The sequence below is a fragment of the Aulonocara stuartgranti genome, assembly GCF_965226115.1.
Source record: "Aulonocara stuartgranti genome assembly, chromosome: 7".
Taxonomy (NCBI): Eukaryota; Metazoa; Chordata; class Actinopteri; order Cichliformes; family Cichlidae; genus Aulonocara; species Aulonocara stuartgranti.
Genome location: NC_138945.1, coordinates 59,802,529 through 59,946,707, shown reverse-complemented (window position 1 = coordinate 59,946,707; position 144,179 = coordinate 59,802,529). Strand labels below are relative to the sequence as shown.

Sequence of the window (144,179 nt, the reverse complement as noted above, 5' to 3'; positions counted from 1 at the left end):
AAACTTGTTCAGAACAATTGTCAATCACCACTGTGTATTACATACACATGCTTGAGTGCCTGTGTGTCTGTGCTTGGCCGGTGTATGTTAGACCGAGGCCAATCATTCTGTAGAATGAAAGCCTGATAAACGACAATAATGTTCGCTGTGTAATTGAAAGACATAGAACCCCAATTTGTTTACACTGAAGTAAAAAAAAATATCAATGAGAAATGCAAGCACAGGTTTTATTCTGTATGTGGGATAATTATGTGCTCTTAAGAGAAGCATTTATCTTAATACACAGAAGATTACCCTCCAAATCACTCTCACAAATTCAAGCTATCAGCTTGGAAATAACCTGCTGACAAGCACGGGGGGCATAAATGTGTTTTTATTTCAACACTAATTCTCTGTTGTGTTTGAATTACGCAGACCATTAGGACCGGCAAATGTGCTCCAGGCCAGTGTGTGTGTGTGTGTGTGTGTGTGTGTGTGTGTGTGTGTGTGTGTGCGTGTGAGCATATTTGTGTATAAACGAGTATGTTGGAACAAGAGTGTTCAGTGGCGTGTCGGTGGTATTAATAGGAGGATGTGAAGATGCAGTTGTTTTGCCTTCTGCATGTGCTGTACATTCACTACCTTATCACTTCCAAACACTCTGGCGCTGCTCTGTCAACTCAAATGAGCTAATTGCTTTAGTCTTCCACTCTTACTTATTTTCATTTTGGCTCCCTCCCACTCTTTCTTTCTACCCACACACAATGGCCACTGACTCGCTTTAGATTCTCATTGTCCCTTACTCTCTCTCTCCCTCTCTCGCTCGTACAGTTTCTTAATGCCTTTTTTAAATTTGGAATCTGTCTAAGAATTGCACCTTGTCCTAATTGCCTTTGCAGCTGAGTCATAGCCCTTCTCCAAGCTATTTTCTTTGAGTGACTCCCTTTCAGCACGGCTCACCTCTTTTAAATATATTCTCTGTTCATTTTTTTTAGCGACCTTTGCAATATGTTGATCAGAAAGAAATTGTAGATCTATTAAGTTCTGCTTTTTATTCCTTGCCTTTTCTTGCTCTTCTCTCTCTCTCTCTCTCTCTCTCTCTCTCTCTCTCTCTCTCTCACTTGCTGAATTTCCTCTGTAGCCTCTCAGAGAGTAAGGATGGATTATAGTGTGACAAAGAGCCATGGTGCAGTATAGGGGGATTTGGGAACGCCAAGCTCTCTGTCATCTCAGGACTCACTCATATGCCTCTGCACTCCATTATTGTCCCACTGACGCATCTGTCTTAACAGAGAGCAGGGAGGGAGTGAGAATTAAGTGAGGGATGATATATGTGTGTATGTGGGTGGCTGGGCACTAGCCTTAATTGACAGGACAGTCCTAGTATTCTTGAGTTGCTTGGACAGTCTAGATGGAAACTTTGCAAAAACAAAACAAAAAAAAGTGGTTTCTTGGACTTTTCCATAGCATAACACCTTTATATTAAGTGACATGAGGTTTAAATGAAGGGAAATGGAGCAAAGTGTGACTACTGTTTAAGTATGCACCATTCTAGTCATAATCTGAGGTAAATGTTGCTGCTTGCACAGTGATGACTAAATCACATTAACCGCATTACTGCTGGCTACAGCATAGACCTCTCTTTACTAATAGCATGCTGCACAGCTAGTCTGAGGTTGAAACAATGATGAGATCATTTGTCTTAAAAAAATGATCATGCATGACTTTCATGTGTATGGTTGATTATTATGATTATTAATACTGCATTTCACAGAAACTGAGTACATAGTGTGCTCCTGTTTGCCTGTATGCTGCATTCACCTCATTGTTTCTATCAACAGTCAGTTAATCAGTTTAGAAAGCAGTATATCTTCAGGAATCGGGTAATCTGATCAACTTTATATATTTGAGAGAAGACCGATTTCTTTTTAAATCTTGTGTGCGTGTGACATCTGGAGTGCATAGTGCAATGATTTGATGCAGTAAGCAGTGGCAGAGGGACTGAAGCAGACACGCACGGTGGTCTGAAAAGAAGATCCCAGCACATGTGTCTGTTTTGGAGAAGGGGTTGGTGGGTTGGGTTTGGGAAGCTTTCTTACAAGCAGGTTAGGACTCCCAGGAGCATCAATCCTGCTGCAAACTGCTTTGATCAGTTTGTAGTCTAAATCCAATTTAAGAGTTTGCCCCAAGCAAGAGTGTGTATGTGTGCAATTTTGTTTATAAAGTGTAAACTGGTGCTTGGCCCATGGCAGGCAGTGTCTGCGGGCTACAGCTGCAGAGCATGTACATATAGACGTATGTGTGTATGCATACATGTATGCATGTGCTCTTTGGAGGCTGTGCTGTGGGTAATCAAGCATCATTAATATTCCAAGTTGCCACATTCAGGAAATAAGGACCAGCGCATGAAACACAGCCACCCCTTTGTAACCACTTCTATCTGTCCCACTCAAAGACACACATGCACACATCCATAAAGCTAATACACACTAACACATCGCCCACTTTTTCTGAATACGTTACTATGTTCAATATTTATTGTTCTCAAACTGCGGCTGCTCTGATTAGCATTTCACCCTAGTAAAAAAATAAAATAAAACAGTATAAAATATTCAGCTTGTGGAAGTAAGAGTCATGGGAGCCCTGAGAGTGTTTATTCATGTTGCACCCTGGGAAAGCACACAGGAGCATGTTGGAGAGAACACTTTACAGAGCACAGCAGAGCTCATCAGCTGAATATATTACTCTGCTCCTGAAGGCAACGCTGTTCACTCTGGACTCCAGCAGAGTGAACACTGCTGATCAGCAGGACACACACACTCAGACACACTGATTCTGTCTCCCATTTCACACCCACCCACACCTCAGCCTCATCTCCCCCGAGCTGCCCTTTCTTCCATCTCGTTCCTCAGCCCATAATGGGGAGGAGGAGAGGATGTTAATAGGCAAGAAAAGGTCAAGGACAGCCACTGATATCCTGCTTAAGACACAAGACCGTTGTTAACAAGAATGAAGCACTAGAAAGATTTTGTAAGGTGCAGGTACGCGAAGAGACCTTGATGGATACATGGTTAGCAGTGTTCAGGATAGCATGTTTCAAGTCATTATGTATCGCTGTAAGGATATCACATTAGACTTGCCTGTAAAACAAAAAAAAGAACTTGTTCCTCTTGCTAATTTCGAAAACTGAATTAAAATGACTCAAACAATAATGTCACTTGTGTTTCATAAGTCACCTTGAGTGACTGTGTCTCACACACGATGAGCAACAAGATTCAGTTCAATAGAGCCCAACCTAGCTCTTTTAAGATAATGCCGCTTCCTTTCAACTCCAACATGCAGTCACTGAATATCTGAACATCAGGGTCAGAGACAGAGATCCTGAACCCTTCGTCTTTAATAAAGACTTTGCATAAACTATAAATCAACAGCATTTTGCTCGTGGCTCTTCAGCCTGGACATTTGGGCATGAACTTCTTCTTAGATATAATGGGGTAATGTGGAGAAATAATGAAAACATGAAATAATCTGATTCATTTAGTGAGTATTTTTAGGTGTATTTGATCTGTTAAAAATCACTTTACACAACACTGAAATATGTTTCTTGCCTTAAGTCTTTTGAAATGATGCTAGAAAGGCAAAAGTCTCTGTTGTTACTACAACAAAAGGCTTTGTGTAAAACACACGTTAGACTGGTTTTCATCAACTTTGTAGTCTGGTTTTGTAGTTTCATTTATCAAAAAGGATAGAAGGAAATGTGTGAGTGTGTGAGTGTGTGTGTGTGTGAGTCTTATTATTTTTAACAGGAAATTATATGACAGTGCTTCCCTAGCAATGATATGGAGAAATGCAACAAATAGTGTAATACACTGCTTTCTAAAAAGTAAAAATAAAAAAATACATTCTGGAAAAAAAACAACAACTAAAAAAACTAATGACTAATATATGTAAAATATGCTGTAACTGCAGTACTGATGATTAGCCGCCTTAAGTGTACCTGGAGCTTGAGCGGTTGAAAATGGCACAGAGAAGTGACAGTGGCTCTTTAGAGAAAGTGCTGATACATGTCAGAGCTTCCTGATTCATTAATCAAAGCACACACCTAACTTATTAAAGCCAGCAAAGAGTATCTGTTATTTTATCACGTCGGCAGTTTTCTCTTTTCCGCTGTGCTTTTATCCTTGATTGTCCGGCCGATCATGTAAAGAGAAAGAAGAGGAGAGAGAGAGAGAAACCTCGCTAACAAGGCTCATGTATCTCAATCACCTCAAACAATATCCGTTCCAGCTAAAATATGCAAGGCAACACTCCTCACAACAGCAATGCCAGGGGGCACAGTGGCTGGCATTTCCTGACAAATAGACTTAATTTAGATGTAACCCTGTTTTTGTGTTATTAATTCTCCTTTCACCTATTTACACATGTATGTGCACACAAGCAAATCCAGCCTCTATTTTTCATTCATTCCCTTTGTCTTTTTGGAAGTGATAAGGTTTGAGCTCTGACTGACAGGCGACTGCATCCCCCCCCCCCCCCCCCCCCCCCCTTTTCCCTTTTCAACCTCTCATGGTCTCACCATTTCGGAGCTTCCCCTCTGCTCTCATTCTGCCCATCAGCATTATAAAGCTCCATACTATCATACCATTCATGCACATACACAGAAACGGTAAGGAAGAAATTATGAGGAGGAGCGGGTGAAAGAAAGCCTTGAGTTTTAGCTGACACAGTGTCTCTAAGCAACTCTAACTGATTTTCTTTTAACTCTCTGGTTAATAATACAGATTCGACTGCTGACAGAACAAGAGATGACTCTTCCAATGAGTTATTTTATTTTCTCTCCCTTAGTCACTTCTAAGTGTTAAACAATAGTCATATATTAAACTGACAAACGACTGCTGTGACCGTTGGATGGCTTTAAACGCAAAAGATGGTAAAGTGGGACTAATCTTTACATCAAATAACCCTATGATTGTCACTCTTTGTAGCCTCGTTACACAGAGTATTTTTTTAAGTAGTCATTTTCTAGATGGGCTAAACTAGTATACAGTACCTGTCAAGAGCTGCAATATTAACCTGGAATTTACACAAAATGCAAAAATAAGAGATGCAGACTCTTCGCGGCTGCTCAAAATTATGCAAAATTACATGTCGTTGAATTTAAAAGTTTACATATTGTTTTCATTATCATTCAGTTTGAAGAATGTAATTGGATTTTATGAAAGTATTACTCTCTCAAGGTGTTTTAGCCTGACAGCCAAAGTTTATTTATATGCAGTTTGTCCTGTGAAATAACAATAACAGTCCCAAAGACTTCAAGGTCTGTTGTTGCTCTGCTACACTCACAGGTGACAAACACTGGAAAATGAATGCATGGCAAACATGGCGCCGTATATAGGGCAAGATCATAAAGTTGGCTTTCTGGTTTTAAAATCCAAAAACTAAACCTCTTTCAAATTTGGCTCATAACGGCTTTCAGATATAAGCCACACTGTTTCTCAGTGGGTTCTCAAATCTTTTCTTTGGCAAAAATTATATATTGAATGTTTTCACTGCAGTTGCTGTTGTGTTGTTTTTAATTCTTATAGCATTTATATTAATGATAAATTTCAACCTAGATGCTGCCATTTTTTTGAAGGACATAAGCAAAAGACAAGAAAACAAAAACAAAAGCTAAAAACAAAGAAAACGGTCAAGAAGCAGCTGTTACCAAGGTCCACTTTTAGAAAGTGTTAGTAGTACAGAATTCCTCTCATATGCTGCACAGTTTTTGTTGGATAAATAAATTTATCTGGTGTCTTGTATATCTGACAGTTTTGTTTGGCTTAGCTCTTGTGTAATAGCGCTCTTCAACTACACACTGAACAGCGAACATCAAGTGTTTACTCTCGGGCTTCTTCTCACTCTGATTTCCAAGTGACTTGACTTGTTGATGGTACGCAGCAAACAGCTCCAGCCACGGTGAAACCCGCCTACACGCGAAACAGAGCTGTTGTGTGTTATATCTTCAGGTGCAAGGGGGAGGGAGAGAGTGAGAGTTTGGAGAATCGTGTGACTGTGTGTATCGTGATGACTGCTGCTGTGCATGCCGTCACTCCAAGTTCAGACTTGTGCTGCTGTTTTTCTGCTGCACTGCAGAGGCCTGCGTTGCCTCTTGCTCACAACTTTAGACTGGTTTCCCCGGCAACCAGGGTGTCTGCACATAGAGAGCAACCATCTTCCCCAGATGAGAGCTTTTGTCAGTACAGTCACGCTCACTAGGACAGAGAGAGAGAGAGAGAGAGAGAGAGAGAGAGAGAGAGAGAGAGAGAGAGAGGGAGGGAGGAAAGGAGAGAGAGAGGGAGACAGAGAGTGATGAGAGAGCACATGGTAACTCTTACCCATATATCACTTATATGTCTGGGTGAGACCTAAATTGCTGTTTGTCCAACCAAGTACTCAAACCTTTTCAAGTTATAGCAGCATAATATCTCTCAATTTTTCTCTCTCACACAAACATCCTCCACAAGTTTTGCCGGGACATTTTGCTTCTTCTAGGTACCAGGGAAGTGATGTCAAGTTTACAGGGTAAAATAACCCAAGATGAAAAAAATACCTGAACTAGTCTAAGTTTTATTCCAACTGTGCGAGTGCATCTAAATCCTGAAACTTTTTAGGCACTTGAAGAAAAGAAAAAATGCCTCATGTGTTGAAAAACAGTACAACGTTATAGTGATTAGGTTTAACATGTCTTTTCCGAAAGTAAACTAGCTGATGGCAGTGTTGATTTTGACATGAGATTTTGATATAGTTTTAGTCAGTTTAGGCAGTCACTTGGTGTTGGCTCTGTCTGTGGTACAGTATCACTGTCCTGTATCATTTCCTGTTTACAGTACCTACCTGATCAGTGTATAATATGTTTTACTCCTCGACTCTCTATTTTAGCAATAATGATAGTTGTAATAAATGTAACCTCTTTAATTCAATTCAATTTTATTTATACAGCACAAAATCCCATCAACAGTTGCCTCAAGGCACATATTGTAAGGTAGACCCTACGATAATACATACAGATTAAAACCAAACATTCATATGACCCCCTATGAGCAAGCACTTTGGCAACAGTGGAGAGGAAAAACTCCCTTTTAACAGGAAGAAACCTCCGGCAGAACCAGGCTCAGGGAGGGGCGGCTATCTGCCGCGACCTGTTTACAGCTCTGGAGGCCATGATCACTGAATTGGAGACCTCGCTCTGCACCCTTAAAACCAATAAGTAGCCAGGCCCCTGTAGTCGGTGTGGCCGATGGTAACGTAGCCACCGTTAGCAGTTGTTGGGGTTTTCTCATTATTATTGTAGATCTTTACCTTACAATAGGAAGTGCATTCAAGCAACTTGTGTTGTAAATTTGTCGCTACATCCTCCTGGGAACCAGCCTATTCATTTATGTCCTTTATAATAGACATTTGTTTTGGTCTATATCTTTTGACTTTCATTGTGCTACCCTAATAAGCCTGATGAGTCCTAACATTGATATCCATTGATATCTCATGCGTGGGGTGGCCTCTTATAGCTCCAAAGAGGCAGCAAATCACAAAAAAAAATTAAATGGGAAGATTCTTTATGCCTCGGTTCTCAGGAGGATTGAAAATTGAATTGAATCTAAATTCTTTTCATTTTAGTCTAGCTTTACTTCACTAAATATCATAAGATTATAGTTGACTAAATCTAAAGTTGATAAATCTAAAGTTGATAAATCTATAAAGTGTAAAAGTTTGTCATGTTTATACCAGTGAGTAAAAAAAAAAACGCTATACAGTTTCTTGAGGCAGGTCACGTATGCATGTCTAACCTTACTGCATAAGGAGATTATTCCTCAGTGTATCACTCGTCCCACCTTTTTAAAGAACTTAATTAGATTGGATCTTGTTTTCTTATTTTCATCTAATTTTTATTTGTTGATGACAGTGTCAATACATTGATGTAATTGTTAATATAAACTATGAAGTAAATTATTAGTAAAGGAAATTACAGTAGAAGAGGAAGAAACTTGGTGTTCGGTGTTATAGGGAACATGGAAAGGCCAGGGATTTAGCCACTAACCCTCCAACTAGTTGACATTCAGCTTTACCCTCTGAGCCACAGCTTCAGAGGCTTGTACCTCAGATCCTGGAAGAACCATCTGTCTTACACCCTTCTTGTGTGGAGTTTGCATGTTCTTTCTGTGCCGTTGTGTGTAGTCAGTTACTCAGTCCCACAATCCAAAGGCATTGTATGTTACGCTATGTTATATGTAAATTCAAGCTATTTACAATACATCAATGTATACATTAACAGGTGTAAAAATCTGAACCTGAGTTGTAAATAAACACCTTTCAGCTCACTATAAGACCAGAAAAGCATTATACAAATGTCAGTAAAGAAAACATACTGAAGTCCCTGTGGTAAACTTCACTGTAATTAGAAAAAAAAAGAATCTTAACAAACTATAGAATTATTATTTAAGATAAAATTTCTTTTTTTTCTTTTTCTTTTTTTTTTTTTTTTGTGTCCCGTTTGGATCTTTAGCCATCAGAATTGTTGTCTTAAGGCCAAGAAAGATGCCAAGCGGATTTATTTTACCAAGTGGATCATCATGGCCTTGCCATATTGGTCCATTTGATTGACCTTTATTATAATTATGAATTTATTTTATTTTCAGTTGCTACAAACGGGACAGACATGACTGGGGGATAGGACAGGGAGAGAGAATGAAAGAAAGAGAGGGAGAGAAAGAAAACCAAAGGGGAGAAGAGACGGTGAGAAGGGGGGGAAGAAAAAAAAAACTAACAAAACACCTGGGTCACCTGTATGGAGAAAAAAAACAGAAGAGAAAGCAAACAACAAAGAGCAACATAATAAAAAAAACAGCACCATCACAATAAACTAGCTAGCAGTAGATATCAGTAGATACTAAATAATAAACGATATTGTGCAGCACGCAAGATAGACAGCGCACAATGTGCTTTGAGGCAGCAGCCAAGAAAGCTGTAGTCCGCGTCTGTGAACACCCGTGTGTACACCTGTGTGCATACCTGTGTGGATCAGCATGCTTGTATTCCAAAGTTTTCTCCATGTAACGATCTGCTAGGGAGTGTGGGGAGCCACAGCCCCGTCCTCCAGGGCATGAAGCAGGTATGGAGGAGATCAAAACTCCAGACATCCAGAGGCCCCCAGAACACAATAGACCAAGGAAGACCAACAGAGGGGCAGCCGCGCCACTGTCCCAGAAAGAGCTGAGGAGAGTCCCAGATGAGGGCTCACTCAGCAGCCGCGGAGCAGAAGCCAGGGGGAGTTGCAGTGACGCGCCCGTGAGCTCCGCCTGCAGCCAGCTGTGCCTGAGTGACCGAGCCCCAGGCCGAGAGGCCGGGGGCACCCCACCTCCGAAGTGGCCCGAGCGAGCCCCAGGCTCCAGGCCCCGATAAGCGGCCGCCAAGGAGTGAGCCGGTGTGTACCCGGACGCCCACCCCCAGACACAAAGAACCACCAATGCACCGATACCTGAGGGAGTCCGCCACTGGCAGGGGAAGTGGTGGTGGGGGGAGATAGGCCTCCAAACCTTGGAGGGCCTGAGATGTCCCCATTTCTTTTTCAATGATTTGAATAATTATGGAAAAATACATTAAACAAGCCTCAAACAGGGACATCTTGTATAATAAAGTCATGTGGAAAAGTCAAAATTAAGTCAGCAGATGTATATAGATATGTTATTCCTGGTCAGTACTCCAAAGTGCTCAGCACTGAATTACATGCACAAACAGAACGATTACATGTGTTGTTTGTGCGTTGCAAGCCTCCACTCTTCTATAGTTCCACAGCTGCATTCAAACTTCATTGTAGTCCTTTATTCCTTTTAGAGACTAAAAGTACAATCTACCATTTTAAAATGGTGGAATTTTCTGTGCTATACTTTATGGATGCTTTGCGCATTCAATTCTACCATTTAAAGTTTACGAAAATGCCCATGAACCTCAAAAAAGAAAAGATAATGTTCTGGCAGAAACTTATCAGGGCATTTTATTTATTTATTTATTTTCTACAGAATCTGTATTTATCTGTTTGTTGCTTTGTTGTTAGTCTTATTTATTTATTTTTACCATGGATTCAAACAGCAAAATCCCATTTCTGCTGTTGCAATAATTCTTTCCTCACCCGGGCCACAACATTTACTTTCAGGTTGTCCCTGTAGTTGAGGACCTTATAATAATCATTCTCTGCGGAACAGAGCATACTGAAGGTCTGACCCTTCAGCCCCAGGTGGCAGGCTTACTAGCCTCATGGAAAAAAAATGTCAGGGTCATTCTTAGGCATATGGCACAGTCTCTTGTCTAATTTTTCTCTGCTATGGCAGCAATAACTGTTCAGCATTTCGAGAAAAATTCAGACTTTGTGTATTAATTACCACAAGTACAGTACTCATTTCCACACTTTGCTTCTTCAGTGTCACTGTTAACTTATTGGGCAGAGCCACTTGAACTGATGCTTGATAACAGTTTGACAACTACACAGTATTTTCCTCTTTTAACAGCTTAACAATATATATGGCATTTCATAAACTACATTAATCACATTTAATGCTGAAGAAAGACAAATATTGATGCTGGAATCCTGAAATTAGTGTCTGTGACTATTCTGTGACTAATCAAATATTTGCAAAGTGTTTGTCTTTGATATTGACTTTCATTATTTATTTTTGTCACTTCTTTTCAGGTTATCTGTTTTAACTCTGTCTGTATCAAGTTACTGAATCTGCAGTCTGATGCAACAAATATGAATGTGCTTACTATTATGACTTGCCAAGTTCAGTATAACTTTTCAAAAGATATTATTTATATTTTTGATTACTTGTTGACGGTATTTTATCAAAAGTTCTGATAGAAATCTGCTTATTGTATTTGCTCCTTTTCTTTCTCTGGGTTTGGGTTTATTAAAACAATACGGCTATGTTGACCAAAACAAAACCTGTACCGGCATTTCTCAGAAGATTCGAAAACACTTTTCATTTCCAAACTTTCTACCCTCATTGTCTCACTTTGCACGTTCATTTCTCTCTCATGTCTATTTGTCTAGATGTATGACTCATCAGACTCTAAGGCTCAGCTGCAATTTAGCTTTTCTGTTTCATTCAAAACATTCTCACTCTCTGTTCTTCCACCCACTCTCAAGTTCTATTTCTCAGTAGTCTGGCCTCATCTGACCTCCACTCTAATGAGTAATAACAAGCGTTCCTCTCCTTGCATTGGTCACTAAGATCCAGTCAGGGGTCATTTAAGAAAGACAGGACAGCTTGCTGTCTTTTTCATACAGTAGTGATATAACTATTAAAACACCACTGTGGAAACAAGGACCCGGTGGCTGTATTTTGAATATATTATACTTGGTCTTTTGGTGGACTAATAGTGTGTTGATGTTTGTAGCCTTGCTATTGCGACCGTTCACACGCTCATAACTCTTCATTACCGCTAATAAGGACATGAGAACTTCTGAAACAGAGACATGCGCAGGCATACCTCCAACAACAGTGGCTTGTTTTTGTTATTACTTTGTGATTTGTGTGTGTGTGTGCGTGCGTGTGTGTGTGTGTGTGGGGGGGGGGGGGGGGGGGGGGGGGGGCAAGTCTTCAGTCTCAGAGGAGCTTCACTGTTGTGATGAACTGTCTGAACTCTTAACTCGACTAAAATGCTTCTCCTGCCACAGGCAATGGTTTTGTCATGTCAAAAATAACAAGGTTAAGCACTGGCTCACATAAATGTATAAATCCTGAAAGATCTAAAATATCCTCTGTTATCCGATCCATGAATACAATCTAGGCCACATTTTCTTCTTTAGCTCAGATAGGCATTATCTTGAATAGTGTCACAGAAACTAGTGGACACGATTAGACAGATAAAAATCCTCTCTCGGACATGACCTCTGTCAATGACACACACACACACACACACACACACACACACACACACACACACACACGCACACCTACACAAGCCGATATATACACAGTGAGACACCATCTCAAACACAAACACTAAAGGTTGTAGACAGTGTTTACAATGTGTGAGGCACTTCTTGGTGCACGCCAATGCACACAAGCTACCAGACACAGTGAAGGACATATAGATTCATTCTCTATTCAGGTTTGCAGCTAGAGTATCCTGGGGCCTTTTTATCACTTCTTAGTCTATATGATTAATCTCATGCTGCATGCACCAGTTCAAACCACTGGTGTCCACATCTTTTCACATCTTCAATACCTGAATACATTTTGTTGCTGGTATTTGTAAAAATAAATAAATAAATACAATTCTGTTACAGAAAATAAACACTGTTTTATGTGCAGTGTGTTTCCACTAAAAAAAGGGTGAGGAAATATTATGTCCTTGTGATGTACTTTGAACTTCAAATATGAAATAAAATCTGACCATGGCTACCTTTTTAAAGTAAGGATGGCATTTTGGTGTTCTCTCTTTTTGTGCTGTGTCGGCTCAAATATACAAGGATGTTTTTTAGAGCTGTCACTCTGAAGTTGTGACAGATCTAAAACAGTGCACTAAGGCAGGATAAAAAGAGGCACTTACACTTGCAGTTGTTGACATACTTAAAAGGCCTTCTAAAAACAGTTATGGGATAGGCTATTTGACAATAATGCTTTGAGCCGGTTGGAAGAAGCCCCAGCAGTGTGCAGTTGAACTGCTCTGGATCCTCTCCTGTTGTTATGCTTATCATCCTTTCTACTTTACACAATGGCATAATCTGGTGCCTCTCTGTGTTCAATGGATACCTAGATAAAGTCACTGAGCACTATATGGAGAGATATATTGAAGTACTACTTCCAGCTATTCCCTCAATCAAATGGGGCTTGTTATCTTGTTATACTCCCCTATGTTTAAATTGACAGACCTTTTTTTTCACATGATATAGAGTGACTTCCTCACACTTCAGCACATTTTAAATACATAATCAGCCAATAGCCTGGCAGTAACACAATACATTAGGTATGTAAACATGGTCAAGACAGCCCGGTAATTTCACACTAAGCATCAGAATGGGGAAGAAAGATTATCTAAAGGACTTTGAATGTGGCATTGTTGGTGACACTGGCTAGTCTATTCCAGAAACTGTTCATCTACATGGATTTTCTTGCACAACTAAACTCTGTAAACTAAGATAATGGTATGAAAAAGAGCAAATATCCACCGACTGGCAGTTCTGTGGGTTTTGATGTCAGAATGTCCAGACTTCTTCAACATGATAGGCAGGGAACAGCAACTCAAATAATCAGTCTTTACATTCAAGGTATGCAGAAGAGCATCTCTGAATGCATGACATGTTGAACTTTGAGGCAGATGGGGTACAGAAGAAGGGCACACCAGTGCCACTGCCGTAAGCGAAGATCAGGAAATTAAGGCTGCCTTTTGCAGAGGCTCACCAAAAAGCAGACAGAAGATGCATACTGTGTCCCTCCCTTTATGACCACGGTGTACCCATCTTCCAGGACATTAACAACAGTTCTCTGCTGCTAACATGACATCAAGTCTTTCCATGTAAGTAAAGAGAATATGCTAACACAAAGGTAGCAAAGAACCCAGCCAAAAGACCTACTCCTGAGAATCACTGTTGCACTAACATTTTTCTGTGAAGTGCTCTTAGGGACTGATTTTTGTCAACTTTGCTGAAAGCTTTGTGTTTGATACTTAAACACCAACACAAAGTTTTTCTTTGTGCCTTCAAATTGCGATAGGTGGTTGTGTGGATATAGGCTCACATCTATATAGCTAAGTGCTAATTGTCTGACAGTGCATCTCAGGCCATCTTGTGGATTAAAGGGAAAGTAATGTAATGGAGTAAATATGTAACTTGTACTGTATTGTTTTGTATTACAACAACAAATATTGTATGTAATACACCTCTTTTTGGAGCATCAAACTCAGTACTGGTGGTATAGAGCAGCGGTCCCCAAACTTTTTTGCACCACGGACCGGTTTATGTCCGACAATATTTTCATGGACCGGCCTTTAAGGTGTCACGGGTAAATACAACAAAATAAAACCAGTACCGGTACCAAAAAGAAGAAGATTTAGTCATAACACACGGGGAAAGGCCCAGTTAACAATAAAAATGATAAAAAAAAATAATGATAAAAACCCCGAAAACCATACATTTCACACCCGAGCCTCAACCCTCATGGCCTGGTACCAAACGACTCACAGAACAGTAATGGTCCGTCACCCAGGGGTTGGGGACTGCTGGTATAGAAGGAACTGACCATTGCTCACAATGGGCTGATATTAGTGATTATATTTGATTGATGACCAGATCCACATGTGGTCAACTACACCCCACATGTGCAAACCAGATCACTGTTACTGTGCATCTGTTGCAGTCAACCCCCCATAAACTTCCAAATGACACTGACCCAAGCAATGGCAGAGATGATTTAAATTTCATTCTAGCAAACAGTTCTGGTTGGTGCTGCACTTTTGAAAATGTGAAGTTAAATATTATGTTCTTACTTGGAATTATCCTTAAGGGTACTTAACATGAATACAGAATGTATCCTCTGCCCTTTCTCTGTTTTTTAACGCCTGCATAACCATCTACTCCTCTGCCTTTCTGTGTTTAAAGGTCATATTTGTTTTGTTTATTGTGTGAAATTGTTTGGAGTCCACTTGCTCAATTTGACAGAAGGCTGAGGCAGAAATACACAAAACACAATTTCAAGCAAATGGTCTAATGGGTGCAGGCTGGTCAGAGGAGAGAAGTGGACCAATGTGAGTCCTCACGTATGAATATGATAAACATAAATAACATACACAAATGTTAACATATTAAAAAAATAAAGCTTGAAGGTCAGATTTTTTCTTTTTTGGAAGTTAGCTGCATTTTGGCAGCTGCCTCAAGTGAAACAGCAACATAAGAAACTGTGGTCTTACAATGTCTGAATCATGTTTGATATGAATAGATATATCGCTTGCATTCTTGTACAAAATCATTCAAATGGCTCTACCTTTCTAAGACCATGCTGACAGGGTGCTAGTGTTTCTAGAGTCTTTTTTATATTCACATAGTAAGCTATTACAGTGTTGTTCAAAAGCTGTTGCTGTTGATTTATGATGATGATGATTTATTGAAACATCTGCAAATACTCCAAAACTGTCATTTAGCTTTCTTTTTTCTTTTCTTTTTTTCTTCTTCATTTCTTCTACATTACATGTTATGTATCATTATTCTCCTCATTAACCCATCTGTACTTGAGCTTCAGGCCACAAACTGATGACATTCTCCTTCAGGACTTAATGGTATGGAGCAGAATTCACCGATTTCTGAAATAGCAGAGCAGAACGCAGACCATCACACTACCCTCACCATGTTTGACTGCTGACTTGGTGCTCTTTTTGTCAAATGGTGAATTAATTTGATGCCAGATGTAATGGGAGACAAAACTTCCAAAAAGTTTAACTTTTGCCTTGTCAGTCCACAGGCTGTTTTCTCAAAAGTCTCAGGGAGTCTTCAGAGGGTTTTTTTTTTTTGGCAAATGTGAGACAAGCCTTTGTGTTCTTTTTGGGCAGTATAGCTGGATTGAAAATGACTGAAAAGGCAGCCAAAGAAAAACTTTGAATAAGAAAAACTTAGAAGAACTAATATTCAAAACCACTTTTAAAAATTACAAGAAAGTCTGGCCCCCTGGAAGGAACTTATTAAAAAAATATAAAGAAACGAGGAGCAACTCAAGAGTTTTCTACAGTACTTACAGTGGGGCAAAAAAGTATTTAGTCAGCCACTGATTGTGCAAGTTCCCCCACTTAAAATGATGACAGAGGTCAGTAATTTTCACCAGAGGTACACTTCAACTGTGAGAGACAGAATGTGAAAGAAAAAAATCCATGAATTCACATGGTAGGATTTGTAAAGAATTTATTCATAAATTAGGGTGGAAAATAAGTATTTGGTCACCTCAAACAAGGAAAATCTCTGGCTCTCACAGACCTGTAACGTCTTCTGTAAGAAGCTTTTCTGTCCCCCACTCGTTACCTGTATGAATGGCACCTGTTTGAACTCATCATCTGTATAAAAGACACCTGTCCACAGCCTCAAACAGTCAGACTCCAAACTCCGCCATGGCCAAGACCAAAGAGCTTTCGAAGGACACCAGGAAAAGTATTGTAGACGTGCACCAGACTGGGAAGAGTGAATCTACAATAGGCAAGCAGCTTGGTGTGAAAAAAATCAACTGTGGGAGCAATCATCAGAAAATGGAAGACATACAAGACCACCGATAATCTCCCTCGATCTGGGGCTCCACGCAAGATCTCATCCCATAGGGTCAAAATGATCATGAGAACGGTGAGCAAAGATCCCAGAACCACACGGGGGGACCTGGCGAATGACCTGCAGAGAGCTGGGACCAAAGTAACAAAGGTCACCATCAGTAACACACTACAACGGCAGGGAATCAAATCCCGCAGTGCCAGACGTGTTCCGCTGCTGAAGCCAGTGCATGTCCAGGCCCGTCTGAAGTTTGCCAGAGAGCACATGGATGATACAGCAGAGGATTGGGAGAATGTCATGTGGTCAGATGAAACCAAAGTAGAACTTTTTGGTATAAACTCAACTCGTCGTGTTTGGAGGAAGAAGAATACTGAGTTGCATCCCAAGAACACCATACCTACTGTGAAGCATGGGGGTGGAAACATCATGCTATGGGGCTGTTTTTCTGCCAAGGGGACAGAACGACTGATCCGTGTTAAGGACAGAATGAATGGGGCCATGTATCGTGAGATTTTGAGCCAAAACCTCCTTCCATCAGTGAGAACTTTGAAGATGAAACGAGGCTGGGTCTTCCAACATGACAATGATCCAAAACACACCGCCCGGGCAACAAAGGAGTGGCTCCGTAAGAAGCATTTGAAAGTCCTGGAGTGGCCTAGCCAGTCTCCAGACCTCAACCCCATAGAAAATCTGTGGCGGGAGTTGAAAGTCCGTGTTGCTCGGCGACAGCCCCAAAACATCACTGCTCTCGAGAAGATCTGCATGGAGGAATGGGCCAAAATACCAGCTACTGTGTGTGCAAACCTGGTAAAGACCTATAGTAAACGTTTGACCTCTGTTATTGCCAACAAAGGTTATGTTACAAAGTATTGAGTTGTATTTTTGTTATTGACCAAATACTCATTTTACACCCTGATTTACGAATAAATTCTTTACAAATCCTACCATGTGGATTCATGGATTTTTTTTTCACATTCTGTCTCTCACAGTTGAAGTGTACCTCTGGTGCAAATTACTGACCTCTGTCATCATTTTAAGTGGGGGAACTTGCACAATCGGTGGCTGACTAAATACTTTTTTGCCCCACTGTATATATATTACCGATTAAAGGAACCTTGACTAGCCTGCAGCTTGCTCAGCTGTGGTACATGTATCTGGCTACCAGAACTGTTAGACTGCATATAGTAACTCTTAATCTTGCAATAGGTACCCAATTGGTCCCAGCTAAAGCTACTGGTGTGCATAGTGTAAACTATTATTTTTGTTGCAATAATTTTTCTTGAAATATATTATACAGTTAGTGACATTTGACACAGACTGTGAGGCACCTACGATGCAGTCTTGAGATCCCTTCCTAAGACCCTCAACCCCCACTTACATCTTGTGTCAGGTGACCTCAATAGGTCGCATGATATGGTGAGGCAAGATCAGAGAAACCTCTGATGGTACAGACCCACGCCTTTTTTCGTACCTTGGCACATGTGATGAGGTACATGATTAATAGTGGGTCAATGACCCTCTTAAGGGACAACCCTCATTAGGGTTTAAATACCTGGAATTCTTCACCATTTAGTTTTCAAATTGAAGAAGCCTTTTAGATCAGAGGTAAAACAGTCGCTTTATTTCCAAACTCCTCAGCCTACCATGATCTGGATGACTGAGAACCTACACAGACATATGATAATACAATATAAAAGTCTATAGTCTCCTGCTATATACTGCATAAACATAACACATTGACACTACAAGTGTGTCATCCTGCTTAATGAATGGCAAAGCTGCTTCTTTGATTCTAAGTCCTCCACATCAAAACTGTATGAAAACAAAGAGAGATAAGAGACAACATTAAATGAGCATTTCTCTAATTGAATCTTTTGCAATTTCAACCAAACTTTAAGTCTAAAAGTGTCATGGTCTCCGTGCCTGCCCGGTCGGCCCCACAAGGCTACAATTGCTGTTGCTGTTTTCTCCCTCTCTGCCTGGGCGGAGCTCACTGTGGGCTCCCGCCCTTGGCCCACACACACACCTGACAACACTCACCCATCATCACCGGGAGCACTATTTGAGGCTGGAACACAGATCCTCTCGTCGCTGGATGATTGTACCCCTAACGTTAGTGTTCTCACAGCTCTTGTGCTTCATATCCGTGACTTGTGATTAGTTGGTGACCTGCCTTCTCGTCTGCTTCAGATTCCCCCCCCGGACCTGCGACCTCCCTGCTGCGGGAAAGTGTGTGAGTGTGAGAGAAGAAGACGTGAGCGAGTTACCCTGTGATTTCCCCCCCGGAGTTTTGGATCCCTTCACTGTACATATATTGCACTGCACTGTAAATAAACCACACCTTGGAGATACCTTACCGCTCTGCGCTTGAATCCCTGTACCAGATCGTGACAAAAAGAAGGCTAAACATAATTCTGTCATAAATCGGCTCCTTAAAAGTGGAACCTGAGCAAATATAAGAAGATAATACTATAAGGAGGCAGCAGGTAGGACGATTGGGGTAAAAAAACTTATGAGCGACAGGTATTTGGGAATGCAAGTGCTCAAGGGTCTGCACCTTTGTGCAGCTTGGCAGGCTAATCACAAAACAGATGTCAGAGTGCAGCAAATGTCTGTTGTCTTTCACCAGGATAGGACCCAGGGAAAAGGGACATGAACACAGGTAGCTGTGGAGTTGTGTACTAAAACTCACTTTAGCTTCAGTCACACACAGTCAGGACTCAGTGGGGCACATGTCTACCTAGCGACACCAGAAAGAACAAATTTGTTTATTTGTCAGAAACAGTCACTTAAAATAGCATGAGAAGCTTTTGCACCCTGTGGTGGGGAAATCACTGGCATGTGACATATTTTTAGTGGCTTCCCATACCGATTTTTTTGGATGGAAGACATAAAATACACATAGGTTGGTTAGAAGCTAGCAGTGAATGTGGCTGATGTTTTAATCAATTCAGGTGTATGTTTGGCATCAGGAAGCATACAAATCAATGTCACAGGCACTTTGTAAGTAGATGCATACTGTATACTACAAAACCGCGAAGGTTGTGTGTGCCCACATATGAACTTACAATCTAGTCATTTTTACTGCATGTTCAGAGCAACACAGGCATCAGTGTAAAGAGACATTTCATAAATCATACAAGTGTCAACAGATAGAAAGACACAGCTGCTCGCTCTGTCGCCAGAGTTGCAATAAATGCCATCCACGTCTGTGGATGTCTGCCACTATAGTACCGGATAATGAGGAGTATTACTGATTGACCCGGTTTTCTGCATGCTGAGAGCACTCTGGCTCTCAGGACCACCACACATGAACATGCATAAAAGATATTAAATCTTGTTTGCATTTAGAGAAAGCCCAGTGAAAGCAGCAATGTATGACGGATTCATAATGAAATGGAAGTGCAGGCTGATAGAAGAGTAGAGCAGAGAGGAAAAGAAAGGGGTCAGCCCACATGAAGGAAGGCATTATGCATGTAGTTGTGGAGTACTGCTAAAACTGTCAGTGCATGCCGTGTACTATATATCTGAGGGTGTGTGTGTTTATGTATGGGCCTGTTAACTTTTGCATTCACAACATACAGAAGTGGCACTGTAACGAGATTGCTAAAACCTGCAGTTAAAAAGGCAGCGAGCGAGACAAAGGACTTGATGTGAATATATCCTGTGACAGACACAAACCACATTTGGAGCAGAGTGCACCTTCTGAATGCACAGCAAACGAAATATAGTCGAAAAAAAAATGCTCAACACAGTGAAATATATGCAGAGTTTGAAATGACAAAACAGACCTACTTATCGGGTGTTTATTTGGAGTGCTCCAGCACAAACGCCAGAGTTGTTTTCTGCAGCGCTGTGCACATTTAAGGAGGACTTCTCACCCTGCTTTCTTCTTAGACACATTTCACAGCTACCAACTGCCTCCATCAGCACACACGTCACTGTACGGACACACAACGCATACATCTCCAAGGGACAGTCACACATGAATGCAAAGACACATACACACTCATGTCATCTACATGCACATACACACACCACTTGCACACACATACACACACAAATACCCTATGGTAGCTGAATTCAGGTTGCCGTAACTGTATGGGCCATTTTTAGCTCTTTAATAATACTAGAATAGTTGTTACCTGAGACAACCCCACTGAGAGGAAAAACAATTCCAGTCTCCCACAAGCCCTCTAGTTTAATCCTTTCTAGTATCCTAGGGAGGGAAATTACACTTCCTGTAACAATTCTTTTGGTCTTGCAGTTCAACATTGATGTCCTTTTGTGTTGGCCAAGGCCATTAGTTTTGACACATGTAGAATTGATTATCATATTAACAGCTGAAATCGTTCAGCACACTTTTGCTGAGCCTGTGGGGATAGACAAGGTTCATAATGACTTTGAGCAGATAGATCCATATTTTGTCTGGTTTACTTTACATGTAGTCATGTGACTTCAAGACTTTCAATCCATTTTTTTTCATAATTTCTTCCATGTTACCTTTCTTAATTAAACTGTATATCTGTTGATTAAAAACAAATCTATGTAAGATTGCAGAAACGAAAAGTTTTTTATGTGGGAATTTTTTTTAAAACAAAATGCCAATTCTTTGTAAACTAATAATAATGGATTGGATTTGTATAGCGCTTTTCAAGGCACCCAAAGCGCTTTGCAATGCCACTATTCATTCACTCTCGCACTCACACACTGGTGGAGGCAAGCTACAGTTGTAGCCACAGCTGCCCTGGGGCAGACTGACAGAAGCAAGGCTGACACAACGACCAGGACAGAGAGCCCGGGGATCGAACCGGCGACCTTCCGGTTACAGATGCGCTTCCCAACCCCCTGAGCTACAGTCTCCCCTGGACATCTTTGGCTTTTTTCTTAGATGAAATGCTACTTTTTGTTGCCAATCATTGACTTTTAAACAAAGTCGAAAGACACACCTTCTCTTTTAATGTTTTTTCTTTATTTGTATCACTATTTACATTGCTGATTCTCACTGAAGGCATCAAAACTATGAACAAACATAAAATGTAAAATAACTCAAAAAATGTTTTATATTTTAGATTCTTCAAAATAGCCACTCTTTGCTCTGATTACAGCTTTGCACACTATTGGCGTTCTCAGGTAGTCACATGAAAAGGTTTTCCAACAATTCTAAAGGAGTTTCCAGAGATGCTGAGCACTTGTTGACCCTTTTGCCTTCACTCTGTGGTCTATCTCATCCCAAACTGTCTTGATTGGGTTTAGGTCAGGTGACTGTGGAGGCCGGGCCATCTGACACAGCACTCCATCATGCTCCTTCTTGTTCAAATAGCTCTTACACAGCCTGGAGGTGTATTTGGGGTCACTGTCCTGTTGAAAAATAAATGATGGTCCAACTAAATCCAAACATGATGGGATGGCATGTCGCTGCAGGATGCCATGCTGGTTCAGTGTGCCTTCAGTTTTGAATAAATCCCCAACAGTGTCACCAGCAAAGCACCCCCAAATCATCACACCTCCTCCTCCATACTTCATGGTAGGAACTAGGCATGTAGAGACAATCGGTTCACCTTTTCTGCCTCAATCAAAGACATGATAGGTGGAACCAAATTTGGACTCATCAGACCAAAGCTTTCCACTGATCTAATGTCCATTCCTTGTGTTTTTTGACCCAAACAAAATTCTTCTGCTTGCTGCTTTTCTTTAGTAGTAGTTTCTTTGCAGCTGTTTGACCATAAAGGCCTGACTCGTGCAGTCTCCTCTGAACAGTTGACATGGAGATGTGTCTGCTACTGGAACTCTGTGTCAGCCAGTTTTGTCATAGCGCTTGATGATTTTTGTGAGTGCACTTGGGGAGATTAAAAGTTTTAGCAGTTTTCTGGACTGACTGACCTTCAGTTATTGAAGTTATGGTGGACTATTATTTCTCTTAGCTGATTGGTTCTTGCCATAATATGAATTCTATTGTTGTGTTGTGTTGTCAGCTGTGTACCAAGCTGACAACACAACTGATGGTCCCAACCCCAATAAGAAGGCAAGAAATTCCACAAATAAACCCTGACAAGGCAAACCTGTAAAGTGAAAACCATTTCAGGTGACTACATCATGAAGCTCATTGAGAGAAGGCCAAGGGTTTGCAGCGCTGTCCACAAATCAAAGGGTGGCTACTTTGGGAAATCTAAAATATAAAACATATTTAGAGTTATTTGTTAATTTTTTTTCTCTGCTAAATAATTCCATATATCTTGCTTGATATATTTGATGTCTTCAGTATGTATCTAAAATGTAGAAAGTAGGAAAAATAAAGGAAAAACAATGAATGAGAAAGTGTGTCCAAACTTTTGACTGGTAGTGTATCATCTTACCATTAATGTACACAGCAAAGGAGTGAAGTGGTGCTCTGTTTAGAGTTATTCTGCCACAAAGAATAACTCAATTTGGAGTTATTCTCTGCGGCACAAATGATTCTGTCAAGAGAAACACCTGTTAGCCTTGAAAAACACATTGTCTTTGTCTGGTTCCCTGCCGTTCTGTGTGGCAGAGCTACCCACAGTGCACAGCTCTTTTAGCTCAACTGGAGAGCTAGTTTGAGTCTTTGGTGGATTATCTTTTGAGTTTTTTGTTCCTTCACACAAGAAGTCATTGGCTTTATTTAGTTTTAATTGTTAAAAGGTTAATATATTAAAAAACTGCTGAACGTAAACTTTGGTTTGCTAAAAGGATATGAAGCAAAGCACGACACTCTGTCTTTGATGCATCATTTTGGAGCTGTTTTTCAACCTGGACGAAATGTCGAGAAAAGGCTGTAATATTTGTAATATTTACTGGGTAAACAAAATTGTATTGCATCTTTATTATGAGTAAAACTGACTTCCAAAGATCATCCCATTATAGTATAAATAACTGATAAGCAGTCTTTATTCTTGGAGTCACTTGAAGCTTTATTATGAGTGAAGTGATAGCAAACCTTCATGTGACTCACACAGCTCATTAAGGGATTATTGTCAAGGGAAATGCAAAGATAGGATTTTGCAATAAACACTAATGCTGCAAGGTGTTCACTTGTTGAAGCCTGGAGTTATCTTCATTTGAATGTAAGAGGTAAATTGATTATCCACATCAGTAACTCTTTAAATAGACATATGGAATGAGAGTCCTGTGCAAATATTGGTATTAACACACATTTAATTTAGCAGATTTTCTGCTCCATATATTAAGGAAATGTTTATAAAATAACAGAGCATTGTGAGTTCTTTTTTTTCTCCCTTCTTTGAGCTCAAGTCAACTGAGAAAGCCCCTATAAGTTCACATTACTTACAACTTTCCTTAATGGCCTTAATTACGTTTTAAGCATTTAAAAATGCATATGTCTAAGCTTATCGCTACTTTATCTCTTTTGATCAAAAACTACAACAAATGCATTGATCAGTCAGAATAATTGTGCACTGTTTGCATTGATTTTGCAAACTGTGAAGAACTATTCACATGTAAAATATCTAATTAGTGGCACAATTAGTGGGATTATTTCAAACTATCATTCTGTTTCATTGGTTTAATGACATTTTACTCTCTCACTAATAAACATGAATTTACTCTCCAGGGTGATTTTGTGGGAGCCCGTAAGGGAGCAGTGGCTCCAGTGACAGTGGTCAATGAAGAGAAACGGCCTGCAGGACTTTCCTTTAAAACACACACAATGTTGTCAGTCATCCAGGTTTTAATGTCTCACAGATCTCAGTGAGATGCACAGTTTTTATTCCAGTGCTAAGGAATGGTTCTTTTATTGGCAGTGGCCATAACATTTTTTTTCTGTGTCTAGTGGGGAGAAAACTATAGACAACATGTGCACTGGACATGCATCTGTCTGCTACATGTTACACATCATAAGTGTGTCTATCAGTGTCCAGCATATTAACAAAGGAAGCTGGTTCATAAAATGTCACAAATATTTTGTGTTATTGTTTACCATGAAAAATTGTCAATTAAACATCCAGAAATACAAGTTTATTATTATTATTATTGTTATTTGAATATTTTTGCTGTTAATGGAAAGATAAATGAATGAACAGGAACACGTACACAATTATGAATGTTTAACATCGACTAAATAAAGTTTTTGTTTTCGTGTGTGTTTTTTAATATCTGTTTGAAGGTTTCATCAAATGAAATGAGAAACAGCAACGAGATTTGAAGCTGGTCCTGCTATTCTGTCATGATAAATCCTAATGGAAGCTTTAAGATAACGCATTCAGTTCAGTTTATTTCACTTCAGTTTTATTAATATAGCAAAACATCACAGCATTCACTTTATATTGTAAAGAGTACAGAGAAAACCCCAAAGCAACTGGTGACAGAGGGAAGGAAAAACTCAATTTTAACAGGAAGAAACCACCAGCAGAACCGGGATCAGAGAGAGACTGCCATATAACGCGAATGGTTAAGGGTTAGACGAGTGAGACAAGAAAAAGGACATGCTATGAAAGTGAGCCAGAGAATAATGATAACTAAACACACAGAGCGAAAAGAGGTGAGTAAAGAAGAAACACTTCATCATGGGACGCCCCCAACAATGTGGGCCTACTGCAGCATGACTAAGGGAGGATTCAGTCACCTGATCCAGCCCTAACTATAAGCTTTATGTAACCCTTAGTGTGTAACAAACGATAGGTTTGATTCAGACCACTGCAGCCCAGTATGCTCTACTCTCTGTTATAAAATATTATGGTAAACAGTATCAACTATTGCACTGAGGTCTAGATTGCAACTAAGTTCATTTATACCCCCTTTAAATCATTCAGTTCATCTTTTACTGGTGCGTTTACTGAATTTAAAAAAGTGCTTATATTGTTTACATGAATACACTAATGTGTTTTACAGTGCAGAACAGAAATCCAACAATTGACAGGAAAAGCAGTTAACTGCTTTGAATTTATGTGAGTTTTCCTCCTTCACCAGAGTCAGCACAGGTCAAGACTGTAGCTTGAGGCATGAGGCTCTCTCCCAGACAATTTCCAGCTACCCTGTGATACTCCTCAAAGTCTGAAATCTCACTAAGAATATGTGCCATGCACAAATAGTTATGTTTAAGCAAATAATAGTATTGCATGCATGAAAAGATTAATTCATACATAATTTAACAGGCTGTGTTACACATCAAGTTTAATATGCAACACATTTTTATGCAGTATATGTGTGGGGGTACCCATATCATTTAGCAAAAGTGTCTTTAGCCTGATACACATTTAAGAGTACTGCATTAGATATTATGGCTTCAGAGCCATCAAAAATTGATTGGCATTTTAATAAACTGGAATTGAATTTCCAGTTCCCTTGTGCTGCGAACACCAGGAGATTTAAAAATCAACTTAATAACAAAGTGATTTGTGAGCGGCACTGCTGACATGCAGCAATCAGAAACAAGGTACATCACAGAGAGAGAAATTATCCAGAAATCAATTTTTTGACTTTGCTGCAAAATTTGGTTTGGGCTAGGAATCGTGCTTGCTGCCTTGATATTTCAATCACCAGGAGTCTAATAAGTTGTGAAATGGAATAGAGTTATCGAAGACGTATTGAGATTTTTTGAGGAAAATTATTAATCCATTCATTATTAATTACTTCTAAGTACCAAAGAAAGTAATGTCCCTTAAATATGCAATATTCCTAATGAATTATAAAATATATTTCATAGAATAAAAAGACCTGATTTACTCATTAACTGTGTAGATATTCTTCTATGTACACCCAGCAAAAAATATTTGATACTTGCATTTTGCAGCTGCTCTTGTTTCTTGCATCTTTGATCACACATCTACTGTAGTGAAATTGAAAATATCAGAATTTTAGTAGGAGCAACCTTACATATATCTTTACCTTCTTTTTCCTATTTTACCTTCATGCTAAACTTTTAGTGCCACTCATTGTTCAAGTTATAGGACCACTTCTATAGTTCAGGTCTTTGATCTCTGCTTTAACTCAGCTGCCACATCTATGCTCTCCAGCAGGTGTGTCCACCTTGTCAGTGAACTGCTTTACTGCTTCTAAGATGGCATTGCTTCCTAGTACCTTCCCTTTGTTCTTTCTTTTATTTGTCAGTGGGTTCTTTATTGGGGAGAAAGGGTCTTATCTTCAGAGCTCTTTGCGAAAAATTCCATCTTTGGTAACGTAACAGTCAGTTACCCCTTTGTGGTGCGCAAAGTTCTATTTTCTCCAGTTTAAATACTGCAGGGAATTTCAAAAGGATATAAAATGAGAATTTGTAGTAATATAGTTGTATAAAGCTGGGACAGGCAAACAGAACTCCAAACATAAGTTGCATCATTGTGAGAAAAATAGCATTTAGTTAAGAGTATTTGTCTGTGAGTGTATTTTGCCTGTTTGCAAGTAGTTTTAATCAAGTTAACCAATGCTATCTATTGATAAAGCATAATAAGCACAAAGTGGTGTGGAGTAGAAGGGAGGAGAGGAGGTCTGTGACGTAAAAGGGTAGCTGGTAGCATACATAGTTTTATCTGTGGCCTGTATCCCATGGTTACCATATGCCGAACGCCACTGGGAACCTGGGCCGGAGAAAGCAGGGTGACGCACTAGACACACACTCACACTGCGGGGCAGCTGGCATCCAGCACAAATGCACGCAAATGAAAACGCATTTGTGTAATTTCACTGCACCTTAATCCAGCACTAATGTTGCTCACTCAGAGGGTGGTGTTTCTAATTCCATCTTGGGTTAGAGAGAACACAGAAGGCTAATATCTGCAGGATCTCCAACTGGGAGAGGTTATGCACCTCCATCCCCATGAGATCATCCTGACAGAGAAAGATAGAACGAGGGAGACCAGCAGATAGAAAGAGATCCATGTAGTGAGAGACACAGACACACTGGGTAGGTGGGGGTTGGGGAACCGAGAGAGACCGAGTCAGAGACACAGGCAGACAGAACTGAGAAAAAGGTGGAAGAGAAAGCAGAGCATTATCTGTGTGCAGAGTCCTAGGAGGAACAGCCTGTTTGTAGAGTGATACCTATCAGCTCCCTGGCTGTCTTGGGAGATGTTACTGCACTGTGGTGTACTTTACCCAGATAAAGCATCCCTGTGTCGCTGATAGAAAGACTCAGACAGATAGTGGCAAGGTGAAAGGGAAAGACACAGAAAGACTGTCAGACAGATTGACAGACTAAAGATTGGTGCAGTAACAGACTGACTCTTTTAAATTCACGTTTCCGGATAATGGACAAGATTCTGCTGGATATATAATTTGGAAAAATCCTTGCATCAACACTGACACTATATGACAGACAGTGCAGGCACTGCTAGCATCTGGTCCCAGAAGAAATCAAATATTTTTGCTGTGTTGTACAGAACTTTAAAGTGTATTATTTGAAGTCTAAACCGGGTATGTGTATACAAGAAAATCCAAATGCATGGGGTTAAGGATTTAAACACACATGTTCTACATATACTGTGTGTTGCTTATGTTTTTTTTCTGCTTGTGTAGTTGCCCTCACATAGAGTCTTGACCCTGTTTTTCAGCAATGTGCAGCAGGCAAGGAGAATCTCATAATCAAATCAGAAAGTGCACAGTGTTTTTTAAATATGGAAAGTCATTTTTGATGTGAAACCTCTGGGCATAAACCTGGAAGTTGGTTGTCACTTTGAGACTTTGTGATCTCCCAGACTATACTGTTTAATGTCCCCCAGCCTTTTCCCCCCTTCTGATGATTCACCCTGCTTCGTGTCTGCCTTCCTGCCTCTTGCTTGTCTGTCCCTTAGTCTGTCATGCTGCCTCCTGTGGTCCTGGTTGAACAACCCCAGATTAATATCAGCACATCCACTGCCTTAGCAACTGATTTACCATATCCATTGATCCAAACCTTGAGATGTCCTGAAATTGCTGAATTAATGGCATGAAAGGCTTATAAAACTACATTATCTAAGCTTCACAATTTGTGTATGCTGGCAAAAAACAAAACAAAACAAAAAACACTGCTCAAGGCAAAACTTTTAAAATCTGTTATCTAACAGGGTTGCATTTTTTTTTTTTTTTTTTTTTGAGAATCAAGTAAACATGTGATGATATGATATAATAATTATTTTTTTTAAAACCACTGAACTGGAACTTCTTATTCATTTAGTTAGGGCCTGGTCTTGTTAGGCCAAAAAGAAAATTCCCTGTGACTTTAACAAAGACGACTGGGAAGTGTCAAGACTTGCTTATTGAGGGACTTATAAAAAAAGAGAGAAAGCAGTTGCTAAGCAAAAATAGAGCCTTTGTCAGATTTCTCAATAAAAAATATGAAAGACAGTATCTGGATATTAGCTAACTTTTCTAAACACTGTTTTGTTGCCACACTGATTTTGCCACTGTACAGTTTTAAAACATTTGTGATCACAATTATTAAAAATATGGATGCTTAACTGGTTCTAAAGGTCCTGGTTATACAGACATTGTTGCTCTGCTTTCATTTCTACAGATATAATTAACACATTATTTAATGGCTCTAATGGCACTACTAATTTTAGTGTAGTGAAACTCTCCAACAACACTGTCACTATCCATCTAGAACAAATCCAATCATTACGCCAATACAATTGGAAAGCTGCACACACAGACAAACACTAAAACAGCAACCAACCCATAAATAAAATGACTTTTTTACACATTCAGCAGCACACAATCGCTGCAGTATTATTCCATGTTCCTTGTAAGTCTATTTTGGTTTCCACAAATTTTTTGGAGGGGTAGCTTCCTATTAGCTGCTAAATGCCTCATTGTTTTCATCGGTTGATGCTAATTTTATCAACTGTGTCAAACTGGAAAGGCGAGGAAGAGTGGAGCTAATTTGTTAAAAAAACAAACTGAACACAGGTGAGAAGTAATCAAAACAAAGCTGTAGGTAGGCTGGAAACTGTAACACCAGGGCTACGTCCACACGTACCTGGGTCGCTGAAAACGGAGATTTTTAAAAACTCCTCCCAGGGTGGAGATTTTCGAAAACTCAGTTTTACGTGTGGGCGAGGAAAACGGAGAAAACGCAGCGTCAAAGGTGTGCGCCTTTTTTGACGTCACACTGTGCGCCATGTTATTGTTTCGGTGAAATTCTCTGCAGTGCTTAAATGCTTACATATACACACACAGTTTCTGTCCCTCCACACATACGACTCAGTTCTGCTTCAACGCGCCATCCTTGTTTACTCTTTCCCGCCCAGGCTTCTAGACTTCTGATTGGCCAACATTTCTACACGGTTAGGAATATATCGCCACCTGTTGCTTTGGCATGTTCCTAGCAGCGTTTTCCTTCGTTTTTGCATTTACGTGTGGACGGGATTTTTTTTTAAAAATGAAAACGGAAAATCTCTGTTTTCAAAAATACCCCTGGACGTAGCCTAGGAAGAAATGCAGCATCAGGTTAAGGTTCTCTGTTCATTGCCACAAGTCACTCCTCTCATATTACACATAATCATGTTGTTGTTAATAAACAGTGTTGGGCTAGTTACTTTGAAAAAGTAATTAATTATAGTTACTCGTTACTTCTTCAAAAAAGTAACTGAGTTAGTAACTGAGTCACAATATTCTAAAAGTAATTAATTACTTGATAAGTAACTATTGCGTTACTTTAAAAAAAACACTTAACCCTCTGGGGTCCAGGGTATAATTGGCCATTTTTGACTGCTTTTGATTTTACCTCTACATTTCACCTTTAAAAACTATTTACTTTGCCTTGTTTGGTATCATTCTTTTCAGCACAACCTCAAATGTCTGAATTTAAAGTTATGTTTTCATTTTGACATACTGTATTAACATAATTGATCTAAAATCAGACAAAAAAACATAAAATCCAAGTAGAAAAAGTAATATTTTTACTGTAACAACCACAAACATTTTTCTGCTGTCTTTCTCTCTCTCTCGCTCTCTCTCTTTCTGCTCTCTCTCTCTCTCTCACTCGCCGTCTCTCTTTTTTTTTTTTTGTTTGCCTGTCCCGTTTGGCTCTTTTGCCATCAGAATTATTGTCTGAAGGCGAAGAAAGATGCCCAACGGATTTACTTTACCAAATGGACCATCCCAGCCTCGCCGTAATGGTCTATTTGATTCACCTTTTATTGTTTATTTTATTTTATTTTCACTTGCTAAATACGGGACAGACTTGACTGGGGAAAAGAAACGGGGAGAAAGAAAGAGGGAAAGAAAAACAGCAGGGAAGAGGAAAGGTGATAAAGGGAAAACAACAAAAACCAACAAATTAAGCAGACAAAAAACACATATATCAATCACCTGGATCACCTGTTGAGAAAGAAAAAAGAGAAAACAAGCAGAAGAAAAAAAAAGAGCAATATAATAAACAACATCACGATGATCTATGGGAATATAACAGTAAATACTAAATATTGAACATTATTGTGCAGCTCGTAAGATCGACAGCACACAGTGTGCTTTGAGGTAGGAGCCAAAAAGGGTGTAGTTTGTGTGTGTGAGCATCCGTGTGTACACCTGTGAGCATGAGCGCGCTTGTATTTAAAAGGTTCCTTCATGTAATGATCTGCTAGAGGGTGTGGGGGAGCCACAACCCCGTCCTCCAGGGCATGAAGCAGGTATGGAGGAGATCAAAACTCCAGACATCCAGAGGCCCCCAGAACACAAGAGACCAAGGAAGACCAACAGAGGGGCAGCCGCGCCACTGTCCCAGAAAGAGCTGAGGAGATCTCGCCGTCACTCCTAAAACTTCCCCCTCTTCCTAAACAACCAAATGTCATGTTGCCATATCATTTTTTGATTGGTCGACATGGTACATTTATCCACCAACACGAAAGGGCTGTTTTTTGTTTTGTTTTTGTATTTTTTGGTCTTAAGCAGCGAGTGCTTGCTAGCGCTGTCCTTAGACGTTAAACGTGACGAAACTATTGAGGAAAAAACGCCGCGTATATATTGTTTATCATGACTCTGGTTTTATGTGGCCTATCAACACAATTTAAAAACTGGTATATATATCGCATTGTTGCTTTGTCATCCTAAAGTGGTCATGTGATTGGCTTACCACGACTACTTTATTCTTTCTCAGTCAAACAGCAGCACCCATGCGATTGTTTTGCCCCATTAGCTCCAGGTGTTGTGCCAAAAAGTGATCGTGATTGCTGTCCGCGGCAGCTTAAAGCTGTTGCACCCAGATTACTTGTGCAGACAGCTACTTCCGTGCAACTGATATAAGATGCATTAGGCTGAACACAGCTTCAGCCGTCTGTTTGTTGAAAAATAGTAATGCGACCGCACCGCATTTTCTTGTTAGTAACGGTAACGGCGTTGTAACGATAGGAATAGTAATTAGTGAGATTACTCGTTACTGAAAAAAGTAACACCGTTAGTAACGCCGTTAGTTGTAACACCGTTATTCCCATCACTTTTAATGAAACACTGAATGAAACAAATTAGCATTAAATGTAAAATTAAAAAAGAAAATCCTTCAGCAGATGATTCCAAACATGCTAATCCAGGTCAAAAATGAGCAAAACTATACAAGTGGTAAGTATAACAAGATTGTGTACTTGCTTTAAGAAAGAAAACACTTGACTAAATTGATTGAAAAATAATCTGTGCCTTCTTGTAGTTTGCTTGCTACTACCTCTTCTCGCTCATTTTCAAACATTTCTACAATAAGATGTGAATCAAACAGTTATTCAGTCAGTGTCTAGAAGATCAGAAGCTGAGCTGATGTGGAGAGTTAATTTCATGGGCAATGTGCTCTGCTGTGTTCGCTGATTGTTTGTAGACCATTGTACCTGTCAGAATTTCTGGAAAACTCAATTGCATCCCATGTTTCTTATATTATCTTTTTTTTTTTTAATGTGGGACTCATAACAATGGGAATTTTCCAGTTTTAGTAATTAAATAAAAATGAGCTTTATTCAAATTTATTTGACAAAGATTTATTTTACTATTCGCTTTGCTATGTATGGCTGTCCAGTGTGGGTGCATTTGTGTGTTTTTTAACTGAACATACTATGAAAAGTATCAGGTAGAGTTGGTATTGGGATGGAAAGGTGTGTCATTTTACAAGGTGAAATCCTGACAGGAGAAAGATACTTTCAAAAGCTTGGATATGATCAGATTTCCTCTCTACACTCTTGTAAGCCTACACTTGGAAGTAATAATAATCTGACAATCGGAAATGGGCACACACACGCACGCGCGCACAAGCATACTCGAATACACACAGGTATAACAGAGGCCCAAAACCGACGACTCCACAGAGAGAAGTGAAAGTGCCTAAAAAGAGGTTAAATGACATTACAAAGACAACCCAATTAGATTACGAAAGATATTCTTAACTAAATCTGAAACATAATGATCTGTAATGGGAGTCTTGTGGCTTATAAAAGCCTTTCTCTGGAATAATCAGTCCCTCTCTCATTTTCCATCTTTCTCTTCTAGCCACTCCCTCTCTTTCATTTAGTCGCATACGTAAGACACACATACAGAGGGATTGAGAAGCAGATCTCTGCCTGGAGTCGTCAGCCAACTGTGGCAGCATGTGAGACTATCCTGCTACTGTGTTTGAATTTCAATGGCCAGCCAGATAGAGAGAGATAAAAGTGTCTCATTTTACTCCTCAAGTTGTCACATCGCAGCACTGTCGACAACTAATCGTTGTTTGAAAATTGATTATTGCTCTTAATCATTTTCTTTACCCTATGTCTTGTAGACTGTGCTTCCATGCCAGAGCGAACAGCCGTGACACAAACCATGTTCAGTGGATCATTAGCCTCCTGCATGCTGTAGCACAGAGGGGGTGAGCGGGGAGGGGACCGGTGTCCTTGTGTTTATCTGCTCGTTTATATCTACATTTCCATGTCTTTCCGTTCACCCTGCTGACCTGCACATGAAAGCAAACTTCTTACACGTCATATTTCTTTGATGCCTACAGTATGCATTATCACAGATACTGTACTGTCCCAGCCATAAGTACGAGTGTGTGCGCGCGTGTCTGTGTGTGTTGTCTCAGCATCAGCAAGCAGCACACACGTTGCAACGGAAAGTGTCGATCCCAGAGCATTTTCTGCTTGCTCCATAAGTTTCTTAATACAGCATCAATGGATTCAGCGTTTAATCTCCAGCTCGCAGTAGCTGCTCTCTTTCACCTTAATGCGTTCTATTTCTAACACTCGCATTCACACATATACTCTCGTGCCCCTTCATATTTATCTCACACTCCCACTCTATTAAACTCTGAATGTGGTGACACCAAAATTCGGCTATTTTGGTGTAGTGTTTTTATCAGGAACAGCTACATGGCTGGAACCAGTGGTGTGTGTGAGTATATGCCACTTTGTGTGTGCAATTGAAAGTGAATGTGGCTGTATGGATTGTGTGTGTCTGTGTGTGTGTGTGAGAAAGAGGGAGAAAGAGAGATTAGCAAGATTACAAATTCGTCCTCATAGTCTCTATGCTACCATGGTGCCATCTTCTGGTAGTGAAATACAACAACCAACCTCTGTTCTATTAATTATGCAGCAAACTGACTGCAGTTATGCATGTTTGTACTCAGAATGCAAAGAATGCAACATTTAAAACATGAAATTAAAATTCAATTCACAGATAAGTAGAAAAAGAGTTTAATATAATGACAGGCATCATTTGAAAATAATGCTGAAACTGGGTTTAACATTTCACGCTCATAGTAAGTGCACTCAATACAATACACATTTTATATTATAAGGCATTACTGTACAGTCTGTGGAATATAGCAGCTTGCAGAATCTTTTAGTGTGCACACATTCACACACAGACCATTTTTCTCACTCATGCAAAAATAATGTAGCTGTAAAGCCATCTCAATCACTGACACTGGAAAAAGAAGTGTGTCAAGTTGTTTCAAGGGCTGTTCAGTCATCACAGTGAAACCCATCACAGACAGTAATGTTACAAAGACCACATCCCATCCACAAGAGTTGGAAACAGCAGACTCTGACACGCTAATATCTAGGGTGGAATTAAAATAAGGGTCTGCCAAGGTATGAGAGTGGATTCAGTTCTGGTTTAAACGTGCACAGGCTCACAGGCAAAACTCACTCTCCCTCTGCACATACACAGACATAAAAAACAAACATAAAAAACAGACATACCAATGACTATTCAACTTTTTTTTTTAAACGAAATATTATATTCTGTACAGAAAGAACTTTTGTGCACACATAAAAGGAAAAAAAATACATGTTTTTCAAATCCTGTGAAGACTGGGTAACCATACACTCATTTTTTTTACACAGAAAGCAAAGAGCATCTTTCAGTCAGGTGTATTGTGTTAGGAGAAGAACACTGAAGATGCAGTTTATTTAGGTATTTCTGTTTATTTGACACCACAATGAAACAGAAATGTGGCTAAAAGCTAAAACACAGAGATAGCACACTTTATATCCACCCCAACATCTGAGTTCCCTTATAATAGATCTATAAGACCTAAATGAATTAAGAGTGTCACAAACACACTCATTAAAATAGTATGTACAGTAAGGACCACTTTATCAAAGCTCGTCATAGTGTCCTTAACGTTGCCCTACCACTGGATAGTTTTCTAAGTGGCCCATTGACGTACTCTACAAAAGCAGCTGCTGAACCACCGAATTTGGTATTTAAAATATTCAAGTAATGCCAGGAATCAAGAGTAATTACATACACACATACACAATTTATGGTGGAACTGCTACCCAAAGGAAAATGTGAATTGGATAAAAAAGATATATACATATATGTGTATGTTTGTCTGTTCTGCTCCCAACTCAGTCAAAGCCATACTTTGTTGTTTCTTGACTTTCTTACCATATGTCTAAGATAAAACATCCACTCTACTGCCATCAGTGCCTTTTGGAATCTGAATATTCTTGTTGATACTTTAAATATTACATCATAGTGTAAGTACATCCTTGGATCAATTTCCTATTGATCTGGACTGTGTAAGTATGCAAAACATATAAACCAGGCATCCTGCGTGCACCACTGGTGGTCTTGGTCAGATTTAGTCCCCCAAACTTTTTTCATTCTCGGTTACGTTTCTAGACGGTGTTGGGGTAATATTTGAAAACCTTGTAGATCCATTGCGTGTAGAAGGGCACGTTAATGAAGATGCTAGGCTGGTTGGCCCGAGCACAGCCTCTGCCATGGACACTTACTCCAACAATAACCCTGATATACCCATCCTGACACACCAGAGGGCCTCCATAGTCCCTCTGCGAAAAAAAAGAAAAAAAAAAGAAGAAAGATTAAATTTATAGCACATTTTTCTTTGTCCGTAGTTTTAAACAGCTAACATTAATGTTTTACGTTTCTGACACTCAAATGAAATTGTTCTGTTATAGATATTATATCCAAACATGGGCAGCTCTTTTCTAAAGCCAGAAACCACAAAATCAAGTCTTTGATAGCTGATGAAATTTAGCGCAACAGTCTCCAGCTGCTCTATTTACAACTGACTGAATACTAAGCCCACGGATTCACATAACATTTGTTTGAGATTTAGATCAAACTGGGCTTTGGAAGCACTGTGTTAAACAAAGGCGCTAATGCCCACGTAGATTCACACTGGGAACAATTACTTTATCCATAGGAGTAAAAGCCTGTTCTTGTTTACCAACACGGTTTGAGTGCACTGTATGAATTCTAGTGAGCACTTTTCCTTCTGATCACTAAAACAGTTATTTGCCCTGTGTGTAAATACCAAAACACTTCTTTAGGAAAACAATACAAACTGTTTACAACAGTTTACCTCACACACTCCCTCATTCCTCTTCCCTCCTGCACAGATCTTGTTGGTGGTGATGTGAAGGTTTCCTCTGTGCATTTCTCTACACCGGTTATTCCTGACAATGGGCAGTTCCACTGCCTTTAGCATATCTTCATAGCCAGTGCCTGAAAGAGTTAAAAATTGCACTTCATTGCCTGTGTTTTGTTGTAGTAAATATAATACAGTGCAACACAATGTTAAGAAGAACCCAGGGTTAACATATTGCAAGCATAAGAACCAGAAAATAGGTATGTATACTATAATCCAATATATAATATTAGTACCTTTGGTCTCTCCCCATCCATACATTTTACATATTGTTCCTTCTGGGATGCTGCACCCAGCCACAGGTAGCTGAATCGTATGGACATTGTCTGCAGGAAGGGCAGGCCTGAAAAACATATTTACAAAATATGATTAGCATCACAAGTACAGAAAAATATATCAATATATCACTGAGATTATTTTTCCAGGCACTCACTTAGAGAGCCTTAGGAGGGCTAAGCTGGAGCCCTCAGGGCCACATATTACATGGGCTATACTGACTTCCTGCCTCTTAGACCAGTCAGGAGCGCCCTCTCGAATATCAGAGACCCCCAGCCACACTCGATACTCGCTGAGGTTCGGAACACTGAACAGGCACAAGAAAAAGTTAATACAGTTGGAAATACTGCACAGTTATCATTCTTCGGGTTAAAACTGCTCAAATCCTTTAACTTTTTACCGCCCTACTCCAAAAACCAAAAAGGGAGACAACATTACCATGAGGAGAAGCACTCTCTGTCAGTAAGCACCCACTCGTCTCGTATTAGTGAACCGCCACACCAGTGCATTGATCTGAGAACAGCACAAAACACAAATATTATATTGAGGTCAAATCTATGACATCCCACAGCATACATGACCTGAAACTGCGCCACTTTGGGGAGAAAATCTCGGGGAAAAAGCTTGTAATCATACTATGACAACCTGACAATACAATTAATAGAATCACATCACAAGCTCTTCGTCAATACATCTGAAACTTCACCAATATATAAGCACACAACTAATAATTATGTTCTAGACAGTCATTGTATTTAATGAATCTGGCTTAATAGGCTAATCCTTATGTTGTTCAGAGAAATAAGAGTATTATAAGTGAACTTCTTACAGTGGTAATCTGTTTTCTTAACCCTGTTTCTTTTCTATATGTACATGCTGACTGATCATAAATGTCAAGGATCAAAGCAAAAACAAACATATGTTGTACATAAATCCTAAAACCCAGTCGACAAGATAAAAAGAAAAAGAATAAGCAACCCTTCAGATTTTTTTTAATCAATAGTCTGGGCAGGATCCTCCACTGTTCTTTAGTAGAGGAAAATGTGTCGAACGCTAAATCCCATACCCTTTCTGTATGCTGACCATCCAGCTGCCTTCTGATATGCTCATTGGACTTCCTCCTACGATCCTCGTTGTCTTATGGACAAAACAGCTCACAGAAGCCTCCTCACCTGGAAAGTGAGAGCGCAAATAAAATATACATTAAATTTTAGCCATAAAGACACGGTCACAGACACAATGACACTGTAGTTAACACGGACATATATTGTTTACATAGTCACAATACAAGAGGCACTCGAGCTGCCTAACGACGCAGCTCAATCATCATCATAAGAACATTAACTGATGAGGCCGATAATTAAGGTGATTACTGAAAATGTTAACAGAACCCATTTGTATTCTGAACTCTGTATGTCAAGAGAGCAGAGGATTCATCATTTGTTCTTCAATTACTATGTGAAAAAGAGTACAAAGTAACACAGAAAGACCAACAGAGACACACAGAAAGGGAAACAGATGCCACCACAACCTCATTATCTCATGCATCATTATAGCTGGACATAAAAAGCACCCCATCAAGTTCTGTAGCCAATCAAATACAGTTCAGCAACTGAGCCACTCGCACACACAGGCAGACAGATGAGCACAGAGAGACTCTCACCCAGTTGGATGGTGTTCTGTGAAGCATTACCTGCAGAGAGGCAAGGAGACAAGCAAGTGATCAGGGCGCATTAACTCATACAAGGTAAGAGCCAACCTCACACAGGGGTGTACATTTCACAGTGAGCATAGAGCAACAGCTACCAGAGCCAATGAGTTTGTTTTCCATGTCATGTTTAATTGAATGCAACACGCCTTAAAAGGGTTGCAGTGTGTCTGTAGGTTAAAGCTGCTTCCTAATTTTAGATTTTTAGATGTAACAGACGCCACAAGAGCACAACTGCTTATGTTTTATTTATATACTTTAAAGCACTTTTCTCATAGTTTTAAGGTCAGGAGTCATGAATTCATTTATATTCTGATAATCTGCTCATGTCAAGTAATCAAACATGGATGCATTATTCACACCACTAATGGAGGCTCGGCAAGATAACAGATGGTAAGGATAATATATTAAATAACAAATCAGAATTGTAACACAGTTATTTACAAAACAGTAAATGAGAAGGAATCCTAAAACGTGAAATACAACAAGGGTATGGTCTTGTAGTTAAAAGTTTTAAAAAAAAGTGTAAAAAAGAAGAAAAAGATTCATAAACTTTTATAAGCTAGTTGCAAGCATGATGCCTCTGGCTCCATACAAAAACCCTCAGGCTTCCTGATGACTATGGATCTCCTGTGAGTATAGACAGACTTACCCACTCCAAATTATTCTCCCTCTCTCTCTCTCTCTCTCTCTCTGTGTGTGTGTGTGTGTGTGTGTGTGTGTGTGTGTGTGTGTGTGTGTGTGTGTGTGTGCGTGTGTGTGTGTGTGTTAGAGTGAGAGAGAAAGAAACAGAAGTGAAAACAAAAAACACTAGCTCAGTCTTTTCTCTAGAACTATGATAAAGCTTCAATTACACATTATCTAAGTGACTTTTATGTTTCTGTGTGTGTGTCAGTGCTCATATTGTATGGATTGACACTCACATGGTTTCACATTGCAGTAGTCCCAGGGTATGGCAGAATTGTTGGTGTAACACCAGGGACCATGTTTGTCTTTATCAGGATTTCGACAGTAGTTTCCTTCCAGGCCAGCCGTCGGCATGCCCCTCTCACCACTGAGCAAACACAGAAACCCGAATGATCCCTTAACAAATCTTTCATCAACATTTATTAAGCCCCAAAGACAATGTGAAAACAAAAGAAACATCTCCCTTGCTTTCGTTCTTTCTTTTAGTTTAAGCAGATAATTTGTCTTGTTTTGACAGTTAAAAAAAGGATCTCTACTGATTTATAACTATGTGTAAAAAGCTGAATGAATTTAGCCAGATAGGATTTGGACCGTTAAATACACAGCTGTGTAGGCTCTCTCCCTCCAGACAAGATAATGAGGTGATTTGCAAAGGAATTACTCACTTAGACAGTATGCTCCCACCTACATTCACATATCTAATACTCGTGCAGACGTATCCCACACATGAAGCATTCTCGCTACAATTTTAAAACCACAAACTAAATCCCTTCTCACACCAAATTCCTTAACTAATAAGGTGGTGAAATCATAGCAATCAAGGGTTTAAAATTCATGTTTATTTATATTATCCTTCTGGTGTAGCCAGCTCTCTCTCTGACTTCCTAACCCCAGCTTTTGACCCATTAGAAGGAGCCATACAGTGGGGTTGAGTGGCTTTGAAGTGTTCCTGTAAAGGAGCGAATTTAGGGTCAAGGGTGAGTTGTAAAGAGTGCATCGCCCAGCCAAGTTATCTCTGGGAGTCTTTCTTGCTCAGCTTGGTCATTTTCAGGAAAACGCTTCTCAAGCCATAAAAAAGCTGTAGGGGAGGCTAGGAGTTGTTTTCTCCTCTGAGAACAAGTGGCTTGCCTTGACTGACTAACAACAGCGAGACTTAAGTAGAGGTCACTTACAAAGTGCCTCCCTAAAACAACACCATGTTTCAGATTTGCACACATGGTTCTAGAAAACTCAGATACACTTGCATAGCAGGACTGTCGTGCACAAGGTCGTCTTCTGTTCAAAATTTGTGTTTTCTTTCTTCTTCTTGTCTCACTGAGTGCCTTAAAATCTCTTACACTTTGTTGGGGTCTGTGGGTTAACATGTTGTGGACCGGTGTGACAACTTAAATGTCTATTTTAGCCAGTAGTGCTTGTCTACAGTTTTATTAATGGTGCAAGTCTGTTTTCTACATCATAGTGAAGTTTGGGAAAGTGATTAGGAAGTAGCAGAGATCCAGTGGGCCGACCTGTTGCTGTGGTCTCTCCAGGGAGCACAGGGCAGGTTTGATCTAGTCCTTGACTGCTGTCCTTGGTAATTTTCTCCAAATCTTTCATAGCAGTCTGGATTTGGACAAAATGAGATAGAAGAATTAGATAGGCTGTCTGGACACATACTGCGTGTGCAAACAAATAAGGGCTTTAAACAAAAACATGCAAAACAGTCTCTATAAATGTACAATTATGCATGTGGTGCTGTTCAACTGAAAAGCTAGAGTAAAAAAAAAACTGTGAATTGTGTTCAAATATGAGCAAAAGAATACACAACCCTTAGCTGAGCTATCGTAGTTGTTGTAGTGGTCCTACTTTATGCTTGGCTGGAAACACAAAAGTAATCCTTGACAATGATAAATGAGAAAAATACCGCCGTTCATAATTTTTTTTAGCTGTTTGTTACCCTTCATTTAATTTACAGTATTTTGTATATGGGAATGTATTGAACTCTCAAGCGTAAACCACAAGATAGCCTCAGAGTGGTTTTATAATTCCAATTCAAGCCCACTCAGTCTCGAAAGAATATCCGTTAAAATCCCTTAGGGAATCTGAATTTGCCTACTCAGCTATAGATCTGCATGTAGAACTTCTAAATCTACCTCGAAAAGAATCTCAAATGGCACTAATCTTTCGATCTTTTTTTAGTGACCAGTAAGAACTGACCATCCTGAGTTGCTGTCAGATTTTATTTGTGTGATACATGGTGGTCAGTCCTTCCCACACTCTTACAGGGCAACAGCTTTCCGCTGGGATGTGTGTGGTTACAAGATCTCTCTCAGAATATGCGCATTTATCTGCTTCCGATGGAGAGAAAATTGTCTTTTCCCTTGCTCCTGTCAAAGCCAAATAAATCCGTTGAGTCTCTCACCGCTGACAAGCCTGTTTTGGGTGCCACACTGAGGGATATTAATGCAGGACATTGTGCGGACTCTTGGGTCTGTAGTGAAGCACCAGGGGAATTCTTGGCCATCTGGATTTCGACAGAAGTTCTCTCTCAGGTCCCTGGAAAACACAAGAGAAAGTCATGCTGTAATCTGCTAAAATGTAAGTGCAAGGGTGAGTGAGTGGATGGTTGTATCATGTAAGTTTCTGACTCACTTGCAGGGGTATGCTTCAGGCAGGAATGTATGGTTATGGGGATACTGAGAGTCCCAGCGCTGGCAGGTAAGTCCAGTGGGCGTCATATCTACTGCTCCCCTGTAACCCTCTCCTCTGCCCTGGTAACACTCAGTTGTTTCCACCACATTACTTTTAGGAGGGGTTTCTAACAAATATAGACAAAAAATTAATAATAACACATGTTCTTAAACAAACCAAAAGGCAAACCAAAATATAGCAAGGATAGTATAGTATATAGAAAGCTTAGTAATTTAGGCTCAAGATCTTGTGCTCTTGCAACTAAAGATGTTTCAGCATAACCCCCAAAAGTCAATCTTTATTTACATATGTTAGATAAACAAATCCTCTTCGATATGAGGATTATCTCTGGTATATGAGGAGAATTAAACACTACCAACCACAACTGAGGGCTAACCCAACTCTTAAAATCGTGGTTGTTTCCCTCAACATATGTAATGCTGAAATAAAAAAGGAATTTACGCATAAGGCAATATGAAATGCATATGAAAATTAATTTTAAATGCCTCAACTACAGTGTATAAATGGGGCCAGTGTTGCCAACTTAGCGACTTTGTCGCTATATTTAGCGAGTTTTCAGACCCCTTAGCGACTTTTTCTCTAAAAAAAAAGTCGCTAAAAAAGACGTGAAAGCGCATATTACTTTTACTCTCAACAAGCAGCGGGTGCTGTAACGCAGTCAGTTCTTATTTTACTCTTTTACTCTTATGCTGTTTTGTGGATCACAAGGTTTAATATAATTACTTATAAACACACACACACAAAGTAACTCCACCAGAGTGCCTATTTCGGGTCACTTTTGCCGGTCCAAGCCCGGGTAAAGGAGCAGGGTTGGAATTGTGACATTAAAAAAAAAACAATAATTGCTAAAAGAAATTTAATTTGTAGTTCTAAATAAACTCTAAATGCATTTAGGACGTTTTTTACTCACTTTATGTCTCTTCCACGATGTTATTTCTCTCTCCAACGACATAGGTTAATATTAGATTAGCATGACCAATTATGCAAATTAGGCGATAACGTCATTTAGCGACTTCTAGCGACTTTTAGGACAACCAATAGCGATTTTCCTTACTGAGGAGTTGGCAACACTGAATGGGGCTAGTTTGAATCTGCTCAAATTTACCATTTATGATTGCACTAACATAGAAAAAAAGACAGTGTGAAAAGTTTGGCCACCTAATTTACACTGTGCACAGAGATGGTGAAGAACTGATAAAAGCTTATTTAGTTTAAATGGTGTATGAAGAAATTTTGAAAACAATTGCTGTGAGTTACAGATCAGTGAAATGAGAGCGGTAAGAGAAAAAAAGTGATGAAAACTGAATAAATTATGGTAACTTTGAACTGTATAGAAAGTTGAAAAACCCCCAGGAGGTTTTTTATTTGCCTGAAATTTGTATATCGTTCTCCATGAATGATTTTCCAGGAAGATGTTTCAGGAACTTCCACAGGGTCAAGGTTCTGCCACTGTTGTAATTTACATTTTCACACGAAACATAAACAAATGAGTCTACCAATATATCAAAATATGTTAGTCTGAATGCCATCCTCTGCAAAAAAAAATTGGTAACTGTGAACTGAAGTCAAACAAAAAGTGTGTTTGTGTAACATTGCTGTGGAAAACATTAATATAATAGATACAATTACACTGATTAATGTTGCATGCTCTGCCATAAAAGTGTATGTATGTTCAGAAAAGTACAGCTTGCCAATGGGGCACTTTTTTGGGGGGTTGTGGGGTAAATTGCCTCCTGGTAAATTTAGACCCTCACTGTGCAGAATTCAGTCTCCCAACTGCCAACACCTACAATTCAGACTGCAACAAACAATTTGCTCTGATGGCAGCCAAATTAGTTGGCCTAAAAATGACACTGTCCTCATCCCCAGGTTTTATCATTCCCTGATCTCAAGATACATCCACTTTGTATTAGTGCACAGTGATGTCAATAGTAGCAAACAGCCAGGATTATAGATGTATTCAGTGTGACAGTGTATTTGAAATGGTGCCAAATACTCTTAGTACACTGACTATCTGACATCAACAGAATAGCTGTGGTTTTGAAAGAATGCAGTTTAGCTAGGCTCAAAAAGATAACCAAGGCACGAAATTGAGTCTGCTGTACTTGTCTTCACGGAGATCCTCATTAGATAGTGCTACAAGTTCATTAACCTGAGCATTACACGACTGTACCCGAAAATGTACAAAGCGCCAGATCTTCAAGTCTCTAAAACAGAGATTTGCTGTGCATAGTAGATGCATAAAAATAGATTTGAACTAGTTTGACAGTAAACAAAAGAAGGGGCCTTATCAAATGAACACTTTATCTGTTTGTCTCTGTGTGCCTTGTTTTGATTAAGACTAACTGGGTCGTAAACTTGGTCTGTTCCCAAAAAGCTCCCATAATAGAGAAAGAGTGAGAGAAGGGTTGAATGCCCTGGGTAGAAGACAATTTTTAGAGAGGAGAAAATAAGGGGGAGAGAACAGTGAATCACTGGGTCCACATGGTGGAGTGCCATCTAGTAAACATGGAGCCAGGACTGCTGATGCTTCTAGCAGGAAAGCAGGCCGGTCACAGACTAAAGAGAATAAAGCAGAGTCCAACAACAACACCAGCTCTGTTTCTATTTTATGTTCTTGAAGAATCCAGTGTCTGACTTGTCACTGATTGCAGGGTGAACTCCAAGCACGCAGTGTTTGCTGGTTTACTACAAGTGCAAAGACACACAAAGCCAAAGCCAGATGTGACGCACACACGATCTCTTAAACATCAATCACACCGTTTGCACTAAGTGTATGAGGTGTAAATGATCTGCTTGTAGTGTGTGTGACCCTGGTGTTGTGTCTGCATGTGTAACACGAGGTTAATGTAGAGCAGTAATTCAGACCTGTGCAGTTTGACTACCACACATAAGAGCTGGCATAGAACAATAAACAGAAAGCCAGTGGTGCAGGGAAAAAAATAAACATTCTGGCTATCAGAGAAGACATAACAGAGAGCCAACCCTAAGAGGGAGGGGAGGGGGGCTCTGCATCTGTTTGTGTGGGTGGGTGAGTGTGTGTTTGTATATTCTTTAGCATTAGCCAGGAAGAGGGGAGGAATGGTAAAATGAAAGGTACAGGAAGCAGTAAATTTTGCTGCAGTCAGTCATACTTTGTCGACCCGCACTGAGCAGCAACACTGCCACTAACAGAAGGGCATAGACTGCTCCGTAACATGCATGACAAATGGTAATGGATTCAACCACACACAAACAAACATGAATATATGCTCACCGCAAACTGTGATGTTGCAGTACTCCCAGGGTGTATTTGGGTCTGTGGTAAAGCACCAGGGTCTTTGGCGTCCGTCTGGGTTTCTACAATAGTTATCATCCAGGCCTTTGTCAGGGTACCTAATACAAAACAGGCAGAAAAAATATGTAAGCAGAAACAAGACTCAAAAGCATTGCAAATAAATAAAATATAAAACAACTATCACACACTTGGAGGACTCATGAGGATGTTAACTGCCACTGTATTCTGAAAGTCAAGAGATCCATGTTTCTATTTTCCTGCTGATTCACAAGCAGTGCAAAATAGTTGAGAGACAATTCATTGCATGTAACCGACACACTAATAACTCTTCTGAGCTCAGGGGAGTGAGGAAGATAATGAGTTGCACCACTACAGGTGTTCTACAGTAAGTCATCCCAAAGTCCTACATCCCTTCAGGCCTGTAGCCACTAGGCATGAAGTATCAGGCAGTGGGACCCTCTTATTACATTAGTGCTATGAGCAGTCTGGGACCTCGTTTACATAAACAGTGGGATGATTAAGGATGTGTTAACGAGTCCCCACTAATCCAGACCACCTGCCATCCCACTAGCTGTCTTGACACAGATGCACACAGCTGACGTGTACACACACTTTTTGAAGATCGTGCAACGAATAACAATATAGATTAAAATATATGAAACCTTAAAACAGGTATAAATGAATAACAGCTTAGGCCCAAGTCTGAGAGTTTAAAGCAATTTGGGACAATTAAGTCAAAATGAAGCATTTTCCCAACATATTATTGTTAAATACACACAAAAAAAAAACACATAAACACACACTGGATTCCAGTATTATTCCTTTGGGGAAGGTTTTCACTAACTGAATCCAAATCACTTCATCACCAAAGTAAGTGCAGCGAAACTACATTGAATTACTTTATGAACCTTTTAAAACATAATGTATTCTCATGCTATAAGCATGCATGCAAGTAGATGTGATTGAGCTTGCACAAATTTTGAGCGCTGCAGAGGTAAGTGTGTATCTGTGTGTGTGCAATTGTGAGCATCACCTCTTGGGGTGGTACAGGTGTTTGTGTGGGTCATCCAAGTCCCACCGCTGGCATTCTTTTCCACTTTCTGTGTGGTCCATTGGTCCTCTGTAATCCTCGCCAATACAGTTGATACACTCAACTATACAGCAGAAAAACACATGCACATATCTTAGAAAAATGCTAAGTTGATCAATGAAAAATCATATATCCAGAATATAAATGAGAGGTGTGTTTTTTTTAGTAGGATAGCCATGGGCTCACAAAGGAATAGAGCTGAAGATCAAATTGAATACACTTTAGCGTTTAATATTAGATTCCCAAACTGTTAAGCAACATTTTGAACTAAACATTTTGATAACATAATACTTAAAGTGGGATAAGCAACATTTTTTTGTTTGTTACACTAGACAAACAAGTCGTTAACAGCCTTTCACCATACTAGATTTTCAACTGGGCTGTGCAAGAACTGGATTTCTACACCTACTACAGTGGAACCCCGACTTACGAAAATAATTCGTTCCAGAGGGTCTTTCGTAAGTCGAAGCACCTTTTTCCATCGCCTTTTGAGTGAGGCGATGCTGGCTGGAAACGAAGTTCTTGGTGGAGGAAGAGGTGGCGTTTCGTTAAATGGGGACTTTGTAAGCCGGGGTTCCACTGTATATCATAATGATCAGTTTTGGCCAATCAAAGTACTTTATTCTTGCATACTTCAGCTTTAATGAAGACTCGTTATAAACAAAGATATTTAAAATATGGATGCAAACATTAAAAAGTTTCTTGGATAAAGACAAAGCCTCATTTTCTGCCTGGTGAGTAGAATACACTGTCTAGTGTGAACAACAGCAAGGATCCAGATTGGAAACAGATGTTTGTGAGTCCACAGGCTGCACATGTATTTGTGCTTGTACACGCCATGTTTGCGTGTCTGTGTGTATGTTTCCTATTAGGACCACTTAATTTCAGGAGAAACCCTCCCAGTCATTTTTTTACTGGGAGAGCACAGGCTTTTTATCAAAATAAAATGTCATTATCTTTGTTGTACAACTTGTGTCAGTTAAAGAGCAAGAAGGATTCCCATTTTGTCCTACCCAACCACAACCTGGCGCCTCATTAAAGTGATCCAGTGCCATGCATGCTGAGGAAACAACCCCTCTGACAGCATGAATCCCCGAGGATTAGATAACAGAGGTCATTATCATCCCCTCCTTCAGTGCCTGACAGTAACATTGTGCGATATAACATAAAGGCTAAAACATGCTGAGGAGGCCCTCTTCTTTCATCACAACCACATGTATGCCACAGGGATGGATATAATGGCTAACAATTGATGTTGAGTAGACGACAGGGGGATTAATATCCCGTAACATTCCAACACCCGCTTCTTCAGGTTCAAACCCTTTACAAACCCTGAGCCTGATGGAATGAGAGAGGACAGTGTAAACCAAACCACACACCTGGGAACAGCTGCAGCTGGCCTCAGCAAGTAACACACGCACACACATATAGATAGATAGATATCACAAGAGAGCACAGTTTAGGTGAACTTGCTTAGTCCAACTATATGATTGCCTAGTTTGCCGGAGCTCGTTTCAGGCTATCAAGCCTCAATTGATGAGATAATGCAGATTGCAGAATGGGTATTATTTTAACATTAATATGTGCTCATATAAGCACTGATATATTTCTGCAAACGTGTGTGCCTGTGTGTAAAACCCACCTTCTGAACACTGTGGTATGCCACACTCCTCATGTCTGAAGTGTGGCCGAGGGTCAGTGGTAAAGCACCATGGGCCAACAGCAGAGTTGTCTGGGTTGCGACAGTAGTTTTCCCGGAGGTCCGTCTTCCTGAACGTCTTAGACATGAATCTGTCAGAAGCAGAGCTGCAGTTACAAAACAAACACATGTACCAAGACCTGCTGCCAAATACAGCGTTTCGGCTCGCATGCAGAGCAAGTTCTTTTTGAAAAACACCAAAAGGTCACAGTTTGTGGTCTCTGGTTTTAATCTCTGACAGAATGACTTCTCCTTGCTCATTTACAAGAGTGCTGCTCTGTAAACACCACCAGTGGAAATGAACAAAAATAAAAGTTACTGACAACTATGCCAAAGGACTGAATCATCAGTGACACAGCAGTCTTTTTTTAGGGAAAACAGGTTAATACTTAAAAGCAAAGTTAGTTCTCCATGAGGTTGGCGTTGGTGGACGTAACATAAACATACTGACAAATGACTCATATCTTTTACATCAGGGAAGCACATGGCTGTAGTCACCAGCTGTGATGATGGACACAGAAAGCATAGCTTGTTAGACAAGCGGTGTTTTTCCACATGATGGGGAAAAGATAAAGCTATGAAATAGTCCTTCACTAGATTTGGTAATGACAGGTACAAAAATGAGAAGTCTTTGGTGGGCAATCTATGGAGGGGGAAACCTTACACTGATAAAAATGCTATTTGAACTTGTGTCTGTGTGTATGTGCGTGCATTAATCTGTGCTTGCGTGTATGTCAATTTCCCATGTCTGTAAGTGAACTGATAAAACATACAAAGTGCCTGGGTTTAATTACCTGATTTACAGAAAAGTTAATAACGGCCTGATAAAGCAGGTTCACTGGAGGTGCAAACGTACACTGCCGGCTTTGATTCGACACTACAAAGCCTTTCAAAGTCGTTTTAAATCTCTAAGGAGAAAGGGCAGTGGGATTTTTCTTTTTTACTGAAGGTTCAACACTATTCATGTGCTCTTTGTTTTGGAAATCAGGAAATTGGTGGCTATCTTTCAATCTTGGATTACCTTTAAATATGAAAGTGATAAAGAGAATAATGAACAGAATTCCAACAATGTGGAAAAAAGAGGAAAACAGTTTAAAAACAAAAGAGAGAGGAGGTAGCATAGGGTTCAGCGATAAAGTATGGCTAGTGTACAGTACAGTCATCTTTGATTTTCAAGGAAGCACATAGCTCTCTCTGTCGCTATTAAGTCTACAGTGGATCTTAGTCATATAGGCTTAGATTAATGTAACTATATTGTTGCTTACTGGGTAAAAAATTATGCAACTGCACTGTGCAATGTAACCGAGATCAGTGCAAATTTCACTTTTGTCATCTTTTACTGGCATCTTATTATTTTAACTTTTTTCTTACTTTGAAAAATATCTTATCAGCAAAAATAGATTTAGACATTTAGGGGACATACCTAGAACTTAGATTTAACCAAATGTGGCATATGCCAGTAAAAGTAAAATACACACACTTGAATTCACACTACATACACATCTAGATAAACAGTAGGTCCACAGCAGGAAATGATCTGTGACTGTGTAAGGCGTTACAATGAGGTCAGTTCTGATGAATGACTGCTCCCAGGAGCCTAATCAACCCCTAATATATCATACTCATATATACATATGCACACATACAGACCAGCCTCTAGCTACTAGCTAATTGCATTACTAGCAGGCCAAAACTAACAGTAAGAAAGAGCTTATAACACTATTTTGTTTGACATTGTGGTGTAAAGTACATCAGATTCTTACTTGTGCTCATGAGGAACAGGAGAAGCCCAGGCCTGGCACAGGATCCCACTCACAGTCACTGACCTCCGCCCCCTGTAACTCTGCCCTGTTCCTACAATGCATTCTCTAACATAGTCTGAAATAAGACAGACACAGAGAATGGTCTTGTAAATGTGATAAGTGCTTTGCATACAGAGCCAGAACAGATAATAGAGAAAACAGACAGAAGGAGATTTTCATCTGAAACACTGAGCTTAACGGACATGCGACAATGCCAAAAGTCAAATCTGCTTTCCTAATCATCTTTAAAATCTGGACTCAGTAAAAAATATGTTACACAGCCGGCATGTTCACAGTTCACAGTTGTGGTCAGTGTGATTGAAAACGGGTGGGAATTTCCAATATTTACATAAACACCGCTTAATGACAGAAAATGAACCATGATGTGGCCCAACCCAATAAACATGCCAATAGTCCTTGCCCTTCCTAGTCTTCCCCCCAGAGGGTTCCCATCATCACGGAGCTAAAATCACTCTAGCATAAATTGTTATGAAATGGATATTATTTTTTTCTAAAAAATGTAAATCAACAAAACCTGTACAGAAGCAGTGGTGTCTATTGAAAGAAAGGCTACCTCAAGGATGTGTTTTTTCTGAGAGTCAGAGACACTTGTTGTGTATGTATCAGCTGGGTGAGCAAAAACATGGAAATGTAGCGCACCTTTCTTCTCATACAGTTGGTAGTTCATGTTCTGCTGGCTCTGAACTCCTGGTGAGTTCCTGTCGAAGGACAGCCACTGGCATTTCCTGTTTTTATGATCATACACAAATGCTCTAGAGAATAAAGAGGATTGGAAAGGAGGAAGAGAAAACAGGAGGGAGAGTGAGAATAATAATGGTCAGTTTTATGACATCTTGAAGTAAAAGGAAACCAGTAACATGGGGATTCTGTGAGTACACAAAGGTGAGGCCTGCTAAACTAACCATCAAAATTCATGCATCATGCAAACATTAATTAAGTAAGACGAACTGAAAGCCATTCCCATGTTACCAAAGTAATATCCTGAAACTGAAAGGGTAATGACATTAGCATGGACAAACCTGCAGGTAAAGGGGAGCCTTTTGTTGCGGCTGCAGGCTTTAGCACATTTCGATAAGCTCAGCTTCCTGCTTTTGGTCAGGTGGGAGGAATCAGAATGGACCATCAGTTGAATGCTGTCAGTTTTCTGGTAGTCCTGGAGAGCATTTCTTCTGCCTTCTGATACACAATTACAAAATGTGGTCACAATTACTGAGTAGCATTAATTTGACATTTTACATTATTAATGAGACTCAACTATAGGTAGAGAGAGCATCATTAGGAAGGGCCTGATGCTGTTGTGGTTGAACACGGACAGATAGCTTTATGACAGTCTACAGACTTGTCTGGCTCTACATCCATGACAAAAGTAGTCTTAGTCTGCCCATTCTAAATTGTATATATTAACACAAGGGATACTAAATACTACTTCTAGTAATAATAATAATAAAATGAATTCACACAAACAAAGTATTCTTTGTTGTCTGCTGATGAGACTGTCTAGAAAACGTCTCAAACACCTCATTTCTTTTTATTTTGCAAAGAGCCAGACTTTCATTAAATTTTAAGTGGTCTTAATTCTTCAGACTTTCTGCATATCTTTCAGTTTTTTTCTTTTTCAGTTATTTGCACTCCAGTCCTTGTTTGTGATCATTTTCACAGAAATATTTTCTTTTTGTGTGTTTAGTCACTTAACAAACAAAAAAACTATGAATCATTCAACCATTAGAAAAAAAAAGCACTTACACCAAGCAATAAAACAGTATTGTGTCTACATGTAACAGGCAACTTAGCAAAACAATTTAAAAATGCATCTTGTGCGCTCTGTAATAGTATTTTTGCACCAACAAGATGATTCCCAAAAAGCTTTTGCATATCTGGCTTGATGTGCACTTTAAAAAAAACTGAGGAAACTGGACAGATGGAAGACAAAAGAAGAAGTCTTTAAAAAAGCCATGGCCTTAGGGAATGAAAAAACAAAAACAACTGTAAAACTGCAAAAAAAAAAAAAAAAAGACCTGACACAGGACCTGAGAGATGCATTTTGGCCCTTTAGCGGCTCTCTCTACTGCTCACCAAAGCCTCATCTGAAATAGCCTCAGTGGGAGGCTGGCTTTTAAAAGCCATATTTAAGGAAGGGAAACAAGGAGAAAATGCATAGGTAATGTGCAAGAACTGGACTGAATATGAGTGACAAGAGAAATCAGATCCAAATAAATATGGAGGTCAGCAGAGACGTACATTAGTGAGTGTCTACAGCCATCTGTGAAACAGAGTGGATGCTCTGTCAATGTTTGGAGCTGAATGAACGCATAAAAGTACCAACAGATTTTGGTCACCATGGAAAGCATCTGACTAACAGTAGTTTCATTTTTTTTAGCATGACAATGATCAAAACTACACTCCCAATGCAGTAAAAGTATACCTTGTAGAAAAACACCATGGAACACTATCAGTCATGGATTGGCCTCCCCAGAGACCGGACCTCAACATTTTTGAAGCAGCATCCATAGAAGAGCTTTGAATGACCTACACGAAGCCTGGAGAACTATTCCTGAAGACTACTTGCAGAATTGCAAGACAGCTTGGCTAAAAGAGTTCAGGTTGCGTTGAAGAATAAAGGTGCTCATACCAAATACTGACTTCAAGTTTCTAAGAATCGTGCAAACGCTGTTCTTGCTTTCAAAAACCATATTTCCATTTATGTTTGCAAACGTTTCAATAAATCACTGCACCTATTTCCCCATTTTCCTGCTAAAATATAAAGAAATGAGCAGTGACTCAAGCCTTTTGCACAATACTTTATGTGTGAAGAAGTCTGCTTTAACTGTGCATCCCATTAGGTTTACAGCGTCCAATGGGATGCACAGTCATTTGTCACTGGCCCCAAATGAAATCGAGGCTGACACACACACAAACACATAGAGAACATACAAACAAAAATCGTTGAATCACTTGAAGGGAAGACGTCACACATCAGAGTTGATTTCAGATTCAGTGTCTGGATAGTTTACTATGTGGTAAGCAAGCTGGGGAGCACAGAGTACCAGAGGCCTAGTGTTTGTCCGCTCGTCAGCTTGAGTTGACCGGCTGAGTGCCAAGAAGCAATGAACCGCGAAAGTTGCACTCAGCTAGAGGGTGACTGCACGATTGATTGGATTTTAACAGGTCACTTTAGGTGACAGTGGGTTAGCGTATAAGCAGATGTTTTTTTTCTTATCACTTACCCAGTGTTCATTCAGCTAAATTTCAAAGCGATACTGTATAGTCCAATGAGCTCTGGTAGTGAGTTAGAATGAAAAAGCTCTGTAATTGCTCTTAGCAAAAGCATCTCTTTTCACTGAAGTCCAGTCTTAAAAAATACTGCCAGGGATGTGTTTTGACTCTAAGTAACGCTAACCCATAAATCGCGCACCACCAGATTGCATTAATAACACACCTATACAGAGTTAAACACAAGACGAATGTGTTATTATCCGAACATCGCAGCGACAGTAATAAAATCAGATGATTCAAGGCACTCCTAACTCGTGCTTGACAGTTTGTTGTGCAGGGAGCGCAAACCAGTGCGCTCACACGCTGGCTCTGGTGTCACACGTTGGGCAGCAACGGGAGCAGTTGTGAGTAGTTTTCGGCAAACTTACCAGAGCAAGAAACGACGAAAACGAATCCGAAAACGAGCTTGTAAATCCACATGGTCTCGTCACGCAACAACGGTTTCTGGAAACAAGTCGGAAAAGCTGCTCGCGTTGCTGTCGGACTGCAACCAGGAGATGTTGCTCCCACCACTGCACAGATGATGCGTCTTCTCTCTAAGTACTTCCCCGCGTCACCCCTCCCTCCCTCTCCTCCCCTCCTCCGTTCTCTCTCTCTCTCTCTTTCGATCTGTGAGTCTGCTTATCCCTCCACCCCTCTCTCTCTTTCTTTCTTTTCTCTCATTTCCTTTATTTTAACCACCACCAATTTTCAATTAGTTAAGCACACGCACACACATTGCCATCTCTTCCGTAACAACGTTGAATAACTGATCTTTATATGAGCAACGTGCATCTGCGTCTTCAGACCCGTGGTTTAGGAAATATTACATCCTCTCTTTCTTTTTCTTTCTTTTTCTTCCTTAACACCCTCCACCGAGGGTTACTTTCTTATAATTAAAAACAGTTTTAATGTCTAGAAGGAAGGAAAAATGATTCTGCTATTGTGGCAAATTTTGGGAAACATTTTCTGCTGTAATCTATAAATTTCATAGACTACGAAGACCTCAAAATCTAATTGAAAAGCAGTGCTACCACAGTTATACATTTGGACAGACTGCAGTATGCGTTCCTACAAGTCTGCAAAAAACCCCATTATTTTAAATGTTTTGTTCTGCGGATTCTTTACCTATCTCACTCTCGCTCACCTTTTACTACTCAGTCATCTTTTTGGACCCTTTTCACTCTGCTTTTTTACAACCTCACCAGGGAACACTGAGTCCAAAACAAAACAGATATCAGCAGGCACTTGTCAACAAAGATAAACCTAATGGGGATGCAAAGGACAGGGAGGTTGTTTATGCTACTTTACTTCTTTCTCTAAGTAGTGAAATTACCGGTGGGGGTGCATGAAGACATTGCATCCATCTCCTGAGTGACATGTCTATTTCCAGTGACGACAGCACAAGACAGCAGGCATGACACTTAGTTGGCTTTTCTCTAAATACCTTCAATGCAGCAGTCACAGAGCAGTCCTTGGATAGGAGCCTGATGAGAAGTGCAGTAAAGAGACATCATGTAAGTTATCACAAGGCAGGGGCTTGCTGCATTATGGGAATTCCCGGTATTTTCTTTCAAATCATACCATGTGTGCAAAACAAAAACAGACCAATAGACGAATAAATGTCTAAGGGGAGACAGACTACATCGCTATCTTCTCTTTGGTGCAATGAGTAATACTCCTGTGGCTTCCTGAGAGGACTACAGTCATTTGCAATAATAAACAATCAGGCATGAGTCAGATACTTTCACTGGAGTAATGCTCAAGCTCCCTTTCTTTACTCTCTTTCTTTGTGTACCATATCTCATCTACATCCACATAATATAACTAAACCACACACTGTATGCTTGAGGGAGATTGATTCCAACTTTTTTTTCTCTCTCTCTTTTGTCTTTCCAGAACTCACATTCACACAGATTCAAAAACACGCATGTTCACACATAACGAGCAGCAGATGACTGGATAACCTTTACCAGTTTGAGTTTCCAACAGAAAGACTTCTTCACCACAATCTCATTACTGACTTCTCTTAGCAAGAATCCAGTGGGTGTTTTCACTGACTCCAAGAGCAACAGCTTCTGCTAGAAGATGGAAATTAGAGAGACCCAGTAGCCCACCACTTTCCTCATAAGAGTGCTGTCACCATGCAAGACTCCTGACATCTGTGGCAAGTTATTGGCAGAAACCTATCTTCATCCTGCTGGCAATAGAAGGGGGAAGTTCAATAAGAGATGGAGATGATATAGAGAGTAAAGAAGTTGATATGATACGAGTATAAATGAAGAGTTATGCGATAAAAACCAATTTCTTTATGAGGGAGGTACAATGCAGAGCAGGGTACTGACGGCTGGGCTGTCTTTGTGCATATTTGCGGAGTGTGTGGAGTATTAACAGACTTCCTGCAGATTTGTTTGGAAATTTTGTGTGCATTGTGTTGTGTACTATTATTTCCCCGCAAGTCCCATTACGTGGACATTTTCATCTGCAGCAAATTAGCTGACCTCTAATCATTCCAGCCTCTCTTCCAGATTACAGCCAGTCGGAATGAGAAATTAAAGGAGGGAATAGCGTACCAATGGGGTAATAGTTTGAGCAAGACAGAGAGCGACGTAAAGCAGAAAAGGACTCTGTATGAGGAAATGTGGGAGTGCAGAGGGGAGGTGGCTCAGGTATTTCAGTCTAATTAGAAAAGAGTCAAATTTAGGGGTTGTGTTAGCTCTGTTGGAGTTAGTGATGACAGTGCTGGGGCTAGACTCTGTAAACACAGATACTGTGTCAAGACATCCTCCTTTAAACAAACACACATTTCCTGTTGTCAGTGCATGCGATTATAGTCACTGCTCGTAATTGTGATCCACTGACAGTTACAGGCAGCACAAATAAAATGCACACACACTTCTTGTACAAACAAATAAAAACACAGCGTGTGAGATGAAATGTGTGTGATGCCAGCCCCACTGTCTGCCTTCAAGTTAAATTTTCATTTGATTTTTATTTCTGACTCTCATTTCAAGGGAAATGCTGCAGAGTGGGCAGCTAACAGAAATGCAAACCTAGAGTTTTAACACATCAGTTCATTATCATGCACAATAGCAAACTGAGTCACCAACATATTCCTAAAAATAGCTTTAAAGAGGATCAGAAAACCATTACAGTTCTAAACCACTCAATACGCCATTGATTTTCCTCTCAGATAATTCATCAGTGAACAAGTGCTTTTGTCATTGCCATGGACATACTGAAACTTATTGATCACAGAAAGTAGAGACCAAAATTTTACATATGACTCATCTTAAACTGCTGAGTCATCACTGAGGTTCATATCTGTAGATGCACCATGGAAATTGCACTTTTTACTCTCTTTTATGGGGAAAAAGTGATGTTAAATTGACTCTTCAGTCGGTTTCTTGTTAGAAAGCTATTTTTCAAACTCAAAAATTTCTGCACTATAATTCCTGTACTGAGAAATATTACTTAAACAATTCAAGAGACCACACTCAGTTCAAGAGCAGAATTCTTGTAATGCCTTTTGTCTGTCACTTCTCCTGTGTTTATGGGTGGTGATGTGAACATTTGAGACTGAGCCTTGGAACAATTCATAAGCAAAATGGCCTTGTGAGTTTGTATATCCACAAAACCCCGAACTGTTTAAATGACACATCCTTTAGCATAGTACACAAGGAGCTTGTGACACAAACACATCAACATCCCACACTGAGTCTATTGTGCCAATCCTTTGACGGCGGATCACTCAAATGTGTGCAGCACAGAAACAAAGTGGGGGAACAAAAACACACAAATGGGTCATGTTTATGTGCTCAGCATTTATTGTAAAGGTCAAGCTATTTAATACAATTGTCATGTTCTTTCATACACATGGTTATTTTTTTTAAACAACCCTTTTGATCAGATGTATCCATTTCTTCCCAGTGGAGCCTCACTAATTAGATTACTCCGGAAGTGAACAAAGATGAAAATGAAATTTGTCAGTAACCACAGAAAATGAATTTAATTCCCAAGATCCACTTTGATCGATGACGTGATTACAGTAAAAAGTAAAAACTAACTCCAGTTAAACAACAAGAGACTATCCAAAAAACACACAAACATCCACTCCGACCACTACAACAGAAAGTCAAAGTATCAAACTAATGACTTAGAATAGGGGACATTTGGAAGCAGGTCCTAAAATAGTCCCTAAACCTGTGCTTCCTTCTTTCTTAAACATCTGCAAACAGTCACCTTGTCTTGTCTGCTCCTCACTGCTAATTTACCCCCACGTGATTCGTATAGAACTGGAGACACACAGAGGAGGAAAGATGATTGGTTAAATTAAAGAACAGACAGAAAAGCGTCTCCAGGTCAGCAGGTACACTTCATCCCACATGTGTCTGTGTCCGACCTGTACACGTAGTCACTATGTTGTGACTGTCAACATGGCATAGAGTAGGGGAAATTGCAAGCGATCTGTAAGTCTCTTAGTACCTACCTGAGTGATTTGCACACAAACACACATGCTGTACACACAAGTAACTTGAGATGTAAACATAATTCAAAAAGTCGAATGTTCACGCCAGCTCTGTGAGGTCTCTTTGTACCACCTGCCAAAGTTCTACTGCTCCCCCGTTTCTAGCAGAGGGCCTGCTAAATTGTCAATGGGGCAACAATTACAACCAAGTGAACCAAGTGACATTTTCCCTTCCTGTCTGTCTAATATTTTTTTTCATATGTTTTTTAGTTTTCTGAGTGTTGTGCACACATTTTAGGCACGAGTTGAATGGAGGACACCTTTGCCATGATTGCAGTAGCAATATAGGCAAAAATATAACCAGCTGTGTTGAAGCAGCATTGCATTACATACGTTTTAAAGATACATGTCAGGTAGTACAAGTGTCTATGAGAACTTATCACGGAACTGCTGCAGGCTGTAGTCTGTCTCAGGGTAATCTATCTTTTTGTGTAATGCCAAACTGTCTTTGTGATGCTGAGCTCAAAGCTCTTTGGGACCAGTCAGTCTATTCCAGGAAATCCCATTCTTCTTTTGGCTGAACACTGTCTGTAGCTGCATGCTTTAAGTTTAAAGCAGTGATGCAAATCTATCTTGTCATCTAAATCAAAAGATACTGTGTTTCTGCTTTTTTATTAAACGGTGAAATTGAAAATTCACAGATAACAGCAGTAATTATATTTTGACATTAAAAATATCATTTCAATTAAACAGATTATGTGTACTGGTGGATTAGTTATTATTAATCGCTGGCTCTCTTCCACAGCGTGTCTTTGTTTGTCTTTGTCTGCCTCCCTTCACCTCAACACAGCATGTGGCCTGAGCCTGGTTCTGCTGGAGGTTTCTTCCTGTTAAAAGGGAGTTTTTCCTCCCCACTGTCACCATGATGCTTGCTCATAGGTGTCATATTATTGTTGGGATTTTCTCTGGGTTTTTTGTATTATTATGGGGTCTTTACCTTACAATATTAAGAACCTTGAGGCAATGGTTATTGTGATTTGGTATATAAATAACATTGAGTTTAAATGAATTAATTTCGATATTACAGAAATATAAGAAATGATTTTGATAACCAATACTGTTATTTACATTAGCCCAGTGGAGTCAGACAACTACCACTCTCCTGGCAACCTCCAAACCCAGACTCATCCATCAGATTTCCAGATGGAGAAATGTGATTCATCATCACTCTAGAGAACATCTCTCGGCTGCTCTAGAGCTCAGCGGTGGCGTGCAATACGCCACTGCATTTGAAGCTTTGTATTGTGCTTAGTGATGTAAGGCTTGGATGCAGCTGCTTGGCCAAGGAAGTTCATTCCAAGAAGATCTCTACATACTGTTCTTGAGCTAAACTGAAGGCCACATGAAATCTGCAGTACACTATGCACCTCAGCATCAGCTCATCCCGCTCTGCGATTTTACTTGGCATACCACTTTGTGGCAGAATTGCTGTCGTTCCCAGTCCTTCCAAACAGGAATAATTAGTAGGGAGGAAATTTCATAACTATCATGGCACGATGCTGGAATTCACTGAGCTCCTGAGAGTGACTCATTTTTTCACAAATATTTGTAGAAGCAGTCTGCGTGCCTAGGTGCTTGATTTTATAAACCTGGGGCCACTGAAGTGATTGGAATAACTGAATTCAATAATTTGAACGGCTGAGTGAATACTTTTGGCAGTTTAGTGTAGGCATGATACTTCATATCTTGAGCCTGAAGATGCACACGTACACCAACGAGTTCTACTCTCCTCCACCTTTGGCATATTACCTACATGATCTCTAGCCATATATATAAAATGTAATCAGGTGTAACAGTGGTGTCCAGCTTGGCCACTGTATTCAAGATAGTGGAGCAACATGGCACCTTCCACAAAGTGGCGCCCTATTTTTTAAATCAATTAATTCTAAGATTGTGAGAATCAGTTTGTTTGAAGATCTAATTACACACTAATCAATCTATATATATAAGTAAAATATTCTTTATTCAAATACTCAAATAGACTGAAAAAACGACTGTGTTATTTAATTAGTCCTGTATTGCTTGCAACCACCCCTTAAAGTGTGTTATTTTTTACCTTTATGTGGCAACCTGCCTCACATCACATTGCTTTACATCTAAGTACCCATATCTGCTGATCAGTAGAATAAAGGGAAACCAGTTGCAGAATCTGTTTTGAATGTGCAGAGTACAAGCAAAACAGGAATGAGCCTATAAAAACACTACTACACTGTGCTACTAGTGGCCACAAACTTAACAGGATACCTTTAAAAGTTGTACAGTTTCTATGTCATTCACAAAAGTGTAAGTTTTTATGTTGAGAGACTTATAAAAATATCTGATCCCATGGAAAGAACCTCGGTGAATGCACATGGCCCCAACAAACTTAACACCTCATGTTACCAGTTATACTATATGTTAGGCCCCACTCTAAACACAGAGAAAATCCACAAATCAAGACTCAGTAGGGGCTAGAGTGGAATGTGTTATGTTAAGACCATTCACCTGGTTAGATTTTACCCGGGCTATGGCTACCAATTACATTCAGGACACACACATGCAGATATGTACTGTACCTACAACATGATTACAAACTGAGAGAAAAAAAACAAGGTAGGAAGAACAGACAAGTGTGTGGTCATGTTTATGGGTTTGGAAAAGACTGTGGCATTTCCTGAAAGTCCATGCCAAGTGTATGTTTGGTGTTCTGCCCGACCTTCAGGTTGTTTAACACATCTTTCTCACCGTGTTGCAAATATTGTTGAGGCTGTCTTTGATTGACTTTGCTGCCAGCCTGTGTGCAGGGGTTCACAAAAACAGGTGATTAAAAAAAGTAAACTGCAACAGGAAAATGTTTAAAGACTATTTGGGATCATTTCGTGTGATTAACAACTTATTTGACACGTTCTCTCTTTTCCTTTTCCAGTGTGCTAAATCCTTTTGGACTTCCATAAACATAAAGATTTATATACAAATACTGTTTGATCCTAGCTTGGAGGGGGGAAGAGTGTGTCTCTCACAGGAAAATACACCATAAATATACCCAAGCAATCAGGGAGCATTTACAGAAGATACTGGAAAAATTTTTCTTACTACACTTCAAAACCTTATTGACCCCGATGCCCCTGCCCGGCTGAAGCCTTGTAGTGACGGAAAAACTGTGACCTCTATGTCACGGCTTACAGGAAGTGTGCTTTTTTTAACAGTTAGAAAAAAAACAAACAGTGCCAATTAAAAATGTTGTAGCTAATGTAAACCACATTATATTAACCAGATTCAGGGAAGTTTATTCAGACGTGGGTTGACTGCCCCGGGAACCTCATGACCCAAAGGCTGTCGAGAGTGTTGGAGCTAAAATTAGAGTGCCATTAAGTTGCAACACCGTTCCAAAAAAAACAACCATTTGCCGGTAAAGGTCTACACAAATAGATGTTATATTACTTCACAAAAGAGTTAATGAACTTTGGAGGAGTGTACTTGATGACATGCTGATCCTTGCAGATCCAGTCACGGGTCACGATGTTGATGCAGCATTAGTCTAGTGTGCCACTTCCTGCAATTAGTGGAACAAACCTAAAAAGCCACTCTAAGATTTTAACTTAACCACAGATGAGTCATGGTCTTTCTTGGGGGATCTAATATTAATAATACTGTTCCTCAGAAATATTGAGTAATGAAAGAAAAATCAAAACAAAAAAGTTAAATTGGATTGAAGCCACCCGATGTAAATCCTTAGAAGCAATGGATTCAAGGTGTATTCCTTATATTATACCATGCTGTTGTTAATCTACATGTGTGTACCAGTTAGTAAGTTAAACCAGTAAAATGAGGGATCTTTTTGACTTTGAATACATTGTTACAGGTTTATTTTATTTTTGGTTAGAAGGAAGGTTTTTGATTTGTTAAGCATTAAACAGAGATGTCTAACTAGTTCCTGCTTTTCTTCTGTCTGTAGGATTTTAAGCCAGGCATGTTAAAGGGTATGACCTTGTGCCTATTTACAAGGGTGTCCCGTTACAACCTCCCTACTAGATCATTGCTGAGTAGCACACATACAAAGACCTCCCAGGCAGACACATCTCTAAGAAAAACAAATATTTTTAATAGCTACTACTCCAAATTGTGGCCTTACACATTCTTATATTATGGTCAGATAAACAACACAAACCCCAACAGGTAAAGTGTAGATTATGCTCAAGTACTCACTGGTGTTAGCATCTGACATTTGCTTGCTGCTTTAGGCAGGGGATAGCAGAGCTGTCTGTGTCAATAATGCTGCAACAGACATCACAAAAATCAAAAACACTGAGGCCTCTGACAGTACTCAGTGGGGCACTCTCTGCCATTCTGTTTGACATCTTACATACAGCTAAGATTTCCACCCGGAGGAACCACTGCCTTCCTCACCCCAGAAATCATGTAAAAATGGATGTGTATGGTTTTATATGTGTAGTTGAGGTATGAAGGAAGTGGAACAAGAAAAAAATGTCTTAAATCATGTCTTTTAAGGTAGCACTTAGACTTCTTTGAGTGGTCATTTGAACTGCACAATTACTGTATTTAACATGCTGAAGTAAAGGAAGTGTTTTCATAACAAGATTTAGACTTTACTTTGGAATGAAAGATAAAATGAAATAAAGCTGCAAACATTTACACATTTTAGCACGCATCCGCCAGCATATTTAGGAAATAAATACCCAAGACCATGGAAATATGATTTAGGCTATTACCTTCTTGTACTGATGTAGACAGGCTATTGGCTATGACAACACCCAACCGCAAATCCCACATATCAGAGATCTGGGGTGTGGTCAGACACAAACTAGGCATGATGTTTTTTAGCCGGCCAGGTGTTAAGTTGTACTTTCTTTCAGTAATTTGATAATTAGGCATTAATAAGAAAACTGTAGTGTAAAGAGCTACTTGACTAATCCCAAATCACCCACACCCTTCCTTCATATACCAACACGGACACAGTGAACCACAAATGCAGATGGTCTTTCTTTTTCAGCAGCTGTCTCTGTCAGCAGGAAGGATGACATGTTTGGTCTGCTCCCAGTGGAGCCAAAGCATCTGACCAGATGTGAGCAATAAGGAGAATCTCAGGTCATACTAATACAATGTTTTTTGTGAATTTATTATATATGCACAATAACTAACACCATATTATAAACATTTTTTTCATTTCTTCCATTTTCTCTTTTTTACAGTAAATAGTATTAGTGTACAAATGTATACAAAATTTATTCAGGCTAGTGAAGATCCACAAAAGAGTATTTCATGTACGGTATTAAAGCACAATCAGATATCGGAGGGACACATACATGCCTGCACACAGACAGGGGACCCTCAGGGTAAAACACAAGTCAACACATAACTTTGCTAGACAGCATAACCTGATCACACCAGTATATCACCATGAAGGCGAGGTGGAGAGAACATTACTTTTATTCTTAAAAAAAAAAAAAGAAACAGGGAAAAGATGAACTTATGTATGATCTTTATGACTTACTAAAACCTAAGACAAAGTAAGGAAATGGAAAATTATCATTGGTAAAAGAGTGCTCTCAAAGTTCTCTCCAGCATGCCCTGATGCTGATCGTAGGCATAGACAGAGTTCAAACACAGAACAAGCTCATCCCATGACATTGCAGCATTTCGACACTGAGCCTTCAGCGTCTGCTTCACAGCACTTATAGAGCAACACAAAGAGGAAACAAGCATAAAGAGAACAGCAAGAAAACAAAGAAACAGTCATTTTGATATGCTGATCTCATTCACAAGTCATCTTGGCTCCTGAGTCTGGCGATCCAGAAAGGAAACAGAAACAGGATTAATAAAGAGAGGTGTTGGAACCCAAGCTCAAGCCTGGCTTAGCTTTGTTTTGGCGAAAGAGGGGAATGATATTCCTCTCTCATCATCAAAGTCAACGGTTGTTTCCATCACCTATCTGTAAGCCAAAAAAGCAGAAGAACTGCAGCAGATTTGGACTATTTCATAACAAATTACTGCAAGGGATACCCTCTCTGCTAAACTGCAGCAAGCGTTAGCATAGAAGCATACGTGGTAAGAATACAAATCTGATGTGTTGCTTCATTCAAATACCAGACAGTTTGATTTACTACATAGGCACTGGGAATTTGATGCATCAAACTGAAGACAACCAAAGCTGTCACTTGAAGTACAAATATATTTGAAAATTGCAATATCCTAATAGATTATCACATTGGATGCAACCTGACCTCACTTATCTCTTGGTGAAATATCTATAATATCTAGCTAATAATGTAGCTTGTTTACTGATGTACACCCACATCTGAGGAATATCTCGAATTAAGCTATTGTGCAGATTCTCTTTAGTAGGTTTGCGGTCATTGGTACTGTGTGGAGCTTTGGTGTCAAAAAGTCGGTGTTGTCTTTCGCTCTGTACTGAGCACATGCTGCTACAATACAACACCTAGCTAGACACAAAATGCTTACTGATTTTGAGTACAAAAATGAAATGTAGATAGGTTGGTAAAGTACATTTAAAAACAAATCAAAAGGGATACTCTTAATACTTGCTCTGGTTGCCAAAATAAACGATCCTTACAGCATACTTATTCATACACAATGAATATAATAAGCAACAAACAATACCGACAACCACACAAATCAATGCTGTCAGTGAACATACAGGCTTCGAATGAGATTTAGTTGGCATAGTGGGAAAACGTCTTTCAACCTCCTCAAAATAAATCAGACACACAAGAGAAAATGAGGCAGAATTAAAGGGTTTGGTTAGCTCTTACTCTTGCACCATAGGAGAATATTAAGGAGTATATCATGAAAATGAGTGCAGCTGAGCACAGTAAATGTGTCTCTTTTCTTGGAAAATAATGAGGAGGTAATGAATGAGCACCCTTTGGCATTGGCAAATGGAAATGCTGATATTGGTCTTGAGAAAATAAAAATGTCTTGTTGCAAATATTCTGCATACATCCTGTATGGTGCAACTCGAGTGTCTTCTGGCCTCCAGCGAAATGACTCGATGATCAGTGTATGAGTGTATGTAATCGCGTGTAGGGGTCATGAGTGTTGCAAAGATGTGCTGAGCCACAACAGCAGCAGCTGAAACCCGAACACTGGCCAAAGGCTCGGTCTTAGACAAGTCCCTCCTCCACAATCAGAATCGTCTTCCTGTTGGACAGATCAAGTGTAAGTAAATTAGAAGCAGTCTTCTCTGACATTCAAAAGCTCTATCTCAACTGCTACCACCACTATTGCTGCTACTAACAGTAATAAGCATTTTATGATTATACTATATCAAATTCAGTCATTCTATAGTCTACTGTCGGTGTTGTATCAAGTCTACTTTTCACACTGACAGGTTTTTAGAGAAGCATGTTTTCCCCCTTTCCCCTTGATACAACAACAACGTACATACCTGCCACATTATATCTGTTATAACTAGATGGAACCGGAGATAGTTAGCATAGCAGAAATACTCAAAACTGTGTGGCTTAATCCCAAGTTGACAAAAAACATCTACCCAGCACACTAAGCGCATACAGATTATTTATTTAGATATCATTAGTTTTACCCATACAGAACCTGAAGTGTAAAAACAACAGTTTATAGTGTTATCTCCTTGAGTGTTTCCTGGATAAGTGCAGCGAAAGGTTAGCTCTTTCTGTGGCTAAATAGCTATGCGGTCCAGTGTTATAATAATCAGCGAGAGCGGTATCAACATATACACTTATGTTTTATTTAACTGTCAGCAAAAAAGCAAGGAAACTGAAATATTAATTTAACAGCTCTGTTCAAATATTTAGAGGTGTTTTCAGACCTCAATCTTTGTGCAATGGCTTGCACCTGGTAGCTTCAGTGTGTAGCTGTTTTTTTAATTTAATGGGAGTATTCAGGATATCCGTGCATGCCAAAGGCCTAGGAGAAAGAGGTGGGGGTCTTCTATTTTCAAAGGGCAGGAAAGCCATGTGAAGCTTCCTTTGTTTACTCCAGTGACAAAATGGACTGGCTTGGACACAAACCGTCTTCCTATGAGGAGCTTAGCCAAAAGTAATGGGACAGATGGGAGAGGAAAAGGACACGGCCTACATTTACTCTGTTCATCTACTTCCTACGTTATTCCTCCCCTCCCTTTCTGCTTCCCAGCATGGCCTCTTCATAATATAAACACCAAAAGGCACATGAATTGGTGGCCTGTTGTGTGTATGTTCTACTCCTTTATAGCACAATGAAAGGCAGAGTTCACAAAGATATGCCAGATATTTTTTTTCCAAATATTTAGATGTCTTATAAATTGTTCACAGTTGGGTGGTGACTCAACGAGTTCACATATAATTTATCTGCTTTTCTCTTTTGTTTTATGGATTTAGCTGATATGATACATAAAGGTCCACTAGTAACTTTGTACAATACCTTAAACATTATTTTTTTAAACAAAATTGTGCAAAATTATGTACAATATAAGATAGATGCAACATTCTGTGAGTAAGGGAATTATTCAACAAAGAAAAGATCTCACCTATTTATTAAGCTGTGTTATACTTCTTACTTTTTTCTCATCAGCTATTTCCTTATTAAATTATTTTAGTGAGTATAATACCTCATGGAAATTAAAATCTTTACTGTTTATAAAACTTTTTAAATTGTAATAACCAACATATTACATATTACAACATAATGGAAAAATAAATCAGCTTTAAGGATTGAATGTCCATCATACTACCTGATTTACACTGCCCCTAAAAAGAACTTTGCAATCGCCAAGAAACATTGAATATCATAGAAGTTAATATGTTAGGAATGAGCCTTCTGAAGCAGTGAGACGGCACTGACCCTGAAGCCAGAACCAGAAACAACAGTAAAGGTGTAGGGCTCATTGCAGAACCTTTGCTGACTGGGCACAAAGGTTCATCCTGTCAGACAAGAGCAGCAGCCATTGGGAAGCAGAAACATAAAAGAAGAATAAAAAATGATGAGAGACAAGAAGACAGAAAGGAATATAAACAAATGAGTGAATTGTCAATGAATATTAAAAACTGATAAATAACATGGAAACTGGATAGATAAATAAAAGATGAAGGAAGCTCAAAGGGCAGGTAATTGACATTGCTTTAAATCTATGCAGAAAGCACATTGCTGATGAAAACCAGACAGAAACTGACAGAAGCCAACCGTTTAGTCTGGCTAATAGAGCTGTTTCCAGAAAATATTCTCTGGCACATATGTGACTGTGTCTTACATATTCATTGTTGTCAAAGCACACGTCCGGCCCTTTGCGATATCTGGCTTTATCAACCATGTCACATGGATCTGGACCTTCAGCTGAAAGGACACTCAGGAAAATTCAAATTGCTGTTGTGCACATTTTAACAATAAAAACTCAATAATACATCTTTATGTACTCAGAAACACTTCATTTTTATAGCACCAAATGACACCACCAGTCATGTTGAGGTACTTTATATTGCAAACAGTGCATCATTATAGTTAGACAGACAACAATGATCCCTTATGACTAAGCACTGGAGCAACAGTGGAGAGAAAAAACACATTTTTAAGAGAAAGAACTGCTGAAGTATGGATGGCAACAATCTGCAAAGACCTAATTACGAATGACTAATTTTTACGAATTTTAATTTTTCACATCTAATAGAGATTAATAAACATCATTTAGTAATATGTGTTTTAAAAATAGCTTTTTATATGAAAACACTGGAGACTGTAAGAGAAATTTTGATTATTGATCTGACGAAAGGTAGCCTTGATCATTGATTAGAAGTATTGTTTATAAAATGTTTAATATTTTAATGTGCTCTGGCAGCAACATTTAGTGCTACTATTACCAAATGGACAACTCTGTAGTGGCCCCCTGGTGACCTCTGGTGATGACACCTTTACTGTCCAATCAACAGAAACCTACATTAAAGACACATCTGTCAAACATGTATCCAGAACACATACACACCCCTTCTCTTAATCTTAATTTAACCTGATGGCAACCTGTAGCCCAGATGAAGATAAACATAGAAATTTAATCTAGAAGTAATGTGAGACCACCTTTCATATGCTGTGCATCTGGTTTACGGTTCACACATGAACACTGAGTGGGGACCCACTGCACACTTATTAGGTGTGTGTCCTCGTACTGACAGGTTAAAGTGCTGCTATATATGTGGTTTATGGAGGATTGAAGAGACAAAAGAAAGTACAGTTTTTAAGCCGAGTGAAAGGATACAGGGCTGTTCAGCCTGTCGCAGTGGTCTGGGGTCACATGACAAACATGTTGCTTTGGCATCAGTGATTAAAAACACAAGGTTGGTGTTTGGCAGCTTCTCAGCACGGTACATCCTAGAAAAAGGAAAATAAAGCACGTATAACGTGGTACCAATGCAGCACACATGTACATGCAGGTATGTGTTCAGTTGTGCACAAACAGTGCACTTCATACCACCTCCGTCCTCACGGGATTGACTTTTTATGGTAGTCATTAAAGTATCTGTGTCTACAGTTGTTAACTTTGGGGAGTAAAGCATCAGACACGTGGGACTCATAACACCCAGTAATTACAGCCATATTTAACCCCTCAGACAGCCCAAAGTGATACAAACGTAGGTTACAGCAAAGCAAATGTGCAGCGGCCTGTAAATGTGTGTATTAGTGAGTTTGACATACTGCCAGAGTGTAAAGGAAGAAAAACAGATAAAAAAAGGCTTTTTTTGCTTTCCTCTGCAATTCCGGGCTCTGACAGATCAAGGTAATCTGTGTGTGATCAGAACTCATCAGAAAGCAGCTGTCTGAAATCAGGCTGCAAAACAGAACGAAACCAGGAAACCAATTCTTTTCTGGATCAATCCCCACAGGCCATTAAACAGATGGACGCCCAGTAAGAACCTGAAAATCTTCAACAACAGCCATTTAAAGTCATCAGTGGAAAGAGCCACTAAGATGGAAGCATATGGGGAGTCTTGTGAACTAACATACACATACCTGGAACAGTTTCCACAATCCAGGACACCTGAGTAGGATTTTTCGTCGTTGTCAAAGAAATATTGAGTCTGCTCTGTGATACAGCTTTCTTTAAACATGGCATCTGATATGTCGTCATCTGTCGACTCTGCTAGAAATAAGAGGGACAGTTTAATAGAAAAGAGGATTAGTAAGAAATACATGGATTAAAACTGGAGTGACAGACCTCTGTCTCATCAAACTAAGACTGATGGTTATGCACAGCTTATGTTACTTGCCTGCCTGTAGAAGGCTGGGGAACATGAGACCCAAGAAGAGCTGCTGAAGTACTGACCTAGGAAAAAACAATAAAAAGTAAAAACAAAAACAAAATGAGTCACATGTAGGAGGCAACAAATCGCCTGAACAGCTTGTTTTTTAAAACTACGTTCAACCGATAGCTGTTTACTAAAAGCAACACATCTGTCTAAAGTTAGAGTAAATGGTGATGTAAATGTCATGGGAAGTATCAGGCATTCTATTTTAAAAGCTGGTTATATTGCAGTTGGACAGCTAAGCAGAAAATGATGCGGTATCATGTTGTGTAACTGCCCTTGTCTTACACTGACCCAGCCAACTTTATCCTTCAACAGCATGCAAGTCCACTCCCGTACAAACTCCCACCCTGAAATACAAGTGTGCTCCCACTCTAACATGCACACGCAAATCAATGAAACATAGAAGCACAAGCACACAACCTCTACACTCACCAGGCAGCAGTGGATGCCCACCAGCCAATACTGAGAAAGTCTGCAATGGTAGGCTGTAGAAAGACAGGAAAAGAAATGCTAGTGAAAAAACAAGCACAAAAAAGCCTCCGAAAAAACGAGTAAGGCTTCATAAATCAAATTAACTAATAAATTCTGTTTTTTTACGTTAATATATTACTATTGCACAAATAGAAACCAAATAACATATACAGTAATGGTTTCAGTGAGGTTTCTAACCACATAGACGGAGCGGGGTCCAGCTGCTGCCTTGCTGTCTTTCTCTGGATCACAGACAGACTGATAGTCATAAGTCTTGTTCAAGGAGTACAGGGAGGTGTTGACCAGGTTGGTCATCAGCACTGGATCCACCTCACCAAAAAACTGACCTATCTAGACAGGTTCACATATACACACACACACAAAACATAACAGAGAGTAAGAGCAGTGTAAAAGTAAGTCTTGTTTTGTTTTTGTTTTGTTTTTTGTAAACAAAGCACGGAGTTGGGTCCTACTTACCTTAAAGTAGCATTGGTTGGAGTATAAGTAAATTAACAGAAAAGGCAGTGGCGCTATTAGGTAAGTGTTTTGCTTGCAGGGTTGAGGTACCCTTTTTATCCCCTTAGACGTATGGGTCATTAAAAAATCATTACATTGCTGTTCTAAGTGATCTATCTTTATCCAGTGAGGAAAACATTTCTATTCTAATATCACTGCATTCTTACAGAATGACAATGCCTTATTCATAGGGCACAAGGGTCAGCGAATGGTTTAAGATAAGATAAGATAAGATAACCTTTATTAGTCCCACACGTGGGAAATTTGTTTTGTCACAGCAGGAAGTGGACAGTGCAAAAGTTATGACGCAAAAATTAGAATACAATAAGAATAAATACAGTACACAGCTGTACAGAATAGAATAAAATAATATACTATATACAGTAGAATAAAATAGAATAAAAATATACAATAAGATAAAAATAGAATACGAATGCTATATACAACTGAGTAAAATAATGATGTAAATCATATGCTACAGTATGACCCTCACATAGCAGATATTACCAGTTATTAAGTCAGCTGAAGACTTTTGAGAGGTTTTGCATCAAAATGTTAGTCCAACATAACTCTACCAGCTTAAATAAGTAATAATTAGAGTTAGGGTTGTAGAATATATTCCATCATTGATCATATATATATATATATATATATATATATATATATATATATATATATATATATTAGGGGTGCAACAATACACAAAATTCACGGTTCGGTTCGATACTTTGGTGTCACGGTTCGATATTTTTTCGATAAAAAAAAAAACCACGTTCATGCCTTTTTAATTTGTCATTTATTAAATTTTCACGGCACATTCCGCACCACATCTCTGTGCGTTCATCATTTGTTTGAAGCCAGCTCACCTCCTGCAACTACTTTTCCGAGAATACGTGCTTCTTTTGTGGTTCGGACTCCTTCTGACATTTCTTTGGAGGTGAAGGAACATCACAGTAATCGCTTAAAGGAGCTTGCTTCTTCGACATCTTTAAGAGTTTTAAACAAATTTCTGTCCTCCTCCTGAAAATCTTATGTATGCAAACACTCGTTGCAACTTCTTATCTTGTGCCCGTTTTTTATTTTGACAGCGAATGCGCACCTTCGGACCACTTATGTGCAGCCCTGGTTATTTCGCTTGTCATATTGCAGCCACAGAAATTCTTTTGTCCATGAAACCATAAAGCTGCACTTTCTTTTTGCCTTATAGCCTGATTTGTCATAACTTCTCCGTTTTGCGGTAAGCTTTTCTTTGGCTGTCACTTCTTCACCCTGACCTGTCTTATTTGGCTCAGCAGAACTAAAATATTGTGGTGAGCTCAGACAAGGAGGAGACGAAGGTATCGTTTGGTCTTGCTTCCCGTGAGCTAGCCAGGGAGCACAGCCGTTTATTGACATCTGCAGAAGAACACTGCCGCTAGCTAACTGCTCAGCGCGGCAACAGCACAGCAGCAGCAGCAACAACAACAACACACGGGGCGCCCTCTGACCCCGGAAGGACACACCGTCGCAGCGAGAGGGTGTCACCCGTCACTATGGCAACATAAACAAAACCTAACTGTACAAACAGAACCCCGAACAGCCCTGACCCGCTACATAGCCCCCACCTAAGGGGTCAGTCGTCCTCGACGACCCCATTACCCCACACAAAGTCCTGCAAATGTCCAGGTGCCTTCTTTTGGCGCACCGGCCGGTCACGACCGGCGGGGGAAAAGTCACTCGGGTCAGAACATGGGGTACCACCATCATTCCACTTCTGACACCAATGTGGCGAGCTCAGACAAGGAGGAGACGGAGGTATCGTTTGGTCTTGCTTCCCGTGAGCTAGCCAGGGAGCACAGCCGTTTATTGACATCTGCAGAAGAACACTGCCGCTAGCTAACTGCTCAGCGCGGCAACAGCACAGCAACAACAACAACACACAGGGCGCCCTCTGACCCCGGAAGGACACACCGTCGAAGCGAGAGGGCGTCACCCGTCACTATGACAACATAAACAAAACATAACTGTACAAACAGAACCCCGAACAGCCCTGACCCGCTACATAGCCCCCACCTAAGGGGTCAGTCGTCCCCGACGACCCCATTACCCCACACAAAGTCCTGCAAATGTCTAGGTGCCTTCTTTTGGCGCACCGGCCGGTGTTGTGCCAAAGTAGTTACCCCCCTCAAAAATTGTTTCCCCATTCAAGGGAGCGCGCAAAGTAGGAGGAGCAACTTGCCCAGCTCCGTTCTGTACGCTAGTTGTCACTGATCTGCAGTCGACGCGATAAAGAGTAAAAGCTGGAAAACAGCAGACTCGATGAATTTAATATTAGTTTCGTGACATTGTAATGTGCCGTGGCACAACACCGGTCACGACCGGCGGGGGAAAAGTCACTCGGGTCAGAACATGGGGTGCCACCATCATCCCACTTCTGACACCAATGTGGCGAGCTCAGACAAGGAGGAGACGGAGGTGTCGTTTGGTCTTGCTTCCCGTGAGCTAGCCAGGGAGCACAGCCGTTTATTGACATCTGCAGAAGAACACTGCCGCTAGCTAACTGCTCAGTGCGGCAACAGCACAGCAACAACAACAACAACACACAGGGCGCCCTCTGACCCCGGAAGAACACACCGTCGCAGCGAGAGGGCGTCACCCGTCACTATGGCAACATAAACAAAACATAACTGTACAAACAGAACCCCGAACAGCCCTGACCCGCTACAGTATGTATCCTGCTTTTACACACGCACTCACATAACGCTCAGCGATTCTCTGCGCGATCAACCTCTCACATGTTTAAGCTTGCTGCGGGAGATTTCACTTGTCATGTTTGCATAGTAAGCTAACGATTAATAAGACGATGTCAGAGGAATTGGTGCGCAAATTATCATCACTAACCAATCAGTGCTGTCGCTCTCTATACACAGTTCAGGCGATTGCAAAGTGAAAGCAAAAAACAAGCACAAATTCAAACTCGATTTCAATATGTCACATATTGGCAGTGGCTCACCGATGCCAATGACATAATTACCCAGCTACATTTCCGAAAGAATGCAAAAGCATTGACATATATTTTTCCTTCCTACAATAGCCCGACGGGCAGGGCAGAGATAGATTTTGGTAGCCCGACTGGAAAAATCGCTAGCCCCAGGACATCAGGCAGGCGATTTTGCGAGCCCTGTATCTGATTGAGGAATCACTTATCTTTGGAAAAGAGTTTATTACAGAGAAATGGCTCTTTCCAAAATAAAAGCTATACTATACGCTTCTTCTGGGCTATATTCTCAGCAGCATATTAAACATAACAGGTCCCCATAAGAAGAATCATGTGCTAACGGCTGTCTAAATGACTCGGGAAAAGTTTGTAGCATGCGTGCTTGTTGTTTTTGTCTGCTTCCGCTTGTCTTTGCACTAGGATGATGTCGGTGTAAATGTGCAGTCATATTTGTTATGTTCCCACTAGTGCTGTCAGCTTAAATCTCGTTGAAATGACGTTAACGCCACAACACGGCAAATCTCCATTAACGAGCTACCGTGGATCGCCCGTGCATGGGGCTGGACGGCCAACACATTAATGAGCTAACTGCGCTAACACACTAGCTCCCACCCATGTAATTGAGCATTGCGTGGCACATCCAACATACTGTTTTACTTTAGTCCATGACGCGCTTACCTTCAGGGTCATATGTCACATGAAAACCAAAATAGTTCCAAACGCCAGATCTGAATGAGGGTGGGGGAGGTTTAATTTGCCATGTTGCAAGGAGAGCTTAACTTCTGTCTCGCTAGCTTGCCCTGCGCTCAGTGAATCTGCGTTCGACTGCTCCGCCTAGGCTGCACTGCCGAGCGCAGATCCACTGAGCGCTCAACACAGACAGCATCGTCAGAAGGAAAGTTGATAAAATAAATTAAAAATTTATTTTGTATTGTTCGATACATATGGGTACCGAACCGAAAGCACTGTGAACAAAACACCCAGCACGCCCCTGCGGGCGGTTTATCCTTCAAGCTCGGGTCCTCTACCAGAGGCCTGGGAGCTTGAGGGTCCTGCGCAGTATCTTAGCTGTTCCCAGGACTGCGCTCTTCTGGACAGAGATCTCCGATGTTATTCCCGGGATCTGCTGGAGCCACTCGCCTAGCTTGGGAGTCACCGCACCTAGTGCTCCGATTACCACGGGGACCACCTTTACCTTCACCCTCCACATCCTCTCGAGCTCTTCTCTGAGCCCTTGGTATTTCTCCAGCTTCTCGTGTTCCTTCTTCCTGATATTGCTGTCATTCGGAACCGCTACATCGATCACTACGGCCGTCTTCTTCTGTTTGTCTACCACCACTATGTCCGGTTGGTTAGCCACCACCATTTTGTCCGTCTGTATCTGGAAGTCCCACAGGATCTTAGCTCGGTCATTCTCCACCACCCTTGGGGGCATCTCCCATTTTGACCTCGGGACTTCCAGGTTATACTCGGCACAGATGTTCCTGTACACTATGCCGGCCACTTGGTTATGGCGTTCCATGTATGCCTTGCCTGCTAGCATCTTGCACCCTGCTGTTATGTGCTGGATTGTGTCTGGGGCATCTTTACACAGCCTGCACCTGGGGTCTTGCCTGGTGTGATAGACCCAAGCCTCTATGGATCTTGTGCTCAGAGCTTGTTCTTGTGCTGCCATGATTAGTGCCTCTGTGCTGTCTTTCAGTCCAGCTTTGTCCAGCCACTGGTAGGATTTCTGGATATCAGCCACCTCCTCTATCTGCCGGTGGTACATACCGTATATATATATATATATATATATATATATATATATATATATATATATGAACCTCTTGTCTGAGGTTAATAGCTTTTTTTCAGTTAATTTTATTTACAAGTTAAATACCCTACAATAATACAGAGAAAATTCCAACAATCAAACAACCCACTTTAAACAAGCACTTGGAAACACTGACAAGGAAAATCTTCCTTTTAGCAGGAAGAAACTTCTGACAGAACCAGGCTCGGGGAGAGGCAGCCATACTTTATCAAAAAGGGAAAGCATTCAGCCTGATCTTAAAAGCAGAGAGGGTGTCTGTCTCCTGAATCCAAACTGAGAGCTGTTTCTTGGCCTGAAATCTGGCAGCTCTTCCTCCCATTCTACTTTTCCCCCATTCTACCTCACATCTTGGGAACCACAAGTCACCCAGCAGTTGGAGAGCAAACTGCCTTATTGGAGTAGGGTACTATGAGGTCTTTAACGTAAGATGAAGCCTAATTATTCAAGACCTTGTATGTGCGAAGGATTCCAAACGACCAGGTCATATCCTGGTCAAAAACAACTCCAACTTTCCTCATAGTGTTACTGGAGGCCAAGGTAGTGTCATCCAGAGTAAGTACTTGATAGATGCTATGTTTTAGTAAATAACCTCAGTTTTATTTAAATTTCGAAGCAGAAATGTAAAGGTCATCTACGTCTTTACATCTTTAAGACTTTCCTACAGTTTTGCCGATTGGTGTGTGTTATCTGGCCTTATGGATAAATAAAGCTGGATATCATCTGCATAGCAATAAAAATGCATGCTATGCTGTTGAATGATACTGCCTAAGTAAACGTTTGTAAATGGTATTGGGTATCTAGAAATATTATCTTGATAGCTATTGTAAAACTGAAAATGTTTTCTACGTTACAGTATACCTTTTTAAGTTTCCATAAAAGTCGGGCAGATTGGCACTGGAGTCAGTCAAATAACTGCAACATGTACTATTATTTGTGTTCTGTTTTGTTCACTAGTTAGCTTTAGGTACCAAAAGTACTTAAACTGTTTAGAAAACAAATGCAGTTTTGGATGAAAAATGTTAGCTGTAATGATAAAGTAAAAAAAGTTTCCATATATAATAGGTGGGATTGAGAATATCGTAATAATAAGAGAATGCTCTTACTATTACGATACCAGCAACTTTTATAAAACCAAAATATTTAAATACCCTGAAAATAAGAACAGGCTCATAGGTCAGTGATAAAAACTTTATAACAAAATGACCATTATACTGTACGTGGGAATTGTCAACAAATAGAGATACCATTAAACACTACATAAGGCTTTAAAAATTATGTGTGCTGATGTAATTAAAATTTAATTTTATCACCTCATCTATATTCCATAAAATTACAATTTTCTATAATTAGAAACAACAACAAAAATAAATTTAAATTAAAATATTACACGTGCTCAGTGATCATCATCAGGTGTGAGTTAGTTTAACAATAACTGACAATGGACAATATTTATTTAGCAGTATTTATTGCTGTTTTAATAACTATTAATTTACAACCCATTAAATGATTTGTTAGTTATTTTTAGGTTAGTTATTGTGTAACCTATTTTTTTATAAATTGCAATTTTTTAATTTTAAATTGTATTATTTTTAGTATTTGATGCTTTAATATGTAGAAAGTTTCCATGGGAAAGATGCAAGTTCAGAAAAGGTATTAGAATACAAACACAGCACTTTGCAGAGGTAGATGAGCCACAGTTATACAAACATCGTAGTCTAAATAAACACATGTGCAACAAAGCGTCCTCATGACTGTTGTGATGGCAAATTTGACAAAACTGATAAACTTACGTCATTTCCTGTATATTTTTTAATTATGCAAATACACAATATTGTTTCAATTAGTTTCTTTTTTCCAAATTAAACGTTTTTTCCACAGCTAGCTTTAACTTTTCTTGTAGACTTAGTACAAAATCATAACTTTGCTTGGCAGGTGAGTCGTTCACAAAAATGTAGACCTTTCCACATAAACTTTGCTTCTCTGCAGTTCTGTTGTGGATTTGGGTTGTCTCACAGCCTTCTGCCTCTTCATGTAAGCCCACACTGCCTCAGTGATGTTGAGATCAGCACTCTGTGGGGCTTTGCCATCTGTTATGAGACTCTTTGTTTTACTTGTGGCTAAAAAGAGTTCTTTACAAAAGCATGTTTGTGGCTGTTATGCTGAAGGATGAGTTTGGGACCAATCAGATTGTACTTTGTGAAGTACATGCACTGTATTGCTTTCCCATTCAAATTTTTCACAGAGGGCATATGATCTCGCTAGATAGAAAGTGGTGGAATCCTCCAGTCACCAATTACACATGTTGATGCTCGACTGAGGTCATTGTCACAGGACTTTTTCATGTTGACTTAACCGTGTGTATTAGGTTACTGAGCGGTTAATTTTTCTTTGTCATTGAAACACATCTTAGGCAATGCTATATATCTGAATCCATGGCCCAGAACAAGATTTTTAGTCTTAAGAATTCCACTTCTTCTATTATAGATTGGAAAAGATTCTAAGTGAAGAGGTGTACTGTTAAGCCTAATAAAGGGATCCTTTTTCTGGATCATAGAACTACTGTCACTGCATACATTTACTTTTTTTCAATAGCACAAAAGGCTTGGCATCGTCTCTGAAGACATCAATTGTTTCACAATGTGGAAAAGAATACTCAAAGAGAGTAAACTGTATGTGTCAGATTTTGTGATGGTAGAATGGATCAAAGACAGCCGATGTCCTATCTTGACTGACATGAGATGTTTTTGAGCTCACAGTATATCCTACAACTGACAGGCTGGGGCTGAAGGCAGCCTAAAAGAGTGGAGTTAACACAGTTGAGCGGACTTCTCACATACACAGGGGAAACAGTTCAGTACAGCTTCCATGATTGACTAAGACCCATCGGAGCCTTCCCTTTGATCTTCGTCCAGAGTCTAGTGCTCTACTTTACCAGACACATGGGTGCACTGCTGTAATAGAAAAGTAGAGCTAAAAGCAAACAGGCCATTCTTGTAAATGAGTCATAAGTCCTTTATTTGACCCGTATATATGATTGATGAATTTCTCTGTCAAAGGTAAGAGGAACTGAGTTTGTAGACAAGTAAAAAATGAATAGAAAAGACAAGAAACATGACTGCTGGAAAAGTCGCCCCTTCTGAACATGTGGCCACACATTTTTATGATCACAATTTGTAGAGAGAAAAAGGAATGTTCCAAATTAGTGAAGCTTACATGTTTGCAATAATGTAAAGATTGCTGATGATAACTCACCAGGGTAATGTACTCATCCTTGTTGGACATGAGAAGAAATCCTCCATCATCCAGTATCACACAGTCCACATGCTGGAGGATAAAAAGTGTTAAACAACTGAAAAAGCGTTCAAAAAAAGTATTTAAATAAACTGGTAGTTTTTTTAATATTGTTATACCTTGTCATTCCTTAGACAGCCGCAAATCTCATCTTTGCACTAAAAGGAAATAAATTGAGTGAGGCAAAAAAAAAAGTTCAGTAAAATATACATTTCTTAGATATTTCAAACAATAAAATGAACAGCTTACATTCAGTTTCAGTGTGGCATTCATGAAACTGTTCATCCAGAATGAGACATTGAGTTTCACTCCCACCACTACAGAACAAACCACAAAACAGGCAGAGGTCTTTTTATTTGTGTTTCATCACAAGAAGCAATCAGCGTGGTATTAGCAAGACTGACCTGCTGGTTTGAGCGTGACTTCATTAATGACAAGATCCACTGCTTTGCTCACCAGAATACCTGACTCAGACACAGACTCCCCACTCTCTGCTGCAATTTGGAAAAAGATGAAAGAAGGTTAGATGATCTTTTATCATTGCAATTTAATTGAAATCATGTTTAGAAGTATGCGGCAGAGAGCAATTTCCACTCCCAGTGCAAAATTCCATACATTTTTATCTGCCGAAATTTACAAGAGCTGACCCTGTAAAGCCAGCACGTGTTAATCTAGTCACGTGTACTGGAGCTTTAAGCATGGCTTCATCACTGCACTGATGTCTGTTAGAGTGATCAGCGGAGATGACAGGAAGTATACAGGACAGAAGGGAGGGAAGGTGGGGATGAGCACTTTAAGACACAGCGGGAAAAGAAGAAGGATAAAGAGAGTGATATCAGAGGGCTGAGAGCCTGATCTCTGCCAGTAGGGTTGGGATGGCGTCCAAAGGCAGAGAACAGAAAAGGCTCAGTGCCAGACCACACTGAAGATCCTCACACACAGAAATGTGCATGCAAATCCAAACCTTTCAGAAAACTTGCCGTTGAAAGATGGAGCTGTGAAAATATAAATTTCATTGTCCAGGGTCCGCTTGTAGAAACTTGACTCATATGTCTCAGGATTCTCAGTCCACTCTTCCCCAGCACTGAAAACATTAATAAAGGTGTGTAATATTATATGGGGTCTGTTACAGCCATAAAACACCAAGTAAATGTGTTTGATCTTTCTAAACAACTCATATTTTAATCTATAGCCAGTTGTAACTCATAAAAATAGGCTCACACCCTTTGTAGGGTGTGACGTCCTTATAATAAAAGCAATAACGAACTGTATATTGTGTTTTTGATTGTGAGAACAAAGACTATGTGCATTCAGTTTTAGTTGCAATGTTGCTGTATATTTGAAAAGTGGAGCCCCTAAATGTTGTTCAGGCAATTGAGGAGAAATTGAGGAAAAACTGCTGTATTTGGCTGTGGTTTTTGTAGTCTTAACCCCTGTCCTATACTGGTCTGGCAAGCCCTGAGAGTTCAGCTGAAAGAGTTTAATCCTCCATGTTCTGTAAAATAGCCCAGTGAAGCAAGTGAGTAAAGCAGCCAAAACCATTCAACCTAAGAGTATTACAGTCTGTATCAATTTTCATTTTACACATTTTCACCACAAGGTATTTGGGGAAAGAATTCAGTGATATTTCCCAATGCTAATGATAGCAATGTAAATACAAAGAAAAACTAAGAGTACCTTCTTGGATAGACTCTTGTGATTCCTCCATCTGTAGCTACAAACCTGGCCGCTATCCCATCCCTGAGAACATGGAAAGCAACAGAAAATCAAACATCAAAGTCAATCACACTCACAATTACAGAAAAAGAGCTTTTGTGAACTGAGATCAGACTACAGACACAAACTGTTTTATACCCATTCGATTGTCTCTATATGTCATAATGTTAAACAGATACCCTTCAGTGTGTGTAAATGTGTGCTGGGATTATTTCAGACAAGGGGGCATACCATAAAAGCAAACACACTGACGTAATTATTTTATTTTCCCCTCAAAACAGCGTCTTGGCAAAGCACAATGTGGTTGGGTGTGATATGCATTTTATACTTTGCTTTCATCATATTTCACTCATAAGTTGTGATCAAATCATCCATGGCGGACAAGAAAGAAGTGAAACGTTGGCTCAGCCAATAAACTGTGCATGAAGTAATCATCAGCTAGGGTAGTTCAGAGCAGTGGTGTACAAATAGAACAAAGTTTTCCACTGCACAGTACTCTGTAATGTATATAGTACTGTGCAAATGTCTTGAGTCACCCCTCATTTCTTTAAATTTTCCTTCCAACGAGCCACAAGACTTTGTAATTCTTTTAAGACATCACAATCACATTCCTTCAGGTCACACTGTCATTTCGCAAGACAATGGAGTCTCCAGATGGGGCACCTTCCAGCACCCCAACTCAGGGTGTACAAGTATACCCCTGGCTGGATTCAATCAGACGTTTGGCCAAAGTCCAATTAAATTTAGCCAGTATCACTAGGCCTCATCACTAGCACTATCTTAAGCTTCCTTTTGCACCAGAGCCATGGCATTCTATGTAACCAAAGCAGTTTCAGGGGATCGGACTGCCAAGGCCTCTGGCTTCAATCACCATCTGATTCATACTGCACCAGACTTCTACAGCGCCTCCTATGGGTGGTGGAATGATGTAGCTCATTCATCACCAGACTTTTGCCAGCAATGTCTCCGTGGGCCTGGCTCCAGGGTGGGTTTTGTGACTCATACTTAATTTGGATGGGTGGATGGATGAATGGATGGTGTTAGGCAGTACTTTCCCAGGTTTTCTAAAAGTCTTTCAAAGTTTTTCTTTAGACATTAGCTGCTTTTTCGCTCATTTTCAACTCTGAACCCTAACCCTCTAGTCCAGGGTGTCCGACTCCAGACCTCAAGGGCCGGTGTGCTACAGCTAATGTCTGCAGGATCCAACACAGCTGATTTAAATGGCTAAATTACCTCCTCGACATGTCTTGAAGTTCTCGAGGCCTGGTAATGAACTAATCATTTGATTCAGGTGTGTTGACCCAGGGTGATATCTAAAACCTGCAGGACACCAGCCCTTGAGGCTTGGAGTTGGAGACCGCTGCTCTAGTCCTTGTAGCTGAGCATTTTAAAATGAACAGCAGGGGTGTTTTTGGTTTGTTTTTTAAATCCCTTTACATTGACATATGTCTCATTCAAGCATAAAAAACAGACCGAACTCAAGGGATTAACCTGTTTCATCTCTATACAGACAACTTAGCAAATAACCTATTTTAAATTGTATCTTCAGGCGCATCATTAGCAGCCTATTTAAAACAATACATAATTTGCCTTAACCTTTTTAGCTGAATATGAAAAATGGCTTGACATAGATGAAATAGTATTTTTGCACCAAAAATATTTTCAAAGTGTTATTAGCTGAAAATATGGCTTATCCCAGCACTATATGCAGTGTTTCATTAAAAAAAAATGTTTTGAGGACAAAAAAAGACTTGTAATTAGGAAACAGGAAACAATTCCAGCAAACACCTGCTACATCTAGTGTTTGCCGAAGCCTCGTCAGATAAGGTCTCAATGGAATGAAGCAAATCAAGATGGGAAGAAGGGAGAAAATAATACAAGAACTGGATTGAACATTTGTTGCAACAGGTCTTATGGAGTAATGAATCCAAATTTGAAATTTTGTATTCTAATCATCATCTTTTGCCTGAGTATCACCACATAATATTGAAAATTTATTTAAATTCCCTATCACTATTTTATTGAAGTGCAGATTTTCACATTTGTTTATTTGCATTGCTTTCAATACACAAGACCTAAAAGTTTTGGCACTCACACGGTCTGCTCGCTCCAAAGTTTAACCAGTTCAGCTGTCAAACCTGCATCCAGGATCAGTCGACTCACAAGGGACACATTACCTATAGATTAAAGACAAGGTATTTTTTACATATTCCAGGCAGTGAAACATAGCACAACAACAGTGCGTGACAGGTGAATTATAGTAATGCAAAAAGCAGTCTCTTGTTTATAAATCTGGGCAGGTAACATTAATAACTTATGCTTTTGGAATGTGCACCAGTGAGCTGAAACCAATCAGATCTTCTAATTTGCTAAAAGTTAGAATAAAACAAGTTGTCATGCAGGTGAAAGTCAGAGTCTGAAAAAAATTGCAGGTGTATTCAGCCAATGTTCTTCTCTAAATAAATCAAGGGAAAATGACAGCTGTCCGAAAACCATCCAGCAGGGAGGCTTGTGTGGCTATTGCAATTCAGAAAGCAGGTGTACTTTGTGAAGGATTGACTGTTGTATATTTAGGAGGGAGATGATGCCAAGATGCTAAGTTTAAATCTCAAAAACGTGCTTTTCAAAATGAAATCATTCAAGCACGTTTCTCTATAGAGTTTCAACACAACATCTCCCGAGTGTTGTTTTAAATCATGTCCATAACATTTCACAATGACTCAACGTACTGCAAAGTACATGACTTGACCTTGGGTTAAAATGGATCATGGTACACTGATCCATTAGCTGGATGATGGTGGTAAGCCATACTCTGGGTGAGATCCATTAGGTGATGACAAACACTATGAGTCATTGTGCAGCATGACAGCATCAGACTTGTAGGAAACTCAGTCGATAATTCTGTTATCATCCTGCTTAGGATATAGTAATGATCACAGTCATGCTCTGACCTTGAGATCAAGATTTGCAAGTGGAAAATCTTTTAGACCATGATAAACTGTAAAATATGCAATGTACAAATACATACACACATATAGAAATGCAACATACCGTCTGCTGTTCTGGGTGTATATGCAATATGAGTACCAACAGTGCAGGAAACAAGTACAAATGTGCACAGTGAAATAACACTGAAAAAGATGCATGACTCACATGCATCTGGAGTGTTTCTATCAATGTACTGGTTGAAGTCGAGGAGAAATTGGGTGTTGTTGAGTGACAACTTCAGCTCTTTGCAGTACTCCCTGAAGAAACAGCATTGGTCAGTTGGAATCTCCTGTATAGTATATAGAGGATGTATAGTAAATGTGAGGACCACTCACCTTGGAGCAATGTAGGTATAACCAAATTCTTCAAATCTCTCCTGCTGCAAGGTCTCCATTGCTTTTGAAAAACAAAAAAACAACCTTGTTTAGGCTCATAGTATCAAATATTATATTATCCAAAAATATATTTTTACAGATAAGTAGAATAGGAGCCAGCTGTGAGATGGCTATATGTGAAAGTATTCACTGTGAGATGACATGATAAGCAGACAAACAGAATTTATTTTGGTTGATACACACACACAGGAGTCCAAATTCCATGACAAGCTCCAAAATCCATAGCCATACATAGTCACAAGAGAATTAGACAGATATGAGGTGATGGATTAAAGTAGAGAGTGTGAATGGAGTTAGAATGGGAAGCTATGAGAGAATAACTGACTGAGAAATACTTGCCTTCTTGCCCTGTTGTGACCCCAGAGAAAAAGAGTAGGAGAGAGGGGAAAGCAGGAAAGACAAAGGGTGATAAAAGTGAGTTTGTCATCTGACGAATGATGTCATACCTGGGAAAATATGTTGAGATGTGTATATTCCCTACAGTAGGTAATGAAATACTATGCTGCACTGAAAGGATATTAGGACTAATAGACAAACCTTGAATATATAAATAACAGAGATTGATTGCACTTTGTAGAAAAGAACAGAACATAAAACAATGAAAGGTGGGGTAGACTGTGGGAATGCAAGGAAACAAGATGTAAATATAAAACAATATGAGAAAATTTTTCTTCCAGGGTGTTACTTGCTGCAAGTCTGGATTTTATTAAAAAAAAACAGTCTGGTAATTCTTATCGTATAAATGACACGGCAGGCATCAATAGCCATCATTCTGTAGTCTCTTAAAATGAAGAGTTTTTTGGACATTGCCTTTAAAATATATTGACTTGTGCGGTGCAGTCTGCAAAAACAATTACTGAGCGCCGAGTTTCTTTGGGGTCATAGAAATCTGGTGCAGGATGAAACAATGTCCTTCACATATAAAACATAACAAGCAGATTCATTGTTGCTGTGTCTCTATAGACTAGGAAGGGTGTCTTTATGTCTTTACTTTTCTCTCATCACTTCCTCTACCACAGTATTGGGTCACATCAACAAATATAAAGTTCCACTATATAGATAAAGAAAAAGTCCCACATATATTCATCCACCTTACCCATTGCTATAAGGACAATTTCTAATATCCTAGAGAACAAGTGAGTGCAGAAACCAAGGTGGTTTCTGCACTCACTTGTTCTGTAGGATATTAGAAATTCTCGATAAACTGGATTAAGGTGGTGTTCTGGTGGTCTGGCCCCAAATGGAAACTCAATATGGCTGTATGGAGAACTTTAGAGTCCAATCTTCCTATCAGTGCAGACTGTGGCACTGAGGCACAGCATGCTACTTTCTTTAACAGGCCTGTAAACGTTCTGACAGCATTTATGGCACAGTGACAAAGTCGTTACGGTAACCGAGGGAGCGATACAAAGGCTGAAAGAGTCAGTCAAGATCTCATCTGTTGGAATAGCTACACCATTGCTTATGCTTTGTGGTGTTTACATCAAAGTTAGCAAAAAATTAACTAAAGCCAGATATGCCAAATCCAGTGCTTTTTTTCAGCCACTTTTAACCTTTGACTAAAATGGCCCTCTGTGCTTTGATAAGATAATAAACATCTCAATGCAATAATGCAAACAATAAAGGACAAAAAGGTTTATGCAATGGAAGAGCATCACACAGCAAGAAGGAAACAGAGGACACAGAACAGTGAGTACTTGCCCCAAGAAGAAGCTGTAAAATCCCGGTTCAGAAGCAGGAGAAGAGACAGAAAAAGCTGCATCAGAATCAAAATGCAAGCAATTGTACAAAGAGTGGCACACAGAATGTGTGCATGTTAGCGTGTGCCTGAGCTGTGGTTTCATGATTTATAAGCAACTATTACATTCGCTATGTTCTGAGGTGTTAAAAGAAGCAGCCAGTTTGCATTATACAGAGAGCTTTTGGAGTGCAGAGTGAAAAAATAAATAAATCGGCTAAAGAAAAAAACGAACATGGGGGTGGTGGGAGAGGGGTGTCAAGAAGAATGAAGAGTGTGAGGTGAGGACAGGTTTATAGATAAGATAGAGAGACAGAGAAATAGGTTGAGAGTCAGGGAAAACAATCCAGGGTAAGGTACGTCTGCTTAAGGTAGGTCATCACCCTGTTAACAATTTAGGAAAGAAAAGTTGGACTTAACGACAGAAAGGAAGACATAATTGGCCAAAGAAATATTTTTAAAAGTGTAATGTCCAAAAAAAAAAAAAGGAAAAGAAAAACAACCAGTTTGGTAATGGAGATGATAATGAGGAGATGAGAGAAGCCCAAATGAAGGGAGTAAAGAAGGATGGAAGAGTAAAAAAAAGAGATAAGATCAAAAGAACCAGTGCTTGGGCTGGGTATGTGAGAGGGAAAGCATGTGGAAGAGTTTGTGTGGGAGCGAAGGGTGACTGACCAGTGGGTTGCACTAGAAAAGAGAAACTCTGTAGGGATTTGGCAGTTTTGAGGAGTAAATACATAGGAGTCGCTATGGTTCCAGCTATGAACAAGCAGTACAAAGCAAGTGGGGACACTCAAGAGAAAAACCCAAAGACAGTATGCATGGGGGTAATGATTTGTTTGCATGCTGGCTATCGTCGCTGTATATGTCATACTTACACATGGCTTGTTTAATATCATCCCCCAGTTTAGCTTGAATGAAGTGTTCACTGTATTTAGGCAACACAAGAGCCAGGCTGCAGAAAATATGACCACAGACATCTGAATAAAATTGTACAGTAAGTACGAAATTATACATTAAATATATAAAAAATAAAATAAAGGATGCTTTCCAACGAGTTGTTTTTCCGGAATACATTTATGGTGGACTACACGTGTGATCTCTTCAATGTATTTCTCATTCAACAGAGGCTGGTGTTAGAAACAAGAGAGTGACCCCTGTTGGCTTAGGTACAGCAGCATCTTCTAATATTTGATGTCTCAGTGCTAACTGGGTTTGAGCTTACATTAAACTGCTCGAGCATCCTTAAAAATATATATATAATACAACATTTTTTGTAATATGTGTCACCTGTAGTCTGTTCCATTGACTGGTGCCCACGTGTAGGTCCTGATTCCACTATCTATATACCTCTGCAACAGATGGTGCATACAAAAAAGAGAATTCAGAATTGTTCTGTAAATGGTAAAGTTATGTATCAAGCTCCCTTTTAGTTGTGGAAAAATAAATAAATTTGTTACAAAGAAACTATTTTCATCCCAAACCAGGAGCTCTGTCACATCATTAGCGCCTCACTTGTGGTGCAAAAATAGTCCAAAATATCCTCACGTAAAAGGACCTTCGTTATAGCAAGCAAGAACAAAAACTGTTTTCTTGTAGCAGGAGATAAAAATGTTTCTACATAAGTTGTAACTCTTTAAATGTAATAAATGTAAACATTTAAGAAAGCTTGAAATACATATTTATTCCGATGGCTGACTTAATATGTCAATATGGCTCAATCATTTTCAGTTACAGTACCTGTAGCATTTCTCAGTGCCTCATTCATAAAGTTAATATAATTTTGCATTGAAGATATAATGTAGCTTGTGGCTGGGTTTGCCGATTTTAAAAACTTCCACCAGTTACTGCACTGTAATATGTTAATCCCCTTCAGCATATTGCCTTACCTCATCCTGAGTTTTGACCAGAGTGTTAATGGTGCGCTCTCCTGTTTCACCATCAATCATCATCCTCCTGATCTACACATCGAGACAAACAAACACCACAGTTAGACTTTTTTTTTAAAAAAAATCTGATTGACTGATAATAATAGATAATTTTAACAGTTTGTCTCATGGCTTCATATAAACAAGTTAGTCAGACAACCTGGAAAATCACTTGCAGATACTAGGAATAGTAACCTGTGACAGGACATGACATGACAGCATACTTATCTGTATGTTTGTGTAGCAAACTTTGACTTGTGTAAGTGTTTGTTTGGTGGGGATTGACATGCTTCTATATACTACACCTCTATTTTGATGTCGTTCTCCAACTCAGCATCCAGAAAGTCCAGAGTAACAGGCTCCTGAAATTTAGGATTCTGTGGAAAGAATAATATTTCACTCAGAGAGAGGCACAGTTTTAGATTAACTAAGGACAGCTTAATCGATCACACTGACAGGATCAGTGTAATCAAAACAAAAGAGAATTTTGATTTAACTATAGACTTTTGATTAGCTGAGCTCGAAATAATATATTATGAGTTTTGTAATATAAAATTCACTCAGACATATCAATTAATCTAAAGTCTACTGAGCTAATATAGAAAAATGTTCCAGGGGACCATTTTGCAGTTGTTATCCATCATCAGTCTACCACAGATTCCTCTGCATTTTGTAACTTGGATGGACAAGTAAGACAGTTTCATCTACATTTACATCAACCTTTTCAAAGTGTATCACTAAGAATAGTAAAGTCACCAAAAAGAATTATATTTTATTAATGCTGACTTTTAAAAAAAAGGGAAATCTGTCTTGTCTTATACACAGCTTTCTGCAATTTCCCAAAGAGTGACACGTATCAAACTAAAACAATTCTGCACAGTTTCATAGACAGTCTGCTTCACTTCATTATTTTCTGTTAATTTTCTTATGTGCAGTTTAGCTGAATAGGTTTATATTGTGTCACTTCCCTTTGTTTCCTTTTCTTAAAAGCTAATTTTATAGTTGTGAGCACTTCTGGTCTTTTGAATTTGGCTCCCACAACTACTTATGTGTCTAAAGGGACTGGGTTGATGTGGTCAGAAAGGCTATACAACACATTATTCCATAATTTTAAAAGGTTTTGTTCATATAAACGGCACAAAAAACCCTAACAAAAAATGTAAACATGTGCAAATATGCATTATTGTGTTTGTGTTTAGATACTTAAACAATGACACAACAACCCTCGGATTTTTTACTTTAATAACATTATTAACAAAAGTGTGCTTTTTAGTAGTTTTGGGAACATTTTTAGAGCATGGTTAAAGATCTACGATTTATGAAAAAACTGTTAAGGAGTAAACCCTTAAGTGGAAAAAGAAGATGGTATAACAGATGGTGTACTACAGTACTGGGTAGGTAGGCAGCAGATATGCATTTAGGTGTTACTAATACGAACGAGACATCAGTTATTTGAGATGTTCTTTTTGGGTCAGTTCATTAATTTTCCTCAACACATGAATCTAGTTAAATCTTGGGAATAAAAAATAAAGGCTAACATATGGTAGCAGTTTGACAGCATATCTGACATCAGACACAGCTAAATCAGATTTGATACAAAGTGACACTGAACTCTATGAATGTCCTCTCTTAAAAACCCTATACGTCTGAGTGGCTTTATGGTGGTATAAAATAGTAGCAGTAATCTTGTGCTTCTCTATAAAACAGCAGTACATGGAATCTGATACCAGCGTGTCCTTCATAGTTCTTCACTCAAAATAAAGGGTTGGGTGGTGAGAGCATAGCAGTGTTGAAGTGATGTTTTCTATATAGATTCTTGCACGGTGGTATACATTGTGCAAGCCATACTGCAGCTCAAAACACATAGAATTTGACTGTAAAGTCGGCTATGTTGGATACAGAAGAATAACTGTGATTTTTTTTAAGTTTTAAAATGAAGTATGATTTACTGTGGGAAATGCACATGGACAAGAAAAGCAACTAACTAGAATAATCATTTACACTAAAGGGCATCAGTCAAGGTTCTTACATGTAAGTGAAATAAATTGAAGCAAGAAAGGAAGATGACGACGACGAAGCATCTCAGCATGAAAACGAGAAAAGAAAGAATAAAAGATCAAGAGGTACAACACTGGGTGATACAGAATGAAACATCAAACACGAGTTAGACAGGAAAGAAAATGAAGAGAAGGGAAATGGGAACGGTGGATGGTGTGAACGGCAAAGAAAAAAATCAAATGAGACGTAAGGAGTTAGAAAAGAAAGGTTAACAAAGTAGGGGAGCGCTGTATGTCAACAATGTAGTGAGCAGAGATGGGGTGTGAGATCAGAATGAAAACACTCTAGCAGCAGGGTAGGTCTGCGTGATGAATATGAAATATGCACAAACATAATCAAATACAGAGAGAGCTGAGGCAGTGTGAAAGACAGAGAGAGAAAAAGAAAGAGAGGGCCCCATCAGTATTCATACAATCTCCCATTCAGACAATAAGCCTTACATACTGTATTTAAAAAGTGTGTGGTGGGCTGATGGGAAAATAGCTTGCTTGAATGCCACGTGAACATGAGGTCATTCAGAGAATAACTTTGATGCTTATGTATGGTTGAGCACAGTATGTGTGTTATTACAGTAAGACTGCTTTAGGCTTCCATGCCTTTTTATACAGATTTGAAGAAATCTAAACTCATATTGTCACATTATTGATACAAAAAAGCAGAAAACAAGTAAAATGATAAAACAGTGTCTGCTTCTGTGTAGTTGTTCACCTCACGTATACAAGGAAAGTACAAGCAGCCATGGAAATGTTGGAGAATAGCAAATGCAGCAAATACACTCTCTACAAAGGTTAAAAAAATCATATGTCTAATTTTTTGGATTAACTTCACTGTATATTTTTATTAATGTAATGCTGCCATCTTTCAGTTTAACTAAAAATAGTATATGTTTTAAACGACTAACTATTTTTCACTTTTGTCAGAACCAGCCTTGGGACAGAATAAACCCACACTGATGGATGGTGCATAATGGCAAAAACAAACAATATATATAGCAGCAGAGCAATAATCACAAGCAACAGAATAAAGTAGAATGGCTTCCGCATAGGTGATTCAGACAGAATTGCAAACTACTAAAAGGAGCAGTAATACCCTCTGCAAAAGGTGATATTTACCTGTGGTTATTGCTTCTTCATCACTGAAATCTCTTCATCTACAGAAAACACTACATGACTACTTCTGCAAACTACAGTGCATCTACTTTATCTCACCTCATGAAACGTGACAGCATACTTATTATTGAGTCTGAGCTTCCTGTTACGGATTCTTTTCTAGGAAATTTATGAAAAAAGATACAGAGATACACTTTGATTTCTCTGAAGTTTTTTGAGATGGAGGAATTATTTTTGTTTGTTGAGACTAAAAAGAAAAACGAAACATACACAAGTTTGCAAAACAGATCAAACAAACACTATATAGCTTTGCAATAAACACAATGACAGAAATACATCAAGATTCATAAAAATACTCAGTGCTGAGGTGGTATAACCTTTTTGAGCCCAGGGCTGCCTTATTTTTCTGATGTTTACTATTTAAAATAAGTGGCATGTTTGTCTTAATAATAACAAAATCAGCTTACTATCACCTCAAGAATATTTCAAGGATAAAAGATCTGATGTCTCAACAGGACCTGGAAAAACTAGTCCATGCATTCATCTTTAGTAGGCTTGATTACTGTAACAGCATCTTTACAGGTCTACCTAAAAAATCAGTCAGACAACTACAGCTCATTCAGAACTCTGCTGCTCGAGTCCTCACTAAGACCAAAAAAGTGGACCACATCAGTCCAGCTCTGAGGTCTTTACACTGGCTGCCTGTCCGTCAGAGGATAGACTTTAAAGTTCTGATGCTGGTCTATAAAGCTCTGAATGATTTAGGACCAAAATACATCAGTGACCTCCTGACCCAGTATGAACCTTCCAGATCCCTCAGGTCATCTGGATCCGGTCTTTTATCAGTTCCCAGAGTCAGAACCGGACACGGAGAAGCTGCATTCAGCTTTTATGCTCCTTATATCTGGAACAAACTCCCAGAAAGCCTCAGATCAGCTGAAACACTCAGTTTATTTAAATCCAGGTTGAAGACTCACCTATTCTCAGCTGCATTTGAATAAAGCACCAAATCCACACTTTAAGCTTAAATTTCAAAACTTACATTTAACTACTGATTTTATCTACTGTTCTGATTTTATCTGTTTTGATTTTATATACTGTTTTATTTGTTTGTTAATTAGTTAGTTAGTTTGTTTGCTTGTTTTAATCCATTTTAAATCGTGCTTTTTATTTGTTTTTTGTTTCTAATGTCTCTGTAAAGCACTTTGAATCACCTTGTTGTTGAATTGTGCTATACAAATAAACTTGCCTTGCCTTGCCTTAATGGAGCTGAGTGTGGACAGTGGATTGATAGCGCAAGTGTGTCTTAAAGGATTTAAGAGTTGCTTTTCTAAAGTTCTGGGCAGAATAAAGCCCTAATGGAGGCTCTGAGTGTGTATTTGCCTCTGGCTGAAAGTAGTGAAATGCACAGAGATTTGCTGAAAAGTAGGCAGAGACCATCTGTGAGGTTATTGCTAACTCATAATGGGCCACATCTTAATACATGCCTGTGGCAAGAAGCACTAGTGCTTTTCTTTGAGGAATTGTAAGATGAATCGGAGCTTTTGACAGGTCAAAAAAAGCAGCTTGAAAGTTAGTATGCTCGGTGGCATTCTGGTTGCTTTATATGGAAGCGTTTCCTCCATATTTCAGCTTTAAATATGTATTATCTAATTTTTTAAAACTAAAACATTAAATTATTTTTTATTGAGACTGAATGCAGTAATTGCTACTCTTAAAAAATATTCTTTGCCAAGTCTATATATCTATTTAATCCCATAAGGGGAGAGTGACCTTCTAGCCAATATCTGAGGACTGATGATAGCAAGTCATACTCTAACAGAGGGATAGATTCTCTTTATGAAGACTGATGAGGTGACGTGGTGAACATGGGAAAGTTTGAAAGAAGACCGCACCATATGCTAACCAGAATAATATTTACTGAGTGCAAACAGTTACTGTGAAACCATGATAAATAGATATAATTTAATGCTTTCAGATATGGACCTACTCAGCCACACAAAGTTATGTACAAGATCAGACGCCATACCTTTGGCTGGAGATTGGGGTGCAGCAGCACATATCCATTGGGATCTATGGCAAAGTAGTAACCATTTGGACCAATCTGATGCAAAAGAGGTACAGAGGAAAGGGAATATAATATGTGAGTCCATAAAATCCCATGATTATGTTAGATTTTTGACATGTCAAGGCACTGTACAAAAGAGCAGCTCCACTGGTCCAAAAACATGAGTACACAATGGAAAAAGGACCAGTAACTGATAGCAAAAGCAGTCTTATCAGTGCGTGACCTTTTTTAAACAGACTTGAAAAGAACAAGCCATCTAATGAATCACATCACTCACTAATTGCTCCAGAGGGAAACATCCGAGCAAGTGCTTTACAACTGAGCAAGTCGTGTAAAGTTGCTCCTTTACAACAAACGCATTTGTCTCCATGCATGTGATCACACACGGGTATGGGTGGTACACTCACTGTGAAGCGTGGTGTGAGCTTCTTGATGTCATCAAGAGACACGTCAATTGCCATTACGCCAAGAATCAACTGATTCTGGTGCTAATGGGAAGTATGAGAGAAAAGATAAGGACAGATACGAGCCCTCACGTGATGTGTTCATGCATTCATTTACTATACCTCCTCGTTTCTTTTATCTATGGTCTTGGTTCTGTTGAAGACAGGTAGCGTTCCAGTGATGACGAGACCAAGCTCCTGATCGAGAATAAAGCAAAAGCCCTATTTAGCAATATTCTTGAGCAAATGAGACTGGGAGCAAAATGGGTGATTTTTTCATTAAAAAAAACAAAAAGAATTTGTAACATAAATTGCAAAATACATACCAGAGCATCAAGGTATACGTTAGTCCACTGGACTTGTTTGGCCTGCTTGTCTGCTAGAACCATAGGTCTTCCCAGGACATCTAGATATTCCTAAATTGGACACATAACATCATTTAATACTGCAGATTCTTTCAAATAAAACATATTTGTTCATTGTTTAACATTAATTAATGTTAAACACAATAAAAAAATCACCTGTGTGTTTATTCTGATGGCTCCGATGGATGGAATCTCATAGAAATAACCTGGATAGATGATTAGGAAACAATAGATAGTGTGTAGGTATGAATAAAACACCATGTAGGAGTAAATGATGCAGGGTGTAAATCTGCAGTTTAATTTACTGCATCATAACATTTGATTGTGTCAGCTGAGTTACAAGACACAAATAAATAGATGAAATAACTGCCATCCAGATTTCTTGCTTGTGCATCACTGATGAGATTGTTTTCTGATTAGTCTCACAAGGCTCATTTAAGACAGCCATTCCTGTTAAGATTTCCGTCATCTGGCCAAGGATGTCCTGTGCTCATGCCCTTTGAGCATTTCTAGCATGTTTTATGGTGTCCTTAAATATTCCAAGTTAATCATAGAAATAATTCTTCAGTAGAACATAATGTTATCTAATACTAAGAACAGATTAAGCACAGATGCATGCTGGGATCAGTGTTGTACCTTTGTTCGAGCAGGCCATCCACTGAATGGGTCCTTTGTCATAGTTGTGTTGTCCTACTGAGAAGGTGAAGATCCTAACCTGAAGCATAAGGTTAAAAAAAATCTCTCCATGTTACCTCTTACAATGTTGAAAAACCAACAAAGAAAAATTGTTTTACAAAAAGTTAATGTAAATACTTGTAATTATTAATCAATTTAACACATTTGAAGCTGAACACAAAATAAAGGTGAAATCTGTCTTTGATCATGTGACTTTGAGCATCATATGTAATCTTTTTCCTGTTTTGACATGTTGAAATGTGATGCAACCTTGTGTAAATCCTTGTATGAATAAATGAAATGAGTTACAGACCATTTAGAACCTGTATTTATTTGAAAATAGTACAAAAACAACATGTGAAATGATGAAACTCAAAGAATTTTGGAAAATGTGGGGACCAGGAGAGAATAAGATAAATAATTTGTCAGACCACAGGAAAGTTTTCCATCTTAAATGAGTTTGGGCTCAAAAAACATTGAGTTTCAAGTTTTATTATCAGAAATGCAATGATCTGGCTTTCGCATGTTAATCTAGGAGTTTACATTTTTTAGGAAGCATAAAGCAGGAAATGGAAATTTCATACTTTAGCCTGGTTCCTTTGCAGAGGCATTCAGTTCTGCTTTTGTTCATATTTTGCACAGCATCACAGCTATTTTGGAAACTGTGTGAAGCCTTAGTTTCACACCCTCATCTGCCTTGTGAAGAAATTTTCCATAAAGAGAATGTGCACACAGAAAACACAACCCAAAGGGAGTTCCAAGAGGTAGCACCACACAAGTTTGTTGGTGTGTTTTTGTATTATTCATAATGTGTGATGTAAATCGATTTGCTCCCACTTCCACTGCTGAACATAAAGCGAGTCCCCAACATGTTAATCCTTAAATTTCAAAGTATGGCAGAATTAGTTTGAGAAAGTAAGGAATTTATGCAAGTTAACTGTCCTCTATAATGATAGAAACGTGTGTGTATGTGTGTCTTTTGTATACCTTTTTGTCAGCATTATATTTCTCCAATATGGCCTGGGCTCTTTCCTCTCCTCCATCAGTGAACAGCATGATAATCTTGTTGCAGTTTGCTCTGCTCACATTAGTCTATCACAGAAAATAAGCATGGAGATTAATTATTTATCATGTTTTTAGCCACATATGCTGTGGGCACATGGATCAATTACTCTTTTGGATAAAAATATTCAGGCATTCACTAAAGCCTTTGCTTTGCATTGTTGCTTAGATAAGATTTTATCTAGCATTTTCACCAAAAACACCCATTTTGGATAATCAATACTCCACACAACTTAAAAAAAATTGTTAAAGGCAGTTTTCTTCTATCCCAGAGAAAGCCTGCATTTTTTTATACTGTTAGGAAGCCTGGGTACTGTAGGAGTCTCAGACAGCAGATTTAAGCCCAGGATCTTCTTCTTTTGCGAGGCAACAGTGTGAACCATTCCACCACAATGTAGCCTCTATCTATGAAGATGACACACACACACACATATATATATATATATATATATATATATATATATATATATATATATATATATATATATATATATATATATATATATATATGAGTAGACAAATCCTACGTTTTTCACCCAATAGATAAAACCTTTTGTTATGAAGATCCACCTGCATTTCATATAGTGACATATATTTTTGCTTTGTCCAGCAGAAAAGGTTATGAACAGCTGCTTAGATTCATTGGCAGAAATTCTAAGCATCTTACTCTGAATCCTATCAAATATGCACTACTTCTAACCTCCTGCATTAATATTATTCAGTAAAAAGTAAGGGATGGGATTGAATAGTCAATTTCAATTAGGAAAGTTCATAATTGAGGGAACTGTCCTGGACGTTTCTGTGTGTTAGCTATAATAAGAGGTTTGAAATGTCTAATTACACTGAAATGTGCTTCAGTGCTTCCTTTATTAGCTCCTTTGGCACCGGATAAACTGAACCATCCTTTATGACAGGAAGTGAGACAATAACATCCCAAAATTTATAGCGTCAACAAACCTGACAAAGTGGCACAGATCATGAAAATGTTAATTAAAAGCGTTTTAAAAGCTATTTCACACAACAACCTGCTGATAGGTTTTGAATTTTCAACAGCAGGCTGTTAAACCTACAGGTGGACTATGAACATTCCACTGCTGCAATAAAATCTGCTTCTTGCCAAAAATGCATGAAGAATGTAGATTTATACAGACTCAAATCGAGATTATGAGCTATAAAATTGATTGAGGTGCATTTAAGGTTGGAGCGAATTTTACTTTATTAGTAGAAATTCTAAACAAGGGGGTGAAAACGAGTTACACTGGATCACCAAGACGCACATTTTGTAGTTCATCTTCTGGACATTATTAAGGAGTCGGCAAAATTGCAGGTGCATTTGCTTCTCTTTTCCTGAGTCGCTATAAATTCTCCTTCACACCTTTCTCTGACCTCATGGATTTTTCTATCAGATGAAGGAAATGTGTTCAGGAAATAGCAGTAGGAGGTATTATTTGGAAATGTTCCATCATTACTGAGGTTCTCGTCAATCAAATGTAACATTGCATTATTTCTTTCACTGACCAGGCAGTTGAGTTGAGGCAACACATTTAACCAGCAGATGGCAGTAAAACACAACAATCTGAGGCTGTCAACAAAAATGGAGGCAACACTCATTCAAAACTTGCTTTACAACTTGTGCACTCTCTCAGCCCAAAGTCAGACAAAATAACACGTTTTTCTTACCGCAGAGAGCTGCTTAAAAGCAAACTCAAAGCCCTTTGTGTAGTCTGTAATTCCTTTAGCGCTGATGTTCTGCACGGCATCCTTCAGCAGCTTTTTGTTCCTCACGTTGGCTTGAACCAGACGGTCGAAGCACGCCGTGTTTTTCACCAGTGTGTTAAACTGGGTAACAGACAGGACAGGAGTTAGGACCTGAAATTTATTCATACAATTATAACATGTGTGCAAATTCAACACATCATACAAATGCAGCACACGCACACAGACACACAAACACTACCACCTGGCCTTGGCTGTTATCAGGCAGTGGTAAACAGACACATTCATCAAGCTCCACTAATTGCTTCACATCCTCAGAGCTCAACGATTTGGTACCCATGGAAACAAGATTCTGTTATATAGAAACGAGCTTAGGCAACCTCACCGTCTTTTTTTAAAGGTGAGACTTGCTTATTTCCACCTCACAGTGCACACATGCACAAATACTCCACCCCCCAAAAAATGAGGTATGTTTGAGTTTGCTTCAGGAGTGCCTAGTGAGGAGGAAAGGCATTTTTAAAGAACTCCCAATGGCAATAAGTAAAAAGACAGAATAAATTAAAAACACAAAAAGAACTTCTAATGATAGTGCAGGAAGGGCATGGGACAGCAGAGCAGCCAGCTGTCCCATTCCCAGCACATCTATTGTGTAGCAGAACTCTTCTGAAACAATACTGCACCTCATCGATCTCAACTAATCAATGCATCCCTGCGAGATGGCCGATAGGGAGGCTGAAACACTGATGTACAAAGACAAGCAGGGGGGCAAAAAGAGCCCTGACTATATGTCTGCCTTGATCAGTATGTGTGCATGTGTGTCTGTGTGCGTTTCCAGGGAACCAGGCAGCCTTGAAGTTCCTTTTAGAATGACAATAACAGACATACACATCTCTGCTGGACCGGAAAGCAATACAATATTGGCTATGGCACATGCACAACACAAAACACCAAAACACACAATGGAAGTTCACATGACTGACTGTGTAGAGCAGATGGGAATCTGTTATCACATAATCTATCTAAAGCAGAAGTGAAGAAGGTGGGTCTAGCATGTGGGATGGTGAGGAGCAGAAAGTGAGAGGAAGAGAACGTGTGTGTGTGTGTGTGTGTGTGTGTGTGTGTGTGTGTGTGTGTGTGTGTGTGTGTGTGGTGGTGTTGGTGGCGGGTGGTGGGGGGCTAAGCACGAATGTGAGGTGTTTGCCTTTTAGAGAATAATGATCTCATAAAGGGTACGTGACAGAGAATTATAGTTTTATCTGATTTAATTACTTTATTAAAAAAAAATAAACACTGCTATACAGAGACCTGTGGAATGACTAAGAAAAAGCCATATTCTTTCATTGTAAGACTGCCTTTTTGGCCCTGCACATGAATGTGAACGCAGTCTACCGCAAATTCCACTATTCTGCCGTGATCCTATTACAACAGCTCTTATATGTGTGTGTGATGGTCCAGGCCTTGGGAATGGATTAGTGACGACACAAGAGAGAAGACTAATCTTCAAGCTCTAATCCCAGCGGACTGTCTTCTATTCTGGTTTACTACTCAGGCTTGCTCACTGGACTGACGCTGGCTAAAAGATTGATGCCAGCAAAACATGGCTGAGCAGGTTGGATAAATGTGGTGGAGGCTTGTGGTGTGAGAGGTGTGGGAAAGAGAGAAGACAAGGGTAAAAAAACAGAAAGAGAGCGAGAGAGAGAGCAAAAAAGGAAAGGAAGAGAGGCAGCCATCAGCAATCGTCTGACCTGACCTGCTGTGAAGAACGAGCGCGAGCATCTTCCGTGACCAAATGCCAACTTAGTCCCTGGGCTACTGTTAATGAGGAGGGATTTGTGGGTAATATCAGAGACTAATGATTTAGTGACAGGTAACAACACCCTGAGGACCAGACATCGGGCAGTGGATATGTGTATGCATGTGTGTGTGTGTGTCCGTGTGTGTGCATAAATGAGTGAATCAATGACAGAAAGAAATAGATATGGTGACTGACAGAAGGAATAATGATTTTTGCTGAAACAGGAGGAAATTGACACTGACTTACCATTATGTAACTGATATATTGCAGCAGGAATATTATAAATCCATTTCATTTTGACTTTAGCTGTCTTGTTGTTTTTGATACCCTCCCTGTTTCTTATACTGACATTATGCTTAGCAAATAATATTGTTGACAGCTAAAAATACAAAACTGCTAAAAAATAGAAATGTAAAAAAAGACAGACTGGAACAATGAAAACAGGTAGCCGTATGATATTACAGGTTGCAAATAAGTCCTAAGAATTATTGTTAAAATTATCAACCAAACTTTAGTTTATGGTTCTTGACTATATAAAATAGGTATACTGCTGGCTTGTTTGAGCCACATAGTCTTAATACTTGTCTAAACTGCAACAAACCTAAATGAAGTTTTTAGTACCTTGATACAACCAGGCAAGTTCTTTGGACTATAGATTCATCATAACTCATGCACTGTACTTTTAAAGGGTTCAAGTTCAAAAGTCATAAAACTGAGTCAAAACTGAATTGGATTTCAGTGTCTCTACAAATCTCTCACCATCTCATTTTACACACACACACACACACACACACACACACACCAACAGTAGCCAATAATTGCACATCTTTGCAGAATCAAAAGTCCACCATGAAACCGAATACATTACGTCCAAGACAAAAGGTCCCTCGAGAGAGGAAAGAAAGTCGGAATGGCTGTCATTTGCAAGGAGAACGAAGACAGCTCCAATCTCTATAAAGACCTGTCTTAATAAACACCTCCACAGGCACCCATCTACGCATCACACAATCTCCTGATTGGCTCTATTCAAGTGTAATCACAAGTGTGGAAAGCTTAGAATAGATGGCCAGAGAATGAAAAGCTGTAGAGGAAGAATGTAATGGAAGTGATGGGTGGGTGAGAAAAGTAAAAATGAAGGTAAAAAACAGAAGGAATAGTGAGAAGAGGAATGTTTCTTGGCTGTGTATAGAAAAGTGGAGGCATACAGTGTAAAGGAAGGGCATTCATTGACACAAAGAGATGAATGGAGGTATATGGTGAAATGCTGACAGGAATTGCATGGCTCAGTGATGAAAAGAACAAATGATGGAGAGAACAAGAGGGTGATAAATGTTTCCTGGGGTTCACTCCACTCAGAGGTGCAGCTTTAATTCCTTTAGGAGCGTTGGGAATGGACATACACAGCCACAGCCACATTTGAGGGCCTAGAGGTGGGGAGGGGCCATGTACTGCAGAGTTTTAATCCTGTACACCAAATAGAGCAGTGGGTATTTCATTAAAGGCCTGTTTCATGGTGGCCAGACCAGAGAGAAATCCATATTTCGTTACTGGTCATCCATCTCTCTGCCTCTCTTTTATTTGTGTGTATATGTGTGTGTCTGTGTATGGGCATTTGTTGTGTATGTGTAAAGATGTATGTGAATGGATACGAATTGGGTGTAAATTCTGACACCCCCCCCCTCACCTTCAATAAACAGACCACCCAACATTCAGCAAGTGGGCAGTCTAATAATACTCACACTGACTACGTTGACATAGTCATCGTCAGAAAGAGTCTCCAGCATCTCGCTGACAGAGGTCCTGATCAGTTTTAGCGTCAAGCCAGACACACTCCCACTCCTAAAAAAAAAAACAAGAAAGAAATACCTGACAGCTTCTCACAGCAATCTGTCTGCTCAGTTCTTGTCCTGTGAGATTTTACTCGATGTAATTAGAACTGCTTCTGCCTTGGGAAATACATTACACTATGTGGCAAAGCTAGAAAGGCATGCATTTCAATCAGGGGAAATCATGATGGATGCAGGAAGGTTATGGATCAGTAAGATTATCAAACAACTCACGCATCCACGAGAATTAGCATATCTTTCGGTGAGGCGGCTCCTTGAATGTACCTAGATGGTCATAAATGAATGCAAACACATTTCTGGACTGAGACACATATACTCTGAGGGCCAACCATTTGCATAATCATTTATGCTGAGAAAATACAATAACACTTTACACACTTGAGTCATATTTTCATTGTCATATTAATATAAGACTGAGCGATATGGATGACATTATGTTAATAACTCAATGGTAATGATTTAAAGATGAAAAAAGGTCAAATCAGTAGCTATTCAAAGCAATCAACAATTAGCTGTTTTTACAAATTATTATTTTTAGAGCAATACAAAATTTTATCACAAAAAAAATCTTTATTCCTGTAGTGAATACAATTTGTGTGCTGTGTGAATGCACTCAAATTTATACAACCTGCACGGAACAATCAATTAAAGACTAAAAAAAATGTATTCACCAAATTTTCACAGTAATAATAATCATAACAATATTCCACTGAAATGCAATAGGCATTATTTAATTGAATTATTTGACTGAATTAAAAAACCCTGCTTACGTCTAATTAGCTCTACATGTAAACAATGAAATAGATATACAAAGACACATAATGACATAAAAGTTTAAGTTTTGTATTCTGACTAACACTGTTATCCTTGAGCCAGTTTTCTTACCATGGCCTCCTGCGCACATCGTAGAGATCTATTTTACTAGGGGTCTTACGAGCGTCCATCCAGGGAGAAGCTAAAAGACGAGATTTGAGATGTACTGAGTTTTCATCACAATTAAAGCAGAAAAACAAACAAAAAACAGCACACTACATACTATTTTGGCTAAATTTCTAATATATTTAACTAATATGGGGCGACCATGGCTCAGGGGGTTGGGAAGCGCATCTGTAACCGGAAGGTCGCCGGTTCGATCCCCGGGCTCTCTGTCCTGGTCGTTTTGTCCTTGGGCAAGACACTTTACCCTATCGCCTACTAGAGATGGACCGATCCGATATTACGTATCGGTCCGATACTGACCTAAATTACTGGATCGGATATCGGAGAAAAATAAAAAATGTAATCCGATCCATTAAATATCACGAAAGCACCTCACAAAACTTGCAACACGCCGTAACTCGCCTCAGAACGTTAGCACGTCGGAGCAGTATGCATCACGTGATAGAGCGGCTGTGGCATGCGGGACCTGTCGGTGGTCTGGATAGCATGTGGAGCTTCGCTAGCAACCCGGCATTTCAAGTTATCCCCGAGAGAAGTAAAGCAAGTGTGTAAGTCCATCTCTGAATGTTTGTAAAGCATTCCTGCGTTAAGCTTACCAAACGATATATGGAGCGACTGCTTCTTCTGGCTGCTACTTCAATCATGAAACTGCTTAACGATCAGCTGATCGGCTTTTCTGTCGCGAGTCCGTCTCTCTGGTTTGTTTTTGGCCCACTTTGCACCAGAAAGAGGAAACCAGCGGCTGAACAACAGCAGCACGTTTAAGCTTGATCAGCTGTTGTTAGAATTTATTTATTATTACTTTCTACTCGAGGATCTTTTTCTACGTAGCTGACGGCTGGTAACTATGGAAGCCCGTTTCCGCCACTAAAAAAAAAAAAGGATCCATAACTCAAAATTTCGAGTTATTATCTCGAAATTTCGAGTTATTTTCTCGAAATTTCGAGTTATTATCTCGAAATTTCGACATATTAACTCAAAATTTTGAGAAAAGCAACTCGAAATTTCGAGTTAGCGCTGCCAATCAGTAATCTACGTGAATGACGTCATTTCCATGTTACCCGGAAGCTGAAGCCCTCAGCTACAAATGCTACAGCTAAGCTACCGGTATTACATCCAGTCGTGAATGCACAGATTGCTGAGTGTTTTCAGCCTGGCTTCACAAATGATGAAATCCCTGTGTTATTAGCTGAATCACATGGTGTTACTATCAGCAAACATACTTTAATTTGTTGGGATCCGTTTTTGAGTGCGCGGTCCTGCGCCATATGCTTCCGGGTAACAAGAAAGCGACCTCATTCACGTATATTTTTGATTGGCAGAGCTAACTCGAAATTTTGAGAAAAGTAACTCGAAATTTCGAGTTATATTTCTCGAAATTTCGAGATAATAACTCGAAATTTCGAGAAAATAACTCGAAATTTCGAGAAAATAACTCGAAATTTCGAGAAAATAACTCGAACTTTCGAGTTATGGATACTAGCTTTTTTTTTTTTAGTGGCGGAAACGGGCTTCCACAGGTAACTGTGCAGGGGCGGATCTAGCAAAGTTTAGCCAGTTAATGCCGATAGGGCATTAACAGGGAAAAGGGGGCACAAAGACATACTTTTCTTTCTTATTCTCATTTAAAATGTCTAGCTTTTAATAAATAATTATCCGAATCTTACACCCAAAGTTTTAATTTGATGTAAAATGAATAGAAGTGAATTACTGTATATAGTGACTATTAAGTCTAATATATATACCCTAGTAAGCTATAGTACTTTTTCCTTCCCAAAGGAAAAAGTACTATAGTACCTTTGGGAAGGTACCATCTGTGCAGTCTGCAATTTTGTTGAAGAAAGATGTTGAATCTATTTAATATTTCTTGAAAAATAATTGATTTCTGTGCTTTTTTTTTCACACTGCATCAAATTAAGGTTGATTACGTCGATTAAGCATCATGAGGTGGAGCGTTAGGGGTGGTTCCCTATTTTTTATTTATTTATTTTTGTTGTTGCTGGGAGTTGGAACCCTATTAGTTAGGTTGCTTAATATTTACGCTAAGTACTCTTTAAAATACCAGAATAGGGAGGATGGTGTAGGTTTAAGTTTATTAGATTGATCAGTATTGCTGAACTATGAAATTTATTTTTTTTTGCGCGATATGGCAGCCTCTCTTCTGTCAGTCTGCCCCAGGGCAGCTGTGGCTACAACTGTAGCTGCCTCCACCAGTGTGTGAATGTGAGAGTGAATGAATAGTGGAATTGTAAAGTGCTTTGGGTGCCTTGAAAAGCGCTATATATAAATCCAATCCATTATTGTTATATGATAAAATCATATTGTATTTAGTGTCATATTCTGCTCAGGAGCCGTTGTGTACATACTACATTCTGTGACATAATGACAGGCTTATTGGATCGATCAATTTATTATACCGTCTACATTATAACATGTTTTAAATCACTAAAAATATTTATGAGGGAAAACACGCACAAATTATTTATCGGAGACGCACAGCTATTAGTGAAGGGCACCATAAAAACAAGGAAGTATACTGAGAGTGAGTGACTGCCTTTCATGCATGCTAAGAAGTAAAAGAAAGGATAAATCAAAGCCAATGCAAATTTATGAATATGAGACATAAACTTTTGTCATAAAGCTATAGAGTCGATGATGACAGGGAATCTCATGAATAGAAATAGCTTGGCAAAGATAACACGCATACAAGAGGGAACAGCAATAGACAAGTGCAGACGCACATAAAGTCAATGTGAGCTTAATTATGCGGGCAGTGGATCAGCTGGAGGCACAATCGAAGATTGCAGCGGTCCCAGATCCAGCTGTACACAGTGGAATATTCTCCCATGTTGCTTGTCTGTGTTTTATTGTGTTATGGTGTGTTAATATCTGTGCATTCCTGGATTATCCTTTTTTGTTACACATTTCAATGTTTTTTTTCCCTTGCTACCTAGCCTGACCTGTCACCCCAACGTGATGTTTGTGTATTGTATGTACGGTCGGCAAGGTCTATCATCTCGGTTGTGGGCAACTGCAACTGACAAATAAAGGCTATCTCATCTCCTCAATTACTAAGCAGTGTGTATTTAAGCACATACAACTTCAGAATTATATGAACAGACACATAAAAACCTATTCAAAGGCAATGTTTGGGTTGTTGTCCCCCCCCCCCTTTGTTTCCTTACCTGGATAATAGCGAGCCAGGCCAGTGGCACTGCCAAACACCTGCCAGAGTAGGGTTGGGTCATCCTCTCTATTCTTTCTAAACACTTCCTTCAGTTCCTCTGTCCAGGTTAATTCATTCAGCACAATGGTGGCTGGATGAACAAATACACATGAAAAGCTCATTTATCAAAAGAAAGCATGCATATGAAAAAGAAATACGTCATGAACCCACCAACATAAGCAGAATTCAATACATTATATACTCTAATTACATTTTGATTTTGTGTGCAGCTGTAAAATAAACATTTTCATGTCCTTGTGGGTTTTCTGCAATCATCTTTAGAAGGCTTAGCAAAGAGATATGGACAACACAGTTTAACACATTCATTAAGATTCACACACAGGCCTCACTGTCACCCCAGTTGCCCAGCAGAGCACGACCAAATATTTTTCCAGCACAAACAGAAAGCGCTTGCATTAGGCATCAATATCAAGGAATAGTACTCAGACAAGTAATGGCTTTGCACAGACACAATTAAAGTGTTTTACCTAAAACCACCAAATAATCTGCATGACTGCATGTGCAGAAGTTTTGTGTGTGTGTGTGTGTGTGCATGCTTTTGACAGATAGTGTGTGCTGTGAGAGGCAACAGGCATTATGGATGTAATGACACAGCACCCAGACAGCTCAGAGCCACATTAAGACTGATGATGGATGGAGACACAACACATGCTGCCCCCAACTCTATCTGTCCTCTCTGCCGCTCTTCTTTTTTTTTTACCATCTTCCACTTTTTTTGTACTTTGTGGCATTGCATATATTTTTTTATGGGACTCTGTACATCTTGACATGTGGCTAGAAGTATAGTGTGCATGTGTGTAAGCCATATTGCTATCCTGTATTGAGCGTGACGTGTCTCATTGATGTGCAAAGCAAACAGTGTTCATTTGCATCTATGTCTCTAGAGTGAAGAGTTAATGAAGCCTCGGTTGCCAGGAGTGCATGTTTTTCATTATAGAAAGGGAGAGAGCATGAAGCGTGTGCACACACAGTAATATATTTCTCTCATTAATCATTGAATTTTAGAATTTTAAGGCAAGAGTCAAAAAAATACTACTGCACTTGTTAGATAATGATAAAACTGCAAACTATATGTATACTTTTTATTGAAGACTGATTAAGTTAGGCCATTGGATAGATAGCACAAGCCATCTTGTTTTATCCAAACAGCTTGACAGTTAAATACAGCGAGATGATACTCACGTGTACTAGACTGTAAGACGAAATTATGGCACAAGGCAACCACAAGCCTCTAACTAGTAATTTGTTGCTTTTTAATGTCTCCACTGGTTGTGAATATCCCTGAGTTAGTCATAATCTTTAATAAGCTAAACTTCACTGCTGCTTCATAAGGGAAAGACTATCCTCGGGTTGCCCATATTGCCAATGACACTAATGAATTCCCTGGATACACATGTATGCCACACTGAATTCACACCTAGTGATGACATAATCTCATTGGGACATCGTGGGTGCAGTATAATTCACAAAAATATGCAATATGGATTGGTGCATATTTTCCCTATTTTTTGACTGCTTTAATTATCAGTCTTTTCCTTATAGAAGCAACAGTTACACACTGTATAACAGTGAAAGCTAATAAGCAAAAATGTTCTATACAGCTACAGTACAACATGCTCAGTTAAACAGTTATTTATAGTTAGTTTAACATAAGAGAGAGATAACTACAAGACATTAAATTTCCCATCATTACTAATTAAAAGAATAGTTGGATATTTGAAAGACTATAATGTATGTCACAAAATAACCTCTGATATGGAAATATTGCTGGCTAAATATCTAATCATTGGAGATAAAAACCGTCTTTGTTTTTCTAAGCGGCACAAAATTTGCTCACCTGCTACATTTGTTTATGCCATACAAAAGCTATGGTGAAAATTGCCTTTGGATGACAGAAGTGATAGGCAGCAAACTGGAGGGATTTTTGCATCTACACAAATCTGGCACTTGAATTCCAATCACAAGCAGTATTGCCCTGAGTGTGAGAGGTGAAAGATGTCTGCTGAGCTCCCTGTGACACAAGATGACATTACAGTATGTGTGAATTTGTAAATTAGGAATCATTTTTGCAGAAACAGACGTGTGTGAAATTGTTGAATAATAAAAAAAAAAACTCGTTCCACAGTCTTGGACAAGTTAATTAACCCAACAGGATTTATTATTTCAATCATATCAAATGCAGTGATCTCTTATATATAATAAAAAAAGAAATGTACCATTAACACAAGAAACACCTGGAAACAGAAAGTGATGCGCTGATTCTGAGGGATTATTTAAAGTTTACTTTAGGCTACATTTGTGCTGAGCTCACAAGAAATTCTTCTATATGACTGGCCTATAGCCAGGAGGCATTGGGGTGTTTTTAAAAATTAAACAAATGCATGTTTAATATATATGATTAAAATAAAAGCAAATCGACTGAATACAAAAGATGGACATGGCCACTGACACGTCACTCATTGCTTAGTGAAGCATCTGTTGTAAAGTTTTAAGTGCTTTTTTCCATATTGGTGCTTTATAAATGAACTTAAATATCAAGCATGGATCTGAGAGTGAAACCAAGGGACACTCCCTCCTAAGACTGTAGCGATCACATTGAGACCATCCATTCAATGTATTCTGCTCATTTGATTCAGGGTCACAGGTGGTGACATCACAATTGCCATACGGCAAGAGGCTGGCCAGGTCACCAACCTGTCACAGTGCTAAAACATAGAGAACCAACCATTTACACACACCATTCAGCACTGTCCCTGGACAGAGCCTGCATAGACACGGGTAGAACATGGAAAGGACTGTTTAGGCGTGAGGTGCTAGCCACCACATCACTGTGCTGCCCTTGGCTAGGGACCATAATTTACCAAAAGAACATTATGTTACATTCAGCTTCACTTGAAACCAGTAAGGCCATGAACTCATCAGGAAAATAATTAGTGAGATCAGAGATCACATTAGACAAAGGGTCACTTTCTTATGGATTTCTGCAGCTGAACTTCTTATTGTAACCAGCCTTGCAGAATGCAGATGGAAGACAGTTAAACATTGGCTGGAAACTGGGTCTATCCTTCATATACAGTCTGTATTCTATAGTGCTCTGAAAAAAAGATTTTGTCACCTTGCTGATTTCGTCTTTGCAATGCAATTGCAAATTGCATTACATCTGACATTAAACAATGTCAAACATGTTTATGATGATGTAACAGTATGGGACTTCTTTGATGGATAACTTGCCAAAAACCCTCCAGTGTGGCTGAATGAAAACAAGTCTGCAAAAAAGCTGGATGAAATTGGTCCAAAGCAATTTGATAGACTCATTGCTAGGGATGGGTATTGATAAGATTTTCACGATTCCAATTCCATTTTTGATTCTGTTTAACGATTCGATTCTTTATTGATTCTCTTATCGATTCTTTTTAAAAAAGGAGAACACTAAGGTTGATTAGCTTAGAACTTTGTTTTATATCTTCTCTTTGAACAAGATAGAAATTTAGGAGTAACATGGCCTTACAAACCCAACAGTGAGATCTTAAGAGATCCACAGCCTATGGCTCTTCAATGGGGTGTCACAGGGTCCCCAGGAAAAAAAATTGTAAATGTAAAATAATAAAATAAATATTCTTCTGTAGCAATAACAAAGTATAACATAAATTATTCAGTAGCAATTACACAAGAATATCCAGTAATGTCCCTGCCTACAATTAAACACATTCACTTACCAAAAATCGGGGCATCTGCTGTGGCAAATGGGTGCAAGCCTTTTACCACAAACTTAATCACTGCTCGGTGACATTCGTCTATCCTGGCCTGAAAGGAGACGCTACCGGTAGACTGCAGTGAGAACTGCCAGCATCTGAGGCAGCCAGACTCTGTCTCTCTCATCATGGTCGCCTAAATGCACAGTAATGGCAGGTTTTGTAATAAGGCAGATCGCGCTAACATAATATGCACTGTTAGTTGATTATTTACCTGCCGCATTAACGGGAGAGGACGTGCAAACGTTACCGCTGCTGCTGGGTTGAGATTCACGAGTCCGGAGTGGAATTAAAAACATGACATTCATTTAAGGTCATCGCGTGTTTTGTGAGCAAATGCTTTTGCATATTCGTAGTGTTTCCTCCCTTAAATGAAATATCTACTTTTCAAGTATTGCAAGTTGCCCTGTTGTCATCCGTTCTCGTAAAGTATAACCAAACCTTTGAGCGTTTGAGCCGCCATGTTTCCTGCCAGGTAAATGACACACTCCGCAACGTGGTGACATCATTCGGGGCGACTGGAATCGATAAGGGAATCGTTTGCAAAAATGGCAAACAATTCCAAGGAATTGAAACAGTGGGAACCGGTTCTCAACAAGAACCGGTTTCGATACTCATCCCTACTCGTTGCCATTCGCCAGCTGTCACAAACACTTGATTGTAGTTCTTGCCGTAAAGGGTGGCACAATCAGTTTTTAGGTTTAGAGTAATTGTGTTTGAATCATTTTTTTTCTATTTCCATTTATCTATGTCTAATAATGAAATTAGTTTGATGACATGAAATGTGGCACAAATACTACTAAATTTTACATTTTTATATTCAGCTTCCACTTGTATATCCACTGAATTAAATTATTTTCTATTTCGTCTGATACACTTTTTTTTGGTACTATGTCCTTCAATGGACATTTTATGCTTTTGTGATCTTTCTGTCATGCCTGTATCCTTTCCAATACTGGCCTCACACACATGAGTCTGATTTCATAAACTTGTCACCCACTTTACCCAGAAAATCTAATTTTCTTCAGCTGAGCAAAGGCTATTCCGGGGACATTTATAGGGTGGAGATTAAATTGGAGAGTTGAAACCTCAATAACTATGAATCTTCTGACCTGGAATACCAAATACATACTCCTTCACATGTGTCCATATCTGACACAATATATGAGCCTGCGTATGCTCTCAGACATACGTTTTTCTCCATATTCGCAGTGCTTCTTTGAATACATTAGTTAATTTTAAATAATTTTCTTTAGCTAGATATTCCTAGAGTTTGAAATTTAAACTTAAATCTGAAAAACAAGTCTCAATCTCAAAACAAAATTGCATGGTCTGGTTCTTTATTTCCATACCTGAGATTGTTGCCCACAGTGTACCGCCAGGTTTGAGTCCTTCCTCATAAACACACACACACACCTAAAGTTTCTTTCATGTCGCTGGGTAGGTCCCAGAAGCTCAGCGTATCCATGCATACTCATTACAGGCTACCAATAAACAGCATCCTTGTGAGAGAAAGGCAGCGTGAGTAGCTGTGGCACCCAGCCCAGATTAAAGGCCAGATAGGGATCTCAGGGAAAAATTGACAAATTCACAGCAAGTTCAAAAGAAATGCTAATAAACTAGACTTTCCACCCACAGATAACAAAACCTGACAGCTTTCCATTCCAATCTACATTTCCCTTTTCTGCCCATGTGTCTGGGGTCAGCAACAAGGTGAAGCAGGTAACCTTGGGGCCAGACGGTTCCCCAGCAGGCTGAGGTCCATGCTGAGGAAGTCATTCCATCCTGCTGTCTCTCCAAGTCACTGCTGACGCATTACTTTCCACTGCACTGATTCCACTACACCAATTACTGAACATCTTACCACAAACACACAGATGTCTTTCTTCACAGAAACACAGATACAAACACACATCATTCAGTAATGCTGCTGCAAGATGGTTTAAAAAACCAGATTGTAATTAAACTGGAATCTTTCTGAAGTTCTTCGAGAACCAAGGCCTACTGTGGTGACACATACTTGAGCAAATCACCTAAAGCTTTATTCCTCTCCTCGTAAGTCACACTATATTAAGGACATCACCCCACAAGTTGAAATCTAAAAAATAGAATAAAGGAAAAGCCACTTAAAAATATTACATAATTCAAACCACACTTAAGCTATTCAGCCAGGCACCCTTAAGTCACTGACATTCAACTTGAGCTGTGCTAATGTCAGGGAGACTCTCGAGATTTAAATTATGCTGTATCACTCAAGGTAAATGTCAGCACATGATGTTGAAATGATCAGAAATGTACTTTTATAACAAAATGAGCAAAAATACTCTTTAACAGGATATCTTCCAATCCATGTTACTAGATAATGCTTTCTTCCTGCTTTGACTATTGCTGTCCAACAATACCCAACAGCCTCCTCAGACATGTTCTCACTACAAGACATACTTACAGGATATGTGACGATCATTCACTATGAATCCGTCAAATGATTACCTGCTATATTTTAAAACTGTTTCAAGTAAATATTGCACTCGCTTTGTAGTATGAGCTGGCAGGCTAAAGACTTTTAACATCCAATGTGACTGAAACAGCCCCATCAAGTAAAGCCTGAGTATGGGATGGTATGAATAGATGAAAACAGCCATGACTATAACATAAAGCTGCTTAGGTTTTAATTTTCCTGTATCCAGATCATGACAACCAAATGTTTATTCAACATGTTTAAGTTTTTAAGAGATTATCATTAATATTCTCTATAATCTTGAGTATACATGATCCTATTTTTGTTTTTTCGCATTCTGAGAAACTGACTACATGTTCAGTGAACATTCACCAACCTTTCACAAGTAGCAGGTGCAGTGAAATGAACCATTCTGTTCTTAAAAAATGCTGACAATGTAAATGTACTGATTGATATATTTCAACAGATGATATTATTGTTTCAGGATTTACACACAATCCAGTGTATAGTGCAGTTCAGTTGCACATTGCATTCTTTTATGGCTAACAGTATAAAATACCTGTGCCAAGAATAAATATAAGTGTCCACTCAAGCAAAAATTGCATGCATATATCTATTATAGTCAATATCTATAATATAGTCTATAGATATAAGTGTATTATATCTCCTATATCTATCTATTTATATCAATCTGTTCCTAAAGACATTCAATAGCTGCAATATTCATATGAATAATACATTTATGATTTATAATTTTAATAAATGCATACTTATCATTCTAGTTCTGGTTAAACAGAGTATTAAACTGAAAGCTGCATAACTACCAATAGCAAAAATATTTCTAAACAAAAAAAGAAAACATAAACACATAAATCCTTTCAGTTGTCGTGCCTCCTGTTCTTTTACATTCCAAGGGCAGGCAGCTTTGTTAAGTAACCGATTACTACAGGAGAGCTTATTACTCGTATGAGGCTTTTTTTGTTAAACCCATCTTTTAGCTAAGGGCAACTTTGCTTGAGGCACAATCTGTAAAAAACATTTCATAATGGGTTGGTGTGTCAGCCGTATCCATAGTAACCACTTTGGTATGTGTGCGTGTGTGTGACGATGCACTCACAGCCATCATAGATGTCAGTGGGAATGTGGACAGCCGTGTGGTTGTAGTCAGTCAAACGTTTAAACGAGGGGTCCTCTTGAAAGTCTGGTCGAATCCTGTTCTTTCTTCCCTCTGTCTCATTTGCATCCAGCTGAAAGGGGAAAAAAGATTCAAAGCACTATCTATGGCTGTTCTCACTATAGGTTTAAGAAATCATAGCAGACATCTTTATGTAAATTAATGAGGCACATTGCACATATATGACATGGTTTGTTGGTCTCCATAAAAATGAAAGACTTTACAACAGCCTGAACGCACATTCTCAACAGCTCATCGCTACCATAATAACAACATTGCTGCACTTTTCACACCCTGCATGCTTTAAAAAAAAAACCTGACTGTTTACGTGATGATGTCTCGCTTTTTTTCATTTTATCATCTTCATTTGGGAGGAGGAGCCGGAGACACTCAGATTGTTTATGCCCCTTGTGGAGATTTATAACTCCTGCCGTGCATTTGCCAATTTACATCAATGAGAGCAGTAGAGACGGGGAGGAAAAGATGAGATACCGATGAACGAAAGCAGGGTAGAGAGGGGCCGAGGTAGTGAGGTGGTGAGAGAGGCAGAGGGGGAGGGAGAAATGGTGCGAACAGTTGCTTCCTAATAAAGCAAGAGCCTAGCCAGCTCATACATCTCATCTGTCAATTAGAGGAGAAACATGGCAGAGACCTCTTCACCTGAGAGAGGCTGGAAGGAGGGATGACAGAGAGGTAGCTACATGGGAAGAAAAGCTCCAAGAAGCAGCAAACTGGGGGCTGCAGTACAGAGCTAAGACGATAAGAGAAAGCGGGGGTGAAAATGTGGTGATTTTTGCAGGAGTAAAATGAGGGAGATGAGGGAATATGAGGCAATGAAGGCGGGGTGGGGGTGGGGATGCTGTGTAGCAAAAGCACATTCATGATGCATGTATGACCTATGTGTTTGCAGGGGCTCAAAGAGAAAGAGAATAAATTAACAGAGGAGGGCAAAAAAGCACACTCACATTGTCCTTTGCGTTGTAGTAGGCAATTTCATCATCCTGTAAACAAGTGACAAAGAAGCACAAAAAATGCTTTTTGGATGCTTCAGGGTGTTGCACAAAGAACCCTAACATTTATGCAACTATTAAATATTTGATCAATTTCTAAGCAGTTCTTTATTTTGCCATTTGTTAATTCTATTATTTAGTTAAAAAAGATACTAGTCTGTGTTTTTGCTTAAATAAATAAGGTATGGTCATATTTCACCATGTCCCTCTGTCCCTGCAGCCATTTGCAATGCTCCAGGTAAGCATTTTTTGCCTCTGAGATAGCAATGTAATAACTGCCTCTGTGACAAGTATTTTTCCTGAGCATTGCTTTTTTCTCTTATATAATTGTTTGCCACCCGGGTTGTTAGAAGGCAAAGCATCTGTCATTGAAAATGAGGGGCATGTATCATAACACAGTGTATAATGAGCAATAAACCAGTTAACAAAAGGAACTGTACTCACTGCTAATGATGGATGCTGAAAACATGTAAAAACTATTCACACAATCAAATTATTCTAAGTCTAGCAAACTTAGACTACATGCATCACCATTTGTGTATCTGTGCGTCTGCTAGACGTAGGAACACAATATGATATTTTCACAATTATTCACTCACAAAACAATAATATTAGTATGATTTTTAACATTGTGCAATATGTAGAGTATTGCAGTAGTGATTAATCAACATCAAATTTTGTCCTCAAACTTTGTCACTATCAGATTTATCCAATAAGATAAATTGGATTTCACTTCAGATATTTTTTTAATTTAATTTAATTTATTTATTTAATTTTTTTTTTGGCAAAATGAGATTATAAAGCATGCCAACACTATCACTAAAGCCTGCGGTAAAATGTTGCCATAAGATGAAGTTAGTTATCTGTCTGAGATCGAATAGGTTGATGTTGGCTGCATGAACGTCACATGCACTCAGTTTCTGGTAATGCACCAGTTAACTGTGATAAATCGTAGAAAATCACAAAATCTGTTGTTGTCTGCATAGACAGAAATTCACATTTAACCACTACACTTGCGCTCAGCAATCTTGCTGTTCTATAAATACAACCAGCTGGCAGCCAGTTGAGTCAAGTCCCCTCGAGTTGTGCTCACTGACAAAGACTCATTCAAACTGATGCCAATATGATGGCAATCTGTCTGCATTTATAAATTAGATGTGAATTATTTGAAAAACTTCAATCAAAAATGGTCATTACTGTGCCACACCCGCAAGCTCTGGGCAACAATTAAGTTACCCTTAGTTGAAATCGGCAAAGGAATGTGAACAATTACCATACAATTACCAGGCAGCCATTAATTTTTGTTTGGTTGCTGCCCTATTTTTACTTGTATGGCTGAGTCATTAGCCTTTTCTGAATTAGGAGGTAGGTTTGTTGAGCTAAATGTTTCCAGTGTCCAGACAGTTTTTCACAACCTGTTAATGTAGGTTTGCTCAGCTAATGTTATCTCAGGATAATAGTGCATGAGACAAGTCGTCTTGTTTCCCAGACAGCTAGTATTCCCAGAGTATTTTAATTAATTTAATCAAATATAAATATTTAGTGTCCCTGTATCGATATATTATCCCCACAGCAGTACTATGCTTGTCATGGTCCTGGGTCGTGCGACCCAGTGTTTTGTGTTTAGTCTATGTTGATGTTTATTGATTGTTTAGGTTCATTAAGTTAGTCCAGCCATCTGTATATACCACCCTTGCATTACGTCTCCCTTGCCCTTCGTGTGTTTATGTCTGTGTGTCTTGTACTGTCAAGTTCATGCTGTCAGTTATGTCACCTCCCCCTGTACTACGTCTCCCCGGTTCATGTCTCATGTTTCCTGTTTTACTTTGAAGGCCTGCATTCACTGTCAGTGTATTCAGTTTCACTCCTCCTGTCCTGTCGTTAAGTTCATGTGTGTCAGCTGCGTTCCCATGTGTGGCCACTTCCCCTGATCATTCCTCATGTGTATTTAGTCTCTGTGTTTCATGTAGTCTGCGTCGCGTCGTCTGTGTTCCCACCCCCTGTGTTCCATATCTCCAGCCATAGCCTTTCCATAGTTTATGTCCAGTTTAGGTTTCTGTTTAGCTACTACTCTTATGCTGCCCTCACTCTGGTTTGTTCCTTTCATCAGCCATAATAAAAGGCTCGCTTTTGTTTAATCCACTCCTGTATCTTCGCTTGTGTTCGCACCTGGGTCCATTACACGCATTCTCCACTCGGTCCGTCACAGCGGACCGTGACAATGCTGTATCATTTTTTCATCCATCCCTAATAGATAGCACATAAAAAACACATATAAACGTGTTTTTTTTTTCTGTATTTTCTCTCTCTCTCTGTTACCTCGAAATCGTCTTTCCACTGATGCTTCATTTGAAACTCTTCAGCAGCTGTGGCCAGTTTCTGGGAAGTGAAATATGACAAAAGATTTAGGCTGGAGCAGAGCAGGGCGATATGACCAAAAATATTTATCACGATATACATTTGAAAATTTGCGATAACGATATAACTGACGATATAATTGACACTAGACAAAATACTTTACAACTCCTGAACTTTATTAGTGCAAAAAAACCCCAAAAAACATCAATGTATTTTCACTTAAACAAGCAGCTTTTTTAAGTGCATTAAAATTATATAAAAAAAATAACAGTGCAAATGCAAATTCCTTGCTGACAGTTTAACCAAAAGGCATTTCCAGTGGAAATTGGCCAACATATCCTCAGCATAACCATGTATAATATTCACAAAACTTAAAAAGAGGTTATACACACACAATATGGTAATATTATGTTGAACCACAGTACGTATCACTCCGCGAGGCGCCTGCCTACGATAGCCGTAATGCTCCGATAATCCACCAAGCGGTGCGGGTTTGTAGCTCAGCAAAGTTGTACTGAAACATTTGACAAATTTTCAAGTGCCGTGTACCACATAAAATCGTTTCGAGGTCAGTAAACACAACCAGAATTCATACATAAGGCACACGGGATTATAAGGGGCACTGTCGATTTTCAGAAAAATCAAAGGATTGATTTTAAGTGTGCCATATTTTCCAAAAAAACACGGTAATAATGACAGCCCACTGGCATGCTCTACCAAAAATAGTGCTTTGTTGTGTATCTGACGGATGAAAGCTAAACCAGTTCCACACCACTGAAGTTGCAGCATTTTTACAAACCAATTCTGTTCATCTGTTTCATTTAACGATCCACTTCTGCTCTTCTCATTCTGCGTCGCCGCCATGTGCGTATGTAAACAAAGGCACTGCGCATGCGCGTTTTACCCATATTCTATCGCGATATTTCATTTTCCTATCGTTGCATAACATTACACTGGTATTACCGTGAACGGTATGATACAGCCCAGCCCTAGCCTGGAACATATACTGGGTATCCTTCCTTCAAAACATCTCTCTCATTTGAGAAAACCTGAGCAAAAGAGAGCACATTAGAAAACGCGGTGGAGACCACCCTAGAGACAAGAGAGAAATGATTATGATCTCACTTGCAGAGCTCAAACCACAGGGCTATCAAGGTCTTGCAGCACTCACTGTCCGCTAAAGGCCACGCCACAGAGTATCAGAATGTCAAAATGAAAAGGTTGTACTGTAAGAAAGTAGTGTGTGGGTGGGTGTGTGGCTGAATGTGTGAGCGAGTCAGAGAGTGTGAAACATAGAGCTAACTGAATAAAATAAGTTGGGTTCAGTGCAGGAAGAAATGATGGATCAGTGAATAAAGTGAAGAACAAATAAATTACCCACTGAAAAAGCTATCAATCAAAAAGGAATTATATAAAGGAATATAAATGTAATTAACCACACTTGTATTATTATATGGTGTTTACCTGACAGTGTAAAGCACCTTGAGGTGACTGCTGTTGTTATTTGGCACTATATACATGCAATTGAATTTAATTGAAAATGTAATTAATCTCACCTTTAATCTAGTCATCTCTCCTGCAATTGCACATATACGTGCTGTTTTGTTACTTCTTGCAAGTACAAACTATAATAACAATGCGTCTTCCATCTGGGAACAAACAAGTTCTGATGTGCATCCAGCGAAATAAACATCTATCCAAGATCACAAGGTTGAAATGTAATATATATGTCTTGATACTGAAAAATCTTGAGATATTACCTTCCAGTTGTGCTATACAATTCAGGTGATGCTTACATTATAATTTAGCAAAGTGTAATTTCATCTTCTGAATTCTTTTTTTTTTAATGGAAAGGAAGGCAGAACTGAGAAATGTGCTAACAAAAGGGGAAAAAATGGCTCAAAAAGGGGACAGAGTGATAGATACCTTATTTCTACATTTTTACTTTGATTTGTGGACTAATTTAACCACGAGGCCTGCATCAATTTTTAAAACATCTTGTTCCAAGTTTCATAACTAGTGCCATAGAAATGGAAAAGGTAAGAGGTTAGAACAAAAGTGCGATAAGGAATGAAAGCAAAGAGCAGGACAAAGAATCTTCCTTCACAACACCAAAGTTAAATCATGTTAGAATCAAATCTTTTTATATGATTACGAAAAACTGTTTTTATAACTGCATCTTTGTCTGACAACCATCTGTTGGCTCGTGCAAGCATATATAACAGGCATGCTAGATGGACACATCTTTGGATGAGATGCTTATATTATTTTGAATTGGTATTTTTACGGAGTATGTTTATGTGACCCTGTGTCTGCTGTCGGCAATCGTTCCATTTTGATCAACAGTTCCATTCCTTTGGCCTCCAGTCCTGGGCTCTGTTCCAGACCTCTCTCTAGCTCCCATGCACTGGATGTCAACCGCTAAATATACACCCTGCTGCAGCTATACACACACGTACACACTGACCAACCCAAAACAGTGAAAAAAATGTGAAATGATTACAAGCATTGTGACCGATGTACATTGTACATAAAAATTGCATGTGCTAACAATGCATCAAGTGCTGAATCGTATTTACCAGTTAGTGGTAGCAAGCATCATAGTCAAACAGAGTCAGACACTGCTCCCTGCTACCACCAATCACTAAAGCGTTTAGATGTTGTCAGTGATTCCAACTGCATATCTAAATCAAAAGCTCTGTTAAAAGTTACAGTTTTTGGAGTAAAATGAAAACATGTCCAACTGGCAGTTGCACAATGCAGACAAACATGAGGTGTCTTGTTATTTATTTTAAGCATTCCCACATCGTAATGAAACCATTGCTATTTTTAAAACCATGTGTTTGGTTAGGGAAGCCTAACTCTGCAGATCGGCATGTTCTACTCTATTTTAAAATGTTAAAGTTGGCCACTTATGCTCATTTCCAGCTTCATATTTCTTGTTCTTTGAATCTTTTTGACTCTACAGTGGTGTGAAAAAGTTTTTGCCCTCTTTCTGATTGCCTGTTTTTCTATATGTTTGTCACACTTAAATGTTTCAAATGAACCAAACAAATTTAAATATTAGACTTGTAGAGGAATTGTGGCCCACTGTTTTTTGCTGAAATGTTGTAATTCAGCCACATTGGAGGGTTTTCGGGCATGAGTCTGCTTTTTAAGGTCATGCCACAGCATCTCAATCGGATTCAGGTGAAGACTTTGACCAGGACACGCCAAAGTTTTTATTTTGTTTTTCTTAAGACATTCAGAGGTGGACTTCCTGTTTTGGATCATTGTCCGGCTGTAGAACCCAAGTGTGCTTCAGCTTGAGGTCACAAACAGGTGGCCGGACATTCTCCTTCAGGATGTTTTGGTAAACAGCAGAATTCATGGTTCCATTTACCACAGCAAGTCTTAAATTTCCTGAGGCAGCAGAACAGCCCTAGACCATCACACTACAACTACCATACTTAACTGTTTACTGTTTTCAGGTGGGTTTTTTTTTAGATCCTGTCATAATGTGTTGCTTTTTGAGATCTTTTAGCCTGCTTCACTTTATAAAACAGGTTCTATTTAAGTGATTTTTTGATTCAACAGGTCTGCCAATAGTCAGGGCTGAGTGCGTTTGGTGAAACTGAGCTCAGGTTTCCAAAAAATGCAGTTTTTTGCAATTAATTCATTATTTTAATAAGAAGGGCAATTACTTTTTCAAACAGAACGAGGATAACTTTTCTCTCTTAATCAATGAAATCATCATTGTAACTTATCTTATCAAAATAAGTTTGATGATCTGAAACATTATGTGTGACAAATATGCAAAACACTAGTAAATCAAGAAGGGGCCAAACACTTTTTGACACCACTGTATGTGTCGGTCAGTGGAAGTTGATTCTAAACTGTGCCGATGCACTTGTAAAATCATCTTGAGGTCATAGATAAGTGTGACATTGGTGCCCCTGATAATGTTGCTTAGCAACAGGGAGATCCCAAAATGAGACCATCACTTATCAAAGAAACTTGACTCGGCTAAGTTTGACATAAATGCCTTCAGCAGATACGCTATGCAAAAAATAGAGCATTTTTGATCTACTGGCGAGATTTGTGAGTTGTCAAATGTCAACAGTGTAGCATCACATCAACCCAAGTGCACTAACTGAGCTTCATCAGATAAACAGAAAACCAGGCTATTGCTCATAAAATGATAAGCTTGCATAATATCAGTGCAAAAAGATACAGGAACACATAATCAAGGTAGTCTAAAAACATATGGATAGGCATTATCCATATGTTCCCTTGGGTTTCTCCTTCAGCAAAACATTGTATCAGAAATGATACATGCATATAACCAACAGCTGTTCAACTCCTGATACATCGTACATCATACTTAAGCCATTAGTGTGACATTCATGAATTATATAAGACTTTGTGTGAAAAAAACACATGTGAAAATCCCTTTTTTTGCCTGACTGTATATGAACATGCACATGCAGATACCACACATCTACACACGCTTCCTAAGAGACCAACAGGCATGTTAAAAATTCATGACAGGGCTTTGACGAGTCTCCACTACCCCCTGGGAGATATGGGGGAGGGTGAGAATGAGTGTGCGAGGAAAGATACCTAATTACCCTTCTATTTTGCTTGCATCCCTCTCTCTCTTTCTCTCTTTTTTATGTCAAACACATACAAAGGTTATCAGTCTAGCCAAAGAAAGCAACAACATAATCAAATGTGCTTTGCACTGAGGGATCTAGATTTGAAGAGGCTACTCAGTGAGTGAGAATTTGCACTATAATGGATTACACTCTGCAAAACGCCCGACCTAATGGTTTTTTAGTCTCACTTTCACTAATTGTGAAAGTTGGACACCATGATGAGCTCACTCTTTCAGTTCATGACCACTGGAGACCTGAGAAGAACTATCACTCCTCTGCAATTGGCAGCAGAGCGTAGCATGGGTACCAGGAGAGTGAGAATTGGGTATATGATTCTTGGGAAGAGAAGTTGTTTTCAGACTCGTACTGATAAAAATTTTTACTGGTTAAATGTTTAAAAGACATCTAAATATACCTAAAAACCGAGTTACATTTCATTCAACGTGGCATTGAAGTTGGGTCGTGTTCTCTGGGGGACGAGGCGGTTTAGAGATTTCAGGGAGAACAGGGGGAACAAGAGAGAGTTCTCAAGAATAATGCAGTCTATGACAAAAATGTTCAATAAAACCTACAGGCAGCGCAACTGAAGCTAGTTAGTAGTGAGCTCTATCTTTTTTCTCAGATGAACATAAAAATGACCTCATGATGACTCTAACAACTGCTGTGCAGATTAATATTCTAAGAGCCAAATAGGGCAGATACAGCTTTTAACTACTCATACTCACTGATGTATAGGATCATTGTTCTACTGCCGTTGAGAGCTGACCTGAGTGCTAGGTAGTCCTACTAGTCCCACAGAGAGATATTTCTGCCCTGCTCTCACCACTCTTAGTTGTCATTCTGCCAGGGCCGCCCAGCAGCCCACCATGCATTTAGTGAGAAAGCAGAGCACAGCTTAAAGGATAGACAGAGAAGATGAGACAGGCTCTGCTAAACCTCACAGAGCATCCCAGACACCCTGTGTATATGTGTGTGTGTGTGTGTGTGTTTATGTGTGTCTAAAGGCTCCAGACACTGAAATCAATAGGCTGTTCAGTGCACACTGCCCAACTCCCACAGACAACAAAGCAATACTTACAAGAGTAGTAACAGTCTAAATGATCATTAACACCCACATTCGCTCTTATCTTACTCTTTCTCAGTTCTGATGTGTCCAGACATCGTGTTTTTTACTTGCCATAATGAGCTCCGTCTCAAATGGATGGCAAAAAAAGTAAAAATGGGGGAGGTGTGAAAAAAGAAATAATAGAAAAGAAAGAGATGACTCTGAAAAGGGAAGAGGGAAGGACATAATTAACGAGCAGATGTATTAGCAGAAAGGACAGTCTAGAGAGAGGAAAAAAAACAATACTCTGACTCAGCATGATCACTGCCTTCAAAGTAAACTCATTAAAACAAAGCTCATCAGAATGAACACTGGAATGAGGAAAACATATAGCTGGGTGGCTTATGGATGATTTACTGAGCAACGGGATGGTTTCCGTGTTTGGAAAAGGACAAACAAAAACACCTTCATCCGTGTCTAATAAATAAATACTTTACATATATGCAGGAATATACATAAAGGAGAACAAAAAGAGTAAGAAAATAAATGAATTCATATCATGGCAAGACATGGAGAGCAGGGCAAAGGACAGACAGACAGGACAGTAGTAGTTTAAAATGAAAGCTGCATGGAGAAAGAAGAGACAGATGGCAGAAGAATAGAGTGAGTGATAAAGCAGTGAGAGATGTCAGAGGAGATAGCTAAAAGGTTGATTTTAAATATCAGTTTGACAGAGAACTGTGACAAAAGGCCAGGATTTGAACAAAGAGGAGACAGCACTGGGTGTACTGGAACAGAGAGTTGACAGAAAAGGTGGGAGGGATGGAAGTATCCACAGAGAAGAAGGTGAGATAGTAAAAGGAGGAAGAAAGCATGAGACAGAGTGACAGACCTGAGGTATCTGCAGCTGCGAGAACCCATGGGAGAGCCTTGCTGATAGGAACAGTAAATGTACACCTGCTCCCCATTCCATTTAGTATTTTGGCTTTTTTGTTGTCATGCATGTATCTCAGAGATCTATTGCTAAGTGTAGCTATATCCCCTATGTGGACACCATGGATGGATAATTGGTATTAATATACTTCTTTCCAGTACACTTGGAGAATGCCATGTTCTTGTAGTATATCAGCTGTGTTCAAAGATATGCAGTCACAACTGTTTGGACGGTCCCCCTGAAAGCCTCTCGTACAACCTCAAATTGTTATTATGATTTACAAACACTCTGATCTAAAGAAACCTTGCATGCTTACCACTTCACAACAAGAATGGCTCTCTTCCACAGTGTGTACTTTGTCCTGTCTCTCTCCCCTCACCCCTAACCAATCATGGCAGATGGCTTCTACCTGAAGTCTAAAAGGGAGTTTTTCTTTCCCACTGTCACCAATCAAAAACTCCTATTGGGTGTCTAATTGTTGGGGTTTTCTCTCTGTTATTGCATGTGCTTTATCTTATAATATAGAATTTCTGACACGGAGAGACTGTAGATTTAGGTGTGCTTACTGTATGCTTACTATTAGGGATGGGTACTGGTATCCAGTGCCATTATGGCACCGGTTCTGACATAAACGGTAGTAACCAGACCAAAAAGCAGCGCACATTTCGGTGCTTTATTTCGGTGCTTTTTCTTCCTGATATGTCATACACTTTAGATTCTAGCCAATCATTTTACGTTTCCAAGGATAGTAGGCGGGCCCAGGTATGTAGGTTCTTTTAGAGCAGAGCTACAGATTAAAAATGCCCAAGGCGAAGTGGTCAAAACTCTGGCTGTACTTCACAGCAAAAGATGCAAACTCAGCAGCCTGCAACAAGTGCTTTAAGGTGATACTGTGATACTGTGCAAAGGAGGTAACACCTCGAATCTGATAAAACACCTGGCGACATATAGCATTTTGTTAAAAGCCGAGAAATGCGCCGTATTTGATAGCTTGTTGCGAGACCTCACACCATGCACATCTACTGCAGGTGGGTTGCCTGTTATTGGACCCGGAGTTAGCAACATCCCCCAAAAACCCGAAGAGGAGAGTCCTGGCCCCTTGCCCTGCCAGTGTAGCAGAAATGATGAGGGATGATGATGGCAGCAGCAGCAGCTTCTCTGCATGAGTAGCTTAATGTTGTTCGTGTGTAATTTACGTTGAGTACGCTAACCGCGTTATTACATTAATGCATGTAAGGTGAACTAGCAAACACCATCGTAGTTACATGCGGCTGTCTTCTTGTTTGATGGCAGATGCTCCCTTCACCCTGGCAAAAAAGGCTAAAATGACCAAAGAAAAAGTGGAAAACAGTTAAACATTTTTGGACAAAGTTTGTGTTTTTTCCATTGTTTAAGCACTGCTTCCAGCCAAGACTGATACCATAAATCCCCTATAGCTGCAGAAAAGGCTAACGTTGTTATCTTTTTATAAGAAAAACAGCTGAACATGAGAGGTTTTTGGACCAATTTTGTGTTCTCCATTCTTTTAGCACCGGTTTGAGCACCGTTTAAGCACCGGCACCGTTTCAGAAGTACCGGTTTGGTACTGGTATCGGATAAAACCTAAACGATACCCATCCCTACTTACCGTTAAGATCTATACATATATATATATATACCTATTATTTACTTATCAATTTTGTCAATCATGAGTACAATGCTTACCATACTGTTACAAAAAGATTATTAAGATTAGATTATTAATGTTCATTTAATTAAAACTTGAGCTTTTATATCTTCTGGTTTTATGAACGTTTTCTATTCAAATCAGAGAAAACCTTATGTCCAAAACTATGGCATAAGCATACAGAACACCATAATATGTAGGAAAATATACATCATTGTCCTTTATACACCACTATCATATGTGGTGATAACTGCAGTATTTAATTTTTTCATGTTTCAAATCTACATTAAACAAATCTTAGTATTAAAAAAAACATTTATTTCATTTTTTTTCTACTCTTTGCAATTTTCTGACTGCTCAGTTTATCTCCGCTTGTTTCCCGAGGAAAAACAATGATAAGGATTTTATTATTACGAAATATTATTATTTCACTGTCTATTGGTTAATTATAATTAGATTACAGACAATATATAACAATCTGTAAAAGAATTAACATGTGCGAAGGAAGCATAGATATACTGTTTGGTAGTAATCGCAGCTGAGAGCAGAACGGCAGAGAGACACTCATGCTAGTGTAAGAGCTGATCCTAATTACCTTGTTTCATCTCAATTATTGCAATAATTACAAAGTATGGAAATGCTGATTCTGAAAAATGCTACATGCCACATTTAATTGGCATTGATCAGTGTTAATTTTGAAGGAACAGTATCTTTAGACCACAAAAGGCTTTAATACATTTTGTAATCCACTAACACAGTTTGGATTTCATCTTGATTAGCGTATTAGGCTATTGTCCCTGGCCTACTAGAAGTCTAGTTAGAATTTCCTATTTGCAGTCCTCCCCCCCTTCTCTTTTCATTATCACACAAACAATAAATATAAATGTATGCTCACAGAAAAAGACACACACATACACACACACACACACACACAAAAACACCGTTTACCTGCTTAATACAGTATGATCAGCGCACAGTTGTGATGGGATGTAGAGTAACATCTGTTCTGGAGACTAGAATATCTCTGATCGTGTCATAGCTACTACTCATTGCTGTACACTGGTACACACACACACACACACACACGCACACACACACACACACACACACACACACACACACAAACACATAAATGCGTCTTCTGCTCATTATTCTAACATTGTGACAGCAGGCAGCAGATTAATAAAAATATGGTCCAACACCTGGGGTACAAAGACTCCATTAAAGAGATCTACAAATACCACATTAAACACTTAACACACATCTCTAAACAGAGGGAACTGGATAACTGAACTTTGCAGCATTACCCTGGAAATCTTGAGAATGACACTTTTATAGATATGACTATGATTTTTTTTCATTATTGATATGATTGTAATCTAAATGTTTTCATTACCATATCATGCTTACATTATAGGGAAATGTCTGAAAGACAGCTGGGACATTTCTTTCCTCCGTATATGCTTAATACGTAAAATATATAAATATGTATAAATATATAAAAATAGCACTCCAATGTTATGATATTGTGTTGTTTGTCTTGAACCATACTTTGCATTTGTTTCCCTCTTTTAAGTGAAGTAATCACTGAAAAATGGTAAATGGCTTGTATAGCGCTTTACTTAGTCCCTAAGGACCCCAAAGTGCTTTACACTACATTCAGTCATTCACCCATTCACACACACATTCACACACTGGTGATGGCAAGCTACACTGTAGCCACAGCTGACCTGGGGCGCACTGACAGAGGCGAGGCGACCGGACACTGGAGACTCTGGGCCCTCTGACCACCACCAGCAGGCAACTGGTGAAGTGTCTTGCCCAAGGACAGAACGACCCAGACTGTCAGAGCTGGAGCTCAAACCGGCAACCTTCCGATTACAAGACGAACTGCCAACTCTTGCACAATCCAGATTTACCTAATACCACGTTTTTGGTAGTGGAGACTACCTGAAAAATATAATATTTTACCACTTTACTGTTTATTCTATGTCTACTATAGATAAAGTTACAGAATGTCAAAGTAGTCAATGAGTCATTGATTTGCTTGTATTTTGGTCAGTCTGACAGTCAAATAACCAAGACAAAAACTTTGTACCAGCTAGCATATCCAACAAGGTATATAATTAAAGACAGTGGGCTAATCGTGTTAGGAAATTCTAACAGCAAAGTTTTAATCAATGTATTAGATCACATCGACTGGGCCTCAAAATCAGGATTTTCTTTTTCTTTTTTATTAAGATGAGTTTTACACATAAGCTGCTAGTTAGCAGCTAGCTAACACTGGTAAAAAAACAAGTGAACACTTGATCATTTCAGTGTAACACAAACTCAGTTAAAATTCAGAGATCTTTTTAAAATCTTTCCAGTTGGAAAGCATAAAACCATTGTGAATTAATCTGATGCAGAGTGACAACAGTTGCACTGCAAAGACAACAACAAGACAGCCCCAAAAGTGGAATGGTTTTGCAGGTGGTGGTCACAGACATGACTGATTCTTCCTCTGGTTTGTTTCTTATCTTTCTCTTCATGAGCGGAGGTTCACACTGAGCACATGTCACAGGCATGAAAGAGTCTGGAGATGTGGTGGCAAACGTTGTAATGCCTGCACTATCACCTGCAAAAGCAACTGCGACCAGTGGTGGACCTACAAGCTTTAATATTATCTAGCATGCCAATCGAGCTGCATGAGCACAGGTCCCATTAAAGGATGCTGGCTCCTCATACCACCTTCAATGAGTCTGATTTTGACAGTTTGGTCAGAAACATGCACATGAGTAGCCTACTAGAGCTCACATTGTAGGGCTTGACAGTGCTCCTTCTGTTCCTTCTTGTTATTTCTATTTCATTTAGCCTTAAAAGGCCAGCAAGTAGTGTATGTGCCACAAACTGTGGCTTTTTGATTTTCTTGTATCCGTCTGTAGACTGCATTAAATCGAAATAATAAAATAAATATTTAAAAAATTAAGTATTTTATCAACTTACTGCTAAATGCTATTCTGTAAGAGAGTTCCATGATCATGTTGCCAACATTGTAAAATTAAGATTATTTAGCAAAGACACATTAATCTGCAAATATCCATGTACCAACACACCCCATTTTACAGCGCAGAGTCTCACACACCACCACCTGTGTCCTGTAGACTTTCTTTCCTTTTTTGTGTGCTGCAGGCTGAGGGATTACTCTAAGTAATGCTGTGGAGTGGCTCATTAGTCACTGGATAGAGCCCTTCACCTCAGGAGAAAAGAGGAATTGTGCAGACACACACATACAGTACTGTAGACATACACATTTACCCCATGCAGACTGTTCAAGTAAAAACAAATAACTGCGGCTGATATGTGGTTTCTGGATGTAGGGAACAACCCATTCAAAGAGCAAGTGTCTAAAAATATGCTAGTATATTATTTAGAGTGATAACTCAGCCTGCAACACCAAAACTCAACATCTGCTTTATGTTACATTCAGTTCAAGTGATGTTATCAATGAAGCAAACCTCAAATGGATGTCCAAAAAAAACTGTGGGACCCCACACAATCACAGGGCACTTGTGTGGGCAGTAGGTATACTAAAGAGGGAGTTTGATGTGTGAGCATGCATCAGTGTCTTTCTTCAGTGTTTATTTAGTTTATCTTTTGTAGCACAAGTTTAGCTGTATCAATAATTGAGCCTTTAATTACAGTGTACTTAGGCATTCAGGGAAACAGATAACAAGCTGAATATGTAGGAAGGAGAGATGTGTTGTGAATCAACTCATCTCTCCAAGATGTGTTGACTCAAGCCAGGAGAGTCTCACACAGTTTTGCCGAGTGGTCAAGCGTATTTGACATCAAGATTTTCATTATGATATCACCCTAAGCAGAATTATTTACTCTAATGACCCTTTCACAGCTTCATACTGTTTTTTTATGAAGGTGTGATAGCCATTTATTCAGCGTAAGAGGCAAGAATTTTCTTGGTTGAGATAAATCCATTATAATGGAAATCTGTTTAAGCATATGGACTATGCTCTCTGTATTATAATAATAATAATAAAAGTAACAAGAATAAAAATAAGATGGAAATCAACAGTAAGTGGTCTGAATTTAAAGATGCAAATATGCATTCATTAGAATTTATTATAAATTTATAGAGGAGTTTTTGGTACTTTGGCCCTTTGGCTCATGCGTGTGTAGGTGGCTACATTTCAGTGCCTAAGCTCTATCAAACAACTGTCTGCCAATATCCCCTATTGAGTTTTTTATGTAGCAAATGATGTATAGTGGGTGGATCAGTGAGTGGGCAGGTGGACAGTCCAAACGGTGAATGTTTCCATGTTTAAATGTGTGAGTGTTCCCCACTGGGCTTCGAGCCACAGTATCCATTGTAAAACCTTTGATAAAGTGATCTCTCCTAGCAGTGTGCAGCCAAGTACATATTAATAATGCATGCTACATTCTGCCTCACACTTTTTTATGAAAGCATGAATAGGCACACATAAATGGACACTTATTTCACACACCTGTGGCTAGGTAAGCTGCAGCCTTTGGAAGGTCATCCATCACACGGAGTTAGATATCAGATAAAGAGAGACAGACAAGACACAAGAAAGAGAAAGACGAAAGCCAACGGGAGGATGCAAGTTTGAAAGCACTTGTCAAGTAAGTGAAAATGGCTTGAGTGCCTTGGGCAATCTCCAATTATATTGACATTGCGAGTCACTTCCAACCTCATATCAAAAGCACTGAGCAAAAAAGGAAGTCCCAGTTGCAATGAAGATTCGCTTCCTGCATTTTGCCTAATAAAGTTTAGAGCAAAAAGCCCTCCTTTGACTTAGAAGATTGGTCAGCAAAAATCTCAAAGCACAACTGAAATCTAGTGGGACAGTTTGCTTCCTGTATACTATCTTCTGGTTTGAGTTTGCTGGTGTTTATTCTCACTCCTACTGTATGCGGTCTGCAAGTATTAGAAAGACTATACCCAAAAGGGAAACCAATCGCACTATTCGCTAAAAGCCTTCTTTATTTCCTCAGCTGCTCTCACTATGATCCTTTGCTCACTGTCTATCTGTCCATCAATCCACATAGCCATTATTTTCATGTGGACCTGCCTCTTTCCCAGCATGCATTTATCATTTATCTTCTCATCTATACATCTCATGACAGAGAATCCAATATCAGTGTGCCTTGAGGTTACTCATAAAAGAAGATGAGGCATAATAAAGAGTGAGACGTGATCGATGTGTGGAGGTTGGATCAACTGTCAACATAAAGTTGACGTCCCACCCACCACCTACCCTTATGAACTTTTCACATAGAAAATACACCGTAACATTGCCCAGTATTGCAGCCATTTCTCTCTTCTACTGCTTTTCCATGCAGTAGAGCCAATATTCACTTTGCTGCTGATGCAAATTGTGGCACCAGCACTCGGAAAATTGATAAGAACATGAGTGGCTTTACTTAACAAACAAAAGACAGACACTTGGCAGGACACATGTTTATGGACATTCATAAACACTCCCTTTCCATTACTAATTAGACAACAACTGCAAGGCCTTAAAAAGGCAATTTGCTATTCAGACTCCTAGTGGAGATGAGAATCTCTGCCCTAAAAAAGAAAGAAAGAAATTGGGGGGGAGAACATCCCGAGGGTCGAGGCTCTCATTATCACATTCAGTCCAAAAGAAGAAAGATCTCAGTCCATGCTTTCTACTCTTTTAAGTATATGCTTCACCCACTGTTCCTTTAGCATACAGCATCTATCCTCTACTATGGAGCCAAATTAGATTTATAAATCGTCACACACACATACCTTTATAACAGAAACATTAGTTGGCTATAAAATGTCCATCAAAAGTAATACGCACTCCTCAGGTTTAGACTGTGATAACATACAGACTAGGGGTGCAACGATATTCGTATCGATATTGAACCGTTCGATACAGTGCTTTCGGTTCGGTACGCATATGTATCGAACAATACAACATTTGTAATTTATTTTATCAATTTTCCTTCTGACGATGCTGTCTGTGTTGAGCGCTCAGTGAATCTGTGTTCGACTACTCCGCCTAGGCTGCACTGTCGAGCGCAGATCCACTGAGCGCTCAACACAGACAGCATAGTCAGAAGGAAGAGCGCAGGGCAAGCTAGCGAGACAGAAGTTAAGCTCTCCTTGCAACAGGCAAATTGAACCTCATTCAGATCTGGCGTTTGGAATTATTTTGGTTTTCATGTGACGCATGACCCTGAAGGTAAGTGAGTCATGGACTAAAGTAAAACAGTATGTTGGATGTACCATGCAATGCTCAATTACATTGGTGTGAACTAGTGTGTTAGCGCAGTTAGCTCGTTAACGTGTTGGCCGTCTAGCCCCATGCACGGAGCGATCGGCGGTAGCTCGTTAACGGAGATTTGCCGTGTTGTGGCGTTAAGGTCATTTCAACGAGATTAACCTGAAAGCACTAGTGGGAACACAACGAATATGACTGCACATTTACGCCGACATCATCCTAGTGCAAAGACAAGTGGAAGCAGACAAAAAAAAGCAAGCATGCTACTAACTTTAGCCGAGTCATTTAGACAGCTGTTAGCACATGATTCTCCTTATGCTGCTGAGAATATAGCCCAGAAGAAGCAGATAGTATAGCTTTTATTTTGGAAAGAGACATTTCTCTGTAATAAACTCTCTTTTCCAAAGATGAGTGATTCCTCAATCAGATACAGGGCTTGCAATATCGCTAGCCCGACGTCCCGGAGCTAGCGATTTTTTCATCAGCGATCTCTTCCCTGCCCGTCGGGCTATTGTAGGAAAAATATATGTCAATGCTTTTGCATTCTTTCAGAAATGTAGCTGGGTAATTATGTCATTGGCATCGGTGAGCCACTGTCAATATGTGACATATTGAAGTCGCGTTTGAATTTGCGCTTGTTTTTTTGCTTTCACTTTGCAATCGTGCGAACTGTGTATAGAGAGCGACAGCACTGATCTGTGAGTGATGATAATTTGTGCACCAATTCCTCTGACATCGTCTTATTAATCGTTAGCTTACTATGCAAACATGACAAGTGAAATCTCCCGCAGCAAGCTTAAACATGTGAGAGGTTGATCGCGCAGAGAATCGCTGAGCTTATGTGAGTGCATGTGTAAAAGCATTTCAGTTCTGCTGAGCCAAATAAGACAGGTCAGGGTGAAGAAGTGACAGCCAAAGAAAAGCTTACCACAAAACGGAGAAGTTATGACAAATCAGACAATAAGGCAAAAAGAAAGTGCAGCTTTATGGTTTCATGGACAAAATAATTTCTGTGGCTGCGATATGATGAGCTAAATAACCAGGGCTGCACATAAGTGGTCCGCAGGTGCGCATTCGCTGTCAAAATAAAAAACACGCACAAGGGTTAGGGTTAAATTTAAAAACTGTACTTTTGAGTTAAAAGATATATTTATAATTTTAATAAATGACAAATTAAAAATGCATGAACATTTTTTTGTATCGAAAAAATATCGAACCGTGACACCAAAGTATCGAACCGAACCGAACCGTGAATTTTGTGTATCGTTGCACCCCTAATACAGACCTCCTAAAGGTTGTTCTGAACAACTGTTGGGTAGTTGTGTACTTTAAAACAACTAGAAGATCCTGTTACTAAACCACTCTAAAAATGTTTTGAATGATACTCTATTTAAAGGCTTTGGACTTCAACCAAATAAAAAACAACCACATTTGGAAAACTAAGCCAGAAAAATATGCAAACAAATAGATAATGCGCAGATGGTGGTGTTAATGCAGAATTATATGTTACGTTTTGGGCAATAACTTGTGAATTACTCAACTTAACTATTCATGCTTTACACAATAATGCTGTTACAGTTATATGTTGTGTCCTACTTAAGGAAAAGCAATCATTCAGTTTGGCATAAAAATATAGTTTCTCCCCATTTACAACTGCTGTGCTGGTAGGTGTGATTGTTGGATATTCAACTAAACTTCGTTTTACTGTATGTGGATGTAGATCAATGTATGTGAAGATTTAAATCTCCAGTCAGATGCATACAGTATATGCATCAATAAACATAATTCAGCTACCTTTATTAAATTTGTATGCTATATAGAGACTGAATTTTCTTTAACTTTTTTGTTGCCTTTAATAACACATGATCATGACTTTGCAAGTTTGTCTGTGACAGATGCAGCTCAGAAAACAGAAGGCTTTTGTATCTCATTGCTTTTAGTTTTGGGACTGTCACAAAATCTACACATAGCACAGGGTGTCGTGCTTGTTCAAGACAAATCAAACATAAAAACAACTTTTTGTCTTTTGCCCTTCTCCCCCGTCCCTCTTCTCAGCTGTTTCTCTTTCCCTCTTTCTTTCTCCCCTTCTTTCCCCCAGTCAAGTCTGTCCCGTATTCAGTAAGTGAAAATAAAATAAACAATAAAAGGTGAATCAAATGGACCATTACGGCAAGGCTGGGATGGTCAGTTTGGTAAAGTAAATCCGTTGGGCATCTTTCTTTGCCTTTAGACAACAATTCTGATGGCAAAAGAGCCAAACGGGACAGGCCAAAAACAACAAAAAAAAACAAACAAAAAAAAAAAAACATAAAAACAACTTAATTTTTTATCATCTTTTTCAAATTGCTTTTATCCGTGTTGGCAGTTTTCATCCCTGGTCTGCAATGAATTAAATGTACCCAAAGTGAATTCCTGATGTGATTTTTCACTTGAATGACAAATCGGTTCATCTGCTGTTATTTGTATTGTATTACTTTTACAATGACTAAATACCACAAACATCCCTGTGTCACCAAAACCTAATGTGCTCCAGTTTATCTTTAGGTTTTTACAATCACACTCTGATTATTTAATATCCATGGTGGAGTCTTAGAGAAGAACAGATGGAAAACTGGTCGCTGTCATGGCACTTGAAGAGTTTGTCCTGTGCAGCATCAAAAGCTACAAACAAATTGCAAACTGACAGTTGGTTCCTTTGAGAGGAGTGAATTTTACCTCCAAGGCAGCAGACCTCTTGTGTAGCAGCTGCTCTATGTTCCTGGCTGCTCTGGCCACTAGCTCCTCCGCATCGTTTTGCTCCACAGTGTAGAGGTGCTGGTTACTCAGAAAAATCTACATGGAGAAAGACAAATGTAATTGCTGTTTTAATACAAAAAAGACTTTTTGTACACACATTCATTTGTTTAAATTATTGTTAAAACTAAATATAATTTTCACAGGAAATTAAGAGTTTAAACATTTAGGGGAAAATATACAAGGGGTTGACTTAAATTTTAAGAAAGGAATAGGATTATGCTCAGATTTTATGCATGTCTGTGTATATTCCGGTGTTTATACCTGAGTGAGGCTCTTCCCAGCTGCGGCTGTGTCTGCCAGGGTAACAAGCTCTTTCTGCATCTGATCAACCCATTCTTTAATCCTATGGGGCAAAGAAATGCACACAACCAATCCTGTAGCTCAGATATAACCAGTTTAGAAGAGACGTTGCATGCATTTCAGTTAAACTGTCTTTCAATCTACCGTATATCAATCATCTGAAAAGACCAACCAAGTCACTTGATGCAAAAACAAACAAGGTCAAAGAGAATCACTCTTGTGGGTCGGGCAAAATGTCAACCAATCAAACCCAGATCACCAGAAACAAACACAATGTCATCTAATAAAGCTTGTGTCACTGCATGTCAACTAATACAATTGCTTTCAGAGAGTTCAAACATGAAGTCAACCAATCAGATAAGTGCCAGCTATTGTTGTGACTAGTGACAGTGATGTGAGTGGACAGGCAGGAGGTGGGCGGTAGCTAAGACCAACATGCTTTTCTATACCTCAAAGAGCTTTAATCATTTCCAGCCTGCTGGTGCCATTGATGTACGAATAATAGCAACCAAACAACAGACTCAATGATGGTACCCATTCGCTTGAGTGAAAATTGCTCACCTGATGCTTGCCTTTTATTTTTATTTATTTATTTTCTGTGTCGTCGTGGTACATCAGTCACTGTGCCACACACTGGTTTATACCTTAGTCTCATCCTCCTCCATTACTCACTATGTACCACTTGAACAAAGTGGCCATGGATGATCACTGGGAAGAGTAGAACCTAAGACATTATGCATGATATGAGACAGTGGCTTGTTAGGATAATCACATGTTGTCAGGTGATGTGAAGTTGTAATGAATGAATGAATTTGCTGATAGTAAATTATCCTTAATACTGTTCAGAATATCATCAGGTATATTGAAAATGAGTAGGTGTAAGTGTAACCCAGATATTAAATAAGAAAATGTAACCTGTGCATTGATTCTAATAACAGACCTCACTGAGAACCTCTACAGAGTCTGACCTTGGTATGTGTGGGTGTGTGTGTATGTGTGTGTCGTGCAGGGTAGGGGTGAAAGTGACACACAGGAGCCACCAGTCTATGAATGTCTGACTTTTTTTGATAAAAAGTATGATTTAATAAAAAGAAGTTGTATTAAAAAATGATTGACAAACACAGTTTTTAAAAGAAAGTAAAAGAAAGTATTCCTCTGTATTTGAATTAAAAAGGGATTATGTTACAACAAATGTTCATTTGAGAATCTGCTAAAAACAAATCTAACTGAAGTAGAATTACATAAACTGAATGAAACATGAAGTGAATTATATCCATATGTGACTGAATGTTTAAATGTGATGGGGTTTCTGTGTTAACAATGACATGAAATGTAATGAAGTGATTTTAAAATTTAAACTTTAAACTTTGCGTTAAATCACGTAAGTCAGATAGATAAATAGAGATAGATAAGATGTGGGTGGACATCAGGTGATTAGATGTTAATGCTGGGCCCACGTCCTCATTTTAAGTTTGACAGCGTTTTAGTAGGTAAAGGTGAAAGCTTGGACATGAATTGAGCTGCGGTGTGGGGAAGGCCTCGAAGGGGACTGGCGGCAGCGCCCGGGCCTGGCAGATCCCCACGTAGTAAATAGGAGTGAAGAAGTTAAAGAATTGAGAACAACGAGGGAGGGAGGGTGGGGCACGTAAACGAGAATGAACAGCTTGCAGAACTGGGGGAACCTATATAGATGACAACCGGAGTGTGCTTGGAGGCGTGGTCCTGCTCCTGAAATTCCGATACATAATCTCCAATAATGTGACTGGATGTCCCCAGTTAGAGGTCGTCTCAGAAGATGTGACATCCAGTAAGAGAGGGGAGAAAGGGTGAACGTGAAAAGTTAAGTGAAGAAGAGATATAGGGTTCTTCCCCTTTGTCTTCTGTGAGATGAGCAGCTCAGAAGATTGGACCTGAGATGTTCACAGTTGAAAATTACAGCAGAGACGCTAGAGGGACTGACCCAGCCCGACCTGTGGACCAGCAAAATGGTTGTATATTTTTGGCTTTCCTCTCTGCTCAGTGTGTGTGTGTGTGTGTGTGTGTGTGTGTGTGTGTGTGTGTGTGTGTGTGTGCGCGTGTGTACAACATACTTCCACTAAATTCCCAAGGGATACTCATTTCCTGTTGGGTGATTATCATCAACTCAGAACACGGGGATAAGTGCATCTTTAGGCCTGGTTGTGCTCACCCTTTCTCCAACCTCTCCTCACGGAAGATAAGAATAAAATCAGCATTAGCTCAGAGTCAGTTAATAAGATAATTATAGTTCAGGTGATTTGATTGTTGTTTTGTGATTATTACTATTTGATTTTGCTTTGCTCCTGCTAAATTGCTTTAATAACATTTCCTGCAATTTGTCTAAATTGTAGACATTCACTTTTTAACCTTTTGTGAAACAGTATTGGTAAAAATCTGAGTATCGTTCTTTACTAGTCCAAATAACTCTTACAGGTTACTCTAGTCATTTGAATACAACACTCCCTTGGGGCCTATTGTCTTGGCTTTTAAAATCAACCCAGTTATTAACAAGTGCCCAACTGAGGCTACGTCCACACGTAGCCGGGTATTTTTGAAAACGCAGATTTTTCTATGCGTTTGCACCTTTTGTCCACACGTAAACGCCGTTTTTGGTTACTGAAAACGCAGATTTTTAAAAACTCCGGCCAAGGTGGATATTTTTGAAAACTCCGTTTTTGCATTTACGTGTGGACGAGAAAAACGGAGAAAACGCAGCGTCAAAGGTGTGCGCCTTTTTTGACGTCACACTGTGCGCCACGTTATTGTTTCGGTGAAATGAATTTCTACAATACTGTTACTGTTAATTGTACTCTCTGCAATGTTTAAATGCTTACATATACACAGTTACTGTCCCTCCACACATATGACTCGGTTCTGCTTCAATGCCCCAGCTTTGTTTACTTTTTCCCACCGAGGCTTCTAGACTTCTGATTGGTCAACATTTCTACAGGTTAGGATTATATCGCCACCTGTTGCTTTGGCATGTTCCTAGCAGCGTTTTTCTTCATTTCTGCCTTTACGTGTGGACGGGATTATTTTTTAAAACGAAAACGGAAAATCTCCGTTTTCAAAAATACCCGTGTACGTGTGGACGTAGCCTGAGAGGGGAGCTGCCGTTTAGTAATGAGTGGTGGTGATAAGGCCGATCCTGCAAGGCTACTCGGGCATTTTTCTTATCAGATGACGACAGTGGAGGACATTTGGATGATTACAAGGCAGTCAGAGGGGTGAGTCCCCTCACATATATCGGCTCCAGCTGAACTCTGCATTACTTACTGGGTAAGAGACTTATAGAATCAGAGTTTAGGACTTTTTAATCAGAGAGCTGAAACAGACTTCCCATATAGGGGTCATGGACCCTGCAGATCAATGATGTAGAAACTTTTTTTGCCATGTATACTGTATGAGAATGATGACAAGTTTATATAGCATAGAGAGGTTCTCATTAACATCCATTTCACAATTCGGCTGCCTTGAAGTAACATGCACACACACACAGACACAGACACACACACACACACACACACACACACACACACGCAGGAACAAACATTGAAAATCAGATATTCATACTCAGAAAATACTTTCAAAAACTGTCATTGCAGCGGTGTGTTGAAAGTCATTCAATTTACTACGTGAAAAACATCGACCGTGACATTTAGTACAGCTGAGGGGGTTGGCAAGACAGAAAGGTTCAGAAGATCAAAAAGCAAGGAAAAAATGCATCAGGGATACAAAATCCACAGTGAATGAGGAACATTCAAAGCAAGCACACTTGTGGAGAAAGATGAGACACTTTGCAAGATAGGGAATAACACAGGAAATAGTGAATGTGAAATACAGTAGTTTAGGGAAAGCTTTACTAGTGTAAGTCAGGAGATTTTAATCTTTGCTTCTCAATCTCCAACTTGAAAAAAGTACAGCTTCTTAAACTCCATAGTGATTTGAGGAAAGTTGAACTTTGCAAATATTATTACCTGTCACATGTAGGCTGCTTATTTCCACTGAACCTATGGCCTATTGGATAATACAGATTATAAGTGTTATGCTGATGGGCCTGTTACCCATATTTTGTGTTGATCTATTGCTGTCATAAGTTGTTAATTGTTTCATAATAATCATTGTCAACTTGACAACCTTACCAAGAGAATGATAATTTTCTCTGCCTTGTAATTTTAGCAGTATAGGCCAGGGTTTGCATGACTTTAAGTATTTTGTGACCCTTTTTAATATCCTGTTGTTCACTGGGTGTAACAAAACTGTACTGTTTACACACTGTGTGTGTTTATGTGGACCTTAGCTCTTGAAGCCTGAAGCACAGACAAGTCAACTGTGATTTAGAGTGTATGTGTGCTTCCTGGAATTTGGCATTCAGAAAGGCAGAGGCACTTTCACCTGACTTCCTGAGTTTAGCTTCTGTGGAATCTTATCAGCGTAAATTTCTGGTTGTGAGATAACCAGGGTATGTGTGCATGTGCTCTTCTTCAAGTACAGTATGGGTGCGTGGAAATTTTTTGTTACTCACTTTGTTTGGAAATCTATATGAAAAGCTCATTTGTTTTATGTATACACAGAAACCAAGCACTGCAACATGCAAGGGAATTGGTCTTACTAGTACAGACCTCACTAGACTCCTGCAGCAGAGGAAAATAGTATAGAACAATGCTACACCCCAAAGCCATATCTGTCAGTTTATATGCATATTTGAAATCAAATATTCTTTTTAATTAGGATTTACTGCAAATCAATACAAAGTTGTTCAGATTGATCACCCTTTCCCTATGATAAAGTACATCTATCCTGACTGAAGTAATCTTGTCTTAGATGACAATGCACCAGCCTTGGGGCACAAGGTGTCACTGAATGCTATGAAATTGGTGTAAATCATATTTTATTACCTTTGCTGCTTCAATCCAGTCTCCCAAATGGGAAGTTTTGAATTGATGTTTTCAACAGCATTCTCCATCACCATCATTAAATGAGGGTATGTCTTTTGAAATAATGGTGTTGCATCCATCCAGTAGACTTTCAGACACTTGTAGAATCAGTGCAGAGTCACAGTGAAGCTGTAGTGGTTGAACATGGTGTCCTTGCACCTTACTAATAAATATATATATATATATATCTGGGCTCTCAGACTGGCTGGGGGGCTCCTTTGCCTCCCTCCTGCTGTGTGCCCAGCCTGGAGGCTGCGGTCTGTGACCGGCTCCCGGTGCAGACGGCTCCCTGTTATAGTGTTTCCTCACTTGGCTCATGCGAGCCCAGCCCAATTTTTACTCTTTAAGTGTGCGCGTGTGTGTATGTGTGTGTGGGTGGGGGGATATATGTGTATTGAGAGTGTGGGGAGTGAGTTGGAGGGTGGGGTGGGCTGCTTTTAACTATGTAAAGCACTTTGTGCTACATTTTCTCTGTATGAAAAGTGCTTTATAAATAAAGATTGATTGATTGATTGATTGATTGATTGATATTTCTTTCTCATATTCACCATCCATCTTGTTTAATTTGATCTATTCTATTTCTAGACTAAAAAGGCAAAGTACTCTGATCTGTGTCATTTTATCATCTTTCACAGCGCTAGCACTCTAGCACTCATCATAAGGTGAAGGTGGGCTGTTATCAATGGCTAAATCAAAAAGGTGATCCAGAGGTGCCTGTAATAAACATTAATAAAGTCGATGTTGTTAAGCTGAGGTAGCAACATTTTTCTACTCTGGTTTCTGGGCTTTGATTACTGTAGCCTGTGGTACAATGCTGGATAATTAAACACACATACGCAGACACAAATGCATATACCAATGGCAACTGGGTCAGGCACTGCCCTACATTGTTTTACAGACACAAGAAGAGCAAATGAGAGCAAAAAACAGAAAGAGAGGAAGAGAAACAAGGCAGGAAAGAGAGAGACAGATGTTGTGGTACAATCACTTTGGAACTAGAGAGAGTAATGAGCTGGCCCATGATGTGTATCTCGGTAGGCGGCTGTATTAAACCACAGTCTAATTACGCATCATTATAGAGGCAAAGACTGAAGCAGGTCCAGTCCAGACAGAAAAGCAGAATGAGGCATGGAAACACCAGCTGCACCAAAACAACCTGCAGTGCCTGCCCTCACTCTGAAGCCCCTGACACCCAGGTGGCCAATTCAGTTCCTGTTCAACATGACCTAGATAATAAACGTTGCTTTAATGTGAAGTTAAGGGTTTGAACATCAAAATTACTTGACCACCTCATGACCCTTAATCTGTTTTTTTTGGGAGGGGGGGTTGTTGTTTTTTTTCTACAACCGTGGGACAAACAGTAGAACTGTGATATATTCCTACCACAGCCGACATGGGTTCACAGTAATAGATTCAAAAACTCCCATGCGATGTCTTTAAAGTAAGTTTTATTTTCTGTTAACTTTAAATAGTTGCTGAAGAGAACTAAGGTAATGTAAGATGCTTTGTCTCCAGAGTTGCTACTTTAACAACAGAGCTATTTAGGATTGTCAAGAGACAGAAGAGCAGGTGTTTACAGTTTGCCAGAACAGCTTATCCATAATGAAAATGTTTTCTCTCCATCCATTTGATCAGTGTAATCCAGGAGGATGCACTTAATAAAACAGAGTGTAAAATACAGTTCATTTTAATATCTCTTTTGCTCATGATGCCTATGTTTAATAATTCTATTATATCTCATTAGCTTGCACAATATAACAAATTTTTTTTTTTAAAGGAAAAAAAGAAACTTCTTTAGTTTCTCTTCTTTCTGGAACTATTTTCATTCATCAGTTATTTCTCACAAATATCTTTGTTGGTATTGTGCCGTGCAGAAAAGCATGCAAGGACAGTCATGTTTTTACTGATCACTTTCATGCTTACTGTTTGTTAGTCCATTTGGCAAGAAAGAAGTATGAAGAACAAGGACTATCTGGTTTGTGCTCTTCATTCAAAAATGAATCCCCACAGCATCCTCCACTTCTAAGCAAAATGTTTTTCAAGTATACAAAAAAAGAGGAAGGGACATTAAGATACAAAGGTGGTGAAACTGAATTATTTAATATAGTTTAATACAGATGGAGAATCTATTTGTGGTGGGGAGGGAGAGAAACAAACAAACAAATAAATAAATCATATGCCATCTCCACTCAGTCTCCAGCTCCACCATCTCCAACAGCAGTTCTTCACCTGCTGTTGATTGTGGTTAGAGTGGCCCTCTAGCTCTCAGTGCACCTGAGCCAAAGGAGGACTGCTGCTGTTCAAGAAGGTGGAGCTGGAGTCTCATTTTCTTTTCTATTGACAGGATGAGCTCTTCTCTGCAGATGAAGAACAAGCTTGTCACAGAGAAGAAGCTGAATGAAACTGAGGATCGCTACAATTGAAACCTGGCCAATTTGCCAGCAGGTCTAAAGAACACAAGACAGAAAGAGTATGGGTTAGCAGTAAATGAAGTTTACAAATAAGAGCGAGGAGATTATCCACAAGCAAATCAAATGCAGAAAGCATCTTGAAAAAAAATGCTTTTTTTTAAAGCTACACAAAAAAAATGTAGAACATTTCAGTAAGTCTGTTTCAAATAAAATGGCTTCTGGATTTTCTGAGCACTTGTTGTGGGTGCACTGATCAGTCTTCCAAAGTAAACAGTGCAGCATTACTATAATCTAAACAGACCAGAGCAGTTTAGGCCAGTGAACATTTCAGCAACTGTTTCATCTTTTCTGATACTGTTTACATTTTGATAAAGAAGAAATGTTTCCTTTCCATCTATGAGTCAGAATCTTGTCTTGTGGTTGTGGATAAGCGTATGATTATTATTAGTTCAGTATTATATGCTCTGGCAGCAATGCAATACTGAATTTAAACATCTTTTGAAAAAAAGACTTGGAATTATTGAGATATACTTTTTTCTCCATATTTGGCTATTTTATTACTTGGGTAAACCGGTTTAAGATCCCCCATCCCCCCTCCTCTCTACACCCCCACCACCGGAAATTTCCTTTCTGACAAATATATTGACTCATTCACGTTTCATCTTTCCTTAGAAGATGGTGGCCTGGTCATGTTTGAATAGCGCAAATATATTTAATATAACGAAACAAATATATAACTTTTTTTTTTAAACGAAAAGAAAAAAATAGTTTTGAGTTGATGTAATAGGTTACCCTGGGGGCTATCTAGTTTAATATCAAACAAAAATATTATTTTGCAGTAAGCGAAAGTTTGTATTTTTAAGATATGAAGGAAAATTAATGTCTCTCAGAGGCCTTCCCCTCTTGTGAGAAAAGAAGCACCTTTTACAAGATTTTACATAAATTTATAATAAATTATCAATTACAGTTTAAATATCCTGTAAACGATACTTAAGCATATTTTTTTTACATATTATGTTGATAATCCAAAAAATATTCTAAAAGAAAATAGGGGCGTTTTACTCCAGTTTACAATATGAGGAACAAACCTCAAAGGGTAGAATCACCTGGTTCTTGGCCAATGAGGGTCCCCAGAAAAACGCCAACTTTTATCATTTATTATTGGCTAAAGCAGCAGGACCGAGCAAAGCCACTCTCCTCTAGGCTACAACTTCATAGAAGAGCTGTCACGGCTCGCCAAGCCACCGGTGACAAACTGCTGATTAGGGTAACCAACATTAATCAGCGTAACAACGCGAGCAGGCAGAGGTCTGAAAAAAGCTGTCTTTATCAAAATGACCACCGCATGAATGAAATGACCTGCCCACCCTCTCACACCCACGCACACCATGAAGCCTATACACTCGTGAGTGTTTCATTAGAGAGAGAGAGAGAGAGAGAGAGAATAAAAAAGAGAAAGCAAAAAAGCTCCCTGAAACAAGGTCTCTGCAAACCAGAACATCAATTGATCGAAACAGGATTACAAGAGCTGTAGCCTACTTACATGAGCTGTGTCGGAAACTGCGATGCCCAACAACCGTCCTGCCACAGCAGGAACAGAAACACCCAGGCTCGTACCCCGCAGGAATCCATTGTAAAAAAAAAAAGAGGGGAAATTCCCCGATGGACGTCAATATAGAATCTGCTCCACTCCCCTCTACCGCCGCTGAATGAAACGACGGGCGAAAGCAGCGCGTGTAGCCGCCTGTCGCTCCCTCACAGATTAACGAACACTGACACCTCTAATCTGATCACTCGGCCATCCAGCGCTCTAACAGGTACTGGATCTGAATGCGATGCCAGACTCTCTCTCGCTATCGCTATCTCTCTCTCTCACTCACTCACTCACTTTCTCGTTCTCGCTGTTCCCGCTCTTTTTGTCTGTCCCTTAATTAACCGGATGCAATTATGACAAACAGTAGTTGTGTAGGCAATAAAAGGAAAAGGTATAATTATGGTGTCACAAATGATTACTAAAAAGCATAACTTTAATTGGTGCTTTTAATCATTAGTTATCGTTAATCTCTGGCTCTCTTTCACAGTGTGTTTTTGTCCTGTCTCTTTCTCCCCTTTAACAGGTTTCTTCCTGTTAAAAGGGAGTTTTTCCTTACCACTGTTGCCAAGTGCTTGCTCAGTTTGACTGTTTTTCTGAATTATTGTATTAGGGTCTCTGGTTTACACAATAAAGCACTATATAGATAAAGTGAATTGAATTGAGTTGAACTGAAATGAATAACTTTTGTGGTCTTTTGAAATAAATTTTGATAACTTTTGTTTTTCTTCAAACAGGCACCATGTGTGCTTGCTCTCAGGTGGGCAGCTTAAGTAGCAAATATGTAATTTTTCTGTTCTTTTTATAACATCAGTCAGAAAAACAAAACAATGGAAGGGACTAACTGGCATACCACCCACACAACATATGCAGTCAAATATATACAGGTTCAGGGCTTTCTCTTTAAAATACTTCAAAACCTCTCATCATTGCCTACAATGTGGAGATAGGGGAGAATTTACTGCCTTTGACTGCACAATCTTTACCAGTTATGCTAGACAGCAAGCAGACTAACTGTCCCACATGAGAATGAATGAGAATACTAGGCTGGCAGCTGCATTGATTTCACACATATAGTGCACGAGTGAAATTACCAGCAAAGTACAGTATTAGAGCCCAATAAATCTCAGTACTATCCATCATGTTTTATAAAATTGCATTTCTAAAGATGTGCTGCACATCGCATCGAATTTTAAAAGTTGCAATATAAATTCAAAGTCTGGCACAACTGCAGTAGTAATGTTTTTGTTGATATTTTAAGTTATTAGTATCATCACCCTGTGAATAATTGAATAATTAAAGCAAAACCATAAAACCTAGTCTATCAAAGTGCCTGTGTGTGCTTGTGCATGTGTCTGTTTGTACATGTGTGTGTGTGTAATTCAAGCCTGGAGGGAGGGCAGGGCGGCACAAGCACGGTGCTTGGGGATTTGGTTATCAATTGTTGCTTGGCAACCACACACCATCTCTCTTGTCCTCTCACCCTCCCCTCCTCCCATTTCCCCCTTTCTCTCTTTGTTTCTCCCTCCCCACCTATCCATTGCTCTTACTGTACTACACTGTTGCGCTGACCCTTCAGTTTTTCCACTGTTCTCATCCTTCACACCTTGTGACATCACCTTTCCCAAATTCTCCCCCTACACCTTTTTCCACCCTCATTTCTCCTAAGAGAGGAAAAGAAGCAGATGTGCCTGATGATGGGATAGGAACGAATAGTGAGAACTGGACAGGAGAAAAGAGCACAGAGAGGGAGAAGGAGATGGAGAGATGGTGGCCTCTTCTGCAGACAATCCCATTCAGTACTTCAAGGATCTTGCAGTGCACCCTGAAAAGGAGTCACTGCTACATACCTTCTCATATAGTCTAAGAAATGATCATTGGAAAAAGACCAGAATAAAATCTTCTGGCATCAGTCAGACAGGCCGTAGAAGTCAGTTTTTCTCTATCCGTGTACTAATGTACTGTATTCCATATAATGTAGTTAGATGATTAGATTGATTAACATATATTCCGTAACAGGAATACATACAATAAATAATTTGCCTTAAAATGTATTTTTGTATGGGCTTTTTCTTACTCCATATGAGGAATTTACTGAAAATATCTGCACAGAGTACAGAATATTTATTTTGAATATTAACCTCAAAGTTAATACTGACATCCAAGAGCAACCTGGAGATTTATATAATGAGTATAAGTGAATAATGTGTTGAACCATAATTGGTTAAAGAGCAGCTGTATTGGGTTTATTTGACAGAGGATACTGCCACCTATAGGTAATCTACAAAAATTACTGGAAACATTAAAGAACAAACCAGCTTCAATACAGTCTTTGTTTTTCTCTCTCCTGTCTTTCTTTTCTTTTTTCTGCATCTATGCAGTAGCGTGCCGATATCATAACGGCTGTGTTTAATATATGTGTTCATACCCATGCACATTTAAATTTGAACATAGATGTAGTATCTGACCACCTGGGAGAACATTATGATGCATTTCATCAATTACATTCCGTCATTTAATTAAGTGAACAGCTAAATGATACACTGGATCTTGATAAATGAACTATTCAAAATGGAAATATTTACGTATGTAATGTAATTTAGTGAGAAATAACGAAGAAAGATAAAGTGAAATAAATGCAATCTTAGTTTTAATATCTGTTCAAACATGAGGAAAGCCAGTGGATGGGTGAATAGACACATTTAAAATATTTAAAAACAATTATTTTGACCTCACTAAAAAAATTATAAAAAAAAAAGTAAAAGCAGGTTCATTCGGCTAAATGACATATTTATAATAATACAATTCATAATAAGTTAAACTAATAATTAAAATAATGATTAAAATAATGAAATAAAATAACTCAAAAATATATACTCCTCTGTACTGTTTCAGTATTATTATAAAAAAAATAACCTTGTATAAGAAAAACATTATATAAGGTTATTTTTCTAGCTTTCTGAATTGTATTTACTTCATTTTGTAAATGAGTAATTCTATATTTCTATTTGCAGAGTAAAACTAAATTGGAGTTTGTTTCCTAAGACCTATTTACTCATAGTCTTCTTTCAACTTTGAAATTCTTGATGGTCATGACCCAAGAACATATTTCTTTTGTACCATGACTGAGACTCATTCTTAGAATGGTTCAGGTGTTATTGAAGGGCAAGATCAGAGAGGCTAAGAACAATTACAGTAGAAAGCTGGAGTGGAAACTCCAGCAGAACAGCATGAGAGAGGTGTGGAGTGGCATGAAGACAATCACTGGATTCAGTCCATTCAACAGCAGAGGAG

General features: G+C 39.3%; 3 protein-coding genes and 1 long non-coding RNA gene across 10 annotated transcripts; 1 reads left to right on the top strand and 3 right to left on the bottom strand.

The window, feature by feature from the left end:
* Positions 1 to 33,836: 33,836 nt before the first annotated feature.
* Positions 33,837 to 53,152, bottom strand: hgfb (hepatocyte growth factor b). The gene is made up of 18 exons (XM_082539864.1): positions 52,958 to 53,152; positions 50,336 to 50,492; positions 49,956 to 50,068; positions 49,257 to 49,371; positions 47,437 to 47,585; positions 45,738 to 45,858; positions 44,684 to 44,802; positions 41,368 to 41,533; positions 41,138 to 41,271; positions 40,245 to 40,338; positions 38,973 to 39,103; positions 38,005 to 38,034; positions 37,408 to 37,513; positions 36,780 to 36,854; positions 36,499 to 36,648; positions 36,302 to 36,408; positions 36,000 to 36,142; positions 33,837 to 35,463 (listed from the first exon to the last, which is right to left on the bottom strand). Exons 1-18 carry the CDS (start codon positions 53,007 to 53,009, stop codon positions 35,290 to 35,292), a joined length of 2,136 nt encoding a protein of 711 aa, XP_082395990.1. The 5' UTR covers positions 53,010 to 53,152; the 3' UTR covers positions 33,837 to 35,289.
* A 9,044-nt stretch (positions 53,153 to 62,196) lies between these two features.
* Positions 62,197 to 142,014, bottom strand: LOC309710431 (voltage-dependent calcium channel subunit alpha-2/delta-1). Of its 7 annotated transcripts, none has more exons than XM_082539868.1 (40): positions 140,838 to 142,014; positions 131,890 to 131,971; positions 131,548 to 131,664; positions 114,240 to 114,299; positions 111,876 to 111,911; positions 110,854 to 110,983; positions 103,465 to 103,596; positions 100,226 to 100,295; positions 99,554 to 99,604; positions 99,233 to 99,332; positions 95,663 to 95,821; positions 93,908 to 94,012; positions 92,882 to 92,960; positions 92,402 to 92,451; positions 92,207 to 92,296; positions 92,004 to 92,078; positions 91,845 to 91,925; positions 91,399 to 91,473; positions 89,469 to 89,528; positions 86,508 to 86,564; positions 86,164 to 86,235; positions 85,565 to 85,626; positions 85,155 to 85,229; positions 82,477 to 82,560; positions 82,307 to 82,398; positions 81,249 to 81,330; positions 79,115 to 79,177; positions 78,418 to 78,521; positions 77,842 to 77,931; positions 77,687 to 77,754; positions 77,557 to 77,595; positions 77,399 to 77,470; positions 69,036 to 69,188; positions 68,799 to 68,851; positions 68,328 to 68,383; positions 68,071 to 68,197; positions 67,319 to 67,431; positions 66,323 to 66,405; positions 65,917 to 65,996; positions 62,197 to 64,254 (listed from the first exon to the last, which is right to left on the bottom strand). In XM_082539868.1, exons 1-40 carry the CDS (start codon positions 140,924 to 140,926, stop codon positions 64,218 to 64,220), a joined length of 3,303 nt encoding a protein of 1,100 aa, XP_082395994.1. In that variant the 5' UTR covers positions 140,927 to 142,014; the 3' UTR covers positions 62,197 to 64,217. The 7 variants fall into 7 exon arrangements, with proteins under 7 accessions (XP_082395994.1, XP_082395999.1, XP_082396000.1 ...); XM_082539873.1 differs by having other exon boundaries at positions 82,477 to 82,537; positions 85,153 to 85,229; positions 140,838 to 142,013; XM_082539874.1 differs by lacking the exon at positions 65,917 to 65,996 and having other exon boundaries at positions 82,477 to 82,537; positions 85,153 to 85,229; positions 140,838 to 142,013.
* LOC309710434 (uncharacterized protein) lies at positions 73,333 to 128,535 on the bottom strand. The gene is made up of 2 exons (XM_082539888.1): positions 128,505 to 128,535; positions 73,333 to 73,973 (listed from the first exon to the last, which is right to left on the bottom strand). Exon 2 carries the CDS (start codon positions 73,871 to 73,873, stop codon positions 73,355 to 73,357), a length of 519 nt encoding a protein of 172 aa, XP_082396014.1. The 5' UTR covers positions 73,874 to 73,973; positions 128,505 to 128,535; the 3' UTR covers positions 73,333 to 73,354.
* Positions 128,719 to 140,732, top strand: LOC309710436. The gene is made up of 2 exons (XR_014277714.1): positions 128,719 to 128,793; positions 139,228 to 140,732. It is a non-coding gene; the product is annotated as an uncharacterized lncRNA (long non-coding RNA).
* Positions 142,015 to 144,179: the final 2,165 nt, after the last annotated feature.

What these genes read in the sequence shown, in the direction of transcription:
- hgfb (XM_082539864.1), bottom strand. Translation starts at nt 53,009, where the DNA reads ATGTGGATTTACAAGCTCGTTTTCGGATTCGTTTTCGTCGTTTCTTGC. An exon ending in TGGAGAGACCACAGCAACAG is followed by an intron (nt 39,104 to 40,244) that starts GTCGGCCCACTG and finishes GTGTTTGCTCAG; the next exon opens with TGGTGAGAGGGGCATGCCGA. An exon ending in AGAGAGTGCTTCTCCTCATG is followed by an intron (nt 36,649 to 36,779) that starts GTAATGTTGTCT and finishes GTGCCTGTTCAG; the next exon opens with TGTTCCGAACCTCAGCGAGT.
- LOC309710434 (XM_082539888.1), bottom strand. Translation starts at nt 73,873, where the DNA reads ATGCTAGCAGGCAAGGCATACATGGAACGCCATAACCAAGTGGCCGGC.
- LOC309710431 (XM_082539868.1), bottom strand. Translation starts at nt 140,926, where the DNA reads ATGGATTCCTGCGGGGTACGAGCCTGGGTGTTTCTGTTCCTGCTGTGG. An exon ending in GATGGCCTGCTCGAACAAAG is followed by an intron (nt 92,452 to 92,881) that starts GTACAACACTGA and finishes TCATCTATCCAG; the next exon opens with GTTATTTCTATGAGATTCCA. An exon ending in ATGCCACACTGAAACTGAAT is followed by an intron (nt 77,596 to 77,686) that starts GTAAGCTGTTCA and finishes ATTTCCTTTTAG; the next exon opens with TGCAAAGATGAGATTTGCGG.